This window comes from Lepeophtheirus salmonis, chromosome 3 (genome assembly GCF_016086655.4).
Source record: "Lepeophtheirus salmonis chromosome 3, UVic_Lsal_1.4, whole genome shotgun sequence".
Taxonomy (NCBI): domain Eukaryota; kingdom Metazoa; phylum Arthropoda; class Copepoda; order Siphonostomatoida; family Caligidae; genus Lepeophtheirus; species Lepeophtheirus salmonis.
In genome coordinates this window covers 409,157-553,335 of record NC_052133.2, presented here as the reverse complement: position 1 = coordinate 553,335, position 144,179 = coordinate 409,157, and the positions used below count along the sequence as shown (strand labels likewise).

At 32.9% G+C, this 144,179-nt stretch overlaps 8 protein-coding genes and 1 long non-coding RNA gene across 13 annotated transcripts; 3 read left to right on the top strand and 6 right to left on the bottom strand.

The window, feature by feature from the left end:
* Positions 1-25,512: 25,512 nt before the first annotated feature.
* Ilp5 (Insulin-like peptide 5) lies at positions 25,513-35,906 on the bottom strand. Of its 2 annotated transcripts, XM_071886854.1 has the most exons (6): positions 35,765-35,906; positions 35,128-35,697; positions 29,230-29,341; positions 28,480-28,597; positions 28,312-28,421; positions 25,513-26,458 (listed from the first exon to the last, which is right to left on the bottom strand). In XM_071886854.1, the coding sequence occupies exons 3-6, from the start codon at positions 29,338-29,340 to the stop codon at positions 26,378-26,380; spliced, it is 420 nt and encodes a 139-aa protein (XP_071742955.1). In that variant the 5' UTR covers position 29,341; positions 35,128-35,697; positions 35,765-35,906; the 3' UTR covers positions 25,513-26,377. The 2 variants fall into 2 exon arrangements, with proteins under 2 accessions (XP_071742955.1, XP_040564441.1); XM_040708507.2 differs by lacking the exons at positions 35,128-35,697; positions 35,765-35,906 and adding an exon at positions 30,175-30,312.
* Positions 35,907-59,462: 23,556 nt separating this feature from the next.
* LOC121115449 (uncharacterized) lies at positions 59,463-61,482 on the bottom strand. Of its 2 annotated transcripts, none has more exons than XR_005863511.2 (4): positions 61,263-61,482; positions 60,162-60,801; positions 59,704-60,050; positions 59,463-59,646 (listed from the first exon to the last, which is right to left on the bottom strand). It is a non-coding gene; the product is annotated as an uncharacterized lncRNA (long non-coding RNA). The 2 variants fall into 2 exon arrangements; XR_005863510.2 differs by having other exon boundaries at positions 60,264-60,801; positions 61,263-61,481.
* Positions 61,483-69,388: 7,906 nt separating this feature from the next.
* Nup160 (nuclear pore complex protein Nup160) lies at positions 69,389-74,140 on the bottom strand. Its single transcript, XM_040708508.2, has 7 exons — positions 72,738-74,140; positions 71,711-72,669; positions 71,027-71,642; positions 70,660-70,957; positions 70,488-70,600; positions 69,616-70,419; positions 69,389-69,555 (listed from the first exon to the last, which is right to left on the bottom strand). The coding sequence occupies exons 1-7, from the start codon at positions 73,989-73,991 to the stop codon at positions 69,463-69,465; spliced, it is 4,137 nt and encodes a 1,378-aa protein (XP_040564442.1). The 5' UTR covers positions 73,992-74,140; the 3' UTR covers positions 69,389-69,462.
* A 930-nt stretch (positions 74,141-75,070) lies between these two features.
* On the top strand, positions 75,071-75,715 carry LOC121114521 (uncharacterized). Its single transcript, XM_040708515.2, has 2 exons — positions 75,071-75,263; positions 75,346-75,715. The coding sequence occupies exons 1-2, from the start codon at positions 75,164-75,166 to the stop codon at positions 75,615-75,617; spliced, it is 372 nt and encodes a 123-aa protein (XP_040564449.1). The 5' UTR covers positions 75,071-75,163; the 3' UTR covers positions 75,618-75,715.
* Positions 75,716-76,640: 925 nt separating this feature from the next.
* Positions 76,641-80,018, top strand: LOC121114518 (calcium-independent phospholipase A2-gamma). 2 transcript variants are annotated; one of them, XM_071886852.1, is made up of 2 exons: positions 76,641-77,159; positions 77,369-80,018. In XM_071886852.1, exons 1-2 carry the CDS (start codon positions 76,763-76,765, stop codon positions 78,448-78,450), a joined length of 1,479 nt encoding a protein of 492 aa, XP_071742953.1. In that variant the 5' UTR covers positions 76,641-76,762; the 3' UTR covers positions 78,451-80,018. The 2 variants fall into 2 exon arrangements, with proteins under 2 accessions (XP_071742953.1, XP_040564446.1); XM_040708512.2 differs by having other exon boundaries at positions 76,643-77,192.
* Positions 78,447-80,012, bottom strand: Ddc (aromatic-L-amino-acid decarboxylase). The gene has a single exon (XM_040708513.2). It carries the CDS (start codon positions 80,010-80,012, stop codon positions 78,567-78,569), a length of 1,446 nt encoding a protein of 481 aa, XP_040564447.1. The 3' UTR covers positions 78,447-78,566.
* Positions 80,019-80,524: 506 nt separating the features above from the next.
* On the bottom strand, positions 80,525-81,907 carry Dhdds (Dehydrodolichyl diphosphate synthase subunit). Its single transcript, XM_071886853.1, has 2 exons — positions 81,046-81,907; positions 80,525-80,993 (listed from the first exon to the last, which is right to left on the bottom strand). Exon 1 carries the CDS (start codon positions 81,826-81,828, stop codon positions 81,385-81,387), a length of 444 nt encoding a protein of 147 aa, XP_071742954.1. The 5' UTR covers positions 81,829-81,907; the 3' UTR covers positions 80,525-80,993; positions 81,046-81,384.
* Positions 81,908-82,740: 833 nt separating this feature from the next.
* Positions 82,741-84,739, top strand: LOC121114296 (lysine--tRNA ligase). Its single transcript, XM_040708220.1, has 2 exons — positions 82,741-83,249; positions 83,341-84,739. The coding sequence occupies exons 1-2, from the start codon at positions 82,741-82,743 to the stop codon at positions 84,737-84,739; spliced, it is 1,908 nt and encodes a 635-aa protein (XP_040564154.1).
* A 26-nt stretch (positions 84,740-84,765) lies between these two features.
* Positions 84,766-135,614, bottom strand: nahoda (DOMON-like domain-containing protein nahoda). 2 transcript variants are annotated; one of them, XM_040708511.2, is made up of 13 exons: positions 135,377-135,614; positions 103,827-104,160; positions 89,137-89,314; positions 88,866-89,077; positions 88,190-88,804; positions 87,729-88,121; positions 87,521-87,674; positions 86,585-87,456; positions 86,301-86,520; positions 86,055-86,230; positions 85,816-85,988; positions 85,393-85,751; positions 84,766-85,067 (listed from the first exon to the last, which is right to left on the bottom strand). In XM_040708511.2, exons 2-13 carry the CDS (start codon positions 103,996-103,998, stop codon positions 85,055-85,057), a joined length of 3,537 nt encoding a protein of 1,178 aa, XP_040564445.1. In that variant the 5' UTR covers positions 103,999-104,160; positions 135,377-135,614; the 3' UTR covers positions 84,766-85,054. The 2 variants fall into 2 exon arrangements, with proteins under 2 accessions (XP_040564445.1, XP_040564443.1); XM_040708509.2 differs by lacking the exon at positions 84,766-85,067 and having other exon boundaries at positions 85,201-85,751.
* Positions 135,615-144,179: the final 8,565 nt, after the last annotated feature.

The following is a 144,179-nucleotide window of genomic DNA, read 5'->3' as shown; positions in this document are numbered from 1 at the left end:
CTCATATTCCAAAATACAGCCCGGCCCTCAGATTGTACAGATAAGGTGCTGGGCCTCAAAACAGTTTAAACACATTGGCTCACATCTTGTGCTGTGTTGAATAAGGGTTTTCATTGATATGAAACTTGGTTGCTTAGACCCGCAAAATGTAAAATATTATAATTGTGACGTCAAGTGAAAACGCGTTATACAAAGTTGCAATTTTGTACAAGTTAAAACCAAAAAATGAGATGAATAATTTTAAATGAGGGATTTAAAGTAATTGGAATGAGGATACTGCAATAACTGAATATTCCATGGATGATTGACATATATTTAATGGTGTAATTTTTGACTATTTTAATGCATGTTACTAAAATATCAGTCTTCTCTGGCACATTATGATATTTAAATGCCCATAGTTATATTACAAGGAAATATATAATAGCCATGTAGTTTTAATAGATCAAAATGAAATGACCCATATTGCAATTAAGATGAAAAAATTGAAACAGATGAAAATTGTTTATACAAGTTGCAACTTGTATAAACAATATATATTGGCCATTTTTTATTTCTATAAATAAATTTTAGCTATCACATAGAAGTAAAAAAGTGTAGTTACACTTTTAATTAAATACTACTTAGCAATATAACAATTCAGTATAGAATAAAATAATATATCGATACTTAATATGTAATTTATTTAAAAATTGTCGAGTAATTATAGGATATTGATAGTTTAGTATGATTTGACTTATTTGGCTAACTACACACTTATTTTGGCCCTTTTTTCTGATTATTTTTGGAGAAAGGCTGTGTGGTACAATAAAGGTAACTACTTGATAGCGGCAAAAAATTGGGAAATAAGTAGTGATGAAAATCAGGTGCCTTTTTTAGGTAGCCCTTTTTTGGGAGTTGGCAAACTGAAGAGTATTTTTTTTTCATAAGTTGTTATAACTATTACTTAATTTCGAAGAATGAACTTCCTATTCTACAACATCACATTGATATATACGTAACTAAATGAAACATTTGCATGAGTTCATAAAAGATGGATAGTTATCCTGAGGATTTGTCGCGGATTTAAAATTGTAAGTCCTGATTGGACTCAGTGTATAGTTGAGAATTGACGTCAGAGTCATTCTTGTCTTTGTTCTAGCTTATTTCCTTCTTCCCCTCCCCCCTTGTCACAACTGATTGTAGCTGACACTTAAGCTGCTCTTATCCAAAGCATGCTTCGAATTTTCTCAGGGTTACCAGTTCATTTTTTGTTTCTTTTATTAAAACTTGTCCTAAATGATTCCAATTAGGATAACAGGGAATAAGCTTAATCTACATTTCAGCTGTTAAGAAAGCGGAGGAATGTAGTGGAAAAGAAACGGGGATAGAAAGATAATATTTGGATGTTAATCATCTACAGTCACAGTACTAAGGAGATAATCATCCCTAAAGATTTAAACCAAGTAGCGATACGCGACTGTTAGCTTCATGAGATACAATACTACTTATTTTCAATATTTTTTCTACACATCTCGCTTTTTCTATGACATCACTCCGCTATTTATCTGAAGTTTTCAACATTTAGAAAAAGAAATATTTTTCCAACAGCATGACTGAAGACTAGACAGTATTTAAAGCCTGATGCTGTTCCAACCATAGCCTTGGAGTTTAACCCAAAACCTTATCATATATTTAGTAGGAAATCAGAGGCCAAGACATGCTTGATAGGAGCTCGGTATGTTGTTGAATCAAAGGGAAAATGAGATCCCTGGTTAGGAACAGGCAGCAGGAGAGGAGTCCTGACTCTAACAGCAAAGCTAGACAAGAAATGCAAGGCAGCTCTCACTTCCCTGCTTTGGATGCATGTGGGGAGTTACTTGAAGCCCCACAAGCATATAAGGGCTTAAGTCCCTTCCTTAAGAATAAGCATAACAAAAGAATCAGAGAGAAAAGATTGAAGCCCAATCCTCGAAGGGCCCAGAAAGCCATTAATCAGATTGGCATCTCAGAGTTTGATTGACTTAAAATGGTGCTCAAACTTAAGAAAATAAGGCTAATTTCGTCTTCCGGACATCGAATGAGCATCTTCTATAAAGTAAATATTTTGGATAACATCATAACTCCTAATAATGTCTCCCAATAATTACTAAACAGTACCTTTAGCGCACAAAAAAAAGTTTCAATGCACCAATACTAGCTAGAACTGTAGGACCGATGAATGGTAAAAAAGACCAGACCGATTAGAAAAAAAGACTTACTTGGAATGTAGTCCTAAGACGGGTCCAACACTAAAAGAACAATGAATAGGTTTAAGGTATGGAATTCCATGGTTAAGGTGAAATACTCCAAGCTTATTCTTCAAATTGAGAACATCCCTACAAAATCTCCTTTTTAAAGCAGCTAAATTTTTCTACCCTTGTTTAACCGACTCAAGAAAAATTAATGAGACCTATTCAAAATACAGTTTTGAATGGTGTTGTTGATTAAATCTTTAAGTTACGATTATTTTTGAATAACTTAGATTTTAAACTTTTGATTGATGTACATGTTGTAAACAAAAATTATGTATTTGTAGTCATGGAGGCAAGAAGAGCCATCATAGACAATTTAATCCGCCCACTGACGATCACCTTGGACATCATGAAGGTGGTATGCTTTGGCAAGGCTGAAAAACAGTATCAGTAATGTCACCAAGACCAAACATCCGGCCTCTGTGCGGATGTTGGGGGTTATGGCATCAACGGGAGAAAAAATGCTTCAAATATGGTTTCCTGTTGGAGACTGGTTACCCGCAGCCGACTACTTGATGGTGTTGAAGGAAAATGTGGTTCCATAGATCACAAAGACTATGAAGAAGTTCTACAAGGCCAACTATTTATTTCAGCATGTCAGGGCTCCGGCCCATACTACTAATATTGTTCAAAAGTGGATGGGTAACAACATGAACTTCTGGTCCAAGAATCTTTGGCCCCCTTAGAGCCCAAATCTGAACCTACTGGATTACTCAATTTTACTAGCAAATTGAAAATAAGTACTACAAAGTCCGCCACCCAAAAATTGATGCCCTTAAGACCTCCATTAACCAGCAGTGGAGGATCATGAAAAAGGACTACGTTGGCAATGTGTGCAAGGGGTTCCGGAGGCGGTTAGAGAATGTCATTGAGGCTGATGGTGACCAGATGAATAATTAATGTGCATTGTTATATTAAAAAAATATTATAAAATAAAATTTGATATGTATAACATCATCCTGATCAATTATGAGTATTTTAATGACTACTTAGAGGTAGGGGTCTCAGTACTTTTTCTACAGCCGGTATATATTCAAAAAAGATATCTGCCTCACCAAGCCAAACTGTAATCTATAATATCTAGTCGCCTTTCTAAATATTATTTTCTCTATGATATAATCATATAGTAACAATTATTAACACGTGTATGTAAAAAATATCCTCTCTCAAACACGCACTCCCTCGAAAGTTGACAATCAATGAAATTATAAGTAACAACAACACAAAGAAAACATTATATTTGACTCTCTAAGAACCCATATAAACTGAGGAACGTTCAGCTAGCTAAACAACAACAAATAAAGTAGGCCGGCAAGGAATACCAATTTTCCTTTAAGTCACAATTTTAAGAAGAGTTGTATCAGAAATCATCAGAACATCTAAGTATTAAGCAATAACTAGTGCGTATACACATAAAAGACGGAGAGTAACAATGAGGGGTTGTTCGGGAGTTGATTGTAAATGTCCTTTTTGGACTTGGAGTAGAATTAAGGATTGAGTTCGTTGTCATTCCTCCCTATATCATATCTTGATACAAGGATATTTAAAGGTTTAAACCAAGTAGCGAAGCGTGGAACCACGTGAGCAATAGCTAAGAAAAGGATAAGTACACAGAAACTGTTTTTCTTCGCTAGAGGTACTGTTTAGTTATCATTTGGAGATATAATTAGGAGTTAGGAGTCTATCTAATATACTTTGCTTTTTTGAAAATGTTCATTCGAAGTCTGGAAGAAGGATTTAGCTTAACCAGAGAAGATTTTTATTATATGGAGTTTTGTTAACCTCATAATTTGTTGATTCTAGTTCAAAGATGTTCAATGTTTAGTCTGCGTTATTTTTCCATATAACATTATTCTAAAAATAATTTTTTTTATTAAACTATGGAGTCCAAGTTCCCACATCTGACAACAATTGACCATGGGATCTTAAATTATACATTTATTATTATAGTAACAATCAATACTCCGACCTCTTCTCTTTGGTAGGAAGTTCAAAAAAGAAATAAAATAATTTATTCTTTCCCCACAGCAATTTTAAAGTGAGACAAAATTAAAGAATAATATAATTTCTTCTTTCCCCACAGCAATTTTAGAATGTGAGCTAGGCGTGCTTCATCGATCACTCTCTTTATTGCATCCTGGCCTATGTTAGCAGTAAGAAAAATGACCTCAAATGAAAAGCGACATCTTGCAAAAAAGTGTTAAAACGCTGCACCATTGTATCTCCGCAGGGCAACGGTCGCGTTTTGCTACTTGGTTTATTCTTTACTTCCAACTTATCTAATAAAACGTATTGATAGCTAAACTGCTCTCTTCCAATACACTATTCAAATTGTCAGGGTGACCGCTCATTTTCGATTTCTTTTTAATGTACATATTTTTTCCATTATGTAAATCTTTTTGTTACTTATTTTCTAAAACTATGTTCTTTCCTAATGTTTCAATCGCTGTGGTGAGAACATCTCCTTCGAAAAGAAAAGTTAAAAATAACTTCCGTTTACTTTTGTAGTAAAATTATAATACATATGCATATATTATCCATTCATGTTAGTTCTCCTAATAGAGAACGAGATATTTTGATAGCAGTTTGGCATTGATAGGTAAATATCTTTTTGAATATACAGATCAAGTTCTTTAGCTCAGGTAGACTAAAGCTTTAAATCAAGTAGCGAAACGCGATCGTTCGTTTGAAGTGAGACAAGGGTTATTCATTTTAATATTCTTTCTCCAGATGTTGCTTTTTTTATAATGTCACACAGTTGTTTATCTTACGTTTTCTACATTTTGAAGAAGAAATGTTTTTTTTCCAAGAACATGACCAGAGACCAAAAATTTATTCAAAGCCTGATGCTCTCCCAAATATAACTTTCTGATGGTAAACCGGGATCTGACCATAGCTGTCGTATGAAATAAGAGCCAATACATGTTTAAGAGGATCATGGGATTTTGTTGAAACAAAGAGAAGTGTGCGTTCCATGGTTAAGAACACTGACATTCTTGCATGACTACCCTCACGCTCAGAAGAGATTATTTGAATGCAAGTGGGAAGTTACGTGATACCCACAAACATATCTAAGGGCATAAATGACTTCCTAAAGAATAAGCCGAACCAAAGAAACAGAGAGGAAAGATTAAAGCCGAACCCTCCCCCCCCAGGGGACAGGAAGCCAATTTATGTCCCTGATTAGCCATCGTCATCTGAGAGTCTAAGTGACTTAAAATGGCGGTCAAATTTAAGAAAATGAAAGGGCAGGTATAAGAGATTTTTTCCTATTTCTGGTGACGTCATTGGCACGACTCTTGGTTATTGATACTACATAAATTTAAATAAATGATATCATTATCACAGATGTGCTTACTTTATATTTCTTAAGGGATATTTTACTAAATATAATGTCAAAACTAAGCTTTGAAATTGAATAAATTATCAAAGACTAAGGATTAAAATGATGAGCACTAATTCTGACTTCATCTGTATTGAATTCGTCTTTTCTTCAAGAAGCCAAAGTTCAAGCCTTGCCTCTCGCAAGATCTTTCGGGAATCGGTGGCATGTAAAACCTCTTAGGTTTTTACAAATACCCACTGCAGATACTCTTTAAGTTTTACCTAATTAAATTAAACATATGAAAAATCTAAAATATTATAACATATTGTTAACTTGATAATTTCTAAAATTTAAAAAATTACTTTTCCCATGGTATTTAGAAAAATATCGCTTAAGAAATATCAAGTAACCACAAACTTTTTCTCTTTAAATTTATGTAGTATCATTAGCCAAGACTCGTCCCAATGACGTCACCAGAAATAGAAACAAATCTCTGTGGTTGCCCAGCCATTTTCTTTTTTGTCTAACCTTGTTTTAGCAACATTCCCCTCGCCTGTCTTCTTTAATTTTTTTTTCTCTTCCAAATTCTTTATTTGGCGGTTTTTATTATTCTTGTTACTACAGATTTAATTGCAGTTCAAGCAGAATTAAGCAGAATTTTACTTAATCAGCATTTAATCATTGCGACCCCTGGGAAATGATCAAATATTTTATCTTTTAAAAGTGGTGTAACCTGAATGGGAATCATGATAACATTGTATTACACCATAAGTTGACATCAAATATATTTATTGTTATTTGGCAAAATGTCCTACAACCATCTTTACCGTAGAAGCATCATGGTAATTGTACGATATTGCAAATTTAAAGTGAGTTGCTATTTACATTAAAATCACATAAAAGTTTTCCTATTTTGTTTTCGAATTGTAACTTTTATAAACCTATTTATAGTTTATAAAATGAAAATATCTAATATTTACAATTTAATTGCTGCTATATGAATAAAAGTGTTAACATATTGATATACGTTGCATAAAATTAGATATTTTATTTTTGTAAATATTATTTCAATAATTTATTTGCATTTCTTTTTTTTCTTTTTTTTTTGTATTTTGAGTTAATGATATTTATGATATTTTTAACGAACTTAGGACTTAATCTACGCAAATGCATTTCATTATTTGTTACGACCTTTGTACAAATATGTGTATATATTTTTTTTTTTATCGATTAAGAAAAATTCTTCAAATTGACCTTTTCGAAAAAATTGCTTACTTTGACCTTTTTTGTATACAAATTGCTCATTTTTTAAACTGGTATGAAATCAATATATAAAATTTTGATTCTAGTTAGATTAAACAACAGCTTACGATGATAATTTTCTAGGGAAAATCCTCTTGAAAAAACATCCCTTTAGTAAGTTCTCTTTTTGTATGTATAACTATGTAACATATCGGCTGAGAAGCCCTGTACTTAACGTAGAAAAAACACAATTATTTTTTTCCCCTCAAAAATTGCTTTATTTTTTTATTCTTTTTATCTAGAAGATTCTTCATATCATTTTTCAAACCATTGCGTAGCTTTAACTTTTTTTTTTCTAATGAAGAAGCAGTCTAAAATTAAAACACAATTTGTTTGGTCCTTTGTTTTGTAAATAACAAAAGTAGCGGCACACTTGGCACAATAACTCACAAACTAAAGAACAGATTGTTATCAAATTTTCCCAGCTGACTTTTGAAAATGTGGTGAATTAAAAAATAGCACCAATACAATGGGTATTTTCGAGTTTGCAAGTTAATTGCGTGTATAATAAATAATATTTTATTTCATCCCTGTGATTAAATATTACGAAGATTACAGGCACGTCTGAAGCTCTTAAACATTAGGGGCAAACGATATATATTTTTATTTTTTGCGAACGTTTGACATTTATCCACTTCCAAAGGCCCTTTCTTAGAAGTTATTGGATAAATAACTGGATTTTCAGTACTTATGTATATGTGAGAAATCAATTTGACATCCTTTATATTTAATATAGATAAGTTTTTAATATTTCACCCAGTTGAAAATAAAATCAATACGTTGCTTCGTTTAATCACATCATTTGCTGGAAAATAAGTTATAACAAAATAGCCTTCTTTATCCCAAACAAGCTGAATGGATCAAATAAAAAGTATGATGGAATAAAAATATTTATTCATTATGTAGTTATAAAAATTTCTAATTAATTTGTTGATGCAAAGTACATAAATTTGAGCCAGACATTAGCACATTCAATCTATATAACTTTGCAATATGAAAGTACTTAGTCATTTTATTTTTTTTTTTTTCAATTGCATGTATTTAAAAGTAACATATTTTGCAGAATACTATAATCTGTGATTCCAGAAAATGTCATTCAATTCTTTTGATGTCTAAGAAGGTAATGTTGTTCTATTAGATCAGAGATTTTTGTGTATTTATTATATAAACAGTAGGAAAAAATTGGATGAAATTCCGATAATAAATAGATCATAACTTCTTTAATATTAAAGCTAGGGACATGATTTTGGTATCAAAATGATTTTTTACCATTATTTATAAGTTATAACAGGTTTAAAAGGTTGATATTGTTTTTTGTTTCTGTTTTTTGTAACATAACTATACGTTTATATTTTTTCAATTTAAAAAAAAATAAATCCTTTTTTTAAAAACATGTTCATAAGCAATAATTATAATTAATAATGAAAAGCGTTTTCATTGACGTCATACGTTGTATCCTAATGGAAGAAGACACTATCTTGGGCGCTCAAAGTAGATATTTTTAATACATAAAATGAACAAACTTCCTAAAATCTTGATTAAATTCCATCAAAATAAATTTATGAATAAAACAGATTTAACATCTGCGTTGAATATTAGTTGATGCAAATGATATACAGTGATATTTAAAATTAAATCAAAGTAGTATTTATTGAACATGCCTATAAATGTGTAAATTTGTACTTTTTTTTTTTTTCAACGATTATCCATTCACCGTAACTGTTACTCCAGCCTCATTTCGAAAAAGTAAGATCCAATGACCCCACTAGACCATAACCCACACAATACAGTTACACGTTGAGGATAAAGGGCTTTGTTCTTTTACAGGAAATCTTTACTGACCCTGTTATCTCTCGAAAAGGTGATCGAATTTGGCAACAAGATCTTGTAATTTCACACATTGCGACTACTTCCTTTGGGGTCAATTAAAGATAAGGTATACGCCAACAGCCCAGCGTCGAGTTAAGACCTCAAAGATGGAATTCGTGAAGCTATTGAGGAATAGCTGCATAGCAAAAAGCATAAGTCAGTTAGTTGACTCCTTTCGAATTTTAAGCAAGCTGCTTCATTCTGTTTGGGGTTGTCTGTCATTGAAGGCAAACCATTGCGTGAATTGTGGTGAAAATGTGCTCAGGAAACATTATTTAAAAAAAATTAAATCCTCACTGAAACTATGTTTGATAAATACTATTGTTACTCTTTATCAACAATTGCAATGGTAAAAAAGGGGTTTACTGAGTTTTGTTCTGGCTGTACAAATGTACATGCACGAGAGATGCAACGTTCGGGATGCCCATTTGAGATTTCTACAGCTGAGACCATTAAAAAAAATCATAATATGATGTTGGCTAATCGGAGATTTAAAGTGTGGGAAATCGTGGAAGCCATAGGCATATCACATGGCTCAGTTATTTCTATTTTGAAAGATCATCTGGGTATGAGAAGGTTATCCGTAAGATGGGTACTGTGGTTGCTCACAATCGACCACAAATACAACTTATTGCACTGATTCAATTAATTAAAGAAAAAACGAGCGCATTTGTACAAGATCAATGTTCTTTTCTACCAAGACAAAGAAAGGATCGACACATGTGTAGTATCCAGGACGAAATTTCATAAATTGGGCTACGAATAAATTCCTCATCTGACCTATTGCCTGGATTTAGCTCCAAGTGACTATTTATTTTTTTTAAATTTAAATAAATGGTTCGGCGAAAAGAGATTTGACTACAATGATGAGATCTTCTCACAAACAAATGTCTATTTGTTATGATTAAATTTTTTGGAAAAAAAAAAATCCCCCAGCCCTCAAAAAAATGACCTCGATAAACCTTATTTTTTGTATGGGATAAAAAATTGGAGAAACGTTGGACTAAGTGTTTAAAGTTCTAAGCAGACTATGTTGAGAAATATAATGATTTCTTGTCGAAAAATCTATGTTTTATTCAAAAAGTCATGGACTTGTTGACCCACCCTCGTACCAAGATATACTTTTTAAAAAAGAAAGAAGGATTTCATCCATTTTCATATTTCCATTTATGGACCTGATCTTATCTTGGCCCCTGAATATCAGATTATATATTATCGGGGCAGTGATGATAGGAGCAAGGAGGAGTTTATTAACTAGGTTTTGACATTTTTAAATCTATATTAATCTAGTAAAGTTTGGCTGTCTGTCTGTATGAAAAGCAGTCACATGGTCCACACAAATTTTGATCTAAAAAAAAACAACCAATGTAGGCGTTTAAATGAATGTAAATTGAATATGCACCTCTTATGTATATTAAAAACATATCTTAAGATTTGAATAACATATCAACTCTGGTATGTAAATATGAATTAACTCTCACAGGGGTTTTGTATTTAGAGTATGGGAAGCCTAGGTTTGTTTCATTTTGATAGCGAGCCCTCTAGAGATTAAAGTACTCAAAAGTGATCTAATCATATTGAATTTATTTTCTCAAACATGTATTGTTATAGTATTTTCATTCTTGACGAGAGAAAACAGCTTATATGTAAATAGATATAAGTATTGAGTAGTTACTTGTGATCGTGCTTTTGAAAAATAACGAGTAATATTAAGAATTGTGAGAGAATTAGCTTCTACTATATTATTAAGGGAAATTGTTTCTTTAAAACGAGGTTTAATTACTTCGGGGATTTCTTGGTACTACCTGTTAGTTGTGTAATAAAATAATTTGGTTTCTCCAAGTGCTTCTGAACTAAAATCTAATACTATTTATTGTTATGAGGAAATTTATACTCTAAACTTAAACAACCCCACAAAAAAAATTGACATTAACATTTTTAAATAAAGTAATAAAATGCAATGATTGACTTTCTTATATACATCAAAATTTGCAGGTAGATTTATTTTTTACTTACAGGGTCCACGGAGAGACCTGTTAAATTAACATTATATAATATAGTTATAATTAAGGTTGTGAAATATTGTGTTTAAACTCTAGTTGGGTCGAATCTAGATCAAAACATACAATTTTGCATAAAATAACAGTTTTGTGAACCACAATGGTTCATAATCAAGGTGTACCTGAACTACAAATCTCGACCAGCCATCTTGAGGAGCCTGAAGAGCCTGGAGGTCAACTCCATGCTCATCAAGAGAACCATTGAGAGGTATGAGGAGACTCAATCTATTACGGACACATCCGGATCAGGCAGACCAAGGTTAAAAAGGACGCCCGGAGTTGTCAACGTAAGGATTGCAAGAAATCCCAAGAGGAACCCCACCTAAATGGCCTAGGATTTCAACATAGGAGCAAAAAAAAATGAGAGACCTTATTGGAGATGACCTTGGGATACATCCCTACAAATTGAACCAGTCAAGCAAGGACAAGGCTAAAAGACGTGCAAGAAGCAATTTTATCCTACAGAAACTGACGACTGGTACGGTCAGTGGTGAGAAGATTTTCACATTGGAACAGGCTTTTAAACCCCAAAATGATCAGATTCTGATCGAAAAAGATGAGTTGGTTGACCATGGGGTCAACAGAGTGCAGAAGCTACAGTCTGTGACGATTGGAGCGGCCATGACAAGTAAGTCCCCTTCTGTATTTTACATCAGAGGATTACATCAGCACTCTCTTGAAGGAAGATTTTGTTCTCTGGGCCCAACAGCACTTCCAGAATGGGCTATAGACTTTCCAACAGAATAGTTCTCCCTCCTACACATCCAGAGAGACGCAGTGGTGGTGTGAGGGCAATTTGAGAGGTTTCAAAGATAGGGTAGTCTAGCCTGTTCCAGACTAGACCTAAACGTCATGGATGACTCTATGTGGTCCATTCTTGAGAATAGAGCCTCTTTGAGCCTCAGCAAGAATGTGGACCCACTGAAGGACAAACTGGTGGCTGCCTGGGACTCTATCAGGTGGAGATGGTACAGGTAGCATGCAAGTCCTTTCCAGGGAGACTTCAGGCTGTATCAAGGCTAAGGTTGATCATTCCGAATGAATGTCATATCAAATGTTTTTGAAACTTGTTTCTACCTATGCCTTTAATTATATGCAAATTATGTAAAAAGTTATATCATTAGTACTTTAATAAACATTCAACAGAACTTGCTGCGTCCTCAGTAGATAAACAAAAAAAAAGTGAAAGTCATTATGACCTTCACCATGATTATCTTTGTACAGATAAAAACCTATACATCCCAATCTTAATTAAAAAAAAACTTATAAGTAATATACCAATAAAATACATTGGTTTGGATTTAATGAATAAATCGGCAGTATTTTGGTTTTTGTTTGAAAAGAAATAACAGCTCAGTTGTTTTTTTTTTTAGATTTTGTTGTTTAACTCAACCCCTTATCTAGTCTCCTTGGCCTCCAAAAACAATTTTTGTGTTTTGAGTATAGAATAAGACCCCTTATAAATGATTTTTCAATAGGAACGCTCACATTTTACGTTGATAAGTTTCGAAAACGACGTCATATTTGTTATTGTTTCATTGAGAGCTGAGCTCAGAAATAATTGTTGTTTCATCATGGAGTAGTTAACACTCGAGCAACGCTTGTAAATTATTAAAATTTATTACAAAAGTGGTGAGTCTTTGATTCAAACTTTAAGAGCGTTAACGCCAATTTATGGTCAACGTAATCGACCTGCAAAATCAACAATTCAACGTTTGGTGGAAAAATTTGAGTCCACATACACGCTACACAATGTTCCTGTGCCAGTGAGACAAAGAAATGCACGAAGTGTAAAAAATATTGCTGCTGCAAGCGCATCAATTCAAGATGACCCCAATTTGTCTCTTACACGCCTTTCTCTATCGTTGGGCACCTCTGTGACATCGTTGTGGCAAATTTTGCGAAAAGATCTTGGCGTACACCCGTATAAGATCAAGTTGACTCAAGAACTGAAGCCGCTTGACCACTTCAAACTTTGGGAATTCGTAAAATGGGCTGAAGGAAAATTCGAAAATGATCCTGATTTTCAACTTAAAATCATCTTCAGTGATGAGGCACATTTTTGGCTCAATGGCTATGTTAACAAGCAAAATATGCACTATTTGGCCGGGAAAACCCCACACGTGATTCATGAGGCGCCATTACATTCCCAAAAAATTACTGTTGGTTATGGATTGCATGCTGGCGGTGTCATTAGGCCGTACTTTTTCGTCGACGATGACAATGGCCACGTCACTGTGAATGGAAATCGTTACCGCGCCATGATAACCGATTTTTTTGGCCTGAATTGGAAGATATGGACTTGGACGATATGTGATTTCAACAAGAAACACAGTAAATGTTACAATCGATTTATTGAAGAGTAAGTTTGGTGAGCGTCTTATCTCCAGAAATGGACCAGTCAATTGACCACCTTGCTTGTGCGATTTAAAGCCTCTAGACTATTTTCTTTGGGGTCACGTGAAAGCCCTGGTCTACACCAATAATGTGTCGACGTTAGAAGATCTCAGAACAAATATTCAACGCGAAATTGCTGCAGTTACAGCCAATTTATGCGGAAAAGTAGTCAAAAATTGGGTTCAACGATTGGACTTCGTAAAATGTGCACGTGGTGGTCATTCAAACGACATCGAATTTCATTCATAAATTAACTGAAATGTATTTTAACGGCAAAAAAAGAAATTGTCGATATCTCAAACCGTTTTTGTTTTATTTAAAAAAAAAGTTGTGAGCGCTGTTAATGAAAAACCCTTTATTACCCCTCCCCTAAATGAGCATCCTAAGCCTAATTAGGTTCAATAGAGGAACCCGTGCAAAATTTCAGCCTCCTCGGTGCAACAGTGTGGGCACCTATAAAGGACCCAAACACAGACTCTACTATATATACAACAGATATAATTTCTTTTACTTTTCCATAATTTGTTCTAAGCTTCAGCAGCACAAACTCGTTGTTATTACTTAGATCAAGGAGTCACCCATTTCTAAGATATTTAAGCAAAACTCAAAAATAAGATCTCCATAGACTGTCAAACCTTGATTTATTAAATAATATAATCTTAGGTTTTAATTTAAGCATGCATTCAAAAAATTATAAATATATAAAAGAAAATTTATAACATATTGAGAAAAAAAAATCAAAAAAATATTAAAATTGCAAACACAGACACTTAAGAACTTATTTTCAAACGATGTTTTGGATACTTCCGTCTAAAGGACTCTTGGCAAAGAATGGACACTCAAGGCAAGGAAGGGAGGATTAAGTAGTTCTCAATTCTGATTAGCTTAAAATTAAAAACTGCTACATGTTCCTCTAGACACGCAGCCAGTTTGAACAGGCCGTATTCCCCCTAGTGGAAAGAGAAGAATAAGGACGAATACGTCACAACAATAACGCCATATTATTGTTCGGTGTTAGGAACATAGTCCTCCTTGTCTTTCGATTGAATTGTTTATTTTTTTCTTAACGGCTCTCTCACAAAAGTGTTTACCAAATAAACTAAATAAATGAGACAAAAATAATTTAAATCATAAGAAATATGTTTCCCGTTTTTCCCGTTGTTTTCGATGTTAATAAAAAATTACTACAATTTCGATTTTTGAAGGTCAAAGTCGATGGTAAATACATACACTTTTTCTTCCATAATCCTATCTGTTTCTACTACTTGTAAAACATTCTGAAAATGTTCTTCTAATATAGCAACGCCAATAAAGTACGAGCTTAGTTTAATGCCTCTTTCTGCACAGTCATTAATGACGTTAATGGTATTGATCTTTTATTTGGAAGACATATAAGACGACAAATTTATCCACTCTTGGACTGTTTGGGTCAAGAAATTAGTCTCTAATTCCAGCAGTGTAAAAATGAGCCAGGAGTTGAAAGAAACTAAATCTGCGAGTGTTGTAGACTGTGTTATGTCAATTTGAAAGCGTGGTTTCCCAAAACCTGCACCAAAGTGATTTGTATGTCCTGCCTGTCACCGAGTTCATATTTCATTACAATGAACCTTTTAGCCATAATGTTGTTGGTGTTAAATCACTGAAGAGGGCAAATGGTACCATTTCTGCTATTCAATAACACGGATCACGAGATAGAACAGATATGGGACTCTTAGACCAGGTTAAATTGATTACTTGCGGGATTTCTGGTACAGACACAAATCATTCCAAAGAGTATCCACGACTGTGGTACATATATTCCACTATGAACTCTAGGTAAACAAACAAAATTGAAAAAGACGAGTAACCTCTCATTGTGATGATTGAAATAAATGGTTCCAGTTGACAAAGATAATATATTGTGTTGTAAAAGAACAATTTTGATTGAAAACAGTAATTTCAAACATCCAACGGTTCTTGAGGACGTTTGAGACAAAAATCTTTGTTGCTGAGGCCATTTAAATACAACACTCACAGTTTAGATAATTCCTTGTAAATTGTCATTTGAAAGCCCATGTATATATCATTTATAAAAATTATTGGCCATTTTGTTTATTATTGCTACATATTTTTGCAACATGCAGTCAAATTATATTTATTTAACTGCCCATTTTTCTCCAGATATGTTCCATTTTTACAAGGTATAACATGTAAGCTGAAAAATTCGTAGGATAACATAGAAAAATACATTTATTTGGAAAAATTCGATTTATTTATTTAATGTTGTTACCTTGAGGGTCATACGCCGATTATAGCAGTCATTCAATTTTCCGATGTCATTTTTCAAGTACAATTTCTCTTTAGTCTCAAAATAGGCCTCAGTTTCGGCGATTACCTGTTTATTAGCTCTGATTTTTCCCCCTGAGCAATCTTTTGTACTATGGAAACAAGGAAAATCAACTTGGGCTAGATTTGAACAATTTGCTGGCTAGATCTATGCAATTTTGCAATTGTCAGGGATTTGTAACAAAGTGTATTATATTGAAACCACACTTTCGATTGGACTCTGGAGTGTAGTAATAGAGCCATGTTTTATCCATAGATACATATCGTCAGAAGAGTGGAATGTATTATGGTCAAATTTCTCTAAAGATTCCTCTGAATCATGAACACTTTGTTGTTTTTGATCGATTGGGTGCTCGAGTAACACTCACTCTAATACAGCTTTTGCATATACAAATATTCATATATGATATGTTCAACACGTTCCTTTAATATCTGTAAATTCTCAGCTGTTTTGATCAACTCCACTTTACCACCAATAAAAATTATTATTTTGTCGACTTTTTTTATGTTTTCGTTCGTGACTGCATCTTTTGGACGTCCAAAGCGTTTTGACCCTCCTTTCACTTCCTTTAAATTTAGTAAACTATTTTTGAACAGTTAATTTAGCTGGTGCAGAGTCCAAATAATGCTTATCAAACCGAGCTTTGGCTTAAAACATATGTTTTCTCCAAAAGAAATGCTCATTAACACACGCAGTTATTTTTATCCATTCTTTTAACAATACCAAAATTTGCTTGACTCACAATTCTCTATTTCACGAACCAATTATCCGACAGTTAAAAATTTGTACCCATGTGCTTTAAGGTTGATACTAACTCAAATCTATATGATTTAATTCGAGTCTATATGTCAGCCTACGAACTTTACATCCGACCTAACACATAAAAAATATACATATTTAAAAAACAAGAATCAAAATACTAAAATCCATCTCTAATCTGCTAATACTATAACTGATCAGCCAATGTGTTCTTTTTTTTTAATATTCAAACATGGTCACTCTAAATTAAGGATAATGTGGTAAATCATTTGACAAATTTTGGAACATATCATTGTCATTCCATAATAAATTTTCAAGAGGGAAGGGATTTGATTCAAATTAAGTACGTAAAATAATTGACGACCTTAAACATGAAATTTGGGTCTGCAATTTAATTCAACACTAATTTATGAGGCCTTTAAGATGAAGAAATTAGCCTTTAGACGACTATTTGATTAACGATATATCATAGACAAAAAGTAATCATAGGCATATCATAATTTTGTTTGATTTTTGTTATGAAAAAAAAGTAAACCATGACCTGAGTAATGGTGTTATGTATAAAAAAATATAACTTCATATACAGTATGTCCAAAAATTGATGGTGCGATGACACATATCCATTTCATAGTAAAAAAAATTTTTTGGTCGGAATAAAATGAAATTTGGTGGACACAATCATTAGGCAATATTGAATTTTTCTGATCCAAAAATTTCGATGATTCCATCATACATCAGTATAAAAGGGCCCACAAAACACCACTGGATGTTAGTTGAAATTCAATATCCGAAATGGTGAGAGCACTCTTTGGAGACCAGGGCCAAGGCTGTTAGCATTATAGAGGGTGAATCAAGCCAGAGAGACGTTGCTCAAAGGTTGCAGATTCATGTAGTGTTCTGCTAATACCACCAACAGACGGAAGTAACGGACCGGAGTAAAGCCAATAAGAATACCTTTGGATTGGAGGTACAATCATACACTAAATATATATTCTATAAGTGATCACACTTAAAAAGGATATACATAGACATAACTATTAAAATATATCAACTCGTAAAACAAAAGGTACATTACTATCTATTTAAAACAAATCCCTACGTCATGAGCTAAAAGTATATAAAAGACAATACATATCAATTCATCTCAGGACCATTGAGAATTGGTCTAAGATGATGGTCAAACCCTTGCCAATCAGAAGGGTCAAGGAAGGAAGAAAAATATTACAAAGTTTAAAAACCTGTGATTTTTAAAATCTTTGGGCAAAAAGAGGCAATCCACAAGGAAACTTGCAGCAACATTGACTTCAAAGGGCTTTCCAATATCCAAGTCCTCTGTCCACAACTACCTGGGGCACTCTTTGAATGCTTTGCCGTACAAAACTCGTCTGCACCCCAAACTTTCAGAAAACCAAAGGAAGGCCCGCCTTCAATTCTGTCGTGAGCAGAAACACTGCACTGCAGATGACTGGATATGTATCTTCTTCAGTGATGATAGACCATTTGAACTATTTCATGACCCAAATCCCCAAACAGATCGGGTTTGGGCAAGAGATAGGGGAAATGTGGAACCTACTCCAATTGTGAAATTTCCTATGAAAATTCAGGTTTAAAAATCGTCATATTGGGAAGTAAATAAAGTTTTTCGCCCAAAAAAAATAACTTGTTTAGGTTATTTCATGATTTTTTTTTTATAAACCACCCTCAATTTTTGGACATACAGTAGTATATCGTATTTTTTGTACTTTTATGATATTTTCATATAAAAGGGAATGTTCAATTAAACCTATTTTTTAAATATATAAATCAAGTAATAATTATTATATATCCCACTGTCTGTTTCTATTTTTGAAAAATGTCAGTCTAAAAAATAAAGAAAATTAATAAAGTAAGACTAAGGTTTGGAAAATTGGGATCAAACTAGAATTCTACTAGACATTTAACAAAGTGTTACCTCACAAACACAAAAATATCCCATGTATTTTGTTGTCAGCTATCGACTCCCCCATCTCACTTGATACGTCATAATTTCATAATTTTCAAAAATAAACGAAATATTATACTAAACTTAAGCTTCATTTCCAAAAGGACAAGAATACAATTTCTTGTTGACCCCTCGGCGTATGTTTATATATATATATATATGGCGTTTCACCTTAAACTATTTTACTTTCGGACGTTTTGCCTTCAAACCATTTTACCTAAAGGTGATTTCCCTTTAATATATAAATAAATTAAGTTTATATGTAGTTATTAATTATTTTTGCTTAACAATTGATGTTCCCTTTGAATTTTTAATTTCAAATATGTCATTTTTATTACTACAAAAAACTTTATTTCATGGTTGTTTTCTGTTGAAGATGAAGAAAGTGTGCCTTTAATGCATACATATCATCCAGATCTCACTATGTTATGAGTTCGAACAAGAGACAAAATAAGTAATAAAGTTAATATATTAAAGAAAAGAAAAATAAACCAACACAAGAATGGAATGGAAGAAGGGATAATCACTATCCAATTATTATATGTCGAGATGTCCAAATCATGCATAAAAATTATATTTTTTTTTATTTCAGCAATCCCTTTTTCCACTGAATAATCACTTGATCACTCAGGTGGTCCTCCGTTAGCCTTTTTCTCTTATTGGTGGTATTATCTTTGAAAATACTAAATGCTCTTTCACAGTCCGCGGATGTCATGAGGCATCGTTTAAGATAGCATTTATATTAAGCTTCTCCTTCAGGCCAAACATATTCTCACCAGAAAGCACTAAACCAATATTACTCATATTCTCTAATGCTGGATTCTTCTAGAGAATCTTTTACCTGTTTGTGGCCAAACTTGGGGAAAGTCTGGCTCTCAAACACCTTCTTAATGATGGGCAAGTTCCTGGCAAGAATCAAAATTTGCTCAAGCTGATCCTCTTCTTTAGGACCTTGAAGTTTGACTTTATTGAAGCAAGGTTTTGGACAAGAGATGCATCCTCTATAAGCTTCTTGGACTCCTCGATGACCCTGCTCTCGTCTTTAGACATTTGCTGAATAAACTCCTTTACGGTAAAGAAGTTTTTTTTCCTACCTCAACCAACCCGGTGGTATACCTTATATCCCAGAAGTTGAGGTATGTTTAATATCTAAATGCAATCATCACATTGTTACAAATAAAATAAAACCCTAAAGGCAACGCTTACATAAAAACTTCAAACAAAAATCATTTCTTAACCAAAAAGTAAATTGAAAATAAGTTAAACATAAATATAAAAACACCATAATAGACTCTCTTTTGTTGTAAAAGTAAACACACATAATGTCATTTCACGACAGTTTGCAATCACCGTCAAAATCTCAAATTTCTATAAAAACATCCCCAAAGCGACGAGTGACAATAATTCTATCAATAGTATATACAATGTCTTTTTTTATTCCATAGCAAATCTCGCACTTATATGTAGGAAATACTTCTTCGGACGTTTTTAAGGGCATCTCATTTAGTTATTAGACGTAGAATAGATTCTGGTTCTTCTCCAGACAACCTGCATGAGTCATCCTCCACTAAAACATTAACATGTCACAAAACTTAAAACCTTTTTAATTAATATTTTCTCTCTTTATAACCTGGTGAATTTGTTGGATATTATCTTTTTTCATAGGAAGCTCCGTTATCAAAGCGATTTCAATGTTTTCTTCATTTAATAGATGGAATAGATCATATTCTACCAAACTTCTCATCCCTAGAAAGTGCCATTTTGTATGGAAATATATTAAGAAATTACTTGCTACCTTCAACACTTTTCTTGACTTTTGATGCCGAAATAACGTTAGTAGATATCGATTTTAAACTCACTAAATTTAAATATTACATGTGATGAGGTTCCTATATATATATATTTGCCCAAGGGCGGAAAACTACCTTGAAAAAAAATTACCTGTAGAAGATTGCCTTGAAGAAAACTTCCATGGAGGAAAATTGCCCGTATTTTTTTCAAACTTCAAAATATTTGGGTTGCATGGGGTACTTGTGGGTACCCCTGGATCCTTAAGAATCACCGCCAATTCATCCAAAGAATAATTGTTTTTTTGTTTAGAACTATTTTTTGGTATTAGAGAGACTCCCTGGATGTATTAGGATGTGGTTTTTTAGCAATTCCAGAATTCTTCCAGGGCAATCCTGGAACGGATGGGTATTCACCCTTATTTTAAGAGGTCCTGAGCGGTTTATCTCTACTTTCTTAAGTTTTCCTCTTTTTTAATCAATTATTTTTCGCCGTTAATGTCATTTTGAATAAGCAAAGCAGCCGCTACATCACAATCCAAATAATGTCTCAGCTTCAGTGAGAATTGTCTTAAAAACAAAAAATCCAGCTGCCAACCATTGTAGTGGGCGTTGAGGAGTCTGCCCTCCCATTTTTGTGGAGAAGAAGGAGAAGCACAATTCAGATGCTATCATCGAACCATTGGATAAGAAAGTGCTAAATTGTGCCAGAGAAAAATTTGGGGACAACATTGTTTTCACTCCGTGGTATTGCACCACTAAGACCCAAGCCTTCCTGAGAAACAACTTTCAAGACTTTTGGTACATCAACATGTGGCCTTCCTCCTCTCTTGAAGCGACCCCCTAGGACTACTCTATCTAGGCGTGTCTGGAGGATAGTTGTTTGCTACTCCTCACTAGAGTGTCCAGTCTCTAGAGGCTTTAATTAAGAAGAAACGGGCCCATCTCGAGTCTAACTACATAGTCAAGGTCTGAAAGGGATTTAGGCTTTGTATTGAGTAAGTTTTTACAACGGAGGGATCACATATTGAGTAAAAGCTGTGCCGAGCACTATTTTTAGATGATTTTGAAAAAAATAAATGTCCTCACAAAACCCCTCATTTAAATTTTACCCCTGAAAAATTGAAAATAATAAAATGTTGATTTAAAAAATTGTGTAGAAATTCTATGACAATGATAGTCTAGGAGTACTTAAGTTAATATGATTGACTTATACTAGATGATTTTGGGCCTCCTTTCTGTTTACTTTTGGAGGAAAGGGTGCGTGATACAATAAAGTTAACGTGTTTTGTATTTCGATTGGTCAAAGGGAAAAGAAGAAAAAAAAAATTGTGTAAAAGTAAATGTCATTAATATTATTTTATTGATATTCACATTCACACTTTTAGATACATGTGTTGACGATCTTTTTATATTAACTTGTAAAGATCCATAAAGTAGTATTAATCAAATCTCTCCACAGTTATGCTACAATTAAATACAGGCTGTGACAACACAATCTCCTTTTCCCAAAAGGCAATCAAACAAGTTCTATAAATTAGAAAAGTTTTATTTTCGTTTCATAATGGTAGTACACATTTAAAGTTTGTTTAACGCGGCCTACAAAATCATATCAGATGGTGATATGACCCATTGTCCGTACATGGAATAAACTGATTTTTGTTATGTTTTTGTTTAACAATTTGTTGAGGTTTTATATGGATAGTTAAAACATACAAAAGATGCAATATTTAATTAAGAACATGTCTTATTTCATAATTGTGGATAATTAAATAGTAAGTTTTTTGGCAATTACGAAAAATTCGTAAAAATGTTGAGTTTTCAAAAATAAATCCGTCCCAATTACCGGATTTGAACAAACTACGCCAATTTAGGATCCTTGCATAGCCCTGATCTGACTTAAGCTCTCTAGCGTTACTATCTGTAAAGTGGTGAGCGTTCAATGAATTTTGTAAATGTCAAATCATGGGAATGAATAGAAAAAATCTTTTTTTTTTCTTGTATATGCGAAATTGAAACTCCTTCGGTTTTGTTTGTTGCTCGCTCATGATGATGAAATGACTAAATGATTAGTATAGTTTGTTTATGTAAAAAGACGACAGAAATAGAACATCAAAAAATAATCACTAAATCTTTTCATAGTAATGAGAAAATAAACATAAATTAACAGTCCATGTATTGCTGTTCTACCCTGTATACCATATATATTTATTATCATGAATTTAGAACGTGAATATATATTGATAGAGAGTGGAAGTATGATAATTTGCTTTTATGTATTTTTTCTCTGTTCTGACGATTTTCATAGGCTACTTGGTTATAGAAATCGTACCTCAACGGAACCCCTAAATACAAGGCATTTGGAGTAGATCATTAGCTTCCCTCAAAACCCACCCAGGACTGGATCCGTGACCTTCCAAAAGTTTGAATATTTGAAGGATTCTGCTTAAAAAGTAGTTTTCCTTCCTGTTTTGCTAACACTCGCGATCATCACTCTTTGTTTTTCCTTTTTGAATGTGTACTCTTAAATTGGGATAAAGATACATAAAAGGAAAGAGGAAACAAGATGGTTGAAATAAAAAATAAACAAAAACTATGCCTATAAGTTATGTTCAGGATTCACGTAACCTCGATCCAAAAATATAGAATATAAAATACCTTTTGTAGTTTTGTTTTAAACTAAATCTTATAATTTTTTAGAACATACTTATTATTCAAATACTGTGAACTAGGGTTTTAATTTATAGTTTATGTTTCGAGTGAAATCTAAAGGAAAACCATGTCCATGTCCAATCAGGAAACAAAGAGGATCGAAATTGCAGCCCTCCTCCGAGCGGGAGTGCATTAAGGAACAGGTTAGGGCTTCGTTGAAGACAATTTATAACGTTTCCAAGCGCATGGAGGCTGGGGGTGATATCATGCATTCCCCTGGGGCTGGCAGGAAGCCCACTGTCTCAACAAGGCAAGTAAAGGAGAGTTCAAGAGGACTCCAAATAGGTCCATTGCCGACATGGCCAGAAAGATGGGAACGTCGAGATCAACTGTTTCAAGGGTATTGAAAAGGGCTGGAGAAAGTCCCTGAGGCGTACTAAACGCCCTCTGCTAACTGAACGTCAGCGAGAAGTCAGACTTGAGCGTGCCAAGAAAATCTTGACTGATATCAAGAGCTCATCTGGACGCATCATCATTTTTTCAGATGAGAAAACTTTTACGGTCGATCCTGTTTTCAACAGGCAAAATGACCGTGTTGTGAGCTTTGGAGATGTGCAAGATAAGCACCGCTATGTGGCATCAACAAAGCACCCTGCTTCGGTGATGATGTTGGGCTTCGTGATCTCCAACGGGAAGGCCGTGAAGCCGGTATGGTTCCCCACTGCCTACAGATTAACAGCGGAGAATTATGTGAAGATTTTGGCGTCCAAGGTCCTTCCGTGGATCAAATCCGTAGTCGGCAACTCTCCTTGGGGTTTTCAACAAGATGGAGCACCCGCCCACGCTTCCAAGAAAGCTCAGGAGTAGCTCAAGGACAACATGAAATTTTGGCCAAGGACTACTGGCCCCCTCAGAGCCCAGATCTGAACCCACTAGACTTCTCTATCTAGGCGCACGTGGAGACCAAGCCCTGCAAAAAACGACACAAGAACATAAATGCCTTAAAGGTTGCTGTCAACAAGGCCTATGCCTCCATGGACGCCGATTACATCCAGCAAGTCTGTGGAGCTTCAGACGTCACCTGACCAGTGTCATTGAGTCAAATGGTGGCTACATTGATTAAATTTGATCACAAACTATTTTATTATTCTAAAAATGTATGAATAAATTGTTTCTCAAGTCATTCGAAATGTCGTTATTGTCTGCGATATGTTCTGAACAAAAATCGGTAAATAGTTCTGCACGGCCTGGTAATAGAAAATAGTGAGCTTCATAGGATTCGTTGACTTTTAAAATTTCTACTCATCCTTATATCTTTAAATTCATGATTTAACTCCATCTTTTTGCAGACCATTTTGGAGATCTGTTATTTAATAATTCAATTAAGTCTTCAATGCAAAATATTCTTTCCTAATTTTTAAAAGATTTAGAAGTCATTCCAAAGTAGTGAATATGTGTTTTCATTTGATCTGCAATCATCCAATTCTGAGAAAATTGAATTTAAATGCTGAAAAACTACCGTATTTTAAGAGTTTTATTGGAAAATAAATAAGGTCTGGGGTTCCCATTCTTTTTGCATTTAGGATTCATTTGAATTATAAATAATAAGGGTTTTATTTACAATTTGTTCTAGAAAGTCTGCTGCAAAATTGATATGATTTTTTTTTAAATAAATTTATTATAGGTATAATTAAATAAATATAAATTATTATTGAATAAAGAAAACAAAAAAAATCGACTGAATTTGAAACAAGTTATGGATGCCTTGTATATTAAAAATTGCAATAAAAAAATAATTATTATTCTTTTTTGTAAAGTTATTGAATGTTTGTTTTTTAAAGACAGGGGAAAATATTATGAAGTTACTTTAGCATGCACATGAACTCCTTTCTTCGTCAACAGAGTTAGTTGGTCGAATTTGTTCCAGGAAATGATCGTACCAACTGCTCGGCAAGACACACAGATTTGGACTAATCACACAACCAATCATTGTCTGTGGCATCACTACTGTTATAATTTTCAATTTGATGTATCGTACCGACTGCTTGGTAAGAAAGACAGATTTGGACAAAATACACAACCACTCATACACTATGACGTCAATATTAAAGAGTGTGGTGGAAGTCAATCATCAGACGCACACGTGTTATGGTATAATCTTGTATTTTTATTAACTTTGATTAACACCAAGTCTTTACTGTGCAATTATTTTCCAGGAAAATCATGGGATGAAAAGTTATGCTTGTTTAAATGTGGAAAATAGGACATACAGAGACATATTTTTACGGATTGTGTGGAAAAAATAGATTTTAAAAGGCTTGGAACAATGATTTTATGGAGTTTAAATTTGCAGAACAAGTCGTGAACTTTTCTTTTCGTACCCACTGAAGGAGAGCGAAAGGCGGCTATCGGCAAAAATATTTTTAGTCAAATTATAAAAATTATTTTGCCCTGTAAAATGGATGGACGGATAAACCTCTTAGATATACTGGAGAGCTGTCGTATGTGTTACTTGTTGCAAATAAACTATTTTAACGAAAAACTTTGCATTTTAATGGACATGCTAATATTACAAAAAGATTTGAAAAAAGAAAAAGAAAATGGCATTCCTGTCCTTTTGGAAACGGAGTGTAAGAACTGCATAGCTAATTACTTTAGTTATTTATGAAAAATATGAAATAGCCATGAGGTATCAAGTCACCGGAGGGAATTGACAGCTGGCATCAAAATACATACGGTATTTTCTGTTAACAAGGTAACCCCGTGAATAAATACGAATAATTATTTTGTAAATATAAGAGATTTAATAAGCAAATTTGACTCATTCTCAACGATTCTTACACTGACAAATTAAATACACAATTAATACATTTAAAAGAAATATTTTGATAACAGAATGTATGTATAATAAACTAACAATATTATAGGCAATATGTGGCCTGTCAACACAAAAGCAAGCTTGAATGATTTTTCTCAAAAATGACTGTGGATTCCAAATTTGAATTGATTCACAACAAATTATCCTCAATTTCTATCAAATAATTATGCTTATTAATCCTTGTGTATGTCTTTAATTGCACTTAAAGTAACCAAAATTGATCAGTACAATAAAGAATGAAATATTGACATATTTTATAGTTGAAATGGGTCATATTGGGGCCGTTATACGTTTCATAAATCAAATAAAAGTTTCTGGGTATCTTAACTTATACCATAAATTTGAATACAAAGCCTATAATTGACTCAAATATGCAAATGAAAATTGGGCTGTATGTATATATGAAATTTTTAAAAAAAATTGGGATTTTCTGTTTTTTATTTATTTACGTTCAAACTTATTTTTATGATGATGCACCTCATATGTACGCTCAGAATAAATCATCTAACTAAATGCAAAACCAAAGAAGAGATGATTCTTCCAAAACTATTATTTTTATTTTTTTCGTAAAAGACAAATAAGAACATTTTGAATAAATAAAAGATTTCTAAAAGAAAGGTGGAGAGAATGAAGAATTGAACCGGTGATTGGTACTGATGGCCGATACAAGGCTGAAAGGATGATTAATCTGTAGTCCTTATAAATAAATAGTACATAACATATTTATGTACTATTTATTTCAACGAGTCTTGACTCTTCCTTCTTTCATCAACAAAAGTTTGAGAGTGTACTTTGAGAACAAGACTGACGACAGCAATGATCCGACACACCTGTGCTTCTCTTAACGATCTAAAATGACAAAAAAAGTACTAAATAGAGTCAAGTATTCAAAATAGAGCCACCTAGTATTTGACAGGTTCTTACATATACATATATTTTTAACATAAAGTTATTGAAAATGCTCTTTAATCCCTCAAACATTTTCGAATCTATTAAAACTTATTATATCATTGATCTGTAATCAATCTAGTGATGTGTGGGTTGGCGTATTTTGGAGCCTGCCTTCTTTTGAGTTATATAAACCGGCCTGATCCGACCATCAACATTTTATTAACAAATGACCTTAAAAGTCCAGGGCTTCACACAAAGATGGCCCTATTTTTGTTTTTGTTTTTTATTCAACTCAGTTAGTACAAACCTTGAAAAGACAGCTGTCATATTTTCCTGACAATTTCTTCTCTTTAGCTTATGAGTTATTCTACTGGGTGTGACACAACTTTTGCTATTTCCAAAAATAATTTTGGAAATTTGTTAATGTCCTATCACCTAGACGTAAACCCAGGACTTTTGAGTCCCCGTCTTAATATGACTACTATTAAAAATTTGACTAAAACACCCAATATACGCTACTTATTAAACTCCTTTTGGGAAAATTCGCCTTGGAAGATTGCCTTGGACGAAAATTGACAGTTAGGAAAATTAGCCAGGAGAAAATTGTCCGTTTTTTCTTCAAACTTCAGAATGAATAAAAAGACAGAGTTAAAAAATAGTTACAAGCCCTCGGATTGCACGTGGTGGTACCCCTGGCTTCTTAAAAACCTCTAAAAACTACTAATACATCCAAGGAACCCCTCTTCTTTGTTTGTATGTGATGCTTTCGATCCGGTTTTTAATTTTCCCACACTGCCCACGGAACCCTAGTCAACCTGGGGGTTTGAAATAGTTTATTTTGTTAGAGGGGTTACTTGGATGTATTGGCGGTGGTTTTTAACAATATCACACCGCCCTCGGGTAAATTTGAGGTCGGAGTGTATTCAGTCATATTTTAAGAGGCCCTAAATTATATTAGTCACACTTGAAGGTACTTGCTTGAGGGATGGAACAAACAACTATGTTTAGATATTTGTCATAAATAATACTAGTTAATTGTGTTATTGTTCATCATGAAGTTTGTACAAAATACTGGCAAAAAAAATTGAGTAAATATCTATAAATCTATTTTATGAAAGATATTAGAAGCTGATTTACGAAATTCCACATAAACCATAATACTCATGATTAAGGATGTCATTTTTGTAATAAAAAAAAACTGACTGCTAGGAAAAGGCGGGAGAGATAATTAGGGTTTACTCAATTAAGACCCTTTTTAATATCAGCTACCTTTTATATGATTTAAATTAAAAAAAGCACACACAACAACCGTTTTTCCTTTTCTAATTTCTAAGCTTAGTTTTTTCATTACAAAAATGACAACCTTACTCATAATTAAATTACCTCTTAATTTTTTGTGTAGGACGTAACTTTTTTTACATTGAGCTTTCTATCATCTCACAATTTATGCATCAAAAAAAGAAATGACCACCCATCTGAATCGTTACTTTCAATGTTAGTTCCCAAAAAAATAGATTCTCAAATCAAATTCAAGACTAACTTATCTATGTTTGAAAAAATGTGTGTGCTATATAAGCAGGAGAAAGGGTGGACCTACTTTTGTTTTTTACCTATTGTGTGAGACTATAGAGCCTTGGAGTGTAAACACTGTTTTTTTAGATTAAAAAAATATTATATTAAAATTTGGAAAAGGTCTAACTACTAATTGATGAAAGGGCTGATTTTTGTTAGAACTGTGGGTTGAAAATGCAAGGCCCGACCCGAACTGTCATCTAAAAAGGACTAAATTACACCCAACATGTGTCACTTACTCTCTGTAGTTGTAAGGAATGTAGAGCATTCATAACTGTGCCCTGATTGAGCTGTTGTCCTTGAGTTGAAACATAGGCATGATAATTGTTGACTGCCTCAATGAACTCTTCTATAAAAAAATTAAATAAAAATTAGCAACTATGTTGGTTTGTAATATAGGAACTTACCAGGAGATGATCTTTTATACCTATGCTTTTGGAGACAAGCAAGGCGAATCGCATAGACGAGCTGTCGTCCACAAAGTCGAATCTGATTATTTTTTTTATCATCAGATGAATTATTTCCCTATATATGAATATTATGTTAGTTATGGCGAATATTGGTGTTAAGACTCGGTCCAAGACAAAAAAGAATCATTTCGATCTTTGGTGATTTTATTAGATCAATTTCAGTCTAGACCGCAAGTTCATGCCATAGACTGCAATTAAATCATTTTCAAATAGTGGATCGATTTTTTCGATCTGAATATTTCGACAGATTTATTTCTGTCACAATCTATGGACAGATTTTCTGCTATTTTATGTTAATTAAAGAGAATATGAGTGTTAGGACTCGGTACATTACCAAATTTATTTTCGGGTACGGTCTTAGGCGATTTTTTAAATTGATTTGGACCAATATTTCGCTCCAAGCTACGATCTCAGACCGTAGACAGAAATTTAATTCTTTTCAAATCGTGGAGCAATTTCTTCGGTCTCAATATATAGACCGATTTTTTGCGGTCAGAATTTTGACAACATAAAAAGTTCACCTATCAAATCGGTTTAGACAGATTTTTAAATGAGATCAAACATCTTAAAGGACCGATTAAGTTCATTCCATTAGAAATTAGAAGGGCCTTAAAGCGGTCTAGGATCTTCAGACCGAAACTCAACACTAGTGACTATGTAAGGTATTGAAAAATAACTGCATTTTACCTCAATAGAGTTAGCTGGACTGCTTTTATTATCTGAAAGTGGAGATCCAAGGACCAAGATCAAGTTTAAGACCAATAGACTTATGATGAATAGAGCATCCGTATTGATCATGCTATAAAAAAAACAAAGACATATATATAGTGATATATTTATTGTAGATACATACAGATAATTGGGGAATGCATGGATGGATATAGAAAATAAATAACACATTTTCCAAAAACTGTAAAAACAAGTCTATATATATAAGTATTGAGAAACAACAAGCATATACTTGGGGGGGGCTATACAAATAATATGTGATGTTCGATATGACATATTTGTGGTGATGACATGGATGAAGAAAAAGTCCATAGTTAAAAATACACTGATATGATATACAAAATAATTCTTGTCATAAGCATCCAGCTTTGTTATAATTTATAAAATGTTTCGCTTGAGTTTTTGATTTTAGATCCACAAAGTTTCAATTTAATTGAAGCAAATGAATTGAAAATTTGGATGTCGAAGCAAAGGATCTGCTTTAATAAAAATGTTGAATATTCCTACAAGGACATCCTGAGGGCCTCAAAGCCAGCCAGATATTAATTTGGAAAATACATGCAAGGATTCATAGGCTGACCAAGGCTATCAGAGAGAACATCTTTGGGTCAAAGGACTTTTGGGCTCCTTCCTCGCCAGACTGCAATCCCTTTGATTTTTCTGTGTCGTCTTGTATCATTCATAAGACCAATCAGATTGGTCTCTGGCCGCGACAGAGGCATCTTGAAAGTATATCCTGGAAGAAACAGCGCGTCCTAGCAAAACTTCATGAGGTTCAGGGCTATTGTTTGGACAAAAGGCGGCCATATTGAATAAAACTTTAATATATTTTTGAATTAATATTCCTAATTAAATGTTAATACAAAAAAATATTCTCAAATGTCAGCTATATAGGATTTATACCATTGTTTCCATGTTTCACCAATTATGCGGAACACTGTAGGTAGGAAAGCCTCCGATATCAATCCTCCTTTCTACTCTGAGTCCCAAAAGGACTTACGCATAAAACTCTGCAACATATTTTCGTCTTTTGGCACTTTATACCTTCGTGTTTTCTCTTGAAGAATAAAAAAAATGATGACAGTTTTTAAAAATAAAAAACACCTTTTCATGTAGAACTAACAAAAGCAATTTTCATATATGTGTATGTATGGACAAAAGACATAAAGGACTTAGGAAATACACATGTATATAAGTGCCTCAACACTAACGCTTATTTCAATTAAATAGACTTCCTACTTGTGGAGAAACAAGGGATTTTGTTGTAACATATGCATAAAATACTAGCAGTTCCATCCGGCATTGCTATGAGTTATCTACACGCTAAATGTATAGACAACTTGAAAAATTTCACTCCTTGTATACTTAGGAATAATTATTCCCAAATATAAATTCTAAAAAGTTTCAAAATTACAAAGATCTATAGTAAAGTACATATTTTTAAACAATATTTCTAGTACATCCGTCTTGCATTTAAATATAACTAAGCATCCAACCTATAGCTGACCAGGGAAGTCTGAAGGATTGAATTTTTTTGAGGAGGGAGGGGCTTGGTTTTTGAAATATTTTGTTTGAAATTTTTTTTTTTTTAAATCCAAAAATTACAATTTATTGAAAAAAAATTGAAAAATTAAATATTTCCGGAATTTTTGTTTTTCCCAACATTTTTATTAACATAAAAAAGAATTTTTTTGGAAAAAAAATTCTAAAATTAAATTTCAAATGTAAATTTTTTTGGAAAAAATTTCAAATCTTCAATTTTTGGTAGAAAAAATTTCAAAAATCCATAGCTATTTATAGGCAAATAATTTTTTTTTTTTTTTTTTTTTTAAAGTGAAAAATTTAATTAAATTTGCAAGGAAGAATCAAAATTTTCTAAATTTATTTTGGGGGGGGCGACACCCCTCCAGCCATCCCGCTGCTGACCATGAATTTGAATTTCTTTCAACCTGACGTGCTGAGCTCTACACACACTCGTTACTACATTCTTATATTTTACATTAAATAGTTACACAATATAAAGATATTAGACACACACTCAAATATATAGACATTGATAGAGAAACAGACAAATTTCGAATTAGTTCGGTCCGACAAAAACTGTAAACCATCTCACACCGATCTAGGATTTCCAAACCGAAACCCAACACTAGTGTTTAGTTAAAGAACAGCCGGTGAGCGTTATAGAGACCTAAGTACTCTCTGGCTCATCAAATCATATTAAACAAAAAATATCAAGTTGCTAATAATATTCTTTCAGTCTTGAGAGGAGAACATGTAAGTAGTGCTCTCACAGTCCTTATTTAATTGTTCCAGTCCAGCTTTAGGACCTGTCCTATCAGTAGATTAGACCAGTCCTTTAGACCGTCGATCCTTCTGACTGTCAGAACTAAAACTGATAAAAAAGAAAAGAAATAAAGTATCAGTTTTAGGACGTATATGCAAGACTCAACTGGACCGGACATAGACTGAACTGGATAGGACTGCAGTCTTCAGTCCCAAATAAGGATCGACACAACACTAAATTTAAGTATTGAGTAGCTAGGTTTGACTGTGATCTTGACACAGAAAGTAACCCTGAAGATTTATTGAGGATTTACTTTCTATACTTTAAAGCAAAAAAATTTATTTTAGCTGACTCCTAATTACTCCGGGCCATTCCGGGTAATACAGCTAGTTGTTTATCAGTATAGAGTAATCATTTGAGCGTGAAAAACAAAGAGTCTAACTAAGGGTTAGGATTTAGGGAGAGTTGAATTATTACTGATCTACACACACCCCTTCACATCCTTCTACACTTCCTGTTCATGCAGGGGGAATAATAAATGAGAAGGATTGTGTCGTCATCATAAGTCTCCTCAAAGTCCATGACTACGAAGAAAAGTGAATGTTTCTTCAAGTAATGAAATTAGCATCTAATAAACATTGGGAGTTACAGGATCGATATCATAGAGAGAGGGCCTGAACTTGAAGCAAATACTGATAATATGTAGATATACAAAAAACATTTGGAAAAAGTCATTGCATATTTCTCAAGGACAGCACATTCCTCTGAAAAAACATATCTAGAAATTGATGCAAAAAATAGATATATATATATATTGAAAAAATTACTTTTCAACATCAATTAATTTGGCCTTGGCTAGAATGTGTTAATATTGATGTTATTTCGAATTGCAAAAATTGTATAATAGACACACATACAAAATATACAATTTTGTGTAAAGAAAGGAACTTGGTAAAAATATGAGATGAGTCACGTCGTTACCTTGATTTCTTTACTCAACCTCACAACCAAAAAGAAATGGAGAGAAAGTAGACTCAAAATCAGTGGGTAGTATTAAGCCAATTCTGCCCAACGATGAAATTATTATTCAATCATTGTTCTGAATTATTCATCAATTAACAAGAGCTAACTCTAATTCAGCCAATTAGTGTTCCGAACATTGTTCATGAGGAAAGAAACAGAAATATCGACAGCTGACAACAATACATGAAATGGGAGTAAGATCATAATTTAAGTTTCAATTTATCATAAGCCCTTATTTAATTATCTAATCGGGGATTTTAATTAACAACTACATTTCATTTTGATCTGTTAAAATCACTATGTAATTATGTATTTCCGAATGATATACAGGTTAGATCTTATCTAGTAGTAATCATTAAAAAAACTCAATTTTTCATGAGTAAAGTTTAAACGAGAGGTTTGGGGAGCACATTTTTTAACAAAATCATCTAAAAATAGTGGTCGACACAAATTTTATTCAATATGTGAGCCTCATAATTGCCTCAATACGACGCTTAAATCCCTTGCAGAGGCTATGTAGTCAGACTTGAACTTGGTATATTCCTTCTTGATTAAAGGCCCTAGAGACTGGACACTCTATTGAGGAGTAGCAGACACGCCTAGATAGAGTAGTTCAAGGGGTTCGCTTCAAGAGAGGAGGAAGGTCACATGTTGATGTACCAAAAGTCTCCGTCCTGATTGAAAACAATGTTGTACCCCAACTTTTCTCTGATACAATTTAGCACCATCATAACCAGAATTTCGATGTAAGCATCTGTATTGAACTGTTCCTTCCTCTCCACAAAAGTGGGAGGGTAGACTCCATAACACCCTAAACCATGGTTCCGGCTGGATGTTTTGTTCTAGAGACATCTCTCACAGAAGCTGAGACATTCTCTGGGTTTCGATTGTGATGTAGAGGTTGTTCTGCTTATTCACGATGGCATCAACAGTGAAAAAGTTTTCCTCGGAAAAGAGGAAAACTTTCCCCGAAATTTTTTGGCTTGAGAAAGTTTTGGAATCTTCTTTGTTCTTTCAAACCGTCTCAGTTCAGAGATAAGACGTCTTGTTGCCCTCCTCTGTGATTTTGGACCAATGTCATTCCGGATTGAAAATAATAAAATGTGTACCACTGGATAATCACAGCGGGCCTTTGAACTTTATAATCTGTCACCGAATATCAATTTGTAATTTTATTCTAAAAAGTCTAAAATTACATTGTAATTTTGTTGTTGAATATTAATTGTTTTTAACAATTCACAAATTTTATTTTAGATCCTTAATTATTTAAATGGTTAGTACTAGTTGCGACTTGAATAAGCAAATTGGTTCAAATTCCAATTACGCTCTTTTAAAATCCATTATTTAATTACAATTTTGGTAATTTTAATAACCAACTACTAATTGATAATTTCATTTCATCTATTAAAATTACTCGGTTAATATGAATTTATGAGTAATAGAACTTTGGGCATTTGAACTTTATAATGTGCCACCGAATACTTATATCCTTGTAATTTGTATTAAAATAGTCAAACATCACACTATAAATATATCGATCCTCCGTAAAATATTCAATTTTTGCATTATTCTCAACCCCAGTGATGTAAATCATTTATCTCATTTTTTGATTTCTACCTCTGCACAACGTTTAAATGGTGCCTGGTACTTTTGCCTTAAACACCTTTGGCCTTATAACTATTTTTCTTCAAGGATATTTCGCGTTAATATATAAATAAATTAAGTTTATAGGTCGTTATTCTTAATTTTTTTGTTGAAATTGATTTTCCCTTAGGATTTTTTAAATCAAATTTACAATATTTATTAGTGTCAAAGGCTTTAAATGTTTGTTTTCTGTTGTAATAATGATTGAATTATACTTTTTATTATTCTTGTTCGTCAGTCTATGAGTCTTTTCTAATATAAATAATCCATTAGATCACATGATCCGTAAAAGTGATTACCTATTCGAATTGTTGCCATGTTTATTTATTTTGTTTTTCTAATTAAACTGATTTTTGGTATTTCATTTAAGATTATACCATCTTTATTGCAATCTAATCAAGGATTATAGTTATAAAACCAAGTAAAAAAAGAAAATAATCGAAGATATAAGTAAATTATTGGCATACGTTAACTTTTTTCTGAATTTTTATTTACGTACGTCTCTGGTTCGAATGCATTACATAGTGAAGTTTTGTTGGTATATGGATTGGAATTTTGGGGCATGACTCCATCATTTTTCAACAGAAAACAATTTCAATTTTAACCAAAAATAACTAAAACGACGTATAAATCTCATTTATTAAGGCAGAATATGCTGAGGTAAATGGGCTTTACGGCTAGTCTTGTGGCAGTCCTTCTTTTAGGGCCAGTCCCATCTTCGGACTGATATGTAGAGCAGAACTGGACCAGAAAGAAACGGAACTGGATGGAACTCCAGTCTACAGTGTTAAATAAGGACAGATACAAAGATACCTAAGGCAAAATGTCCTCAGGGAAAATTATATATGTATATATGTTACTAGTCAAAGTACATTTCATTATTCATTCACGGATAAACTTACATTTCCCAATTTTTTTCTCGTTTTTTGACATTCGCTGGAACAATTCATATAAATGGATGTAGTATAGACGACTCTTTTCTTTCTCTCTTTCTTTGAAATCCTTTGATTTCCCAGTCGCACAACCACCACACCAATAACAATTTGCAGCAAATAAATCAGAGAGTAACACAGACGGCACTTTGATGATCACTACTTAATGACACTGCATACAATTGTAGGGCCTTTGAGCTCTGTATTTTTCCACCAAGGAAAGGATTTATTTGTTTGTCTTATTACTGGTAGAGAGTGTGTTTGGACTTCTTCAAAATGAGTGGTTGCAGGTTCAAATGGTTTTATTCATATGACTAAAAGGGTTGATTTGATGATGGAGGAGAGAGTTGTTGGTTCATCTTAGAGGGTCTACAGCGGCCATTCATATTATTATGTACATGGTACATAGTATCTATTGTATTGTCAGCTGCTGCTTCACCTCCCGCGAACTGCTACTCCTTCCTCGCCGAAGCAGAAAAATCGACTACTGAGTTGATGAAGAGTTTGCGCGATACATCAGTAGTCTAACGAATTACACTACTGTGAAGGATGGAATAAAAAGAGAAAAATAATTATTATGTACAACAGAATTTAATTTAATACACACACGATGTTAGTAAGAGGTTTGAACAGTATCGTGTTCCTTAGTTTGTATAACTCGGCATGAACTTTTGAAGAACGGGAGTTTGGAGTAGTCTTTTAGAATCAATAATATTCATAAATGTTTTTTGTTGCCTCACCCCCCCTCTCTCTCTCTCTCTAGACTTAGTATTTCCCTATTTATCGTACAAAAAGTGACATGACTTGTATTTACAAGACAACAACGGATCCACTCCTTCTTTCTCTCCCTCTATTAACACATAATCTCAATATTTTTCCTTGTTATATAAAATTGTCATTCACTTGAGTGTCTCTCAATCCACACATCTCACTCAAAAAAAACAAAAAAACAACACGAGGAACAACGTTGTCTGAGTCCCTGACATAGAGGATTGCATCAGAATTGAGCTTATGAATATCAGGTATTTGATGTATCGACATAAAAATAATCTTGAACCCCAATCAAGAAAAGGAAAAATCCCAATAATGACTTCACATTCCAGGTCCATTGAAGTCTAATCACTTACTAATTCCATGATTAATGAAGGCTGAGTGATTGAAATTAATTGATGTTTCGATATATTAAAGAATGAACAATTTTTTACACAACAAAAAAAAACACCTGAGCTCTCAGGGGCGAGGAACATAGGTATATATATATCCTTTTTTGGTGGGGTAGGCTTGGTTGTTTTTTTTTAAATCAAAAAATTAAGGAAAAAAGTTTGAAAAATTATATTTTTCTGTGACGAAAGATGAAAAATTAATTTTTTTCAAAAAAAATTTCAAATACTCAATGTTTTTTGATAAAAAATTTCAAATGTTGAATTTTTCGATAAAAATTTCAAAAATTCACAGCTACTTATAAAAGAATAATTTTTTTGAAAAATAAATTTCAATAATCTAGAGTTGTTCCCAAAAAATTTAATTTTTTGAAAAAAATTTCTAAAATTTAATTTTAAATATAATTTTTTGGAGAAAAATTTCAAAAATCCATCGTTATTCACAAAAAAAAATAAGTTTTTTAGAAAAAAAAATCAAAAATCTAGAATTTTGCAGGAAAAGCTAAAATATTTTGGAGAAAAATTTCAAATATTAAACTTTTCGGAGAAAAATTTCAAAAATTCTGAGCTATTGAAAGTTAATTAATTTTTTTGGAAAACAATTTAATTACTGGTCCCACAGTGGACCCGAAGGAGTTAAAAAAACAGCCCAAGCCAATCCCCTCAATTTCATGAGGGGCCATGCTTGGGGTTTTTACCAGAGCCTTGTGAGGGTGGAGAGCCAAATTTTGATACCAACAATGAAAAAAAAACCATCTCCTCCGTTGCAAAACTCTTTTGAATGAGTTTTTTGTGTTATTTTCAACTCATCTTTGACACTTTTGCTCCCCCCTCTAATGCCAACCCCTCGACCACACCTTCTGGCTGTATGTCCAGCAAATGCCTACAATGTCCGTCATCCATACACCAATGCCCTCAAAGCCATTGTCAGCCCGCACAATGACGCCAAGACAGAGACTATATCTGCAACGGGTGCCAGGCCTTCAGCCTGGAAGCCATCATTGTCGCTAAGGATGGCTACATTAATGAGTAATTGAGCTCAGACACACATCTATTTATGGTACTAATTTTGTTGAGATTCTATTTTTTATTAATAAATTATATCTTGTTGAAGTTTGTCATTCAAAATGATTAGATTTTAATGGATTACTCGGTATTCATAGAGCCCAATATATCATAGGCATATTTGAGTGACTTATGAAGTGGCTTATTATTCAAGTTTCTGGGATGACACCCAATTATTTTAGCTTTAGTTAAAAGATTTTATTTGATTTATGAGGGGTATATTTGCCCGGATATGGTCTTTCAAATCACGTTTTTGTGGCAATCAATTTTGGCTGCTTTAAGAGGGCAGTTTTTGGACCCTTCAAAGTGGAAATAAGAATAATTTAACTTTAGTTTAGAACCTTAATTTTATAAAAAAGACTTTGAGTCTTCGTAATCAAATCTATCAATTTCCCAATTTTTTATTGTGATGGTTAATTTTGGCTAATTTAAGTGCAATTTACAAAATATACAAAGGTTTATACAAATATTTGGTTGATATAAATTGAGGATAATTCGTGGGTCGATACAAATGTGACCTCTACACTCAACTTTGTGAATAATCAATTTGGTTGCTTTTGTGAATACAGGCGCCGCATATTTGAATTAATCATACTTTTTGTATCCAAACTACTAGGATGAATAAGGATACCCAAGAATTTTAGCTATAGTTTAAAACCTTTATTTGATTTTAGAAGCTTATATTGACTTCCATATGAGTATTAATCATACATACTCTAATAGGGTCTTTCGAATCAAAACTATCATTTTTTTTAATATTTTAAAAGGTTGGACTAAAGGAACCAACCTGTCCATTGGCGGCGAATTACTTAATTTTGTTTTCTTTCTTCATAATATTTACACAGACAGTTTAGGCGCCTTATTGTTCATTAATTATTATTTGTAAATGCCTCTACACACCTCTCATAATGGATACGTAGTTTTTGAATTGGTAAAAACAGGAATATTCATTTCCAAATAGTTAATTTATGGTATAAATATAAGACGCATATTATGTAATCTATGGAAATGAGTAGTTGATAGATATGTACATATATATATATTAGGCTATAATACTAAAAAAACTAATTAATCATTGTGATTACATAAGGTTCCACACATATTAGCCCTATAATATTCCCCAAGGATATTTCCATGTTCAATCATTACTCAAAGGAGGGCTTGTCCACGACCGACCTTCTTTAAAAAAAAAAAAGAATGCGTAAGCCTCTAGTTCAGGGGCCCGGAACTTATTTGACAGAGGGAACCATGAACGTCACATATGTTAAAATGTACTTTTGTGGGAGCCATAAGATGTCTTCAAAACTAAATGCAAGTAAATGTATGCATTTTATGTAAGACTTTTAAAGGAGAATCAGTCTCTGAATTTTTATTAAATAAAGTGCATAACAAGCACTTTAAAAATAAATATAATATAAGAAATTGGTGAAAATTGCAGTTGTTTTGTTTTTTTCTTTTTTTTTCAGGTGAAAAAAAATTAATTTTCAATAGAATATTGCATTCCTCTTTTTACAAAAAAAAAGTTGGAGAAAGGTGTCTGTAAATTTGTTTGCAAATAAATTTGACATGTCAGAATTGATGTTTGTCATTTTATGAATAATTTTTCATTTTTTGCTTATTTTTCTCTTTTTTTCCTCAAACGTCAATTTTTTAATTTTTATGAAGAAATGCCACAAAATGTTACATTTTGTAAAAAAATAAATTTAAACACTGTATACTATTTCCCATTTCCGGGGAACTTTTTCGACGACATAATTCTCCATAACATTTTTTTAATTTATTTTACAAAACAAATCAAAAAACCAAGGATAAAAATTCAAATATAATCCTGCGGACGCCATTAAAATAGAATATATAATTATTACAAAACTATATACCGAGTGGCCCATGGGTGAAGATAAAGAGAATAGATAAGAGTCTGGGCATTGTAAGTCCTTTGGTTGTCCGTATGCTACCAACCTTTGCTTGTGTAGCATAAATCATTAATATTCCAGGGTAAGTGAAATTCGAGAGGTATCTCCATGATTTGTGAAAGAATTGTCCATCCATTACTTACTTATTAACAGTATAACTCCATATTTGATAAACTTGTTTCGAATCCTCTATTTCAGTAGTTTGCCTCAAAAACCTTTTAATGTGTAATTGTAAATAAATAATCAATGGATCATTAAACAGAAAAAAAATACGAATTTCACACTTTTAACTAGATTGAAAATTTTTGAGCGATTTCTTTGGCCAAAATGAGTACTAATATTTTGAAAAATAAGCACACAAAAAATCAAAATTAGGTTTTTTTCTTTTATATATTAAGAAAAATACAGTTCTATAAGGATCATTTAAAAACAAGGTTTTAAAGTTATCATAATTTTTTCTATATTAGAACGACAAATCAAGATTTTAAAAATATTTTCTTCTGTTAAATTTTACATTGGATCAAGATTGGTAGTTTTAAACATACAATAACTTTCAACGTCGACATTAGTATTAGAGCAAATTATACGTTCAACCTTTTGCATAGATAAATGGAAGGTCAGAATTTCTGAATATGAAATGAGTTATTTTTCTCCGAAAATTTTAGCCTATTTCCCCACAAATTGTTTTAATCTTTTTGTTGGATTCAGAAATCACATATGGGGAGTTCATTTATAAGTATTCCTTCTGTTTTAAGATTTTTCATAGTATCCAGTAAAGTGACAAATTAGCTTTGACGAAAGATAAATGTCTTCCAGGGATGGATCTGCAAGAAATCACTGGCAATTTTCCATAGAGAGGGCAAATTTTTGATTCAATTCACATAAAATTGTCTTTATCTCTTAAATATAGGTTGTGCACCCTTGACCTATGACCTCTAAATTATTCAAGCTAAATCGTACAAGATCCAATGAGAGTTCTAAAAAATTTGGCACAAATTTTTTTTCCTCCTTTGCAAGATTCAACATTAATTTTGCAACAAATTTTCCATTCCTCTGATTAAATGTTGTCGGAATCTGGATCCCTCATATATCCAATCATGTAATTATAAACCTGATTGCATCATATTCTATTGTTTTTCCTTTCATTGAAAGAGGATTTCCTCTCCAAAAATATCATCGAAACTGTTGTGTAATCTAACTAGAATACAAATCTATTTATTTCATATCAGACAAGAAAAATGAGCAATTTTTTTAAAACTATTGAGCGATCGCTCACAAATCTTAATCTGCTTATAACCTTCCAGTGTTGCGAACGTTTGTCTCCTCTAAACAATGCTAGAACGACGTTTTTGTTTATTTGATATATTACAAATTTAATTTTAGAGGTTTATATGGAAAAATTCATGCATTTTTTTATAAATACCAGTCATTTACTTTAAATAAATAAATAAATCCTCTATTTCTAATTAATAATTCAAAAATTTCGATTTAAATCAAATCTAAAATCTTCATGTTTTAAAGAAATATTTTAATAAAATATTTCTTAGAAATAGACAAGGATTATATTTTACAACCATTAGAAAAATTTGATCACGAGACAACCTCGTGGGTTGTATATGGATAAAGGAAATAAACCTACCTTGTAGGTTTGGTTTGGTCCACGACTATTTTTTTTCAAATAAACAACAACGAAGTTTATTTTTCTTTTATCTGTTTTCATTCATTTTCATACATGAGTTTTGTATTATTTAAAGTAGTTGACTCTACGCATATATTATGTTTTGATCCAGACCTCATCCTGGACCAAAATTAATTGTATTCAAATCGTGTAATGATTTTTTCGATCTTAATAAATTAACCGATTTTCTCCACTCTTTGCATATAACGTTATTGTAGGTCAATGTTTGCACTTTTGAAACAAAACTGACGTCATGAACAATTCATCTATAGAATTGGTGTTTACCGAATTTTTAATCAAACAGATTTTTTTTTTTTTTTTTTTTTTTTTTTGAAGACTAAACTTCTTTAAAGAACCACTAATTCAATATTCCTATTACTACGAAAGGAAAATATTTAATTTTGAAATTTTATTTAAATGAACTACTAAGCTAAGTCTGACTGTGGGTAAGTAGGAAAGATTGTCAGGGAGTAAGAATGGTTAAACTCAAGAGACATTCACTTGTCGAAAGTAGCTAAAACTAGGCCTACTCTTAGGTAGTTAGGAACATTATAATGTTAAGTATGAACGAAAGCTTGCTACTTGTTTGGACAGATAGTAGAGATTAAGGTAATCTCTGCAACGACGATGTATAGCAGCTAACCGACTGGTAGTTATATTCATTAAACAGAACTGGGCAGCGTACCCTTATTTCAAATATTCTTTATCTTCGTACAAAGAGTTCTTCTGGTTCCATATCAGTACCTCCGTATCATTTAACCCTACACTACATGAGTGCATATTAATTGAAATTGAAAACTTTTGGATAGTTTTGAATAAATAAATTATTTTTTAAATCAGTTCATAAGTCGTGAATGTTTTGTACCAAAATTAACAACAACAGATAAATTAGCAGACTTGCCTGTGATAGCAACTCTTCTGTTAGAACTCTGCGACCAGCATGCTACAAATAATTGTTTTTTAGTGACGTCTTCTATATTTAACTTCCTATTTATGAGTGATGTGTTGCGAGTCAACTCGACGAGTTATACTGAGCCTCTAAAAATGTATGTCTCATCACCAATTTTTGTTATTGGAGGGTATCGAGAGATTAAACTAATTCAAGATGTAAAGAGGTACAATTTGATAGCTAAAATGCAATATTTGTAGATTGGATAAGTACTTTATTTCACTTTGGTTCGTATAGCATACCATTTTTTTTAGATGATTTCGTATCCGTATTGATACGGAAGTGCACTTTTGATACAAACCCGCCAGGATCTGCCATTAAATAACATAAGCGTTTATGACCGTTTTAGAATTTTCAGGCATAAGCCCAACAAATATATTAGGCTATTTTCGTTTACGGGGTCGTTCCTAGTGTTGAAACTCGGTCCACGGCAGAATTATTTTTTTGGTTCGTTCTTAAGTGATTTTTCAAGACCGATTTTGAAGGATTTTTTTCGGTCTCACTTTGTAGACCCATTTTGATTTGGTCTCACTCTATGGACCGATTTTTTTTTCGGTCTTATATATTATGAGAGATCAATATTTTTTTTTAGATCAACTGTCATTTATTTTTTCAAAAAAATCACAAAAGTATACGATAAGTTCTAGATCAAATACTGTGTACATATAAGGGATGGCGTGATTAAAATTAATCGTGCTATCTCTGTTTAAACTTCATATGACGTCATTGTACATAGAAACCCATATGATGTCATGTTATAAAAAAAATTATTTGTAAAATCGGTCTAGACCGATTTTTTTCGGACCGAACTTGACCAAATTTTTCCTTCGGACAGATCAAGACCGATTTTTTTATGAGACCAGTACAGACCGAGCGTTTTTGTTGGACAGATCTAATTTGGTTCAACAAAACTATAACAGTATCAGACTGGTCTATAATTTCCAGACCGAACCCCATCACTAGTCGTTACCTTTATTATATCACTCAACCTTTTACCCGTACAAGAACGGGGGGAAAAGGCCAAAATCAAGTGTTAGTTGGGCGCCAATTCTTCTCAAGTATGAAATTATGATTCAATAATTGTGTTTAATTATTTACAGCTTATTCAAACTCGACCAATGAAGGGTTGGAATACTGGTAAGGAGAAAAGAAGAATGTGCATCAACAGCTGACAACAAAATACACTGTTTATTTTTGCGTTAGCTAGATACTACCCAGTCATTAAAAAAATTGTTTTATTATCCATGTAAATATGACTTTTAGTTATACTTGTATAGATCAAACTCCTTTCCCTCAATATTCACCCCAATCTCATGGGGGTAGTCATTAATACCATCTGATCCCATACTATTTACAACATTCCAACAACAATAACAAGACATACATCCGTATAACGCAATATAACTCGTATTTGTTTTTTCAGTTTAATCCATTTAATGTTTTTAGTATGTAAATCTATTTTTTTGTATTGCATTATAATAAACAAAAATAATTATGGGCCGTCAATCCAAAAGCAAGCTGGAATTATTTTAACAATTAAGTATGTCGACAACAAATTATCATCAATTTCTATCAACAAACTGCATTTAAAGGATCCAATATTGACCGTCACAGTAAAAAAAAGAGAAATTGATAGGTTTTTTGTATGTTAAAGGGACCATATTGGGACTAATATAAATAGTTTAAATCAAATAAAGATTATGAAATATAGCTGAAGTTCTTGAGTAACTAAGTGCATACCAGAAATTTGTATAATAAGCCCATCATTGACTTAAATATGTCTATAAAAAATATATTGGGATTTTTTTTCTTTTTTGTAATCTTTGTTCAATATTGTTTTGATATTGACGCACTACATATTTTTATGATGTAATAGCCACAACACACTCATCATTTAAAAAAGATGATAATGAAATCATAAGCTCCGTTCAGGATGTGTTCTAATATTAAATCTACGCATATGTATGGTGGATATTGACTCTGTAGAGTGAGCATCACTTGTTAAAGCTCATGAATGCATCACATATACTGATATTCTCTATGTCAGAGTCGTTTTCCTTATGGGAGCTAGTCCAAAAAAATATTTTGGTAAAAATAATGGAGGAATTTATAGTGAGTCGACATAAAATTAACCTTCAACAAAAATCAAGAACAGGAGAAAAATCTCAATATATTAAACTGCTTCATTTAATCATATTAGTCCATTGAAATCTATACACTTACAAATTCAATAATTAATTAAGATTGAAATATTGAAATTAATTCATATTTTGATATATTAAAGCATGAGTAATTAATTACAAAAAAAAAAAAAAAAAATGAGCTCTATATCTTACATACAAGTCGACATTTGAAATTGATGGACGAATTTCCATTCGCGCAATCCAAGCAGTTAGGCGTCTCCAGTCTACGCTGTCTACAAGTACGAAAAGTTGAAGAGGAAGAAGGTCTCTGTTATAAAGGATAAGCCGCTGTAATTAAATAAAACAGACCAGGCCAATCCCCTGAAGCCCATGAGGATCCATCCAAGAGATCTTGGGATTTCAAACAATACTGTCGAGAGAGCTATCAAAAAAGTTGATGGAAAGGTCACTTTAGACAGCAGCAATGAAAAAAAAAACCATATCCTCCCTTTCAAGACTACATTAAATTGAACCATTTTTGATCAATTTGGACCCCAAAGAGTGGTTACATTAATAATCAAAAGAGCTCTAACACACATCTATTTATAGTATTAGTTTTGTTGAAATAATTTTGTTAATTCATAAATTATATCTTGTTAATACAAAGTGTTTATACCAATTGGTACAATCCTAAATTTATAAACTTATTTGAGTCAATTTAATCTTGTTATTATAATTTGTGATATGAGTTAATATTCTCTACATCAACATTAAAACAATACTTATCAAATGAGAAAATCCAATTTTTTTTACTTCAAATATGCACAATATATATTTCAGATATGTTTAGGTCAACTAAAGGCTTTGGACTCAAATTGTTCGAATGGCTTAAGATAAAGAGACTCCTACTGTCCCCAACAGGGTCTTTCAAATATAAAATCCATCAATTTATCATTATTTTATAGTGACAATTCGTTCTGGCTATTTAAAGAGTGCAAATTTTGTCACAAATAAGAAATAAGTTAAGGATAATAAAAGAAATTGACGATTATTAGTTGATCAATAGAAATATGGAATCTACAATCCTCTTCTCTCTTTTGTGTTGACAGGCCACATATTAGTTTTAAAAATGTGCAGCAGGGAATCTAGTGATTATGTTTCGAATTTGTGGGATGAGTTAAGATCTTTAAGAGTTGTAACCACAGTTTAGAGCCTAGAGTATCATCCAATAAAAATTAGAGATTCTACTAATTACCTTCATATTTTTATCACTTTAGGTCATGAGTAAATGGAATATATATTACGACTATAACGACAAGCATAAGTTCTATTATTCATTTTATTAAAAAAATAAAATTTGTGAAACATTTGTATTTTGATTTACATTAAAAAATGATTTTATTATAAATATAAAATTTTTTGGAAATATATGCATTTTACATTTTGAAAAAACCTTATAGATTTTTTGATTTTTTTTAATAAGAAGTAATCATTTTAGGACAGAACTAAAAAAAACACTTTTGAAAGATTGATTATTCATCTAAAATAGTCATTAACAATAAATTACTCAATTTTGACTAAGTTTGACAATTTTTGTTTAAGAAGCTATTTTTTTCTAAGAATTTTTGAACTTTAAAAGCTTCAAGAGAATCCTTTCAACGATAATCAATACATTTTTAGAGTATATCTCTATAAACATTTCTGAAAATAAAAACAATTTAAGAACTAGTTTAATATTTAAATTGTAATATACGGAGTTTTGATTAACTCTTGATTCAGCCATGACCAAAGTTTAAAATCAAAGTATTTTGTTAACTTAGACTTTGGAAAATGATAATTATATCAGTTTGCTTAAGTTTGACCTAAAAAGTCAAATTTGAACAGGTTTTATGTACAACTTAATAGGGGCATTGCATAACTTTTTATAAGAGTTGGCAGGGAGACCAATTGTACTTATATACATACGATCAAATAAGAAGAAATGTTGTTGTTTTTTCTCTCGTTTAACTACAGAAGATTTTTGGTGAAAGAAATCTCTTGAACTTGTTGAGCAGCTTATTCGCCTTCACGCAACGCCTCTCCTTCGTCTTCTGGCTCAATAAATGATCTCTACGAAGCGAGTAAGACTTTTATCGGATATACTTCTTTACAACCTTCCTCTAGAAAGAGTCTGAAATCCCAATCTCAGGATCTATGACCTTCGTGGAAAGTCCAGGTTTATCATAGCACAAGTTCTTCATTTGATTGACGATGTCGTTACGATAAATATCACTACGGCGTTTTCTCTTGCCCATTGCACATCAAGCTCATCAGGATCACCCCCATACTCAAGGTACTTCGTTGAAATTGGTTTGTAACTCTTGATGATGTTTTAGGGAAGTGGTTCCCAATGTGGGCGTCACGGGACTCAACAAAGGGGATGTGAGATGATTTCCAAAAAAGAAGAATATAATCTAAATTGACATTTCTTTGAGTGGCATCAAAACTTTAAAAACCTGAATGTACATATTTTAAATAAGTCTCTTCTAGATCATTTTAGAAAGTATTTCCCAGAAGATAGTTCTACATAATAACATATCTACTAATCATCTATCGTCTGATACGAAAGACCATCTACTCGAACATTCATGTGACCAATCAGAAAGAACAGATTTTGATTCTAAAACACTTGACGAATTCTGGATTTCTGTGATGAATGGTCAGATGGAATTCCACTGATTAAGTATAAGTAAAGATTATAATATTACATTTACTCCATCTAACCTAAGATTCTTCTGTGAAATCCATGTACATAAATTACCAGGGCGCAAACCTACGCACATTGAGCTCAATAGAAAAATTTCTTTAGAGTGTGTTATACATTGAGTAGTTACGTCAATTCCATGAGCAGCTTTAGATTTACTTATACCATTTAACTCAACCTATTTATGTGAGAAGACATTTTCCGTATTAACTTATATCAAGAAATAAATACAGATCGTGGCCTCACGTGGAAGATGATCTTGGAGTTGCTATGTCCAAAATTAAACCTAAGAAGTTCCTGCTTTGTACAGTGCACATCCGGGACATTAAGAACTTGATTGGTTTATAAATCTATTTGCTCATCCACAGCCTGTAATGTGATTTACTTATTTGTTAATCTTAATTTTGACTTTATTTATCGCAAAAGAGAGAATTGATCTTCTAGAAATAATTCCAAGTAGTACATCCATATATTTTTGATTTTATATTTACAATATATTTCATGATTTCATCATTGTATTTTTTTTTTTTTTTCAAATAGTTTTCAATATATATAAAATTAAAATCTTCATTTTTGATCAATATGGTCAAATAACTTAAACTACTTGGCTCTGTGTTGAACTTTATTGAACTAATAAGGTCCTTTTAGACATTTATTTGCATAAAATGTAATCTACATTATATATTCATTATCTCAATGAGAGGTGTAGGGTTCGCAAATTGTCTAATCAAATATTTTAAGGGTGGAACTCAAAAGAGCCACTGTTGTAGGAGATATTGTTGAACTCGACGTCAATAATGATTGCACCTTACATTATGTACATACGAAATAATATTTTCATTTGTTAGGGTCAAAGATTTAAAGGAGAATCTTACACGGATCTTTCAATACACACCTTAATCTCAAGTTATTATTAGTAAATAAGGTACATAAACTACTTTTACCTTCTTCATAATAGAAGGGGAGATAAAGGCACTCAAAAGGTGAACAAGTCTTTGATTGTACTTGAATTGTCTTCTCTAGATACATGTTTAGTTTGATGCATGTACTTTCAAGACAAAGTCCGTCTCAATCTAAGAACGGATTTTCTTCCTAATCCTAATTTATGGGTTGTACAAATATAATTTATGTAACACATACAGGGTTGATTTATCTAGTGGTGCATATTTTATTATTTTCAACCAGAAATGACATTGGAGGACAACAAGACAAGTTATCTCTGAACAGTGACGGTTAGAAATAGCAAAGAGAATTCTAAATGTTCTCAAGGCCAACTAAAATTAGTGAAAGATATGTTCTTTTCTAATAAATTTTCACCGTTGATGCTACTATGAATAAGCAGAACAGCCCCTACACCACAAAGGAGCATCTAGATAATGTATCAGCTCCAGTGAGACACGTTTTCAGAACAAAAAATCCAACCGGAACCATGGTTTTGGGCGTGGTGGAGTCTGCCTTCCCATTTGGGTGGAGAGGAAGGAACAGCTTAATCCAGATGCTTATATTGAACTTTTGAATAAAAAAATGCTACACAAAAGTTAGGATCCAATCAAAAAAATAATTTATCCAATGTTTGTTTTTTTTTACAAAATATTTTCAAAAGTTAGAACTCCCCAAGAATTTATCATTCATGCCAAAGAATGAATATTGAAAGCTTTGCAGATACATTCTTTGTCTCAACCACGGGTTTGACTCACGTTATCAACAATTAATCTTGGCTGAATTTTAAATGAGACCGATCAAGTCTAAATTTTTCGTTAGGATCGATCTTAAGAGTGGTGACTCAGAACATCAGTAGCGTTTAAATACAATAGTAGCCTCATTATTTCTAAATACAAGGTTTTATTACGCAACTAAACGACAGTTGAAACAAAAATAAACAGGTTTTTTTTATCCCATGTCTCTAAGTGTCAAAGCTACAAAAAAAATCAACATGTGTTCGATCTCTTTCGAGCCGCTGACAGTCCTGGGAAGGCTGCAAAGGCCGTTGGTATCTTCATCCGGACTACTTACAACATCAAGAAGTCCATTAAACCCCCATAAAGCCAAGAAATATTAACAATTTTGCAGAAACAATATGGCTGACTTCTGATCTTCCGCCATGTAACCCTCCTACAGTCTTGACCTCAACCTTATGGACATTACAGCTTGTGGTCCCTTGGAGAAGAATGTGTGTTGCACCTCTCATCCAAATTTGGATTTGCTCCGAGCCAGCATGGGTCGCCATGGACATGGCTTTAATCGTGAAGAGCTTTCAATCTGTTTTCTACGTGTGTGGGTTGTTATTGGTTGTGGAAGAGGACATATTGAATAAAAAATACAGCTAAATATAGTATTTAAGGATATCACAAATTGGGTTTGAGTTGCCTTTTCTTGACCCTATAAAAATCATGGACCAACGTTTTTCAAGACTGAACTTCTTTACACAACCGAATTAGTTTAGTCCACCAAAAACCATAACGGTCCGAGACCGGACTAGGATTTTCAGACCGAACTTGTACCTAGCTATGAAGTCACCTATGCAATCATACGTTCTAAAGGGAAAACCTGCTACTTTCTCCATATTTTAACAATGCATATTTTGATTCATAAATTTACACCTCTCCAATATCTATGGAGCAAATCTTCTTTTGAAAAGTGCATTAGATTATCCTAAGTAGTGAAACTCTGAGAGGGTTGTAAAGAAAAGGTTTTTTTATGAGATGGGAAGAGAAATTATCTTATTGTTAGTCTATTTCTTAATTTAAATACCCATTAATATATAAGCCTGGATACAAATACTGATTATGATTCTATTTTCGTGTCACGCCTTTATTAAATGTTTATTGATGCAATAGACATACATTGAAATCAATATAACGAGTGTAACAACAAAATCCAGTTCTTCAGATTTATGGACTTTTCTAGCATATAGGATGATGAAATTATGGAATGTTTTTATGGTGTAATATACATATAAAATTTTCATGGAATAGTCAAAACACCGCCATGGAGTCAACAATAGAAGATTGGTGATGGAGTCTGTGATGCTCCCATAATCAAGGAAGTCATTGGAGACCATCCATGTCTCTGGCAACCGGACTCTGCACACTACGACACCTCCAGAATGACTCAAGATTGTTCCAAGAGTACGGCTATGACTGCGTGTCCAAGGATATTTGGACTCCTAGCTCTCCCGACCTGAATCTGATAGATTATTTTGATGGAAGCTACCTAGAATCAAAGGTCAACAGAGGTGTTCACATCCCCAGAAAGACCCTGATCGACTTCATTGTCCTGAACTGCAAGTATTTAGATCGGTTTCTCGTTTGCAGGGCATGTATGCGGTTTTGACCCAAATCGATGTCAATATTGAAACTAAGAGAGGCTACATTGAGTGAAATATATTCACAATGATTGTATCTACTGCACACTTTTTGTTTTTTGAATAAATTTTAAGAAATGGGGATTTTATGTTAATTAAGTAGATAGATCAAAAGCTTAAATGAACAGCTTAGCTGTTCATTTAAGGGTATTTATGAGAATATTTTAACTGTGGAACAGGCTTTTAACCCCAGAAATGATCAGATTCTTGCCAAAAAAGGTCAGCTGGGTGATGGAGTCAACAGAGTGCAGAAGCCATAGTCTGTTTGACCAGCTGTGCCTGAGACAGGGAAGTCCCCCTTTGTGTTTGTGCCGGTCGGGGTGAAGATCGACACCAAGGGGTAAATAAGCACCATTTTGGAGGAAGGTCTTGTTTCCCGGGCCCAACAGCACTTCCAGAACGAGCCGTAGACCTTCCAACAGGGTGGTATGCCTCCAACAAATCCAGGGAGACGCAGAGGTGGTGAAGGGCAATTTGACTGGCTTCAAAGACAAGATAGTCTGGCCCACTTCAGCTCAGACCTAAACGTCATGGATTACTCCATGTGGTCCATTCTTGAGAGCAGAACCTGTGTGACCCCCAGTTAGAATTTGGACGATCTGGATGCCAAACTAGTGGCTGCCTGGGACTCCATCCCCGTGGAAATGGTTATTGCAGCATGCAAGTCCTTTCCAGAAAGATTTCGGGCTGTGGTCAAAGCTAAGGGTGACCATTTCGAATGAAAGTTATGTCACATGTTTTTAAAAATGTGTTGACCTATGTCAATAATTATATGCAAATTATGTAATTAGTTATATATAATTAGTACTTCAATAAACATTTAACAGAGCTTTCTGTAGTATGTATATTATTTTAGTGAACAAAATAGGGAGACTTCTTACATTGAGAGTATCCGGAATGATGGAACTTTCATAAAATGAAGGAATAAAGGTTACATTGTTTCTTTACATATGTAATGAGTCCACATAAAAACAATATTGAGCATAGTCATCACCGATTTTAATAACTTTTGGTCAGGGTATTTATCCCAAAGAAAGAACAATATTTATGAAAATACTTATGCAAGCACGGGGGTCCATTTCAGAGTCTTTCAAAGTTGGGCCTTTTTCGAAATATCCTCGAACTTCACTGGAACATAACTTCACTCGTATTCAACAGATTTTAAAAGTGTTTGCTTTAAAATAATTGCAAGTGCTTTAATTAAACATTTATTGAAAAAATATTTCTGCAAAAATACAAAGGAAACATTATTTCAAGAAAAATAAGAAATTTACTAGTATGACAGATATGATCTTTTCCAATCTTAGACCTAAATGAACAAGGTTTCATTCTTACTCTAATTTTTTTGTATACTCATAGCGTATGAGTAGGTGAAACTTTTAACAAAAAATTGAGAAAATCAAATGTTTTCATTGTCTTTTTGCCAATTAAATTAAAGCACTTACTCTATTGAGTATTTTAAAGCAAAAAAAAATGTTATACTTCAGTTTATTCTGATGGCCCACTGAGATTGGGGGATTCCTAAAAAAGATCCAAGCTTTGAGGGACTCCCAAACGGGGTCTCGTCCTCTTATAAGTCTAAAATTTCCAAAAATAGAGTTTTTTTGTTTAGATATACAACCTCAACAAAAATTTTCACAATCGATGATGACTATTAGTGTTGTATAAGTCCTTAATTATTCGGTCCAGCCCAGTATTAGGACCGGTCCTTAATTGTCGGTCCATGGAATTTTTCATAAAAATATGGATGATTTATTTAGATAAAATAAGGTATATGAAATATGTATTAAGATTATTGCACATATCTTTGCAAAAAGTATTATTTTTGTAATTATAATACAATATAATACGAACATTTTATATTGCTCTAATTTATTCTATTATTTAACGTAATAATTTAAAAATGGATAACACCCTCATTCACGTGACGAAGGATCGATTTTACCTTCTGTAAGGACCGAAAAATGGGACTGGACTGGATGGGTCCGGACTGGACTGAACTGCGGTTTTTGGTCCGAAATAAGGACCGAAACAACACTAATCATTGACCATGTCAAAAAAAATATCTAAAAAGTGTGTACATCTCACATGAATGGTGCCATTTGTGTCATTTATAGGCTTTGTATTCAAATTTCTGGGACGATTTAAGATACCCAGAAAGTTAAATATAGTATAAAACCTTTTTTTTCATTTCTAAGGCTTATATTAGTCCTGATATGGCTTTACAAATGCATAAAATCTATCATTCTATAATTATTTTATTGTGACGAATCATTTTTGCTACTTTAAGAGTGCAATTTGAGGCCCATCCAAAGGGTTACTCAGAATATTTTTGTTCATAGAAATTGAGGATAATTGGTCCTATAAAAAGCCCATTTAATCCACTGTGCATCAAGATAAAAACATGATGGAAAAAGAATCAAGCAAAGGAGAAAATCATTTCTTTTGTTTTTTTTCCTTCATATATTTCAGAGACATATTTAAGTCAACTAAAGGCTTTGGACTCCAATTTTCGGGATGACTCTTGATTTTAGTTATAGTTTTATACCTTTAGGGGCATCTGCAGGGGGTGGGCTGGAGTGGCTGTAGCTCTTTCAGCCTATTCCCCCCCCCAAAAAAAAAAAAAAAAAAAAAATTCCATTTACTAGAATCTTCGTTGTCATTCTTGTAAATTATGAAGAAGTGCAAAAATTGTTATATTTCAAATTTTTTTCCAAAAAAGTTAAATTTTTTTGTAAATAGCTTTAGATTTTTGAATTTTTTTTTTCCCAAAATTTAATATTTGAAATTTTATGTCTATAGCTCTGTATTTTGAAAACTTTTTTTAAAAAAAGTTTAATTTTTCAATTTTATTTTCTCAAATAATTAACTTTCTCTGAGTAGCATTGGATTTTTGAATTTTTTCTTTTTTAAAAGTTTAATTTTTTATAAATATCTATGAATTTTCAAACGTAAAATCCTTCAATTTATTTTTCATTTATTACCACAATCCGTTTTGGCTACTTTTAGAGTGTAATTTGGACCATAAATAAGAAATAAGATAAAGTTCTTAAAAATAACTTGTCGATAGAAATTGACGATAATTCGATGATCAATACAAATATGGACTCCCCAATCAATTTTGAGATACATCATTCGGGTTTGTTTTTATGTTTACGGAAATCAGAAGTACATGTTATTTATTCATATAATGGAAACTGCGTTACATCTGGTGTGCATTGGCAACATTGTTGTTATGTTGGCTATTAAATTACTTGTTAGAGGCGTCAAAATAAACTTTATGTACAGACGCAAGGATTTTCCACATAGTTGTTGAATGTACATGTATTTACTGCGTGGACAATTTACGTAATATTTAAATCAGCAGCAGCAACAACAACTAAGAAAACAACCAGCAAAAAATGGGGACTCCGACAAGGGTTTCTGCAGGGGAGGAGTGGAGAGGCTGTAGCCCCATCCCCAAATGGAGTTATTTCTGATTCTTACTAGAAAATTTAATATTTGAAATTTAATTAAATTTTAACCACAAAAATTAATTTTTTGAGAATAACAATGGATTTTTGAACTTTTCTCGGAAAAAAATAATAATTAAATTTTTATTTTCGAAAAATTTTATATATAATATTTACTTTTTTTTAAGAAAAATTTAATTTTTTGTGAAAAACTGAGGATTTTGGTAATTTTTCTCCAAAAAATTTAATACAGGAAAAATTTTTCCAAATTTTTTGGGAATAGCTATAGATTTTTGAAATATTCTCTGAACAAAATAATAATTGAATTTTTTTTTCAAACAATTATATATTTCATATTTAATTAATTTTGAAATTTTTTAATAAAAAATTACATTTTAAAAAACCATTTCTGGATTTTTTCAGTTTAATTTTCAGTGAAGAGCTGTGTATTTTTGTGATCTTTTTCCGTAAAATTTAATAGAAATAAATTTTTTCCAAAAATTTTTATTTTTGTCAGAATATCTTTGAATTTTTGAAATATTGTTCTAAAAAATGTAATTTTTTGAGAATAACTATGGATTTATGAAATTTTTTAACAAAAAATGAAATTTTATTTTTTGTTAACAGCTCTTGATTTTTTAAATTTTTTTACAAAAAATTTAACTTTCTGTGAAGAGCTTTTGATTTTTGTAATCTTTCTCTTAAAAAATTTAATTCATGAAATTTTCTATTTTATATTTAATTAGTTTTGAAATTTTTTTCCAAAAAAATTAATTTTTTGAGAATAGCTTTGGATTTTTGAATTATTTTGTAAACTATTTAATTTTTTGTAAATAAATAGGAATTTTTAACACTTATTTTCAAAAAATTTAGTTGTCTCTGAATAGCTATGGATTTTACGATTTTATTTCAAAAAATTGTCAATTTTGAATATTTTTTCCAAAAAAATTCCAAAAATCAACCCTTCCCCCAAAAAAATTCATATATATTTATTATCTTGCAGAGGCCCCTGTTCTATGTTATGTAATAATCATACTCGAATTTCTTGTTTGTTTCACTATTCAATGACTTGGAAGATGAAGAAAAATTATTTATATTTAAAGGTAATTACTCATTAAGAACGGTTCTTCATACAAATTGTTATGCCCTTGAGCTATTTATTTACATGTATGAAAACATCTTATACTAGTTATGAACAAACCAGATCTCATAACTCATACAACTGCTCAAAGTGCGTCGTATTCATTAGGCAATTTTGAAATTCCCAAATGCTCATGACAGGTTGGAATGAGATAAAAGAGGTTTTGAAAGGCTACTTCAATGGTGTCCGAATATTATAATGGTCGGAATGTTCACCGTAAGATTATGCGCCGTGCTGAAAATTTTCCTTTTTTATTTAAGATACCGATTGGTCCATTAGAGTTTGAAAACATTGAATTTAAACTTCAACAATATATAATTTATTAATTAAGAATAGAATTTCAACAAAATCAATACTATAAATAGATGTGTGTCTGAGCTCTCATATTCATTAATGTAGCTGTCGTTAGTGGCAATGATGACATCCAGGAGGCGGCAGAAGGCCTACCACCCACTGCAGATGTAGTCATCTGTCATGGAGTCTCAATGCTGGGTGACAGTGGATTTAAGTTCATTGATGTTCCCTCAAAATGCACCCAAAAGGTGAAGATGAGGGGCTATAAGGGGCCCAAAAGTGTCAAAAAAAAGAGCTCCAAAGAGTCTTGCAACAATGGAGATGGATTTATATCATTGCTGGCGTCAAAAGTGACCTCTACATACTCACAGAGGTATTTCCAACCACTTTTTTCATTGCTTTCTGGACAGTTCGGTGTGATATCCCAAGATCTCTTGGATGGGACCTTATGAACTTGAAGGGACTGGCCTGGGCTTTTTTCTACATATAGCTCCTCCGGATCTAGTTTGGCCTTTTTGACCGAGCCCTTCTATCTTTTCAACGTTCTTGGACTTGCTGGCGGCGTAGACGGCGGTCATGGAGAAGCCCAACTACTTGGAGTGTACGATTGATTATTCGTCGATAACGTTCAAGGGTCATTTTCTTGACTTGTGCCTAACCTAGGGAGGCCCAGTTTGTTTTATTTTGTAACTACTTGCTTATGCTTTCATCTATAGGAATATGGAATCACATCAATCACTTGACCTTCATTAATTACTGAGTTAGAAAGTGTTTCAGATGGTAAATAATAAGGTTTAAAATAACATATTAATGAGCATTTCTAAATCTTTTTAGTATACTTTGATTTGAATATTAATGTCCTGATGTTGATCTGTGGGGGTTATTTAGTGGGTATTAGGATAATATGTACCACAATTTTTTGGAATTTTGGAAAAAATTTATTTCTATTAAATTTTTCGGAGAAAGATCACAAAAATCCTCTTCAAAAAAAAGCTCTTCATTGAAAATTAAATTTTTTGTAAAAAATTTAAAAAATCCAGAAATGGATTTTTAAAATGTAATATTTTGTTAAAAAATTTCAAAATTAATTAAATATCAAATTTTTTGAAAAAAAAATTCAATTATTATTTTGTTCGGAGAAAATTCCAAAAATCTATAGTTATTCTCAAAAAATTAAATATTTTAGAAAAATATTTCAAAAATCCAAAGCTATTCTCACAAAATTAAATTTTTTCGAAAAAAAATATCAAAATTAATTCAATATCAAATTGACAAAAAATTAAATGATTATTTTTTTTCGGAAAATATTTAAAAAATCTATAGTTATTCTAAAAAATTTAAATTATGTAGATAAATATTTCAAAAATCCAATGATATTCTGACAAAATTTAACTTTTTGGAAAAAAAAATATTGAATTAAATTTATATTGTCTGTTAGGTTTTTAGTAAGCTACGCCCTTGAGGCTCATTTTTATGGATTGAGAAACAAAGAGAACTTTATATATTAGTGAGGATTCCGTAGATTAAACATTGTATACTATATAAATATTAAATGAACAAATAAATAATTCAAAAATAAACGATTGAACGGAAAAATGAACGAAGGGTGAACGGGTACAAGTTTGAATATGATACTATGTCAGATTAAAGATAGAACGTGTAGAGGAACTGTATACAAAGTATTCCAAAACAGTATAAGTCAACTTGTATTACACGAAAAAATCCTAGATCCGAACCGACTGTGGGAACTCGAACAAAATAAACGTATATGTATGTGTTAACGAGGTAACACGGTACCCGTGGATATTTCAAACGGCGTCACCTCCTGGGGAGGATTTTTTCTGTTCACTAGAAAGTTCAATATTCTTTGAAGTTTTTCCAAAAAATTTAATCTTTTAAGTTTTTTGTGGATAGCTATGGATTTTTGAAATTCTTTCAAAAAAATCTAATTTTTGAAATATTTTTTGAAATAATTTAAATTTTTGTGTACAGCTGTGAATATTTGACTTTTTTTTCCTAAAAATGGAATATTTAAAACTTTTTTCCGAAAAATTGAATGTTTAAAATTTTTTCCCAATTAATTATTTTTATAAATAACTAGTAAATTTTTGAAATTTTTTTCTTAAATATGTAATATTTGGAAATTAATTTTTGAAATTTTTTGTGAATAGCTGTGCCTTTTGAATTTTTTTCCAAAATATTTTATATTTGATTTTTTTTTGTATATAGGTATGAATTTTTGAAATTATTTTCCACACAATTTAATACTTGAAAATTAATTTTTAAATTATTTTGTAAATACCATTGGATTTTGAAATATTTTGTAAATAGCGTTGGAGTTTGAAATTTTTCCTAAAAAAATTTGTATTTGAATCCACCAGATTTTGAGTTCTGTTTCCTTTTTCTTTCGTATGAGAGATTGCGAGATACAGTATAGGTAGTTCCGTGTCTCATATTTTATAAAAATTTATAATTATCTAATCCTGATCTTATTTTATTACGGTCCGAACTTTGGATAAAATGTTTACAAAATTCGAGATAAGTATTCGTCTAGTTTTGATTTCGGATCTGAATCCAAAAATTTGGGTACCCGAAATTTATCCAAAATATTACATCTAAAGATCCAAACCGACCGGGATCCAAGAAAATGAAGTTATCTCCTATCTTTTTGTGGGATTGTAACATATTTATTTCATTCATTTTAAAAATTGGGGAGAAACAATATGAGACTGATAGTCTGGGATTACTTTAAAGATATATAATGGTTGCTATGATTGACTTATTTGGCTTACTATCAACTAATTTTGGGCCTTTTATTGGTTTCTTTTTGGAGGATAGGTTGCCCTTTTAGACATAAATAGAAATATTTGGTTTTTTTTTAAATTTAACTTTATTTTACAAAAGGCAAGAAGGCCTTCTAAAAAATATATAATTGATATAACAATCAAAAAAAGGTCAGGTTAAAAATAAAATAAACATTGTTACTAGTGTTGGGTTTCGGTAATAAAATCCTAAACCGGTCTGAGACCGAATTAGTTCAGTTCAACCAAAAAAACTCAGTCTGACCGGTCTCATATTAAAATTCGCTCTAGATCACCCAAAGGAAAATTACGGTCTAGAACGGTTTTATAGATAAATTGTTTATAACATCACCATATAGATTTTTTCAAGTACAGTGACGTTATAAGAAGATTAAGCAGAGATAGTTGGGATTAATTTTCATCCTGCCGTCTCTTTTAAGTATACCGTATTTGTTCTAGAACTTATCGTGTACATTTGAGATTTTTTCAAAAAAATGAATGACAGTTGATATAGAAAAAAAGGTAACTCATAATATATAAGACCGAAAAAAAATCGGTCCATAAATTGAGACCGAATCAAAATCGGTCTACAAAGTGAGACCATAAGAAATCGGTACACGGTAAGAGACCGCGGTCTGAACAGAAAAAATCGGTCCAAATCGGTCTAGAAAAAATCACTTAAGCCCGAACTGAAACAAAAATTATTGCTGGACCAAGTCTTAACCCTAATTGTTACCTAAAAACATCATTCCCTAAATACTGATAGCAAAAAATGTTTTTTAGTCTACAAAAAAAAAGGTTAAAAAAGAGCGCTGAATTTTAAAATAAAACTGTTTAGGGGAGTAGGTGGGGGATAAAAACCACGTGATAATACCATATGGTACAAAAAATAATCACGTAAGTCCACATGGGGAAGGAAAGGAAGTCAAATTGACTACTTGGTTTATGAATGACCCCTTATTAGCAAAATTAATTTATTTGTTTTGTCGTTTTGAAATGGTCGACACTGTAACGACATTTGACAATTTATATATATATAAAGTGATGCATTGCTCTTCAACCTTAAAAAAAAAAGTAAACAGTACCTTATTTTCGACTCAAAAATGATAAATAGTAAGACATGTCAAACATTATTTATCAAGACAGAGTACAAAATACAATAACAAGTTCTTTTTTTCATAATTATAAATAATGTCCTTACATTTTGAAATAAAAAACACATGTAACCTCATCAAGATTCATAGAATATGCTTTTAAATAAGCATCAGTAGAAAGTCATTTATAAGGCTGCGTAAGAGATTAGAAGCAGGGGGCCAATAGTGTTTGCAGAGGATTGCCTGCAAGGAAAATTGCCCGGGGAATATTGAAATCAGAAATGTTTGAATATTAAACATACTTTCAACTTATGATTATTTAAAATCATATTCTATGAATCTTGATGAGGTTACATATGTTTTTTTTTATTATTTATTGAAAATGTAAGGACATTATTTATAACAACATGTTATTGTGTTTTGTACTCTGTCCTCCAGAGAAGTTCGTAAGGGATGGGGTGAAAAAAATGAATTTGTTTTGGGCTAGGAAAAATGATCGCTATGAAAGAAAAACAGGGAAAACAGACATTTAAAATTTTTGATAAGGATTTATTTTATAAAAAAAATAGTAATTCGACCAAACTAAGCAGCAGTGCTTTTGAAATGCTTTCAAAAAATTGGAAACCCGAAAAATAGTCCTTGGGACATCCCAGTCTTCTGATCCTCTCTTAATGTTCTGGTCAAGAGATATTGCCACTTTGTTCCCCATTCACTAATATAATTTATAATTGTTAATATAAAATGACAGGTTTCTATTTAGGAAACAAACTTTTTAAATGGCAGAAGTGTATAAAGTATGTTGTAGAAAGCAGGAACATTTTTTCTAGTTGACAATCTTAACATAATTTTTATCTTCCTTAGCTGTAGTTATTATTATCCCAATCTTGAAGACAAAACATCTATGGATAAAGAGTATAAACTTGTACGTGTGATCATGAAAGTGAGAGTAACAATAAGGGTTGTCTCGTGGAGTTATCCTTGTAAGTGTAAGTTTTTGTAGGACTGAGAGTGAAATTGAGGATCGACATCATTGTAATTCAAGCCTATATGTCCTTGCTATATCCTAATACGAACGTACAAGCCGCGTATTAATAAGTACGCGCCCTGAAATAAGTCCTGTAAATAAATAAAGTATATTTTTCTTAATGTTCTATCAAAACATGAAATAAATTAGCATTATTTGTATTTAATTGAACATCTTAATTGGAACAATATTAATATTATTACGTATTAGAGCGAAAAAAGAATATATATATTTTTTCCAACTTCTTTGCAATAGTAACATGCAGACTTCGTCTTAGTTACATAGATGACATAATATTTCCATACATCATAGCAGAAATCCTCTTTAGTATACTGTAGATATGTGCTAAAGCATGGTATTGGGCCTTCATGATAATGAAGGGATGACGAGAAACAGCTCCTAATGAATTAAACTTATGTCATTGTGGCTTGGCGTTTATCGTTGTTCAAGAAGTAGTTATGCTCAGTACACTTTCTTTGTTCTGACCTATATTTACGTTGTACACCATAATATAATTAGAGCTTCGTGCGTTTTTCTCTTTTATAATGACCCACGTATCCAAAAGGCTCTGAATTCAAGTAGTTGGATCCAATGTAGACTAATTCAAAGTAATTTCAAGCAATTATACACAAATCATTGCCAATAAATACTGTTTGAATAGCTCCTTTGACTATCTTGTTCATATAAGATTACTTTGAAGATCCAGATTATTAAACTTCATTCTCCTAAATGTCCCGGTAAACTAAGGATCCAAAACAGTCTATGAGAGCTAACGAAGTAAAAAGATTATTCCATACTATCTTATGATCAGCTTTTAACTAATCTATGCTGATTCCGGATGCCCTAATCATATATAAAGAGCTTTATAAATATTATTAATTAAAAACAATTGAATAAAACCATTTGTGGACTGAGAATCAGTCCACAAATGAATACTTTGATGATAAGGAGAAAAAGTTTATAAAATGATCATATATAACTATAAAAAACTGCTTCTATTTTTCATCGTGTACTTTAAAGTACGTAACAAGTTCAAAGTTGAATTTAAACGTCTTTTTTTTATATAATTTATATTATACTTTATCATTGTAATACTGTACAAGGAATAATGGAGTAGAACTGTCTTAACATATTTAAATTTACAACAAACAAACAAATAAATGTATAAAATATTCTTAATATGTTTATTTATAATTTTTTTTAATAATATTAGCCTTTACCACTTCATATTGCATCAAAATAATGCTACAATTACCCATAAAAATGTAATTTTAAGGAAGTACAGGGTTATGTTCTTTACTTACAATTATTTAGTCGAAATTATTTTTATAGAGTTTCTGTTTCATTGTTTAACAAACTGAGAATGTTGAATAGGCTAGTGTTTTTTTTACTATGTTTTTTCGCGTAAATTTCAAAAATGTAATTTTCAAAAAATTAGGATGCCCTAAACTATTTCAATTTCACTTTAAAAATGAAGGAAAATGCTTTTTTTTCTCTATATTTCCCTGTACTAACTTCATTTATTTAATTTATAGATATTCATATATTATATGTATTGTCCTTGATGTGGAGAGTTCAATATGAAGAAATTTTAGTGATGGAATTATTCTAGGCTAGTTATTTGTTAACTTTAAAAAGAAAAATACACATTAATTTTGATACTGTTTTGTTTGGAGAATACTTAAAAACACATACTTTTAGTTATTATGCATATCTGTTGATGCAATCAGTTTGTTTATTTTGATTCTAAATATCTAATAAGAGAAAAGAAATATGGCTTAATTACGACCTTTATAATCAAATCGTAAGCTTACTTAACTTAATTTAAAGTGAGTTTACGATTTCTTCTTATTTGAACTCTTCACATCAAGGACAATGTATATTTTTGTAAATTACATTTTTGAAATCTACGTGAAAAAACACATTAAAAAATACAACTATTTCAAATTTTTGAACAAATGAAAAGTAAGAACCAGTTTAATGTTGAATATGCAATAAAAGCTGATGATGAATCGTACTTTTTTCATTGGAAAATGATAATGGTAATTATTTACAGATTATAATCAGTTATATTTTTTGTCACTCTTAATATTAGGTTAAAAATATTCCTATTAATTTCTAATCAAGTATCTGAAAAGCTGTTGGAATCCTCATTATCACTTTCATGATACACTTCATCTTCCTAAATTAGGAAATTGTACGCATACTATGGAAATTACAAATACCAACGAGATGTTTATCTCGAATCTCTGATATATGAATAATATTCTGACATATAATTGAATAAACTTAAGTCAACTTATTAGAAATTTGACACTACCCATGGATTCTAAAATAAATAAATATAATTCCACTCGTAACTTAATATAAAAAAAATAGGGTAAATAAATAAATTGAAGTGGATTTCAAGTTAAAAAATAAAACATTTAATGTGACTATCTTGATATCACCATATATGCATTAAATATTAAAAAGAATAGTCAAATTTATTAGTATGAGTCTAATGCAGCAATGCTTGTAGATGCACAACAAAATATTAAAACATCAATATTTCCCTACATTGTAAGATTAACCCTTCAATACATGAATCTTAATTTGTTAGTGGAAAAAAAAAAATTAACTTATAATCACTTCATAATTGATCTAATATGTTATGTAGATAAATTTAGTCCATAGGACTGAACATAAGTAGGCTCATTTATTATGATTTCACCATTTTTATTCTGATATGTTTGAAGAAAAAATCAAGTACTTAAGACATAATTTGTCAAAATTCGTTATGTGATATATACCTTTTGGACGCCATGCATTGAAGGGTTCGTAGTATTTAGATTTTTATAAATTGTATGAAAATAAATTTTTGATAGATGTCATCGTTACCTTTATTTTGGGAGCTAGAAAGTAATTGTAGTAGGTCAAAACGTCGACCGTACAGAATGTCGACCGCATAATATTACATTTCAAAATACGAAAAACAGTTTCTACAACATTTCACTCCAGACATTTCCTAACCAAGATATTTACACCCCCGAAATTCGGGATGTTTTTATGTATCACCGGGTCCCAAAAAGGGGCAAACCCCACCACCGTCAGATAAGTTACCTTCAAATGCCACTCCCAACACCTCAATTTATATTCAGGAAGTTGAGGCTACTATCAGGTAGCGACTGTTCCCAAACGAGATGAAACCCAAAACAGTCTCAAATTTTGGTTGGCCTTCAGGGGGTAAATATAAGTAGTAGCGGTGGATTAAACCTATTTTGGGGCCCGGTAGCACCCCCAAACATCCTCAACCTTTGATATTTAAATTAGGGACTGTGACGGGCTCTTATAGGTTGCTTAAATAGGAGTATTAGGTTTCATCTCATTTTGGGACCAAACTGTACCGAAAACTGCAACACATTTGGGGGTAATTAGGGCTTATGAGGGGATCTTAGTGGTTGCTTAAATAGTGGTGGTGGTTTTTATCCCATTTTGGGTTCTGGAGGTTCCCCACAACACCCCCAACATTGGGAGTGTAAATGAGGGGTTATGAGAGGCTCTTAGTGGTTGCTTAATCAGTGCCAGTGGGTTGTATACCACTTTGGAACACGGTGGTATCCAAAAACAACCTAACATTGGGGTTTTATAAAGAGATTGGGAGGGGCCCTTACTTGTAGTTTATATAGGAGTGGTCGTATTGGGGGTATATTTCGGGTGGGAAATATCTGAATTGGATATACTGCAATACCATTTGGAGAAACACCTTATTTTATATTCCACGGTCAACATTATGTCGGTCGACGTTTTGTCTGGTCGACGTTTTGTCTATTCTACGTTTTGTCCATTCAACGTTTTGTCAGTCGACGTTCTGTGTGTCAACGTTTTATCCACGCTCCGAAAGTAATTATTTCTCGAAGAAATTGTATTGACTTTAGTCCAATCTAATCCTCATCCAAAACGACATGAGCTCTTCCCTTTATTCGTGAGTAATTCATTGGTCACTAAGGAAACATATTCTGATGCTACAGATAAAGTTCTAAAAAGGCTATTTAATGTTTGTCATGGCCTTGAAGACCAAAAAAATTGTTACCAGAACCGTTTCTGGAGCCTTAAAAACCTACATGAAAAATTTCAGGAAATTCATACCTTGCATTGGCGGTGATTGAAGGACAAACATGCACACACAGAGACATTCCCATTTAATAGTATATAAATAAATTAATAAAACTTAACATCACACAAAATATGATTTATTATTTGCAATTTAAATACATACAATTTACATGATATATATATATATTTTAAATAAAACGAAAAACATATTTTGAATAAATATAACTCAACATCCTATCAAGTCTCCTCGAGCTCCAGAAAACAATTTTTTTGTTTTGTGTATAGAATAACCTTCCCCATTATATGAACCCCTCCCCCCGCAAAAAAAAAAAAAAAATGTGACCCCTGTCTTAGCTGTAACAGGCTTAAAAGAGGCACTCGTGCAAAGTTTCAGCCTCTTAGTCCCAACGGAGTCGGCACCCATAAAGGACACACACACACAAACTGTATTATATACAGGGTGAGGCAGCAAAACGTGGAGATTCGAGAGATGGATTTAGAAATACATGAATAATTTTATATTTTCAATAATAGCCAAAAAATTATGTTAAAAAAACATGTAGACAAGGTTATTGTAAAACTTTTTTCACTCTATAAAACCACCTTAAATTTCAATCTCAGCCTTTACACGTCACCTGTTAGCCATGCAGGAGTTGATGACGGACTCCTCTGACAAGTTATCCTATACAGCCACTATGGAGGACTTTAGTGAGTCCACATTTGGATGTGAGTTCCTGTTCGTTTCCCTCTCCAAAGTGCCCCATATAGATAAGTATCTCTTTGGACCAGAATCGAGCCATGTGATCTGTGCAGAACTTTTGGCACTTAGCGGACGTGTGAGAGGGGCGCCGCCCTGATTCCACGCGTAGTTACCCTTAAGTTACTTTGTCTTCAGCCATGGAAAGATGGTGTACCTAAGCGCCTTATAGTAGGCCTCCTGGCCTAATTTTTGTCCTGTCTTGAAAAAGAATGGAAGTATCTTCTTTCCATCAGAGGCCACAACGCCGAGTACCATTCCTTGGGCCGTATATTTGGTGTGGTAAATCCCTTGGCCCTCTTCTTTTGTTTCCGCAAGCCAGCAGTCGTTCCAATGGTTGTGGAATTGATCGACTGTGGAAATCTTCTTGTTCGAGAAAATTGACCCATTTGCCTTGATCTGCGTGAAGATTTTCTTGAACCTATCGAGGCTCCTAGCTTTCATGCCCTCTATCAGAAGGTGGCTTGTGTTCTTGTGAATGAAACTTATCCCAATAATGATCATAAAATCCCTGTAGTCAAGATGAATGGAACTAGATTAGTCAAGAGCTTTACTTTAATCAATAGTACTATATGTATAGAGTTGACATGTTTGTAAGCAAAAAAAGGGTGCAAGGAGAAGGCAGGATCGATACATATGGTACTACTGAATTAAGCCGCTTGTTCATATTGGCTATCTGTTACAAGATTTTCGGGAGAGAAAATGAATTACTTCTATAAAGAGAAGAACCTTCCACATTTAAAATAGAATTAAAGAAGGGAAAATATTATAATTATATTTAAATTTATATATCTTTACTCATTTTAAACAATTTACACCCAAGATAAGGGAGAATTCTTGCTTCAGAGGGGCATTTCAACGCCACAACGAAGTATGAAATAATGAAATAAAAACAAGACAAAGTACACGAAACATCCATTTTTCCTTTTCTAATTTTTAAAGATACTCTTTTCATTACAAACATATCAACTCTACATATGTCCCAATCCGCCCTCTTCTTGCGGTTACTATGAGGCAAGAACAGTGATTTTCACTTCATCATGATCCAGGATGTGTCAGAAGGAGAGGGTATGGTAAGGCAAACCACTAGTAGATTCGAGGAGGTACTCAAACGTCGGGTCATTGGAGAGCACAAGGAAATGAGAGTTGTAAGCGAGGAAAACTGTGATGCTCAGTACATTTATTGTATGGCAAAACCTTACCTCAAAAATAAACTGAAAAAAGTCCCCCAAACATCATTATTTAGTCAGTCATACCAACTGCTATTTATCTTTTAACCACTCCCACAGTATGCCATTTTTTTATATGTATTATATATATATGTATGGTGACCGAAGGTTACACCCTATGCCTTGGGAAATTTCACCCTCATACATATATTTTAGCATAAATGTATCTTCCACATATAATTTAAGGTCTTCCTTTACTTTAAGTCCTTTGTAATTAATTATGAAATTATGGCCCTTTGAAGTAATTAGTATGAAATACATTTTGTTTCTTATTATAATGAATTCGAACTATTTCTTTCCTCTGTACTTTAGCTGCAGGAAGATTCACTGATGGCGATCTGTTGGTTCACTAAGAATTTCATGATGCGATTCCTAACCTGCCAGATCTGTTGTGCTCATTATTGGTAGGGATCCTTCTCGAAGTACATCCCATCAGTGAGCTTCTTGACTTCATCTTATGACGTTATATTTATTTATAATGTTGTCTTCCCCTTTTTTTCAGGAGTACTATTGTTAATCAAGAAGTAAGTTCGAACTCATTATAAAATGGTGTAACATTCATGTTTGATATTTTTCATTTTAAAATGGAGTTAAATGTACTCATTTTACACTAATGAATGCCAAAATGCATTAGAAATGACTTTAAGTGGGGTGAGACGCATTTTAAACTTTAAATTATGGCTCAATTATGGCATGAGGGCGAAACTTCCGCAGGACGAAACTTCCCAGTGCGAAACTTTCCAGGACAGAACTTCCCAGGCCTTAGCTTCAGGGATAGAACCATTGCTTCACGATGATATTACCCCAACGTTTTTGTCCGCAACCTTTTTACAACAATCATTTTACAGGACACCATTGATACTACATAAATTTAAAAAGTTCTGACTATATCAATTTTAAAAGTTCTGACTATATCAATTTTAAAAGTTCTGACTATATCAAAAAGTTCTGACTATATCAATTTTAAAAGTTCTGACTATATCAATTTTAAAATTCATATAGGCTGAACTAAAGCATTAAACCAAGTTGCACATCAAAGGCTAATGTGAATCTTAGCGGGGAAAAAATATATTGGTCAAAATTTACTCTTTTTGTCCGCTAGAGGTATTATTATTTCAAGCATTTTGGAGAATCATTTCCTGTTCCCTCGTGAATAAGTCAAGTTCTGTACTGTAATTTTACTTAATTAATTATTCATATACTTTTGCTTGAATAATTATGGAAAGGGAATTATGATTCAAAAGGATTTTCACATACAGAATGGTCAGTAGGTTTCCAATTAGGAAGATATTTAAGATTTGATATCCATTTTTTTCTTCTTGCACCTTCTTTTGGATTATTTTTTTAATAGGAAATTTAAAAAAGCAAACGTTTCCTATAAGCTTTTGGAATTTGACTCAGTTCTATTTTTGCATCATCGCACACTACATTGACCCATTATTTTGGAGTAATTTGTTTCAAATTTGCTGTATAATAATATGTAAATATAAAATATTTAAGACAGTAATAAATTATATTCGTATTATTATTACTTATTCAAACTTATTAATCCTACGTAGTACGTAAAATAATAAATCAATCTATATCGGTTTCATATAGAGTCCGATCTAAACGGATTCTATAATAGATAAATTGTTAATGACATTATATGTGTTCAAAATTATGAGCATCAATCTACAATAACGTCACATGGAATTAAATCTGTTGTATAAATTATATTTGTACAACTCTTAAATCAGTATAGGGAAGGAAATTGATTCATAGATCGAGACTGAAAAAAATCAGGTTATTGCATCTACGGACTAAAATTGGGTCTGGATGGAAATATTAGTCCAGAATAAATCATTTAAGACCAAATGGGGGGAGGGTCAGTGATGCTAATCGGTAGTATTTTGACCATATTTAAAAAAGATCTACAAAAATCAACATGGTAACCCTGACAATTTGAAGAATCTTTTGGAGGAAAACAGCTTAAATAAACAAGGACAAAAGGCAAGAATTACTCCGATTTCGATTCTCAATTTTACTTTTAGTCCAATATGGATATACAATTATAACTCTTCAACAAATCCTTAGGGTTAATCTCCGTCTTGTATGAACACACGCAAATATTCAATCCGTTTTCGTATATATCACTGATAGGCAAGGTTGTGCCTTTATCGGTCTAGCGGTTCAATGGGAATCGACAAAGTTGAACCGAGACCGCAATATATTGCTTATCGGTCTCGGTTCTTGTGCTTTTGTTCCTATATAGAATCTTTGAATAAATTTATAATAAATATATTATAAATAAATTATCCTGTATCAGTGTTTTCAAATGTGTGTTGTTTTTTTTTTACTTTGCCAGGGTGATACAGTTGTATCTGAGTTCCAAATAGCTCTGGGCTTCAGACGGTTTGAATAAAAGAGGTATGGGGTTGGGTAGATTATGGATCAAGGTACACTACTAAGCTTGTCGGGCCCCTATAATATGATAACTATAATATTTCTTAAGCCAAGACACCCCCCTACACGAATATATTTTTAGGTGACCCCCTTTATACAAAACATGTGCACTATGTTTGTGTAGACTGAAAGCAATCCTATATTCTGCATCTCAACCGCCCCCCTAGTCTCCCCTCACGGCTCCTACTTTGAAAACCATTGTCTTAAGCAACCTTAATTTTCGGGGCACCTAATGGAACTTGGGCACAACGCACTCTGCGTATAAGGTAGCTGCGGCCCTGTTTCTATCTAATATTATTTCCAGGGGCCGAATTTTCTAGCGACGCCTCTTGTTTTAAGTGCCTGTTACCAAACTAAGCATGAATAAAAAAGAGACCGAATAACGGAACCGAGACTGAAACCGAAACCGTTGAAATGAAAAAACCAACATCGGGACCGATAGAACCGCTGAACCGAAATAGGGCATCACCTTAATGATAGGTTGTATGTAGTAGAACAGGAAGTGTACTCCTCATTAATTAAATAATAATGAAAGCAGCTTAGAAAAAGAAAATTTTTCTCATCAGGTTGCCAACCGCAAAAAAAAACAAAAAAGCCAGGATTTGTACTAGAATTGAAGATCGACATCGCTGGAATTCCTGTCTATATCATTGCTAGATAATGAATGGCGTTTTTGTTTATTTCCTTCATCGGGTAGCTGCTCACAGCTCATTTAATGAAACGTCACTAAAACCAGGGATGCGGAGTCGGACTCGTTGCCTCTTTTTTGTGGAGTCGGAGTTGAAATTTTTTTTAACAAATCGACGTTTTATATTTTTAGAATTTCTGATAACAAGTGTAAGTCCTTTTTGGACTTAAATGACAATTGATTAAATCAAATAAAAACATGAGAAATATCTAGTAATGGATGTATAGAAAAGTTTATTTTCACCTTTAAAAATTTACTCTAAAATTTTAGCTTTTTAATGTGTACAATTATCATTGTCGACTTTGTATTCTCTTTTTGTCTTGAGATATTCTCTGGGCAGTTGAAAGATAGATTTGAATCCGACCATGTACTTCTTCATATAACTGAAAATATAATGAAATAAATATTAAGTAGAAGTACATATATATATACTGTCAGCATACTTTTTTATAAACCTCATCACTAGAATGTTCTCTCAATTCGAGAAGTAAATGATCAAGGGCAGTGTAGGGTAACCATACGGGAGCTGAATTTGCTTCTAACATGGATTCAATCCCGAAATATTCTTTGCCTTTACCTAATACAGCATTAACATATTCAATAGCCAAATAAGCAGCATCCTCTAAGTATCCATGAATAAGATACAACCTAAGAAGTTCGGCGGTATTCCTTTTCTTGTACTCATTAACAATCCATGTAGGTATTAAGGCTCCGAGACTAAAAAGTCTCATAACAATTGCTTTATGAATGGAGGTCATACCCCGACTTTCAAGTCGTTCCACAATATTTTGAAGCAATTTCCATGCTGCATCTACACATGAACCACTGCGAACATCCGCTCCGGATGGATTATTTTCAGCAATCCAGTCCCATGCAGATTCATTTTTAATCTGTGAGAGTCTCACACACCTTGATGCAAGTCCTTCTACAATGGGTCTAAAGTCCAAATTGAATAAACTACTAATTTGGATAGCATCTTCAAACAAATTGGATGCAATAAGGACACTGACTGTTTCCCCTGGAGAAAGACCGGGTCTGGCATAAGATATATCCTTATTTAGGAGCTTCAATCTCGCACAAGACAGTTCAAATTCTTTTTTAATATCTTTCATTTCCAATACTTCTAATTTTGGTTTTAAATGATCACTCAAGATAATTTCTTGGCCATCAACATCATGTTTTGGACTTGCGGATTGATATGGTGATGCCAAAACGGGTTTAATAATCCAGGCATAGTCTTGATTCACCTGAAATATATATATTCAAAATGAGGGAGAAAATTCATAATCATTTTTTTAACAAAATAATTCCTTACCAACTTCAAACAATTAATGGAAGACAAATAGCATTGAATCTGTTTTTTTAGACCATTTTTCGTAAAAACCTCGGTACCCAATCTCATTCCACATTCATACATTACATATGCGGCTAAAATGATGAAACAAAGACATTATTTTATGAATAAAACAAGAAGCTTAAAGATGTACCTTTTCGATAATTATCCTTCATGACATGGAAAGAGTAGAGAAAATCGTAGTAATTATTAACCGTCAAATCCACAGACCTAGCTCTGGATTCAATGATCATCTCTAACTCTTCGAGCATATCAATAAATGGATAGCAGGCTAATTGCCGCAATTGCTTTCGATCAAACAAAGTTACAACAAACTGTCTAAGAGAGTCCTTACGTCTGGATTTGTCTGGATTAGCAACCATTGCATCATAAGCTTCATCATTGTGTCCCAATTTGAGATGATAGGAAAACAATATATAGCAAAGAGTAGCCTTAACATAAAAGAGACAGAGGGGCAATATATAAGTAAATGCTTATGGGTTGAATATAAAGGAACTTACTCTATCAGGATCATTTTGATCACAAATCGCCATGGCAGTTTCAGCAAGTTTAATGACAAAGTCCGAATATCCACATTGTTCAAATTGTTGGATGACCTTCAAGAAGTACAGGACGATCAAACGCTCTTGATCTACGTCGTTGTCATTCTTGAAAAGTTGGGAGTAAAGAAACGGATCAGATGTAATTCCACCAGCTGCTTGAATCATCCAATCACATGCCTTTTCTGGTTCTCCCATATATAAAAGAGCAGCTCCTAACAGATACAGACGCGAATGTGAATTCCAATCGCACCATGTGCTAAGTAACCGTGTATACTCTTGTATTTGCATATATTGGCATGCAGAGAGAAGGAACTCTGGAAGAGTAGCGACAGCACATTTTGGCCATAACAATTGAGCAGAAATGTTAACTAATGGCAGTAAGACAGAATGCCAAGGCTTCGAGGACACCGTATCTGATGTGAGCAATGACCTCGCTTTTCTACCCGGACCATTCAAAAAAAGCTCTGCTAAAGTCAATGAGCAAGTAAGACTCATTCTTGCTAACTGGGGTCCACATGGATCAAAGGAAGAACTCTCCGTGGATAATACATTCATTTGACGGAGGCCTTGTTCTCTAGGAAATGAAATGCAGAATATTAAATAGATAAAAAATAAAATATGATAAGTCGTTAGAGGTCTTACAGTGAATTTGGTGGTGGAGGAGTAACTGTGGTCTCATTAAGCCAAAGAAGAATAAAATAACAGTGCACCATGACCACAGATCTTGGCAAAAAAGTAGAGTGAATCATCACGAAAGCTTTTGGAGAAATCCCCATAGTAGAGCCACAAGTTAAAATAAGTTGTAGCAAAATAATGAGATCTCGAGCAAGATGGAAGCGTATTCTGGTTGTTTGGTGAAGGGATTCAGCAACAATACTTATACCCATAGGTGATGAAAATACGACAGAGGTTTTTTCAAAGATTCCATCAGAATGTGAAACTATTCCGTTGTCCAGTTCGGATATCCGAATAAGAATTTCAAGAGCTTTACCAATATCCTTCACTTGTTGAAGACGAGCAGATAGCTCTTGAGTAAAATTTAAGTTGGGGTGATCCTCATCGCCAACCAATATGGCAGTAGCACAGGCCTCAGCAACTTTTTCCGGACTAACAAGCAAGTGAAGAGAATTAAAAAATTCATCACTCATCATGTCTGTCACCACAGAACTCACTAAGCTTATGGCTCGCATCAAACTAATGACATCTTGGGCAAGTGCAACATCCTCACACAGGACTTGCGTGTCATAGAACAAGTCCTCAGCATCCACTGAAATAATTCCGTTTTTGAGTACTAAATGTTCGAGGGCATCTACACTTCGAACAAAACTGATACAACTCTTTTTCACGATACAAACCATTCCACTATGTGAATCACAGACTAGACCCATAGGTTTTAACCCTGCTTGATGATATTGTGTTGCACATGAATAAAACCTTGCCCATGCACTATGCGATAAAGCGATATATTCCTCGTCAGATATTTCATAATCCGTTACTTGATTTTGAATCTCTGCTTCTACAGCAGCACAAACTTCCTCACGTAATCGCGCGATAGATATATATTCGTTCATTAATGTATTATTCAAACATCGTCTATATATCTAAAAAAAAATAATAATAAAGCAAATAAGAAGTCAATGAATAAAAATATCACAATTGAAGAACCTACTCCAATAGTTTTGGTAAGAGTCTGTATAGAGAATCTTCCTGGGTGAAAAAGTTGCTTCAAATAAGCTTGTCGAGGATCAAATTCTTCACTTCCCACATTAAAATCTGGATTCAATGTATCTTCTAAAACGACATTATTCCATCCACCATGAGAGGATTCAGAATCAAAATGACTTTTGATACTCGCATATCGAAGCACATTTTCTCCACCAGGACTCGTCCAAAGGGCAGTAATATGAGACTTGGATACAGTGAAGTCGACAAGATCATACTCGGGTGCGTATATTGTGGCGACATGATCAAAAGAAAATTGGCCCGCATTACGAGTTGGTTTAAAGATACAAAATTGAGAATGTTCTGAAAAACAGAGAAAGACGGCCAGAGTCAAATGCTTTCCTCCTGAGTGAACCTTTTTGAGGATATGATTTTGTGTTCCTTGTTCTAGAGATTGTTCTACGGTATATTGGAGAATGTCTGTGACTGTAATACACTCATAGGTGGAAGCTGACCACATACGGAGTTTATGATCATTACAAAGTCCAAAAATGTAGTAGTCTGTGAGAAGAGGATGAATAATGAGGGAAACGACGGAAGCTTCCGTTGATTTGAAGGAGAGAGTTCCTAAGAGACGTCCAAGATAGGAGGTGCTCTTGATGGAGTTGACAGAGACAATCCCTGGCATATTCCCTAAGCGAACCAGTGTCATTTGCCCACTGGGATTAGCGAGGACAAAGATGGATTCATCTTGGAGTGTATGAAAGGATGCTGAAGAGGATGGGAGTGGCCCTGTCCCCATTTGGGTCAGGAGATGAAAATGATCCTTGGCTGTTCTGGCAGAGGCGGATACAAAGATGGATGTCTCCGGATCCACAAGTTGATCTGGATGAGAAAACACCATTTTATGAACGGAGCTCACAGTGCTCACCAGGATGATGAGGGAGTCGTACGTTTCGTGAATGGAGAGCCCTTCCAGGAGCGGCGTATCCTGGAACTTGAACTTAACTTTATTAGAGTGGAGCAAGGTGTCGAGGGAGTATTCCGTGAGTTCCAGTTCATCATGGACTGTTCTCCAAATTATGAATCGGTTATTAGCGGCATTGGCATAAGCAAAGCCTCCAGCAGTATCCGGGAGTTTCACGTCCTGGAGCGTACTTTGACTCCCTCCTGTGTCGATGAAAAACTCACGGCATTCCTCAGGGATGGTCTGATTCGGAGTCACTTCCCTCATTCCCATCAAAACCGGCGAATTCTCCATCCTTTTAATATTAATTAAACGTTCTAATAATTCCTCTTTTTTATTTACATCAAATCCCGCTTCTTTCGATACTCTTCGGCCTGCGTGCAGCTGTTGATGAGCACGCCTCGCTTTTTCAAATCAACAAAAAGACGGTGTATTTTCATTTCAGCTGTTTTCTTTTATTGTCATAATAAGTTGACTCCCGAGTGATTTGAAGTAGCTGACTTTACATATTATGAACTCAAAAAGGCATTGCATTGCTAGAATTGGATTTTTATATTAATTTATATCAATCAAAGACCTTCTTTTAGAATGAGTGTCATAGATAAAATGATCAAATTCGATGTATATGCTTTGTACAAGTTGCAACTTGTACAAGTCATTAATTCATAACATTGGTCATTCTTATAACCAACTATTTCATTGTTACATTTTGATCCATTAAATGGTTATTATGTATTTATGAGTAATATAACTGTGGGCAGTTGAACTCATCTGTATTAATATAGCCAAGAATTATACAATTAACATATATAGCCCCCCATGGAATATACAATTATTGTATTAACTTTATCTAAAGTACTGAAATCCCACAGTCAAAATTATTCTTCTCATTTTTTGGTTGCAAACTTGTAAAAAATCGCAACTTGTACACAACGAAGACAATAATTAACAATTGGCAACAAGAAAAATACATCAGGCAATCTACCATATGTTTTTTTCAAATGTTTTCTTTACCTTTCGACAGTCGAGGTTAGGAGTGAATAAAAAAGCTAGTCGTGTAAACCACAAAGCGTGAAGAATTATTATAGCTAGAAGCAGAAAAATATTCATTTGTTTATTTATGATCGCCCTCTAACGGCTTCTAAACGTATTTATCAAAGCCCGATCATTAATATGATAAGAAAGAGAGTACATAACTACTTTTCTAGAGATAACTAGAGATTTGATGGAATTAATTATATATCATTATAATATGAAATGCATTTTTAAGGAAATTAATTATGACCGTAAAATCCAATTTTGAATTATGATAAATTATTTATAATTATTCCTTCATCTCCCATTAATGAACAATGAATACTAATTTACAACTGGTTGATACATTCAAATTTCCCTCCATATGAATTGATCGCCATTACTATCAATTATTATGTATAAAGGTTCAAGGATACGATCAAGTGAATAAGATGAGTCAAGGATCTGTATCATCACCAAATTCACCCCAAATCACCACATCCAAGCCTTATTCTCCTAAGTTAAAGACTCCCAAGTCTAATGGAAACATTGGTATTCGTTTTTTTTTTTTTTTTGTCTTCTGTAATGAATTGAGAACTTCATAATGATTATATAATTATCCCTTTGTTTATAGCAATAAAAAAGGAGTCCAATGATAAAAAGATGAATCGAATGGTGAGAACACCCCTTCAGCAACAATTGACGATGGGAAAGCATTTTATATGGTATGGGACATCCCCTCGTCCCGACTTGATTTTCTACGATACAGATACTGATACCGACTCTGAAGCAACACCCACTCAAGTCGGAAGGAAATTGAGCCTCAAAAGAGGAGGAGAAATGTTGGATAGAATACAAGAGGAAGAGCTTGTTCCCTATCTTCTTGATCAGCTATTAGAGGAATAAAAAATATACTTAAACTTTTATATAATATTAAAAATTCCATAAATTTGTACATTTTCATAATGCTATATAATATATAAATAAATTCCATTATAATTGAATGAGACGCCATTTTGGTTTACTAAATAAAATGTACAAATTTCCGACCTCATCCATTCCCTCATTTGGAAATGAAAAATAGTGATATTTGAATATAATGAAAGTTATATGTACTGAAAATCCCTAAGAAATAACTTGATTTGTTCAATTTTTTTGTTTTAATTGATTTATTAGAGACGAAAAAAAGAAGGATAAATCTGGGATATTTTTGATAAATATATATAATAGGGTCTGACATATTATAAAAGAAATAATCAGAGGGGTAGATTTTTGATGGATAGTAATTTTTTGATCCCATATTGACATCCAATAATATACGATTTTTCTTAATATTAATGAATTTTTTTTTTATTGTTATAGAACTTGGTTGTTTAGGCTCCAGAATTGGTCGATATAACATGAAAATACTATTTATATTACATTTCAAATAAATCTTGATGAAACTTCATCAAAATGGCTTTAAGAATAACAAAGAATTGGCACTTGCATTGAATATTACTTGATTCCAATTATAAGCAATGATATTTTAATTAAATTAAAGTAATATTTAGTAAAAATCCATTAAAATCCCTAGATTTGTACAATTTTTTTGATCGATTAGTTACGATAAAAGTAGGATAATTGGAGAAAAATATACAATTTTTTCAATTATAATAGTTAATTTATTGTTTACTCGATTGAAATGAGATTGTAATAACATATTTTAATACATAATACTCATAATAGTGTCTAATATAACTAGGCATTTTTGATAGTCCATATATTTGTTGGTCCCATTTTGAAATCAAATAGTTTCCCATTTTTCTTAATATTAGTGAAAAAAAAAGGTTTAGTTACAACTATAAAACTTGGTTATTTAAGATCCCAAAATAACCAACATCTAAAATTCTTACGTTACAAATTGCGTATGTTTGGCATTGACCTTAGAAATGGAAGGACAAAAAACGTACAACTATGAGTGACTTATGAAGTTATGAGTACGTATTATAATTGTTCAAAAGACAGAAAACTTTTGTCAGCTGAATTGTGTCAAAATAACAAAGACGGGAATGACAAGGTTGACTCGACTCCGGCTTCCTTCTTTGGAAAGTATTAAGAAGCATATCCAAGAGTCTCCTACAAATTTCCGACTCCTATACAAAATTTTCATAGATGAGTCTCCCATAAAAAGCAAGGAAGGAGATCCAAAAAGGCGATCCATCTCCTTTAATAATAACTCAAAAAAGACTCCAGATTCAGACGTGGATCGACATATCAAGAGCCTCCTAAAAACTGCGGCTAAGCAACATCACGAAAATAATGTCAAGGACCTACATTGCACCATACAATTGATGAATAAAACTATTAAAACATATGGGAGTGCGGGGCGGAAGTTGGCCATGCGGGGGGACGCTCCAGGACTATTACTTTACTTCCAGTCAAGCTATGAGCAAGAGCAACACCTTAGTGGGGATATTAGAGAAACACTGAATCTCTTAGGCAAAAAATTCTAGGAAATGAATGTCTTTTCTTTTATGGCAGTTCAATAAAATTGAAATAATACTTAAATATTTTAACATTTTTTAATACGAAAATGCTTTTAGAGACTAAAAGAATTGAATCGTGTACTGTATGCAATTTTCCAATCCACATTCGAATTTTTTGCCTGGTGTTAGGTTATCACCATCCCCCTTCGGGATCGAGAGGTCTACGCATACTAAGTATTGATGGAGGAGGCATGCGAGGAATTGTTGGGATTGAAGTACTTCGTTCCCTAGAGGAATTTACTGGAAAGCCAATATATGAGCTCTTTGACTTTATTTGTGGTGTGAGTACTGGTGCTATCCTGGCTTCCTTTATAGGTTTTGAAAAGAAGCCTCTTACAGAAGTGGAACATACATATCAGTCCATTGGCTTTAAAGTGTTTAACCAAAACGTTTTAGAAGGAGCGAAAGGATATTTGTTTAACCATGCTTACTATGATACAAAGTTATATGAAAAAATTCTGAAGGAATTTGTTGGAGAAACACTTACTTGGGATACTTGTAGGGATCCACGCACTCCCAAGGTTGCACTTGTATCTACGATTGTGAATGAAATGCGAATGGCTCCTTTTGTATTTCGAAACTATACATTCCCTCCCGGTATCACATCAAACTACAAAGGATCTACAGAGTATCCTATTTGGGCTGCTGTGAGAGCTAGCTCTGCTGCACCGGGTTACTTTGATGAGATCATGCTTCATGACACTATACATCTTGATGGGGGTATCTTAACGAACAATGCTTCTCAGATTGCAATCCATGAAGCTCGAAAAGTGTGGCCCAACAGATCAATTCAGTGTGTTGTGTCACTTGGCTTGGGCCGCTACGACCCTCTTAACTTCTCATCTAAGAAACTTAAATCATTGTCACTTGCTCAGAAATTTTCTCGTATAGTCGATAGTGCCACAGATACGGAACTAGTTCATGAAACTTTGAATGATTTATTACCGGGACATATTTATTATCGTTTCAATCCTTACTTGTCAGAATATATACAAATTGACGAAACAAGGCCAGAGAAAATGGCTTTACTCAAAGAGGATAGTCATATGTATACCAGAAGGAATTTTAATAAGATCATGGATGTTTGCATTGAATTAAATAAGGCCGGGCTTTGGTTTACTTTTTTTAAAGACACTGTTCTTCGTCAGTGGACCATCAGCAGAGCCTTATATCGCTACGTTTTGCTCCGGTTCAAAAATCAAATTAATTAACATGAAACTTAATTGATATATTTAATATTACGTAAGTATATATACAAAATTTATAAAAAAAAAATATATTTTAAATATTGAAAATATAAGGCCAATAGTTTTCTCTTATGAACTAATTAAACTGATGTGCTCAGTTCGTCAATGACTTCGTCTGCAAACCGTTGTATTTCCTTCCATGCAAATTGAATGTCCTCCAGGGTTGCCATTCGAGAGCACACCACAAATCTCAATATATATACTCCATCCACAGTTGAAGGGGTAATGTGAATCTTATGAGTATCATTGACTTTCTTATTCAAAAGGCTATTCCAGTGATTGGGCCCTTTTACCCGAAAGCAAACTAGACCCATGTGCTGCTTTAATGGTATTTCAAAACGTTCATCCGCTCTCACCATTTTTTCAAACTCTCTTGCTAGAAAAATGTGATGACGAATATGGTTCTGTATACCTTCCACACCATATAACCTGATCACAAACCAAAGTTTCAGAGAACGAAACCTTCTCCCTAAAGGGATTTGCCAGTGTCTATAGTCAGGAATTAGATCTTGATATTCATGTTTTAGATATAGAGGGTCTACTACAAATGAATTTGTTAGACTTTTGGAGTCCTTGACCCACATTGCAGAGCAGTCAAAGTTGACTAACATCCATTTGTGCGGATTGAAATTAAAGGAATCCGCATACTCAACACCATTCAGTATGGGGCGAAACTCCTTACAAACAAAGGCACTGCCAGCATAGGCGGCATCAATATGCATGTAAATACCCTCCCTATTGCATATGGGGCCTAATTCCATAATTGAATCATAGCTGCAACAACTGGTAGTCCCTAGAGTTGCAATAAAGCAAAAGGGGATAAGTCCCTTTTCACGGTCTTCCTTGATAGCATTTTCCAATATATATCCTCTTACTGATATATTTTTATCATAGTCCAAGAGACGAATCTTAATCCCAGCCAATAAACCAGCCCTTTCCACCGATGAATGCGATTGTTTAGAAGCATAGGCCACTAATTGTGATGTAATTTCTGATTGAACCATATCAGGCCTGGATGTTCTGTACTTGTCTAATACAACAGTACGTGCAGCCAGAATGGCTAAGACTGTGCTCTCTGAAGCACTGCCCTGTATAACCCCTCCACCCCCACTTTGACTTTCATGCAAGAAATAAGAGGGAAGATCAAGCATTTTTCCAAGCCAATCCATCATGACCATTTCTAATTCAGTACAAGCAGGTGAGGCAATCCATGAAAATCCAATACAATTAATTGCGTTGGACAATATATCTCCAACAATTCCTGGATAGCTGTTGGCACAGGGAAAATAGGCGTGAAAGTTTGGATGATGCCAATGAGTCACACCAGGCATGATAACTCTTTCAATATCATTCATTACATCCTTCCAATGCTCAGGGGTTTTAGGGGCTTCAGTAGGGAGAAGATCTCGTATATATCCAGGCTCTACACTTGGCACCACATCCCTATCCCGTACATTTTCTATGTAGTCTGAGACGTAGTCAATCATTTCCTTTGCAAATTTACGAAATTCTTCCACATCCGTCATTTTTCTTCAATTCTTAAGGACGAACTAATGGGTTAACACAAACGAGGAAATGTATGTATACGATAGAAAAGTGTTAGTTATTTATCATAGATTCTAAAGTTCAATCACGTGAAATGAGTAGGAAGAATATAAGATATATATATGTTGAATATAATATATTTTTTCTTTTCTTGGTTTATTCTCACATACCAATCACATTTTTATGGGAAAGCAACAGGTTTCTTTATATATATATACATTTGTAAGGAAAGTGTAACAATTTTCCCCTCCCCCAAATCCCAATTATATATATCAGTAAGCTTTCCCTTTGATTCCTCATTAGTTTCTTAAAGAGTAAATATATATACTATAAGTACAATTCAAATTTTGATTTGTACTCAATATTGCCATATACCTCATAATTGATAAGGAAATTCGTAAAAAATTATCATCAATACTTTTAATTAAAAAAAAAATAAATTGCAGATTATATACATATTTAAAACAATATTTAAACATTAAAAGCAAGGATATCAATCATAAACTATTTTATTTTGTATATCACAATAACATAACATATTACTATAAGGAGAGAGATAAAAGTAGAGAGGAAATGAGCAATAGATCGACTTATCCCTATTTCAACTCTTCTTTGGGAGCTAATGCTTGAATATAGGGGTAATTATGTTGATAATGAAAGATCCCCGCCATTAAATTCAATAATCTAAACTCTGGCCAAAGGACTTTCGTAAAATAAGTAACAGCATAAGAGCCTTGCCAAAGCATAAAGTCTGAGAGGCGTACCTCTCCTGAAGTACGAATGATTAGATCTACTTGAGATCTTCCCTTTCCGTAAAAGTGATTCTCCAAGGTTTTTGGCTCTATATGAGCGGATGAGTCTTTCTCAGACTCTACGGCCGAGCGTATGGCCGTAGTGAGTTCATCGCGTGATGTGTATGCAAAGGCCACATTAAGCGTGCATTTGGAGTGATCCTTGGTGGACTGTAATAAAAGAAAATTAATATAAAATGATTATAGGAACTTGAGAAGATACTTTTTCAAATTCTGGGCTCGGATTCAGGGTTCCCCAGATAATGGGTATTTATTTGCATCATCTTGGGGTTTTTGTGTAAAATAAGCTAATAAAGAATAATTACTATGTTATTTTATTACAAAATATATCATATTAAATTATTTGATTCAAGCGTATATAGTGGATTCAGTCTTAAGCTTTATATTACATACACGTTCGAAGCCTTTTCAAACGTGTATCGTTTAAAACGTTTTGAACATGTGCTAATATCGAATGAAATATATCAGACTATAGTATATATTATTTGCTTAGGCTATTGAGAGAGATCAGGGATTTGAAAAAGTATGGAATAAAACTAGTTTAGAGCCTTTCCTCAACACATTTGCGGATAACTTCTTGTAGATCCTCTGGTAAGAGAGCCAAATTCCCAATGACTTGTACACGAACTCCCTTTTCCGCGAGTCGATGGATCTCGGAAAAGAGTTTTTGGAATTTGGAGCGAGCCAAATCCAATAAGTCATTCACTTCGTGTTGAGGGCGCTTAAAGTTCTCAATGCTAAATGCATAGACGCTCACTTCCTCAATGCCCAAATCCCTGCACCAGAACAGAGTCTCACTCAATTTGTCAAATCCGGAGGAGTGACCCTTGATGAGTTCCACTTTGGATTTGCGAGCAAAACGACGATTTCCGTCCATGATGAAGGCCACATGACGAGGTAGAGATCCTGTACGAAGAATACTTAGGAGCAATCGCTCCCACCATGAATAGACAGGAGTCTTTCCCTCCTCAGGGATCCAAGACATGGCTCCACGTATTATTCTGTAATAGAATGAATAATGATGAAACTTAAATTTCACTCGTATAATATTATTTATTATTATGCAGAATAACCTTTTTATAATACCACAGCAGGGCCACCCCTTTTTTACGGACTTATTAACGTTGATTCACTCATCAACATTATAGTATGGAAAAAGAAATAAATGTATTTCTTTCAAGTTTTATAACAATGAAACTCCTTTTTCCCTTCATATTAACGAAAAAAGATAACTATTGGATGTCAAAATGAGACCCACAAATAAAAGGACTTAAACCTTATTATCTTATCAAAATTTGATCCTCCATTGCCTTGATTTATTTTATATATGACCTTAAAAAATATGTTAATATGTCGTTATACAATATTATTTCCATAGTGTAGATAAAAATTCCCCATTACAATAGAAATAATGATATTCCACTTTTCTCGTTCCTAATAGATTTTAAAAAAATGGCTAGAATTAGCCATTTTTAATGCACATTCATTTAATTATATTCAAATTATGAATGGAGTTTCATCAAGGTTTATTTGAAATTTTTATGTAGTCATCAACAAGCAAACTTCATTAAAGAGAGGTTGTCGTGCTTTTAAAATAAATCCATCTAGGTATTTGTCATATCTCACGTGATTACATATGAGCTGTACTATGACGTCAAATATACATTTATTTATTTACTCAAGGTCCTTGATTTACAAAATAAACGTCATATATCTCTGAGTCTAGTTATTTGATTGGCTATGATCTGCAAAGCTTTTTAGTATCAGCTGTGTTACTTCAACACATTTATTCGTGACTCGTTAGGTTATTGATATTATTCCTGTATATACATTTATTGATCAAGTTCTTTTAATTAATAAGTCCAATGGCCATTCTTTTACACCTATAAATCAATCAATGGCGACCCATAAATTCACTCATTTCTTGCAATCGACCTCCCAGTGGCTTATTCCAGTTCGCTTTCGTTCAAGCCGGAAAAAGCTTCGACGTCCAAAGGATCCATACGTCACAACGACCGCTGATACTTACATAGGAAAACCTCTGCAAGACTGGGAAGCCTGGGACGGATACGGTCCTTACAAATACCGTCATCACGATTACCCAAACTCTGGGGTTCTTCGTGACGTCAATTGTCGACGGATTTTTGCTCAAAGGAATCAAGAAAACTTTCGTTTATCCGCTATTGCGGCTGCAACGGATATTTTCCCACAGGAGTTAATTAAAAAAGCCTCTCAGGACCGAGCAGCACTCCCTCCCTCTTCCAATATTATAAAGCTGAAACGACGTTGCACCGTTACTGGGCGTGAAAGAGGGATATTTCATCAGTATCGTTTGTCTAGATTCATTTTTAGACACCAAGCGGATTATAATCTCCTCTCAGGGATCCAAAGAGCCATTTGGAACAAGTCCGTCTTTATAAGTCCTTGAAATGCTACTTCGCCTCTTTTCAAAAAGACTAATTCATTCCTATCCCCACTCTTATCCTCTCACCCACAGTCTTAAAGATTTTAGATCTCAATTTGACTCTCAAGTTCAAAACAATGATGTACTATCTGAAAAACCTCTATCCTTGGCTGGACGCATTGATGAGATTCGACGTATGAGCAAAAATCTTATATTTGTATCGTTGCAAGGCGGAAGTAAAGAACTCTCATTCCTTCAATTGAAATTACATTCTAATAGCTACATTTCAAAGGAGGCCTTTCAATCTGATGTCCTTTCTCTTAAAAAAGGGGATATCATTGGGGCTGAAGGCTCTATTGTCACTCGAACTAAATCGGGGGAATTATCTTTAATTCCTCAAGAAATCAAATTGCTGTCTCCCTGCCTACGTAAAATTCCAAGCTATAAGACAGGTATAGACAATACTGAAACGCGATTCCGTAATCGTCATTTGGACTTACTTACCAATGGTGTTGAAAAGAGAAGAATTTTTGAGACTAGAGCTAAGGTTCTTTCATGTATTCGAAGTTTTCTTGACAGCAAGGACTTTATAGAAGTGGAAACTCCAGTACTTAGTACTGAATATGGAGGCGCCTCTGCTGAGCCATTTGTTACACATCATGAAGAACTAGAAACTAAGATGTATATGAGAATATCCCCAGAATTATATTTGAAACGCCTTATTGTTGGAGGTTTCGATAGAGTCTTTGAAATAGGAAAACAGTTTCGGAACGAAGGCATTGATTCAAACCATAATCCAGAATTCACATCGATTGAATTTTACGCTGCCTATAAGGATTATTTTGACATAATGGATTGGACTCAAGAATTATTTCGTTTACTCTCAAATAAGCTTTTCCAATCCCAGAAGTTAATGTATCAGGACACGGAGTTAGATCTAAATGCAAACTTTAACAGACTGGATTTCATTCAAAGCCTAGAATCTGCTACTGGGAAAACCTTTCCAAATACATTTATCGATGAGGAATCTAATGTATTCCTGAAGGATATTCTTCTCCAACATGGCCTCAAATCCATTTATCGAGACCATAATGGTAAAATCCTGGATAAGCTGTTCTCTCACTTTATTGAACCTGAATTAACGCAACCAACTTTTGTACTTGATCACCCCCGTATCATGTGTCCTTTAGCTAAGCCACATCGTTCAAATCCAGAGTTGAGTGAGCGTTTTGAACTCTATATGGGAAGACAAGAAATTATCAATGCCTACACTGAAATGAATGATCCTGGGCTACAAAGAAAAGCCTTTGAAAGTCAAAAGTCTTTACAAAATGCATCATTGATCAATGAGGAATATTGTTCTGTCTTGGACTGTGGGTTACCTCCAACCGGGGGTTGGGGATTAGGACTCGATCGACTGATAATGATACTAACGAATCAGTCCTCCATCAAAGAAGTGATTCTCTTTCCAACACTCAAAGACAAAAAATAATTAATTAATAAGATAGTCAATAATAATAAGTTTGTAGAATGTATTTCATATCTTTTATTGCATCCATTTTTTCCTATATGTAGAAAAAAATGTGATAATAGTAAGTTTTTGAGATTGTCTAGGTTTATATTTGCTGTCTTTGAGCAAAAAAAATTATTAAAAAAAGGTTCGTTCTTCTTGATTAAGTTTCTCCTCGCCTTTACTTCCTTTCGTTCTGATTTGCTTTAACAATAAAGCAGTAGTAGTCAATTTTTATATATTTTTTTTACAACAGTCTTAATTATAAATTCCACTATATTGGTCATCAGTAGTAATTTATTGCTTGTGCCTGGAATAAAAGGGATTTTAGAATTAGCAAACATGGAGTCAAAAATGGAGGGAGGAGAAATGGTAGGTCGGTTTATTTTAATTAATTAAAAATGACTTAAGTTAATTCAATTCATGCAAAACCAACCTACCAAAGACGTTAAAAAAACCAAGTATATTCATTTGAATTAATACATATTTCATGCAGAAGGACAAGGCGTTTTACAAAAAGGGTTAAAACATTTGTTAGGGAATATTATGAAGGTAATTAGTGGGAGAGAATAGAGATAGATTTTTTTTGTTATTTATTATAATCCACATAAACACGAATAACATCTCCACTGTACTTTCTCTGTGAAGGCATGAAATAGTGATCAGGAGCGTAGTCTGAATGAGGTCCTCTTCTTCCATAATGTCCTCTCCTGTCATAAGAGTTTGTAAAACCCATCGTTGAGCTATATCCTGGGAGTCCTGAACTATAGGCACTGCCTGTTCGGGGAAGACTATACATCCTTGGATCTACTGTTGATCCATTTCTTGAGGAGTAGTGATAGCCGGATAACTGTCCATTTCGGCTACTACCACTCGTGCTATGATGACCTCCTCCTTTGGTATCTTGGTGATGGAAGGTCTCGTATGCGTAGTTAGTATGTTGATTCCCTCCAGTGGAGTAGTCTCTCCATGAGGATTGCCCACTTAATTTTTCCTGATGTTAAAAAGCAGTCGGGATAAATAATGTCGATTGATGTTATTATTAACCATTTACTTACTTTGGCCGGTACGCTGGGCTTACGGCTTGTTTTATAAATCGTACAAATGGCTTGTAATAATGCAATAATGACTAGAGCTACAACACAAGCAATGATTATCCATATTTTATTTTTTTCCAAGAATCCCATGATTCCTTTATTCTTAACAGACTCCACATTGGGATCAAGTGTCACTACATAAATGATACATTAGTGTTACAAAAAAAATATATACATATATTAACAATTAATTTTATTACCTGGAGTTTTGAGTTTAAGGGATTGAGGATCAACACTGAGACTTCCAACTTTCTTACCCTCAACAATTTTGTTTAGAGCCATCTCCACAGTGTTTTCCTCATCATTGATTTCCACTTCATAGTCATCTTTATTGACGACAACCACCATATTGGCGATGAATTCGCCAAAATTTTCACTAAGAGTAATGAATATAGATATATAGCAAATATTTAAGCAAAAGAGATTGTGTAATTGAGAGTATGTACCTTTTGAATTTTGTAACTATGACATCTCGAAATCCTGGAACACTTTCCAAGGCCCGACTCTGTCTCATACTATCGGAAATTTTGTTTTTTAAATTTGTATACTCCTTTGTACCAGCCACAGGGAGCTTATATAAAGGCCCCAAATCAATAAACTTCAAGCTAGCCTCATATCTGAGCTGAGGTGGTCGAGGAGTTGTTGTAAACGTACTTGATCCGTCACCTATTAAAAAAAAATGGAAGATTATAGAGACATAACTTTTATTTTTTGGTTTCAAAATATTTACTATTTCGACATGGTTTGATGATAACTTTTTGAGAGGATGCAACGGGTGTAAATTCGTGCTTTTTGAAACGCTTGCTTTTAGGATTAACTTTTCCTCCCTTTGTCGGAAAAATGAGATAAATTCCTTTATCGTCTTCAAATGCAATATCTTGCTTATCTCCTGTTTGTCGAGCACGTGAAAATTTGATTGTCATTACTCCATCCTCGATTGAGCCTTCTTTATTTTTCAAGTCTTGCGAAGAGTCTTTTGCGGGCTGGAAGTAACCATTAGCCCAATAATCTTGAAGGGATGTTCTTCCATTTGCTTGTACCCAACCTATGACCATGTCGGTTCTACTCATTTGAGGTGTTTCTGAAAACCCAATACCGGTCCATTTATCAATGAACTTTGATTGAATCTCAAAATCCACTTCATCATTTCCTTCCTTATAGACCCAACGAGCAGAATAGTCACAATTTTTTTCCTTCGGATTACAATCTCGAGGAAGCTTCCATTCTCCACCACAATATCCAAGAGACTGTCCTGCATTGGCACCAATATTCTGCTTCACTTCATCATAGAAATTAATTTGTGTAGCACCCCTATTACGTTTCCCATGATATTTGATATTATCTGGCTTATAAAAGTTTGGCATGGAAGGCGTAACAGAATCATCCTCTAGACCAGAGCTTGGACGATGAAAATAATCTCCTGTTTCCTGTCCCATAGCCCATATTACATGCATGTCCTCATTTGTAATCGAATGATCTGAAAAGTGATTGCTCTTTAACTTTTTGCGGAAGAATATGACAGTCTCTCCATCCTTTTCGTATCCCATAGCAGCATTCAAATCCTCAGTTCCACCCCAAAAGCCATCTTTTTGAGGAGTTGACCTGAAAGATTGAGATAAATAATTTTGATGTCATCATTGATTCTAGTGATCAATCAACGCTTTACCTATCGCGAGTGTAGTAATCCCCTATTCTAAAAGTACTGTCTCTGGCTACTCCAATCACCATATCAGTACAATCCATTGCGTGGAAGTCTCCTTTAGGAGTATACTTGGTAACTCCCTCACCCTCTGCACTTGGCTCGGCGAACCCATCCTCCGCTAAAATATTTAACTGCATTATTAATTCATTATGGATTATATTAACTAGTTTACCTTTAGCTTCACTTTCAGACTCAACCTCTCCTTCGGGCTCAGATTTGGACTCAGCCTCTCCTTCTGCTTCAGATTCACTTTCAGGTTCAGACTCGGATTCTGGCTCTGATTTACTTTTAGCCTCTGATTCACTCTCAGCTTCGGATTCTGGCTCTGACTTACTTTGAGCCTCAGATTCATTCTCAGCTTCAGATTCTAGCTCAGACGTATTCTCAGCCTCTGATTCACTCTCAGCTTCAGATTCTGGCTCTGACTTACTTTCAGCCTCTGATTCACTCTCAGATTCTGGCTCAGATTTACTTTCAGCCTCTGATTCACTTTCAGCTTCGGATTCTGTCTCTGACTTACTCTCAGTTTCAGATTTGGTTTCTGATTTAGAGTCTTTTTCAATTTCTTAGAGGGGGAAAATAACTTAATTTATACAAATCAAATCAAGAGGTGTGATGATTTTAATAACTTACCTCTTTTCTTCCTTTTCAATCTGGATGATACACTCGAAGTAACAAAGCCAATACTAACATCTATGCTTTTCTGAACTCTCTTGTGCTCCTTTTTCAGCGAATCCTCTTCAACATTGATGGCATTAACGGGTTCAGTAGTAGATTCAGATTCGGACTCAGCTTCTGACTCAACATCACCTTCCGGTTCAGACTCTGATTCAGCTTCACTTTCAGCCTCTGATTCAGCAATAGCTTCACCCTTCTTGAACTTATATTCCGGGTCATTACCATCAATCTCAGGATATCTTTGACAGTTCTTTGTGGCACTTTTAGGTCTCCATCCGATTGCTATGTAATTAGTATTATTTGCTTTCAAAACCATTTCAATTTCATCAGAGGCTTTTAAAATCCTCCAATAGACTTTCAGATTTGGTGCTAGAACTCTTGATGTATATAGACCCTCCTGGATTTCTACATTTCTGATGCTGGATACTTTATTGCAGTCATCTCCGAAGAAGCCTAGCTTACAGAAACACTTTTGTCGTGGAGCTGTTGTTGATTTAGTATCAACACAGGTTCCATGAGACCCACAATCCTTATTTTTCTCACATTCATCCTTAAACTGACATCGATGACCTAAAAGTTTAAATAATATTAGTATGAACCAACCCATTACCGAATAAGTTAGAAACAATACCATAATAAAGTCTATCACATCTACATCTTCCAGCCAAGGCTTTACCGTGACCAAAACAATCCTCCTTGTAGTCACCCGGCATTTGAATATCCACATCAGCACAAGACCAAAAATTATACTTAGAGCTGAATTCCTTTGCTTGACGAATAAGGCGAATTGTACAGTTCTCACATTTAAGGTCATCTGGTATGCTGACGCTAAAACTTTGAGCTCTAGAGAATCAATATATTATGAATTATAAGAAGTTTGAAGAGAGCTACTTAGTACTTACGTTGGATCATCATTTATAAAATTATTCTTATCCTCATCAGAGACTTTGGGAGTAAAATCCCTTATATGATTGTAATTTGAGTCTAATAATTCTAACCTAAATCCTCCTTTATGAGGATAACCCAAACCCCAACTAATGTTGAAGGTGGTTCCCGCTTTGATACTTGTTTTCACGTCACCTATAAAATAAATAAAGTACATGTAGCAGATATAGGTAGGTAATGTCAAATAACATAAATGCCTCAAAATACCAGGCAGAAAATGAGCGCCTGAATGGGAAAAAATGGAAGGATAAATAGAAGAAAATATTTGAACGCCTTTTAATGTTTTTGTTCATTTTTTATTGCTCTCCAAAGACTACCAAGAGCTAAATCCAAAACCAAATGGCAAAACGATGACCGGCATGATCATTTTTGTCCAAAAGAATACAAGAATATTTTTTTGCCAGTTAAGGTCACTGAATTTATTGTGAATTACATGCATCTTAACTTAAGTAAAAAGTTATGTACGTTTTTGAAATGTTTTAGTGATCTATATCTCACGATTAATACATTGCATCAATAAAAACTTACGTATGCTTAACGGTTAAGCGTACGCTTAAAGAAGGGTGCTGTTTAAGGACCCTATACAGTATCGAATGCAAAAGCAAAGCGGTGGTTCCAACGATTCCGTTCTGGTAATATGAACTTCGAAAAGGACTATAAAATAATGTAAATTTTCGAGTTGGATGTGAGCACTTATTCACTTATTCCAGGAACTGAAGATGAACCAGAAAACCGTTTAAAACCGTTTAAATTGAATAACTCTTAACTATATTAATTTTATTGTCGAAATAAAGCGAAAAAAGGCTCAGAACTTTTTACTTCACCTATTATAGTCAGGCTTTTAAGCGATCAGGAAAAAAAAAATGCGATCAGAAATTCACTGGCATATAACAATCAGGGCCATTTTGGAACATAATTTTGAGTCGTTTATTTTTGTACAATATGGAAAATGGAATCATGATCCATCCAAGGATGGATCATGAAATTCTTACAAAGGATTATTTATTGTTGATGTTACTATACATAATACATATTAAATGTTTAATTAATGTAATTATGTTGAATCATTCCCAAAGAATTTCATTATTTCACTCCCTCAAAGTGAAAGTCATGTTTTTTTAAATAATATTAAATATGAAAAAACACAATAAAAGTGTAAGCATTCCCTTTAGAAGGGCCTTAAAAGACTTACATGTATATAATAATGCGTGTACAAAGGGATTTAATGACTAAGATTTACGATACATGTCTTTTGTTATAACATATTAAATAAGGATTCATTTCATTATTAATCCTCTTTTAAAAAGAAATAAATCTTTGAACGCGTGTCTTCATTTCAAACATGTTTTGTTTGTCAAAGTCCTCGTGCTAAATTAATGGCTCATTATAACAATTGTATATTACTATGTAGAAACATTGTATGTTTAAAGAGTTTTATGTGTAGAGGAACAACAACTACAGTCCAAAGGTGTAAAAACTAGGCTTGTGAGCAATCCGGAAAAAACTTGCAATCAGAAATTCAGAGCAATATAGTAAAGTAACGATCAGGGCAATTTTAGTGCGATCATATTCAAATATACTATTTCTTTAAAACTATATATGTATATATACCTTTTTAGCTTAAATAAACGATTTATAACCTTTTTCAAATGTATTTATTTACAATATTTTACAATAATAAAGAAGTAAAATATTTGTAAAAAACAACTAAAATATAGTTTGCCCGTTGAATAATAAAATATCTGCATAAATCATTTCTCTTCTAGATCTTTATTTGGCAACAGGAACTGCTTCTCAAAGTTGTCGTCTCTCAAACTCTGTGATTTCCTCATCAGGATCTATGTGGCCTTGGAAAACAAATACTCGCTGCTGACACTACTGGGAAGCACGACCTTGTATCTTTGAAATTTTTTGGCTAAGCTCATTTTTAGACGACCTTCAGAGTCAACACATAGCGAAATTAATTTCATTCTACACAACCAAAGAGAGCTGTCTGGATGGCTGATCTTCAAATAAGGTGGCCCCATAAACATTGAATTGAGGGAGACCCAAGACTTTGATGTATCAAGACCAAGAAGGGTTCTGAGCCATACCAAAGCAGTCTCAAGAACCATAGCAGTGTTACGTGATACGTAATTTTTTACTAATGGATCGTATGACCATTTTTTTGCTATTTCTGTTGCGAAATAAGGATCGGGAGCGATTGCGATACTGCGATCAGCGATATAATATTGCCATATTGTAATTGATGGCTGATCAGAAAAAACACCGATCAACAAGCCTGGTAAAAACCGCCCTTCTATGTATATTGTCAAAGTAATTTTAGTGTATTTAGAAACTACAAAGGTTCCTTCTTTCTTCCCCTCTTCTTCTTCTTATTTAATATATGTATATGTAAAGTACTGTAAAGTATAAATAGCTGTAACTCTCATGTGTTTATCAGAGTATTGTGGAGTAACAATGATGTGTATTATATACTTTTTGATATATAACTCCTTTTAGTCTCATTCCTCCACGCATTCTCCTTGTTTCTCTCGGTCGTCCTGGATTCCCGGTATTGAATAGTTTGTGTCTTTCAACCTCGTCAAGGCACAACAGTGATATACAAGATTGATTTTATTTTTTGGTACACAATTTATTATTTTCAATCCGGAATGGCATTGGTACAAAACCATGGAGGAGGGCAACAAGACATCTTACCTTAAGCATAGCAAGATAAGACGGTTGGAAAGAGCAAAGAAAGTTCTGATGAAAAGGTTTTCATCTTTGATGCCACTTTGAATAAGCAGAATAGCTGTTACGTCACAACCGAATATCCAGACTATGTCTCCGCTTCAGTGAGACATGTCTTCAGAACAAAAATCGAGCTGGAATCATGGTCTTGGGCGTTTTGGAGTCTGCCCTCCCATTTTTGAGGAGAGGAAGGAACGGCTTAATGCAGATGTTTACATCGAACTTCTGCATAAGAAAGTAGTGCCTTGGGCGAGAAAACAGTTTGGAGGACGCTTTCACTCGAGACAGAGCTCCGTGTCGTTGCGCTGCTAAGACCCAGGCCTTCCTGAGAGGCAACTTTAAGGGCACCTCAACATGTGGCTGTCCTTCTCTCCAGACACAACCACCTTGGACTACTCTATCTAGGTGTATCTGTAGGAGAGGGTGTTAGATACTTATTACAGGAGTGTCCAGTCTCTAGAGGCTTTCATCAAGAAGGAGTTGACCAAGTTTGAGTCTGACTACATAGTCAAGGTCTGCATGGGGTTTAGGCCTCGTATTAAGGCAAGATTAGAGCTGAGGGCTCATATTTTGAATAAAAGTTGTGCTGAACACTCTTTTAAGATGATTTCGTTACATAAAAGTCCTCACAAAACCTCTTGTTTAAATGTTACTCTTGAAAAATTGAAAAAAATAAAATGTGTTCCAATAGATAAGATCAACCCAGTAATATCTGCAGAGATTCAAATAAATAGAACGCCGGGATAAAAAATACACCAATAATAAATGTTATAATCCTGGCAATTTGAAAAATGTTTGGGAAGAGAGCAGCTTAGCAGTCATGACGTGTCATATAATTAGCTGTGAACTGCTATGAGACTAAGGACACCCCACTCCATATCTAGCGAAGATATATGCAGGAAATACAGCAATGTCGATCTCAATTCTACTCCAAGTCCAACAAGGACTTACACTTATAATTTCCCAACAAATCCTCTAAGTTACTCTTCGTCTTTTACGCTCTAGGGATTACTTTATACAAAATGGCAGCTTCGGTAAAAAAAAATTATTTTCATGTAGCAACTACAAAAAGAGCTCTATCTTTAAATTTGTATTTCTTATACTTAAAATCCGTGTACATAAAACCAGTAGTTACCTTTGTTGTATCACTCAACCTCTGAAAAGAAACTAGGGGAAAATGCCCAAAATCAGTTGGTAGCTAATAGTGTTGGGGTTCGGTCTGGAAATCCTAGACCGGTCTTAAACTGTTATATCTTTTGTCGGACGGAATTAGTTCAGTCCAACAAAAAAGACCAATTTTACAGATAAGTTGTTAACAAAATAACATCATTTATGTTTTCAAGTACAATTACGTCATTTGAAGTTTACACAGAGATAACTCCGATGAATTTTAATCCTGTCGTCTCTCGTGGAATACAGAAATCTGAATTCGATCATCTCTTGAAATGGATGCTCAAGTTTGAAGTATCTTCCTTCTGTCTTCATTGGGCCCTAACTCTAAATTGGTATTTTGTTGCTGTTGAATCTTTAATGGTCTTTCTACGTACCTCTTGGGAGTAGCCTCCTGTGGCCTTGATCGCCCTGGACACGTTGGAGGGGAGTCACTGACTTCTTTTTGGCAAATTTGGCCATGGAAAGGGTTGGCTTGACCTCAAGCACCTTCTTGGCCACTTCTGGGGTCAGTTTAGCCAGCCTTCCACTACTAGGCTCGATTTTAGGTTTTCCCTTCTTCCATGAGCTTTCTGACCCTGTAGACGGTGTGCCTCTCGATCCCAACAATCTTGACAATTTTAGGGGGGGCTGTGGCCGTCGCAAATCAAAGCAGCAATTTGATTTATTTTTGCTTCCACTTTTGTTTACAGATATGATAGAGGCGATTGTAATAGCTCATTCGAAAGCTTAATAAGTCAGTTGACGCGTAGAACATCGGAAATTTACGAATAAAAACCGCTATACCTCGAAAAATTAATCTATAGTAGTGTTAAATCCATTTCGCACAACCCGGTATATGTGTAAAATTGATCATCTTATTTTTTTTTAATGAAGAAATTATAAAAATACAAATACGCTTTTCTTAAAATATTACCAAGTTAACTCAGTAATACAGTATCGAATAAAATACTACGTAGGATTTTAAGATTTTGAAATATATATGTATGTAATTTATTTAAAAATGGTTAATAAATAATGACAGGGATAGTCTAAGAGTACTCAAGAGATAAATATCAGTTGGTATGAATGATTTATTTGGCTAACTACCAGATGATTCTGGGCCTTTTTCTGTTTTTTTTTAAGGTTCCGTGATACAATAAAAGTAACGACGTGATAGAGGAGTTTATTTTGAAGGGGGCAAATTTAAAAGGTTGCGTGCTACAATAAAAGTAGCGACGTGATAGGCGATTCTAATTTGAAATAGGCAAATTAAACTTCTTTGATGTATTTGTTCCACATATTTAAACAATTGTTTAAATTCAAATCCCTCCCAATAAATTACCTAGTATTATTTTGAAACTGTTTCCTGGTTTGTAGTACAAGTAACTCCACTTAAACATTAGTGGTAATACCTACAAGTACGTTCCCACCCATGTAATTACTCTTAATCGTATTTTAAAGGTGTTTTATTTTTAGTTAATAAACATCAAATGGTTTTAATGGTTTATATAAGGGCACTCTAGAAGTGGAAATGCTATATAACTTTGGGAGTTTGTTTGATCTAGGAGTTGATTATGCACGTCATTTCCACCATGAATATTTTTGTGACTTTTCATGGATCGGTCAACTATATATTTTCAACGTAGGATGTAAAATGTATCAATTAAACGAGGTTTTCTCCCCTCCACTCTGTGTGGTCCGAAACAAATTCTTTAGATTATGATTGATTCGTTCATAAAATTGACATCCAATTTTTCCAATGTAATGATGATTTAAAAACATATATATTTCAAAAGTAATTTTCATGTAATATGTTTTATATACATACATATGTATACATAATGATCTAACCAATTTTACAAAAAGGATTTGTATTAGTGAGAGTTATTTACACAGAAATAGTGATACTTTATTAATTATGGCATATGAATATGTCCATCGTTTGTTTTCTTTAACAAATGTATAGGTCTTGGACTAGGACTCAGACTCGACTTGATTTAGTGCGTGTTCAAAGTCTTTCTTTCCATTTTGTATTATTCATAAAAACTAGAGAAGGTTTTCGTGGCGTTTGCCCGGTACATAAGGAATTAAAATTCTGAACTCTTTTGCTTCATATAAGACAAAAAATAAAGAACGTATAATTTTAAGAATTATTCACCTTAAAACACATTTTTATAGGACCTTCGCATTTAATGTATAGTTATAGATTTATAAATGCCCCTGTCAGTCTTGTGTTGAATAGTGCATTTTTATTTATGCAGCTGCGTTTTTTGGAAAGTGAAGTTGTATGGGTAGTGTATTGTTTCTTAAAAGCAAACTGGAGGCTATATGATAACTATTTTGTTGTTTCTTCTTATTCTTGTATTTGTAAATATATGAACATAATCGAAACGAAAATGTTTTGTTTTGAAGATAAAGCTTACCTTCCGTTTGTATGCAAATCATAACTATATTACTTAATTTTCTATTACTCATAAGCTGAACTATGTCTATCAATTTTGACGATCACTTTGACAAAAATATGAAAAACGCTACGTATTTTAATCAAAAAATCATAGCTTTGTATTTTTCATAAATACTTGAAATTTCCTGTTAGAATCGGGACTTGATCTTGAATTTAAAGTCGGGCTCGGAACTGGGTCTTAAAATGCAAGTCGGACTCGCTCTGAAATATCAAGTAATCAACAGACGTCAGAGACAGAAAGAGAAGCCTTATTGAATAATATTATATTAGGTATTATCATGTCGAAATAGTTCTGATCAAATCTGGGACCTTTACCGGAGTAGCATTTCAGTTGAATTAAAAATGACTTCTTACTTGACTCGAACTAGAAGTGATCATATTTAAACTTGCATAAGCAGATATGATCAGCTGTGAATAGGACTTTACGTATATTCCATCATTTTATCAAGATAATTACATAGAAGGGAACTCGTTTTCAGAACTTTGGACTTTGTTTCAGAGCTTTTGCTTTTCTCACGTCTTTACCCTGATTGTATCTTGCAACATTTCCCCCCAAAATCACTTGTAGTATACAGATTCATATCAAATATGGAACTATAATTTAATAATAGTTTGGAATTGGTCATAGAACATATCGTTGCCTTTATTGTATCACACAACATTTCCTACGAATATAAACAAACAAAAGGAACAAAATCAGGTGGTAATTAGCCGATTATTCCCTACTAGAGGTGGATTCGGCTAGGCCTAAGCCTGAAAGTTTGCTGCCCGAACTTCATTTCGCCAATCTCGAAAATCCCGTTCGATTTTAATCATCCACCCTCCCAACCCAATGATGAAATTTTTGATTTGTGCTAGAGTATTTTTTCGTTTTGGAAGACGAAATTTAATGAAAAATTATGACTAATTTTTTTTTTAAATTATTTATTTTCTAAAAGAAATGTCAAACCGACCATATTATCAATTAAAAAAAGCCCTTAACCCCGCAAAAAACAACAACAACATAATCCTACATATGCTAGTCATTACATAAACTGGTCCGAAACCCAACACCTCGTAACCCAACTTAACCCGATATTTTCTTTCCTGATCTATTCCCAACTATAGAATTATTAGTCAATAACTAGTGATAAAAATCCTGTGTACAATGGACATGTTAAAAAAAAAAAAAGGAAAATCAACATGGTAATCCTGACAATTTGAAAAATGTTTCATTAGATAAGTACAATAAGCTGTGACAAGAGAAGAAGAAAAAAAGGATATAAACAAGGACATTTTCTAAAATTACTACGATGACAGTCCTCAATTTTAGTCTGAGTTTAATTTTTTTTTCCAAAAAGTTAAAAATCCACAGGTATTCTCAAAAAATTACAAAAATTCAGAGCTGTTCAGAAGAAATTGTATATTCTATTTGAAATTTTTTCCAAAAATATTCTATTTTTAATTTAATTTTAGAATTCTTTTTCCAAAAATTTCAGTTTTTTCTTAATAGCTCTGATTTATATGAAGTTTTCCCCAAAAATTTTATTTTTTAAAAATAGCTTTGGATTTTCTGAAAAATTCATTATTTGAAATTTTTTCACAAAAATTTTATATTTGAAATTTTTTCACAAAAATTTTATATTTGAAATTTTTTCACAAAAATTTTATATTTGAAATTTAATTTTAGAAATATTTTCTAAAAAAATGTAGTTTTTCTGAACAACTCTGAATTTTTGAAAAAAAATTTCCAACAAATTTAATTTTTTGTGAATAGCTATGGATTTTTGAAATTTTTCCCAAAAATATTCTATTTTAATTTAATTTTAAAAATTTTAGTTTTTTTTAACAGCTCTGATTTTTGAAATTTTTTCCCAAAAAATTGAATTTTTTGAAAATAACTTTGGATTTTCTCAAAAATTCAATATTTGACATTTTTTCCCAAAAGTACAATATTCAAAATTTAATTTTTTTTGCAGTTTTTTCTGAACAACTCTGGTTTTTTGAAGACAAAAATCCGAAAATTTAATTTTTTTTGGAATACCTATGGATTTTTGAAATTTTTCTCCGGAAAATTTTCGATTTTTGGGAGAGGTGCTACAACCCCACCAGCCTTTCCCCTGCAAACACCCCTGATATCACACTGATTAAATGTACAATTTCAATGACTCTCAACGAGGAAGTATTATGATGTAGAAGAAGTCTTTCAAATAATAATAAGTGTGGGATAATTTGAAGACATACATAATGTCATTTAATTTTCCTTTTTACTTCTAGATAAACTCTGGATAAGAATTTGGAAGCCTTCAAATGTCAAATGTTTCAAGAATTGATATATGATGTGATTTATCAGAAGGCATTCCTTCCAGTCATCCTCTGATATAATCATATGATGAATATAATAGGAAATCCGTCAATGTATTTTGGAAAAATATCATAAAATACATAAATACCTGCTACCTGTCTAGTAAACCAGTTTGATTTTCAACTTTTTCCCCAATTTCGATTACGGGAAAAGTTGGCATATGGTATCAGAATTACCTATGCAAAATTTCCTTTTTTTTACGAAGTCCATCTTAAGGTGGTTTATTGTTTGGAAGGAGACAAAAGATCTTTATTTCGCGAATAAGGAATAAAATACAGGATTGAGCCTTATTTTCTAATAATTAGTTATGATTAACATTATTTTAACCTATAAAAAACATTAAAAAAGTTTCCTTCTAATGTGATCATATACAACAAAAAGAGAGAATAAAAAGGAACAAAATGCGCGCTATACGCAAATCATCAAATTTTCCAAACTTTTTTCTTTTTTTTTGTCCCATAGTGCAATTTTAGAAAAAAAAACCCACTTTTTAAACCCTTTTTATAGCTTAAAAATATGTATAAAAATTATTTAATGCAAATTAACTAAAAAAATCCACTTAGTATCTATATTGACTAAGTAAAGATTGTTTGCCTTTTTCATAATTTAATCGAGATGTGCCGCCTAAAGATGACAACGCAGGACAATGGAATTTCGCATAGGTCATTTTCATATCATATGCCAACTTTTTCGCACTATCCCTAATCGAAATTTGAAAAAAGTTGAAAATCAAACGGGTCTATTGTTTAGGCATATTTTATTTTTTTTGATAACAAAAGAATTAGAATCAATCCAATGCTATGTATTGTAGAAGATTGATAATCATCTCCTCTCATCCCCTCAAAGATAAATGTGGCCATGTCCACTGATGCTGATCAGGAGGATTTAGGGCATTTAAAAAACGAAAGAAACGAAAAATCAATATGGTAATCCTGACAATTTGAATAACATTTGAGAGTAGCGCAGCTTCGCTATAATGACGTTTTATTAGATCAACAACAGCTGCGACGATGAGATAGGTGGGATATGATAATAAACAAGGACGTAGGAAATAAATACTCGGACGTTAACTATCACTAATGTCAATTTTGCAGAGTAGTTTTTTGAGACCTTGCCAGTGACGTCACTTTAGACTGCTAGAATCAGCCTAAAAATAAACAGTCATACAATTGTAACGTTCATAATATGTTCTGTATTATTTATAAAGTCAGATAAAACTATAAAATATGAAAATATCGTTTTGCCAGTTACGTCACTTTACCACTAAGCCCACGATATGCTGTTGTATATAGTAAGTTCGGTCCTCGGGAGTCAAATAATAAAGAGAACAGCTTAGTAAAAGAAAATGTACTCTTCAGTTTGCCATTTTCAAACAAATGGCGGAGGTAAAAATTGCATACACTTTCCATCAGTCGTCATGACTCATTTTGTTAATGAGGCTTCATTTGAATTAATTATATCAATATTTGTCGTAGATATACGTTGAATGATGTTAAAATAAAAGACATCTATATCTGTAATGTATATCGTAACCTTTGCTTCAATAAAGGTAAAAAAAAAAGCCCAGAAATTTGATGTTTAGACAAGGAGTACGTTAAGGATAACGTACTCCTTGGTTTAGCCAATATCTTCATTCTTCCCTGTTGTTAGACTATTATTTTATTTTGTAAGAGGGAATATTCAGCCTATTATACAAAAAAAGTTGTCTAATTTTTTTTTTCAATAAAACAAAACTCTATTCCAAACTATTTGGGCAAAGTTGCATGTTGTAATTTTGAAGAATTTTCAAAAAAGGCTCGGATTTTAAATATTTTTGTGTGTTAGAGATATGTATGTCCTAAGAATGTTTAATGCACAACTTCACATCAACTGTGGAAGTTCAGGCTACATGATATATATATATATATTTTTTTGGGGGTAGGGGCTTGTTTTTTGGATTTTTTCAAAAAAATTCAAAATATTCTTTATTATTCACAAAAAAATTCCAAAATTAAATTTCGAATATTAAATTCTTTGAAAAAAAAATTCCAAAGTCTTAAGCTGGTCACAGAAAATTAAATTCAAAAAAAAAAAATTCAAAAAAAATTTTAAATATAAAACTTTTTAGAAAAAATAATTCCGAAATCAAAAACTATTCACAAAAAATTTCAAAAATCTAACGCTTTTTTGAAAAAAATATTTCATAAAAAAATTTGAAATATTAAATTTTTTGGAAAAAAATTTCCAAAATAAAAATTTAAATATTAAATTTTTTTGGGAAAAATTTCAAAAAGCCATAGCTAATCACAGAAATTTGTTGAATAAAAAATCAAATACTAAATTTTTTGCTCTACGGCATAATTTGCCAGATTGCCCAAAATCTAGTAAAAGCAAAAATTTGATTTTTAGTAGCCCTCCCTCAGCCCATAACCTCCAGACGACACTGTTTATCCAGCAAGGATATTGGCAGAAATTCCTACAATATCGAACTTCAATTCTACACATTAGTCCAACATGGGCTTACACGTATAACGGCCCCACAAATCAACAGTTAAACTCTCCATTGTTCATAAGCTCACGAACTTTATACTTAGATATTTCATCCTCAATAACAAAAAAAAACTATGATAACAGCTTTGAAAACAAACAAAATAAGCTTCGCACTCGTCTTAGGTAATATTATTTACAACTATAGGTATTGGCTAGCTATCCATTGTTTTTTGAACTATTATCTTTCCGCTTTTTGTATGAAAGGTTGAGAGAATACATAAGGATTTTCTTTTTACATAGTCCATTATAAAATATTGCATAATTAATCGAATATAGTATTTTTGAGAGATCAGGGATTAATGTATAAAATAACTTAATCATGAGAAATACAAAGTTACAAACGTTACAAGAAAAACTCTTCCTCACATGAACCACCATTCATTGTGCTCTTTCTTGAAGGTCAATGTGGCTTTAAGCACCATATTCCTTCTATTATTAAAATGATACAAAAGATTTTTTCTAAATAAATATATAAATTATGCATTTTGCAAAAAATAACATTGATTTTTGGGTTTGGCAAATGCTCCATCCTTAATCACTGCATGCCTGCATAACAACAGGAGCAGAAACGCAGGGGGCACCTATGCAGGTATTATTTCCTCATACTTAATTTTGAATCATTACAAGGTGTACACAAATTGCCTCTATGAACCATACTTTTTTTTTAAAGATTGGAACTAAATGAAACCTGTTTGCAAAATAAACAAGTATAGAAAATGGTCAATAAATTATGTAAAATTTGCTGATTTTTAGTGAGGATGGAGAAATGTAATATTCGACAATTTCATTTTTTTTTTTTTTTTTTTTTACAAAAAAGTAAAGTTTGTATGAATAACTGTAGATTTTTGAAATTTTAACACAAAATTTTTTATTTTTTTTGTCATTAGCTGTGGATTTTTGAAATTTGTTTCTAAAAAGTTTAATCTTTGAAATTTTGTTCGAAAAAAAATCGAGTTTTTTTTAATAACTCTGGATTTTGAAAAAAAAAATCCACAAAATTGAATATTTTAAATTTTTTTCCAAAAAATTTAACTTTAGAAATTTATTTTCAGAAAATTAAATTGTTTTGAATAGCTATGCATTTTGAATATTTTTTTTAAAACATTTCAATTCTTGGATTTTTTTTTTCATAGGACTTGGGTGGAAGAACTCTTTTTTTAGAGAAAGGAAGCCGGTCACATTTAAGAACATTTATAGGTATTCTCCAAGTAACAAAAGGTTGGGAGATAGAATAAAAGAGTCCAGGATTCAAACAGAGGGATGCTCTTTCATACGATGTGATTCATCGCAAAAGTAAAGTTTTAGAGTATTATTAATTATATATATTCATTTCTATTAAAAAAAGAAGGTGCCTTATTTAACATCTCTAACTAAGGCGAACATTAATGGTCACTTATAGAGAGATGAGGAAGAACGCGAGTGTGGAAATGGCGGTGGGTGGGTGGGGTTCAGATTGAAGTAACATCCTTGATAACGACATGTTGTTATTCTATATAGGCATGTGTAGTATTCATTCTAGTGTATTGGTATATAAAACATAAATATTCAAGGTTTCCTTCAATAGATGATTAAGGTAAAAAAAGGAAAAAAAAATAAGAAGAAGTCAAAAAAAGGAAAAAAAAAGGAAAAAAAAAAATGGCGTCAGTTCGCGCAGATTGGAACCACTTTATGATTAGGATGACGTTTGACAGAGTGTTACATCACTCACCCATAAATATACACCATTTTTCGTTGTTCGCTGTCAATTTTTCTGCTCCCCCATGAGTGTTCGAACGGTTGATTGGTGGAATTCGATTGAGCCCTTATTAAGCAGTAAACGTCAATTCCTCACAATTATTCAATACAAACTCCATCCCTGGAGATAAGAGTATGATCATTGCATATTTTACATAGCCAGGGCTAGTGGCCCCAACTTGTAAATTGTTATGCGCCATCTCGTGTAAATAGATAATTTATTCAGTTTTATACTGTACTATTGAGTAACTGTTAACTGATTTCGAGATTATTTATTTTGGTTCTTTGGAAGACACATTATAAAGGCAACTTTTATTGCTAGTTAAAAATGATAATTTTTTAAATCGATTGTATGGAAGATAGTCACTTTTGTTTGGGTAATAACATATGAATAGTACTCTTAAATAGAGTTGAGTCAATTGTTTTTTATTATGTCCAGTCCTATGCGTACTTTGGGACCGGGGCTTAAGATTGTCAATCCTTCGGACTGTCAGTACAAGAACTGATTGTAAAAAAAAATCATAAAGTTACTACTAACTATGTCATTTGAGCCGCTGAAATTTGATGTTAATTCATAACCTCTTTCAAAGAGACAAGATACTTGAGGTTAAAAGTAGGAGGTGAGTGACCAGAACGTATAATTATACGTTCTATCTATCATTCATTATATCTTCAATCCTAGGTAGATGTGAAGAAAAACCCAGTCCTAAAACATCATAAAGTTCGGTCCTTGATGATGTTACTCACTTCATGGTTTAAAAAAATCAGTTCTAGAAAGGACCGACGGTATTAAGGACAGGTCCCATTGACAGATAGGACCAATCCTATGTCTGGACTTGATCGAATAAATAAGTACTAGTGTTGAGACTCGGTCAAGCACCGAATTTTTTTTACAGTTCGGTCTTAAGTGATTTTTTCTAGACCGATTGGGACCGATTTTTCGGTCTCACTCTATGGACCGATTTTTTTATCTCTCAATTTATGGACCGATTTTTTTTTGGTCTCATATATTATGAGAGACCATTTTTTTTTCAAAAAAATCTCAAAATACACAATAAGTTCTAGAACAAATACTGTTTATATATAAAAGACGCAGGATCAAAATTAATCGGTGCTATCATTCTTTAAAGTACGTATAACGTCATTGTACCTGCAAAACATATGACGGCATGTAAAATCGGTCTAGGCCGAAACCCAACACTAATAAGTACTATTTTTTCAACACTACTTTGGACTGTCAGTACTAGAACTGATTAAAAAAAGAAGAAATAAAGTTGAGTGACGTCATCAATGAGTAAACTTGATAAATTTTTAGGACTGATATGCAGCACTGAACACGACCGGACAGAGACTGAAGTGGACTGCAGTCTTCAGTCTTAAATAAGGACAGCACAACACATCTTTTAAATACTATGTTCTCATCAAGTTTTGATCTTGTAGATCACTGATTCCCAACCTGATCCTCACCGCAGAGGCCTACAACATTTTGTAATATCTTGCCCCATATAAAATATGTTCAGTAAAATGTTTTATACATTATTTATTTAAGTAATCTCCCACAGAGGACAAGAGTTGCAAGGGGTTCTGGTTGTGAACCAATGTTTTAGAACTTATAATTAGAAACTTTCGGGATCTAATTATTCCCCCCTGTTATTTAAAAATATTCGGTATTAATAGGCTAAAAGACTTACCTTTGGGCATTCCGCATGGAGCATGCGTTCGTATATTGTCTAAAAAGTCCAATGCATATGTCCTTGCTGGAGGAAAGGTAAGGCTTACATGTGCATCTGTTGTTCTCAGAAGGAAAGACAATAGACAAATGATGAATAACTGAGGAACTTTGTACTTTTGAATAATATTCATCCTCTATAAGTATGTATATTATTGGAGTTGTGATGAAGAGAGGTAGTAGCTGTTCTTGCTATAAAAATATATAGTATATTCTTATATAAATATATATCTTTCAAATTAGTCTAGGTTTTCATTTTTACGTAGTTTGAATAAAAACATTTTTTTTGCTCATATCTGTAAAAAAAAAAAGAAGTAAATTGTTAATAATTGTAGAAGAACTCTTAATTAGTACTTTTACTTTTCTATATATATATATATATATACAAAAAGTGTATGCGTCTTAAAAACATTACAAAAGAGGGGGGAAAGACCTTGAGAATCACATTGTGTACTTTATTTATGGTTAAACATACAAATGAATATTCACAATGGAGTTGTTTTAAAACCTTAGAAATAATTAAAAAATCTAAAGATTTGATTCCTTGTTGCATTAAATAAGTAAGTATTAATCTTTATTCATAGGTTAAAGAAAACAAAGGCTTGTGCAGTACTAAACCATTGACTTTACCTAGGGCTAGAAAATGGCATCTAAAAATCTAGCAAGCTAATGCAGTGTAGCCTGTATCTAGCCCGTTTGTCTACCTAATGACGTATATTCCTTTCTGTGTACTCTCAAAATCTCACTTTACAAAAGTACCTCTTCGCTAATCTAAAAATGATCCCATATTAGTCATATTCTAGGCAAGTATTTTTTTAGTACCCTTTTGGCTAGTGGCTAATTTTAACGACCGTCGAACCCTGGGTATAATTAACTATAAGTCAGTGAAGAGTTGCTCAATGGACGATGAACCGTCCGGGTAATTGATGACGTGGATATATCGGACACTTTTAATTTGAACTATCCAAGATTGTCAGTTCTGCAGACCAACATGTAAATAGTGGATTTTTAGGATTGTATTCATGCTTAATAAAGTACTATAAAATCGGTCTCATCGTCCTTGAAAAAGTCCCAAATTGAAAAACGCCCTCTACATATGACCATTAATATTATACTATATTATGATAAAATACTTCAGTTTACCAATATTCTTTGCACCATCTTGGAGCTATAAATGTCTTCTTATTTTGTTAATTTCCTATTAAATTCGTTCAATAAAACTTTAATTATATTTTATGCACAAAAATAGTTTGCCGATATTTTTAATTAATGTTAAACTTCTAATATAAAAGCCGAGATAGATAGATAATGACGCCAATCATTTAGTAAAGATTGTTACATTGATGGAACGTTCCATTCGGAGACGTCTTTAAGATTTAGGACGGGACTGTTGCATATATCTCCAGTCAATTTTATTATTAAAAAGGCTCTTATAAGTTGAGAAATTGTACATCAGCAAAACTCAAACAGATATGACCTGCTGGTATATAAAAATGAATGACATCTCGCAAGTGTTTAGGTCAACACAAAGTTAATAGAAATACAACATTAGACCATCATGTAATCGGGCTTACTAGAATTTTCAATTTGATGCATCGTAACGACTGTTGGTCAAGGCAGGCAGATTTTGACGAAAAAAAGAAGCAGTTAATCATCATTTATGACGTCATTATTGCTAGAATTCTCAATTTGATGTATCGTACCGACTGCTAGGCAAGAAAGACGGTTTTGGACAAAACACGCAACTACTCACACAATATGGCGCCAATATTAAAAAGTGTGTTGGGAGTCAAACATAAGTCGTACACGCGTTATGGCATAACCTTGTATTTCTATACGCCTTGGGTTAACTCATATTTTATACAACTCTCTTATGTTAAGAGATGTATAAAATTGTACTTTTTTTTCTCAAGCTGTTTTCATTATTACTCCATTATTGGGAAGAGGACATCAAATTATTGAGTAATTATGTGTGTTCATGGGAAACATAGCGAGACTAATTATTTCTATGGGTGTTATCTTCTAAAATAATAAGGCAAAGTTTGTCTGTTCGTCAATACTACCATCATATTTTTTCCTATGCCAATGCTAATTTTATGACGTCATCATGCCTCATAAATGGAAGATCGAGGCAATCGAAGGAAGTAACTTCTAACTAAATCATCCATCTCAGGAGATGTTGAATTCGGATTCCAAATTCCACGAGGGACGACATGAGGAGAATTTATCAGAGGAAAACTATCATGGCATACCAGGATCAAAACAATAAAGGGATCCATTCGCTGAGTTGGGAATTTTAATATTTCAAAATGGGATCACTTTAAAAATACAAAATGGAACGAAAATCCTTGGATAAGTAAATTTTTTAGATGGATATTTAAAAAAAAAATTATACATTGAATATTTTTCTATAATATAAGCATTGCTTTTCCTTATCACTACCAAATGTATTATGAATCAGATATAAGGATCTAAAGAAGAGTGTTGTTTTTCATTATTTTCTGCCTAAAAAATGGATGTATATCGAGTTCAGAACAAGATACAGAATCAATAAAAACCCTTTTTAATGAATTAAAATACTTGTTATTGATAAAAAACACTTTTACATAATTTTTTTTTATCCTACTTTTAATTTGGGGATTGTTTTAAGGGTAAAAACTCTGAACAATATTAGTCCCAAATTACTATAATCCAAGATATTTCAGAATTCAAATTGTTGAGAGAAAAACTGAGATCTGTTTTGGATTCTTCGTTCACAGATAAATTCATTTTTTTGGCTTGTACAAAATGAAATAGATTAAAAGCTCGATGACTTATATCAATTGATAGTTCATTCATAAGCTTTTGAACATAATTCGTGCACTCGTAACCAAGGACCAATAATACTAACTACCTGTCCCTGCAACGTTACCCTAGTCACTGATGACAGTGATTATTCACAAGACTAAGCTGTAATGAGCTAGCATGGCTAGTGGCTACGCTATATAATAATTCAAACTTTAGAGATGATTGGGAACTGTGACTGTATATGTAGACTGTATATGTAGACTCTAGAATATGTTTGAAATTTTTGAAGTAAACTGACAAATTAGTTTCAAGTTTCATAAATTAATAGTAGTTAATAAATAGTACCTATAATTTATACCCATTTAGAAAAAAAAACAAAAAAACTTTACGAACACTCAGTGTAAGCCTTCCATTATAGATTAGTTTTATTTACATACATTATAATAATCTTTGCAGCCGGAGTCGGTACAAATTTTCTGAATTCTAACACCGACTTCGCAGCACTGCTTTGAAGTCCATGTACATAAAGTATAATTCATTCTCAAGGAACGAACGAGACGCAAACATACAAGCATTGAGTACTAGAGATTAATTTCTCCCGAGGAATTTGTCCATTGAGCTACGCCGTTTCATATGAATATGTTGTTTTTTTGCGGTTGTATCAATTGTTAGTTTATGCCATTATTATTAATGCTGTCAATAATGCCAAACCGCTCATAAGAAACCCTTTTAAAGTGACTTTTCCATGTTTTTCCTTCTCAATGGCCTTATATGTACATAAGTACACATTGGCTCAAAACACCCCGTACTTTATTTTATTATTTTTTTCCTTCTTATTCTTTCTAGTTCCTTAACCTTTTCAAGGTTATTTATCAAATAATTCTTACCTATATGGTTTACATAGAGGAAGAAAAAGAGAGAGAGATCATTTGGATGGATGTAGAGCTATGAAAGAGGTAAAGGGACTCTTTAATACTATAATCAAAGGGTTGTCTAATGGTCCCTAAATTTAAAATTACCCCCTTACGTAATGTTATTCTATGGGTAGATAGCTCTAAACCTCTTCTACTTAATATTATAAACGTAATTATTATAGACATCCTCCAAAAGGAATTATCTCTACAAATTCGTTTTGTTTTAACTTGATTCATAATGAGATGGAGGGACGTGACTTGAACAATATGTTAATACTACTAGATAACTACATACATAAGTGAGTCCCATAATTTACATATATGAGTGTGTTCTTTATGATAACGAGTTGAAAAAGTGGATGATGATTGAAGGAAGTAAATCTAAAAATAGATATTTTGCAATTAAAGTGGGATCCTTGGGAATTATACATATGTAAATATTATATAATTATATACACTCTGGGGGTGTAGGACTCCTTATTCTGCCAAGTAATCTATATTAATAAAGCAAAGTTTGTCTGAATAAAGAAGGCATATGATGTGATCATTGCACCATCACAGTGTTTTTTTATTATAGGGCATGAGTGTGGTTTACTTATATTCGTTTGTAAACACGGCGACAGTGCGTGGTGCCGTATTGTATAAAAATAATACAACCCCCAAAATAATAATGACGATCCTCCAGCCAAAAAATATTAACTAGAGAAGACCGTCAAAAAAAGTTCAGTCCTCTTTTGACAAAAGTCCTTTAATTTTATTATTCCTTTTTATTTGACACCAAAGAAAAAGGGATGGGACTTCATCTCAGTTCAAAGGTCTATACTGTTTTTCTCCCATGGAAGCTAGAGTTTGTCGTAAATCTTCTGCCTTGAAGTGTTGTTCACATAATACAAAGTATGGTGACTACCTCCGGAGTGAACCATTAACTACTTCTCGTCTTTGATCAATTCGCCATTTAAGATATGTACTTTCATTTGAAGGGAATAGCTTCTCTCGAGCACCCCGGGACAACCTCAGACAATGGCAATTGTATAAATATAAAAATTACGAACTTACAAATATCGCAATTTTACTCTTTGTAAATATGAAATTTTATTAATAAGTAATATAGATATTATAGCTAAAAAATAAACCGGCTGCACACAACAGTTGACGTAATCTTAAGCGACACTAGCCCCCTCAAGTAATCTATACTTGTATTAATCCAAGCACCAGTGAGTCACACCAAAATGCAGATAATAATATGTTTTTTTTTATAGTTTGCAGAGTCGGTTTCCCTTTGTTTGTGCATTTTCTGAGTTGACTATTACTTGATAATTGAAATGGAGTATGAATATACAGGGACTGGTGTCCGCAGGATTATTATTTTCATTTTTTTAAATATTTTTTTCAAAAAAAATCAAAAAATCTAGTCATTCGAAGAAAAGAATTTTTTTTTTGGAAAAAAATTTAAAAATCTACAGCAATTCACAGAAAATTAATTTTTTTTGGAAATAAATTTGAATAATTATTTTTTTTTGGAAAAAAATTTGAAAAATTAAATTTCAAATATTAAACTTTTTGTAAAAAAAAATGTAAAAAATCCATAGCTATTCACAAGAGATCATCTTTAGGTGGTACATTTCTATCAAATTATGAAAAAAGACAAAAAACTCTTTGCTAAGTAAATATAGATACTAAAAAGGTATTTTCGGTTATTTAGAATTAAATAATGCTGATAGACACTTTTCCAACTTTTAAAAAGTGTATTTAAAAAAAAAAAATGGTCCAATAGAACAAAAGAGATCATAAATTAGGGGAAATTTGATGTACTGAATATAGTGCGCATCATTTCTTTACGTTTTCAGAAAGGAAAGATCAAAGTTTTATTATGTCATTCTCTATTTTTGCTACATCGGGTAGCTTTAGAAAAAAACTTTAAAGATATTTTATATAGGTTAGGATAATGTCTATCATAATTAAAAATGCAAAATAATGATTAATGATGTGTTTTAATCTTTAATGACGATATAAAGAACTTTTGTCTCATTTCGAACTTTGAACGAGATGTGCTACCAAAAAATATCATCGAAGGGTAATTACATTTTTCATAGACTATTTTCTTACAATTTCACAACTTTCCCAAACTAGCCGTGATCGAAATTTGAAAAAAGTTGACAGTCAAAACGCCCTAATATTAATATTTAGGAAAATGTTATTTAAGATTAGGTCTGCCTTTCTGGAAGTTAGTCGTTTTTTGTACTTACATACTCAAGTTGTGAGACTTTTCAAGGAATGAAAAATGATTGTACTTGACTCATGTTTATTTTTCGTGTCTCTCAAGTAGCACGTTTGTACATTTCTTATACGTACGTGTATAAATGCCACAGTTGATTCTTACTCTTTTCAAGCCGTGGATTCTTTCATGGTGGCTCATTAAAAAAAAGTATATTATAATTGACTTGCATACCAAGCCACTGTTGACATTTTCTTGAGGCAATACTGGGTCAAAATTAATATATATATATAAATATGTTTCAAAGGAAATTTTAAATATCATTTTCCAAAAGAAGACTGAGAAGGCCATTGTTGTTTACTTCTATAGAACACGAAAGCTATTGCTATATTTGGCTAGATACATATGTTTAATATATATAATATTATGGATATAGAAAGAAACAGAGTCAATGAAAGAGATTAGAATATGTAGTGAGTGAGTATAAAAACAATATTGAAAAATAATCAAGAAATGTAGAAAATATACAATATATCTTTTTTTTCATATATACAAACAGCACAATATTTTATATACATATTTAGCTCAATTAGAGGCTCTGTATTCAAATTTCCGGGATACATTGACATTCCTACGAATGTTGACATTAGTTAAAAATCTTTATTTAACTTATGAGGCATATTTTAGGCCCCATATGATCCTTTTAAGGTAGAATAATCGACCAATAGAGTGTGGGGAAGCAAAGCGTATACATACATCACTTTAATTTCTTGTATTTATCTGTATAATTTTTATTTTAATGCATCGGGTTTAGGGTATCATTGTCTTAAGTAGTTCAAATTTGATAATTTTGATTCACTCAACAATTTTTCTATCTACACCTCAGTTCAAGATGGAGTCCAAGATGTAGCGTGCCAGATCTTCTCGGCGTACTACTCTCAACTTGAGATATTTGTGGCTATTGCCAAGAAACTTAAGGAGAGTGTAAAAGATTCCGCTCCATCACTCAGAAGCTCATTGGTCCAAAATTGGGTCAAATGTGGGCTCCTTCAAATCACCTGGAGGCTTAAAATGAAGCATAATCCAATGATTATACGATAGCAAAACTCTGTTACATGTCAAAACGAACTTAGTTAGCATGAATTGGGACCACTTGTATAATATTAACTTGTCCGACAGAAAAAATTGCCTGTCCCGGACGGTCAGACAAGTATTTTGACTCCATATAATTTTTTCATTGTGAAGATTTTTTGCTACTTTCATTTACAATTTCTCCAAAGTATGAATCAGAATAATCGTTCTTGATAGAAATTGACGAAAATTATTCGAGTAAGAGTACACAATGATATATGCAATTTTGTGAAAAATCATTCTAGCATGCTTTTATGTTGACGGACGACATATGTTTTTATTTTCAATTACGTCTATAAAAGGTGAAGGATAAACATCATTCTTTTAAATGTGCCTACCAATGTTTACATAAAGTACTATGTAGGTAACACCCCCCCGAAAAAAATTGTAGCGTTTTTATTTTTGCAAATAATGCCTGGAATCAAGGACACGCTTCATCTTATAGTACACGATGTTCTTCATTTCCAATAAAGAAAGACAGCAGGCGAAGAACAAGGAACGGAAAATACATGATGAAGGTAGTATTTCTATTTATGTCATAGGATCATCGCCAAAATTCTAATCAAATTAATCATTTTTATATTATTATTGAACAACACACAGTCTATAGAAAATTTCGTCCATATAAATGTTCCTTAATATTTACCATGTATCTATAAATTTACTCACAATTCACAAACCACACACTTCCGTTAAGAGTATGTAGTAGTAATCTGTGGGAAGTAAGTTCAAAACACCTTAATATAATGTTATATATACGAACGTGGATTTTAAAAAGTTTATACATAAATATGTGAAAATGGTCGAAATCCTCGCGAGTGTGAATTTATAAAAAAAAGTAGACACTGGTAAACCACCAGATCTAACTATAATATATACGTAGTTATATGATATATATTAGTGCTTTTATTAATGATTAAATCCTCCCTATTTTGAAAAATTAAACGTATGAGTGAACACTATAATTTATATAATTAGTTTTAGAAAAATTATAATGTTCTCAGGTCCATCTATGATTTCTGGACCGAAATCTAACAATAATACCTAGAGTGTGTCCCTATTAATTGCGAAGGAATTTTCCCAAACTCAACTTTATCAAGATTCTCAAAAAGTACAAGGAGTGAGACAATGAGAATACAGGATGATGAAGCATTTTTCAAAAATCTTTAAATTGTCTCTGAGGTAACATTTTTCGGGGGCTTTATTTGAAAACTGACTTGAATTGTACATATGAATATTGAGAGAGAGAGCTTATTTGGTTTATTTCCCCTCCACCATAAATCACGTCCTGGATCCGGGCCCGGAAGACGTTATCAATGTAGTTCCTTGGCATGTTGGTCATTATCTCTTTAATAGAGGCAATAAGAGAGTCCTGGATGGTATGAGATGTTCAATTTGTTTTAGATTCAACGTAACCCTAGAAAAATAATCAATTGGACTAAGATCCGGGCTCCTGGGGAGCCATATTTCCTTCCCAATGGAGTCATAGCAGTCAGCTACTTGATCGCCCTGTCTGAGAGTCTAGTCTGCAGAAGCGCATTAAGAATCTTTTAAATACAAACTTCTTTATATCTAGAGCAGCTCTCGCCAGGATACCCAAAACTTCCCTAAAGTTTGTTGATAAAGCAACGTTTATGCCAGCAAAAAATGAAACGTCATCACAAAGCTGCATCATACCAAAATTGGTGACGTTTTATATAAACAAATAAATCTCAAAAAGACCACCATGCCCTAGATTCTAGGCCTGAAGGTGCAGGTCTCCTTCACGTATTCCTTCGACATGTTGACCCACTCCTTCTCCCACCAGCCTTTGGGGAATCCATATTCACATGGGAAGTGACTCATGCCTTCGTCTCGTTGGTACCGTAGATCCCATAGTCAAGTGAGCTGCAGTTTGGTGAGGATGGAAGCCACATTGACCAGGCCAGAAATGCACAAAAATGTCTTCAAACTACTTTTTTTTTTTTTGGCCTGATGATTTTCAGGCCTCCTCTCAAGTCTGTTGTTCTCGTTTTTAATTTTGGTAATGAGACTCTTTAACTAGGGGACGATGAGGGAGATTTTGTCGTAGCTAATTCTGTGTCAAAAAATGTTGACATAAGATTTATTTTGGCATCCATATAATTTTTCTTTGGTCTGATGATTACGTTTTTTCACAAGAATTGTTTGTTTTTATTGCTCTTCCAGTTGACATAAGGGGGATATAAGATTGGCATTCTGAAACTGCGGTATCAACCAAAATATTGGTCCGAATATGTCTTGGAAAAATCACTAAAAAATTGGTCTCGAACCGAGTCTTCACTCTAATAAATACACACATTACCTGAATAGCTATTTTCTGACATTGAGTATCTATATATAGAGGAATAGGCAAAGGATTGCTCATATTTGAGTCGTATTGTAAGTTCAATGAACGTATTTCATTCTTTAAACATAGGTATGTTTGTATCATGTCCATCAAACGCCTTTTGATTTGTTCTTATAGTGATAGTATATGAAACATGTCAACACATAAACAAGATAGAATGAATATGAATTACATTATTTGTATTCTTCAACTATATAAATGAATAGTATTCTTTTAATAGACCTAGTAAATTGCAAAATTTACAAAGGTTATAAAAGATCCAGGTCGTAATTAAATATTATGATAGGTTCTATGGTTAAAGGGCTTTAAATGTGATAATTGGAGCCTCATAAATCAAATGAATACTCTAAACTATAGCTAATAGCCCAGGGTATTTCAAATGAGCAGATATATTTGCATACAATGCCCATAATTGACCAAAATACATCAATGGGGTGTTTTCAAAGCTAAAATATGCATTTGAGAATATCGTATTTTCTTCATTTTTGTTGGAGATTGATTTTGTATTGCTGCAAAACATATCTATAGTATTTTTTTCGGTCTCACTTTATGGACCAATTTTATGATCTAATGAAACGCCATGACAGCTAAGCTGCTCTCCTCTAAAACTCTTCAAACTGTCAGATTTACTACGCTCATATTCTGTTCTTTTGTCTTTCCATTACGGCGGCACATGTTTTATGCATCACTGGTAATCCCCTAAAGAACAAACATGTAGGTAAGTAGCCCTGAGGATACTTTAATAAATAATAATAAAGTTTTATTATGCGTTATTTTTAAAATTCCGCATATTTGTTTATTCCATCGCTGATGTAGGTTCAAATATCATATGTAATTTGTTCGTAAATATCAAAGATATTCTCTTGATATTTAATCAAAAACCATTGGAGGGGAACATCTAACAGAATGACATGAATATCTTTTTTTTTATTTTTATGCTTTTGCATGCAAACAATTATCTATTTGTAGACCCTATAATAGAGTATACAGGGTGATTAAGATCTAATGCGGATTCATTTGCCATTATACGGATAATGGACTTCTTTAGGGGCTCGACAGATGAATGATACTTGTCAATTGCCTTATGTTCGAACTTCCCCTAGAGATATAAATCGTTGGGTTCAGTTTTGGGCTCCAAAAGTGAGGACATTTTGTGGCCAAGACATCCTGCACAATGTTGGAAGGGTTAATTTATTCTTTGGCCCTACTCCAGCCATCCAGATAATGTAAATTAAAAGTGCCAAACCAAAACCAGTACAATGCCATTGTTGGATCTGCACGAGGTTGCTCGGCCTACTAAATCTTCCGGCGTCGTGTGGCTGGAGCTATCAAGAAAGATAGATTTCAAATAATACAATATTTATGATTCTATCCAATATAGTTCGTTTGTTATAAGCCCTGCAGATGTTTCGCCCTCATAAATGTATAAGAGCATAAATGTTACTACTACATATAGTTTCAAAATTAGTATCCCCTCTCCCCCAATTGAAGTCATTTGTCATGCATTTTTGCATTCAGTATTGTATAATGAGTGCATTTAATTCAATTTTAATATATTTTAAAATAGATCATATCAAACGGTTACAATTCATTATAATAAGAAAGAACAATTATTTCATATTAATTACTCAAATGCCATAAATAAGGACAAAGAACTACAAGTTGAAGTAAGGGAAGACCTGAAATTATATGTGGAAGATACATTAATTCTATAATATGTAGATGAGGGCGAAACTTCCCACGGCGAAACTTCCGACCACGTACTTCTACAGTCTCACTACAAAAAAAGACCCGGGTGTTATCGCACCCTCTATAACACCTATAGTTGTCACATATTTTTTTGAATCAATGGTAGTATTATTTAAAGGCTTATTATTAGAGAAAATATAAGAGTTCATGATTTCAATTTCGATTCAAGTTAGGGTGGATCTTCGTTTTTGAGTAAATTTCGGGTATCTGAACTTTGTATCCAGATTGTGCGCAATGCAACTGTTTATGTAGATGTCGCTCCAAGCAATAATTGATCCTAGGACTAATTGCATAATCAGTCTTTATTTTATCCGTCTGATCTTTTTTACTATTCAACCGATACCTTGGTACGTTAGTTCTACGGTCCCAGCTATCTCTATAGCTATTCTTCACTAATAGCTAGGATTCGATAATATACCATAAACACGAAGAAAATAATAAAGGATAGCTGGAACGTAAATTAATAAGTTCTAGCTTCACACTTCCTACTTTAAACTCAGCTATCTTGCCACTTGAAAGAGATTACGTTGAAAAACTGAAAGGACATAGTTAGTAACTACGTAATTTCAGCTGTTGCCATAAAAGATAAGGACCTTTCCTAAGGCTAACCAATTTCATTGAGACTGGATTGATAGACCTGCAGTCTTTTTAGGTTTTTTTTTTGTTTATTCCCAAAAAAAAAAAAAAAAAAAAAAAATATATACATTTCGAGACCCTCTACTCTACTGATTATTTAATATACCGAAGATGTTGGCATATATGATATAACAGTAGTCTGCATATAGAAATAACTAAGTATGCAGTTTAAACTAAACAGAAAATGTACCGTAAAGAGAAATACAATTTTAATTAAGAGCGGATGTTCAAATATTATTCTGTTACACGTTTTTACAGAAGATGAAACCATCCCAAATTTCTCTTAAAAGATCAAAATATAAAATAGTAACAACTATGGCAAAGTATTAAAAGAGGAATTAAATTATTAAGAGGAAGTAAAGATGGAATCAAAGGATTTGCAAGATTCTCATTTCCGATGATGACGCAGGTAACTTCAACCCCGCTATTTGCAAAGACAGTAGATGTTTGCAATCATACTTTCTATTTGAACTTCCTTAGTTTGTGGAATGATTTTGAAATTATTCTATAGACGACAATTGAAGGAGTTTTTGTATCACTATAGGTACAAAGTGGTTCTAAGGAGATACTTGAGTATTTAAATACGAATAGATAGATATGTAAATTATATATTTCTTCTTCTAGTGTGCAAGTTCTATTGTAGTTGATAATATGAACAGGATTTTGCATTTTCCTATGCTGTTGTACATATTCCTGAATGATTGAGGAGGTGACATCTACGGATAAAGTAAGTACGTTTACATCTAATCATGTAAGACGGAGAGTAACACTGAGGATTTGTTGGGCATTACTAAGTGAGAGTCCATATTAAAATCCCACTGTAAAATAGAGGATGGACAACGAAGTAATTCCTGCAAGTCTGGAGATGGGATTTGTATTTATTTCCTTACTCCCAGAGATACTTGTAACTTATCTAATGAAACGTCAATCACAGCTAAGCTGCTTTACTATAAAACATTCTTCAAATTATCAGGGAATTTTTGAGAAACCTGAACGTAGAAAATCTTTCAATGTCCTTCATTTCAGTGCTCATTTTTATTGTGCTCCAAATACTTCTTTTACCTTATGATCCAAGATAAAAACAAGTGGTGAAACGGGGACCAACACCTCGTTATCTGTTATTGTATCACGCAACCTTCTTTATGAAAAGAAAATGACAAAAAGGCCCAAAATCAGTTGGTAGTTCACCAATTATTCCTAAAATGCACTGTATTTTGGTGAGTTTGAGAGGTAGTGTAGATTTTTGTACTCCAAGAGTCCTGCGGGTATCATGAATTACTCTATAACTAACCATACAACGATGATAAAGTGACGTCCCATGTGGGCGTTGAGAGTGATACACTCAAAAGTGGCAGGTTTTTTTTGTAGCCACATAAATTTGGCTCCGTTTAATGAGCACCTGAAACGAACCTTTCCCGAAAAGAACAAATGAACAGGAAAAGTGGGAATAAATCCATTTTTAGATACACCCCTCGAATATATAATTTGTATCCTACAAATACATATATTGATACAAACAAACTCTACTAGAAAGAAGGACTGTAGACAAAAATGAGATATCTGTTGACTACAATCCTCAAATTCAATTCATTGAACATTTCTCCTTGATTGATTTTGTTTGCCTTTTATAAGGTAACAAGCATTACAGATCAATTAAGTTAAAGAACTACAGTCAACAGCTGACTCAACTTCAGGCCTTCTTAAAAGGATAATTAGCAATAAAAATATATTGGTCAAAATTTACTCTTTTTGTCCGCTAGAGGTATTATTATTTCAAGCATTTTGGAGAATCATTTCCTGTTCTCTCGTGAATGAGTAAAGTACTGTACTGTTTCTACTTTTATTTACTTCATTATTCATATACTTTTTGCTTGAATAATTATGGAAAGGGAATTATGATTCAAAAGGATTTTCACATACAGAATGGTTCGTAGGTTTCCAATTAGGAGGATATTTAAGATTTGATATCCATTTTTTTTCTTCTTGCAACTTCTTTTGGATTATTTTTTTAATAGGAAATTTAAAAAAGCAAACGTTTCCTTGAAGCTTTTGAAAATTTGACTCAGTTCTATTTTTGCATCCTCGCACACTACATTGACCCATTATTTTGGAGTAATTTGTTTCAAATTTGCTGTATAATAATATGTAAATATAAAATATTTAAGACAGTAATAAATTATATACGTATTATTACTTATTCAAACTTATTAATACCACGTAGTCAATAATAAATGAATGACGTCATAGAAAAGCGATATCTTGCGAAAATGTAATGACAAATATAGACCATATCATTTCCTCAGACTAACGGTGCTCGATGACCTACTTGGTTGAATGTTTTAGTCCTTCTCTCTAGTAGTCTTTGATATAACACACGTAATTCCTACACAACATGACGGATATTACCTCAAGATACCCCCTACATAACAGAGGATGATAAAACATTAATGAATATCTTAGATTGTTTTTTAATCACTGTGCTTACCGATAAACATACTCTAATTTTAACGCACAACAGATGTACATTCACAAGGTATTATGACTTAAGTTTGAGAGACATTCGAAACCTTCTTTTAAAAGTAGATACATATATAAATATGATCCAACTCCTACTTATGGACCAGAAAATTAGACTCTCACGTCAGTCATATCCTCAAGATACAGGAAACTTCACTTTATACATTTTAAAGGTATGAATACTAATGATGTGCATCAAGAGATTTTTTGAAGGTCTTGATCTAGTTTCGGTCTGGACCATAGAAAGAAAAACAAACTTAAAAGAGTCGATGTTGTTTCCATTGGGAGTTGTTCTAACATTATTTCTTTTACGTTTTACGTTGAGTAAATTTTTTTAAAGCCGAAAGTTAGTTGAACAAAGCTATAAAAAGTATTGCTATTTTTAGTATCAATTACTTCTGATCTTGTACAGAATCAAGGGCTTCCAGCCCACAACCTGCTGATACCCTTGTGAACTATTCTATAAAAACTGAAGTGTTCAATTAAAGAAAATATAATCAAATGTAAAATACAGTGAGGATTGAACGTAAAAATATTTGAAGCGTTCTCTATGTTGTTGAAATACACCTATTAATTATTTAATAATACAATTTGAATGTGTTGGTCAATTACAGCAGCTTCAACTTTTTCTTCATATGATCACTTTATTTCTATGGTATGGTTTCTGCTTCTTTTGTCAGATGAAGTCAATGACTAGGTATTGCTTTTTTGTCTAATCCATTGCTGTCCTTTCTATATGGACTCGACCTCTAAAGTTCTTCGTCTTGACTCATGAATAATGTTGGGTTTTTCTTGTCGTGACCAAATCCAATCGCAATTATATTGAAATATTCATTTTCTAAGAGGAAACACGATCAATTTGTTCACCTTTGACCTCCAATAAGGTGGTCTTGCATACAAAACTACTTGCTAGTCACGAAAAGCTGATAGTTGTACGTTTCGACTTCCCTTATGGATTACCCCATATTCTTATGGTGTTGAAAGGGTATTCCACTCCATGTATTTTAATCGTGGATATCTCCTACTATATTCGACTTTTAATCGTTCTTTCTGGACGTGGAGTAGTGCCAAGTCTGAGGAACAGATTATGATTACATGGTGGATTTAACAATTGTATTGATACTATGTGGATTCTTACATATGATTATGCATTATTTTATGCAAAAATACTTTAGCTCATAGTATATAAAATCATTCATTCAACACGAGTAGACTAAGCTTCCCAAAAACGATTATACTTTACATGAAGGAGTACATATAGAAGAAATAATAGAACCCAGGAACTTGACTCAAAATTGCGAAGAAATAACAAAAAACGGATTCATACATTCTCAACAATCAAGTTTTTAGCCTTAAATGTTGCCTTTTTATTCAAATATTTCAAAGAAATATACTCTGTTACTTCAAATAGTTTGAATTAAAGAGACTATAGGAGAAAGAGGAGTCATGTATATCAATGAAGAATGTTTTTTCTTATCTCTAATTCTGATTCGTCTAAAATTTGTATATGCGCTTTGAACTTATTTGACATAGTTTATTGTTATCACATCTTTCTACTATGATTCCTCTAATGTAATTTAATAGAAGTCAACGTTTCGGACAAGGTTATGTACTTGTCTATAGATTTAACTAGAAACCTAAACTATTAGTTAAAACTATAGTTTATAGTATCTGAATCATAATTATACTCTAAAAAGTTTTAAAAGTTATTTTAAAGCCAAAATACATAACCCTAATCAAATACAAAGGGTATATATATATTCTATATTTTTTGATCGAGATTACATTAATTCTGAATATAATTCATATGTACATGGTTTATGTTTACTTTATAGTTTAACCATTTTGTTTCCTCTTTCCTTAATAGTTTCTTTAGTTTGGATAAGTAACACATAATTGAAAGAGACCATAAAACCACAACAAATACAGAAAATCCTTATATGTATCGGTTCCAAAAGTGTTGACTTTCTGTCAGGTCACGTCCTAATTCTTCAGCAAACATCCGAATTGGACGTAAAATCCGCCTGATATAGTATTATTTTCGGTATTACGTCATATATATCAGCCGTGACGTCATCATCATTCAATCTCGACCATCAAGGATCTAATGTTTATAGACAAATACGTAATCACATTACTATTAACAATAAAGCACGCAAGATGACGCTATTATCCCCGGTTATATAAGCAAACTACTGATAAGTAAACAACACTCATACCCCATTGGTTCACTAAAGTAGATACGTCACTATAGTATTAGTGAAAATGGTAACTTCAAAAGGTTATTTTAAAATTTGATACTCTTTAATGGAATGAAAAAAAGGGATGAACCCGATTTTAAGTTCAATAATAAGGACTCTATAATACAACCCTATTTAAAACTGAATAAACCACAACGACAACTGTCGATATGTGATCGAAGCACGAACTGTACTCTGTCTAAAAAAGTCACGTGCCTACTCAGGTAGGACTGCGAAGTTTGTTTCGAGCTGATCAGAGGCAAAGCTTTTTCGCTTTTTTACGTCGACCAATTCGAATATGGACATGACTAAGTTACAAAAAACGTGATTTTTAAGGAATCAAGTAAATATAAGTCAAAACCAATATGTTTAAATACTCTATTTTGTATTGTTCAATCGTTCATCCTTCAAAAGCAATAACATATTAGACACGCCGGCGAACGGATTGACAGCTCATGACGATGAAGGCCGTGTCCATGGAGTACCACGCTATCAGAGCGAATCCAAATTTGGAAGATAGGTGTAGCAAGCATTTTTCTCCAAGACAGCCTAAACTGCAAAGTTCATGTAATTGAAGTCAGGGCTGGAAGAGTGCCGAGTGGAGGCACGTCAGAAGTCATCCATATGATTGCTGAATAAGTTTTAGCTTTTCTTGGCTATGTGGAGCTTTTATTGACTTATTGATGTTATAAGCAGTCCAAATGGAGATGCTAATGCCCTTTGGAGCCTTCTGGCACAGACACCAGCGCGGAGTAGATCACCCACGAGTTGTCTTTGTTGTTGTAGCTCAGACATTTTTAGACTTAGTTACATGGGTTTAAAACAAAACTAGTGTATTTTTGTTTCAGCTGTCGTTTGATTGCGTTATGAAACATGTCAATTAAAAATAAGGGAAATATAATCGTAAGTAATCGCTACTGTAAGTTTTAGGTACCCACTCTGTCCGTCGAGTATTGCCGCGGCAGTCAAGTTCCGAGGTTTTACCGTACATATGCATAGAGGTAAACTATTTGAAGGATTGAACAAAAAATTAATCGTTTCCCCCAAGAAAAGAGGAAATCTATCTACAATATTATAAGTGCTATCTGCCTCACGAGTTACGACGACAAATAAGAACATACCATAATATACATACTCTATTACATAGATACATCCTCTCTTGGTTCTTAACAAACTATAATAATTATTATTTTATGGAAGATAATAATAATATTTTAAGAGAGTTTCAATTTATATCCTACCTAGGAGTACGTATCATGTACATTAATGAAGGTTGTGACATCCACAAGGAAAGGTTAAGTGTGTAATAATTGGAATTAAATGTTGCGTTACGCAACAACAATATAGTAAATGTATTTCTGTATTAGGTATTTGGAGTCTAGAACAGAGAATACTAACTACTTCCGTAATCTATTTTAAATATTATCTATGATAGTTAAATGTAGAGTATAGGAACAGCTCTTGATATCCTCCGGAGTAGTGGGATGCTTCATAAATATATTATTATACACTTAATACTTATGTTAATTAATATATATGTATATATACAAATGAATTTAATTAACAGAGGGATAATTGCTTTTTGCCGTAGTTGTTCTAAATGGGAATAAATTTTTAAGCCTCTTCCTATCACGGCAAAAATTCCAATAAGTATGGATATTTACACTTTTTTTCCCCTTTTCTTTTATTGGTCAGATGGAGTTATATTGATTAAGTATGAGTCAACAGTGACCAGAAGACTCGCCCTGTGATTTTTTTCCATGGAAACTTACCTATATTATAGCATAAATATATTTTCACACTTAAAATTAGTCTTCCTTCACTTGAAATCCTTTGTAATTAATTTTTTTTTACATGGACAACTTTGCCAAATAAATTGAACGAGGCCTTCTTAAAATCAATCATTAAGGATTCAAGTTCCAGTACTTTATTTAGTTCTTCCAACGCTAGGACAAGGCAGTCGTATGTCTCCTGCGACTTAGATGGATGTAACACAAAAAGACGGGGTATACATGTTTTTCTTATAACAGGACTAGTTGTAAAAAGCTTGAGAAGCATTTGAAAGTTCCGTCAGAAGCCAATGCTTGTAATTAACGAGATCGATGATCTTCTAATTTTCTCCTCCAAAAATTAATATACGATCTTAATCAAATTCTGTCGAATAGCAAGAAGTTATCTCCATTGGGAAGCATCGTATATTCGAAAATGAATGCAAAAATACGTTACAAATGACTTGAAACGGAGTAAGCCCCATTTTAAACCTTAAATTGCATGTGAGATGATATATTTTTTCCATAAAGTATAAATGAGGGAGGGCGTCCTAGAGCAAAAATTCCTTTGGCGAAACATCCTAGAACAGGGTAAACACTATAGAATTAAAATTACTCCATTTGAACCAGGAATCGTCTTTGAAGTCTATATACATTAAATATATTTCCTTCTCTAGAAACGACCGAGTATCGAACCTAAGCACATTTAGTCCTAAAGAATAAGTTCCCCAAGCGTATTGTCCATTGAGCTACGTTGTTGTAGTCACTTTATTTTCATTTTAGTCTTTGATTTGTCTTCACACCTTCAGTCAAGAACAAAATGGGACTACGGGAAGATTACGGGAACAATATTCCTAAAAACATAGTTAGCTACATAACTAACTGCGTAACTTCCATGAACCTACCTTTTTAGTTGAATTATGCGAAAGGAGGGGGAAAAATTCTATACTTCACGAAGAATAATTATACAGAAACACTATTTTTGGTATATAAAAAGCGACATTTAGCAGGGGGTGGACGTTTTCATGTAGCCAACGAACAAAATAACAAGTGCATTAACAGAATGGCATATTTGTGTTTTCAACGTTATTGATTGGTTAAACACAAATTAGCTCTTGGCTAGTTCTTATTGGACTCAGAGCAGAATTGAGGACCGGCATCAGAATACGAAGTTCCTGCCGCTGTCCTTGCAAAATACGGAGGAGTTGGAGTTATGTTTATTTATTTCCTTTGATAGCTGCTAGTAGATAATCTAATATAGCTTCATGACTCTTATCCCAAATATTTTTCAAAATTGTCATCGTTATGCCTTTTGTTTTTAACAGGTTCTATAAATACATATTTAACCATGTGAGGAACAACGGATTCTCATTCTTAGATGTACCGAGATGACACAACTGAAATCCAAAAGACATTTTGTTGCAAGGATTCCAATATACATTTTGCTGATATGAATCCCATCCATCTCTCACTTAGCTTGTTCAGTATGTAATATCAAATTTTTATGAGAAGCAAATAATCTTAATGTATGTTATGGTTAAAAGATGTGTTCCCACATTAAAACGACGATGATTCATAGAAATATTTAAGGTTAAATAACGTATTATAATAATGGATGTACATCGTATGGTAGTTGCTTCTTTTGAATATTATCAGTTTAAAACGATGTAGTTATTATTTTGTATATATGTAGTATGTAGAAGCAATATCCGTGGGAGTCAAGTAAGTTTTTGAGTGCATACAAGTACGTACGTAACAATAGATTCTAATAGAATCATCCAACATCTACAGTGCGGGTAAGCAAATCGTACTGTTGTTGATAGTATGTTTTAAATCAACTTCACCACGAACAACAACTTTTTTCGAATTTTGATTACAGCTAGTTAGACAAGTTGTGATATGTTAAGGAAGTAGCCTATGCAAAAGTTCAATGTTTCATGTGGCGAGAAGACTGTTGACTTGCACAATGCTTGAGTTATTATGGCCAGTTTCTGAGTCTTGTTAACAAATGTAATCCCCTTCGGGGAGGTTATCAACCAACCAGGGCATCCCAACCTCCTTCATTACCTCCTGGTACTCCATGGCTTCCATTTCAAATCCCACACCGGTCAAGAAGTCTTAAGTGGCAATCTTGTTGTGTCCGCTACGTCCCAGAGAGTCACTCTCCGCTGTAAATGAATCTTCTGAGCTTATGGACAAGCTCAACTGAGAAATATAGAATGTCTGCGATCTCCTTTACAGAGTGAGGGGTGCGGGGAAGATCGATAATAACTTGTCTTGTCTTTTTTCCTCTGTTACCGTTGTTTCTGACGTATTGCAACCAATAATACAGTATATATAAGCCAATACATTTTGAAAAAATTTCTTATTAATAACCTAACATCGATTGCATGTAATAATTGCTTTTTGGAGCTGCAAATAGCACGGTAAAATGACTCTAGAAGTTAATTGTTGTTGATGAACAAACGTACAAACTAACGATGATGGTTACTAAATGCACATAATACATATTACTTTAATGTTAAAGTACAAAATATCTATCGTTATTAACATGTGTACTTGTTCATCTGAGCGGGATGATGATCAAAGAGTCTTATTTTGGTAATTAAAGTTGTTTACTCGCTGACATTTTGAACGTTTGCTTGTATATTAGGATGAGGCTGGTTGCCAACAAATTTTTGGTACTGTGTATGAACGTAATCAGAGGTTTGTTTTTTATAGCGTTTATACTTCGATTTTTTGTTCACCAAATGAAAAATAACTCAAACAGCTTTGGAAAATAAACAACCCTTTTCAGGCTGTCAACTAGAAAAATCCGCTCCAGCTTTCTAAGAAACATGTCTATACATGATATCTTCCTTTAAAAAAAAAATCTTAAACACTATTTTATAACTGATTTTTAACTTTAAATTCATTTCTTTTAAATTTGTTGATGTTTATTCAAAAATTGGAAGTCTTAAGGTGAATATAAATTCAATGAAATTGCGGAGCTATTTACCTAGGTTAAGGTTGTTTGGACAAAGTATCAGCCCTAATGTATACATTTAATATAATTATTTGTAAATAAAATATCTAATAAAATAATTAACAAGAGATCCAATTGGTCCTTGAAGAACTAAGGAATAGTTCATGGAAAGGGGACCACATAATTACGATATCAATAAACTTTTAACATTACACATGAATAAGTATCTTGTAATGATTTGATAATGAGATATTCATATTATTTATCTAATTATAACTCCTATCATTATGATTACATAATTAATTTTTACACCATTGTGGTCTTGTCTTATAAGCAGACCAAATGATCTCTCCACCTTTTTCTCATCACCTTCATGACACAATACATAAGGTAATTATCTCTACTAATTATATGTATTTGTTTGTAGGACTTTCAAGGTGGAACATACTATTGTAAAAGGAATAGATTTACATAATATTATGTATGCATATCAACCATTGGTACATGGCAGAACTAGGGGGACTCGAGGCATATTTGAGTCTCATTTAAAAAGACTTCAGTTGTAACGCCTTTTCAAACTAAGAGCATCTTTGATTAGGAGTTAAAAAATTATGTGTTGTATAAGAAAACTTGAGACCCCTATGTACAAAAAATATAATCCTTTTTGGAAAATTTAATTCATAAATACAATCAAAGGATACCTTACTAAATTTCAAAATCAATATAGCCTCATTCTGACTTAATGACCAGTTCCAGCCTGGTGTGGAACTTTGCACAGTAGTTCTTAATAAGCTCGGCTTGAGGTTGGTTCAAGCAATGATGAAGGCGGCATTCAGTTAGTCCTTTGTTGTGTATCAGACTCTCGAAAGCTTTCCCTTGAGGTTCCCAAAAATCCTTAAGTCAAGTAGAAACAGTTGGGACTGTGGAGAGGCCAAGAGTATTGGATTTCAAGCTTGTTGAGGAAGAATTTGCTCCAAGTCACACTCTACTCTATAATGGCTTAAAATCCTGACGAGGAGTTGTTTTGTAGGCATTAAGGTTTAAGTCTTGCTTCACCAGGAAGGTAGTCTGGATGTTGTTAAATTCGCGAGCAAGGCAATTGACGGTGACCTTAACTTTTATACATTCAATGGTATCCTAAACCATGTTTTTGGTTATGACACTTTTATTTCTAGTTTGACTTTGATTAGTTTTTGTTTATAGGTTTTATAGACAATAACTTACAATAAGTTATCTGGGTTAAATAGCGAAATATAACAAATAGGAAAAAGGCGCGCTATCTAAAAAAGTGTTGCATTTTAGACGGAAGGGTCTGTACATATACCGGCAGTTGCATAAATTCCAGTACAAGTAACTCGGTAAATCTTTTGGTTTTGTTTTTGTTTTTCTTACTCGCATCAAACAAAGTTGTTTACGATGAATGACGAGGCCAAACGCCATATGGTTGCCACTCTCCTCCGCGCTGGTAGGTCTGTAAAGGTGATAATCAAGGACACTGAACTATCTAGGATTACTGTGTTTAAGGTCAAGAAGCTTGTCAAGGAGGGAAAAGATATGAAGGAGGGTGTTCGGACCGGCAGACCACGGAAAATCAATGTGGATGAGGTGAAGGAGGCCTTCACAAGACCATTTGGCCACCTCAACCACCTGATTTGAATCTCCTTGACTACAGTGTGTGGTGGCAAATTGAGAAAAAGGCCTGTGCTACCCGCCACCCGAATTTGGACTTATTGAAGGCCAGCATCAATGAGCAATGGGCAGCCATAGAAGATCATTATATCATCAATGTGTGCAAGGCCTTCCGCGGGCGCTTGGAGGGTGTCATAGCAGCTGATGGCGGTTACATTCAGTAGTTATATTAAATTTTTTATACCAGAATAAATTCTCTATTATATAATTCTCAAAAAAATACTTCATACGAATGTTATTACACATTTAATTATTTGCCACAAATAGTCCGCGTATTTATGAAACTACCGGTAAACTTCCTTAGTTTGAAGCTGTTATTATAAGCGCTATTTATCTTTAAGAATGATTGAATTGGTATATTGATGATGACTCATCATTAGAGCTTGGGACTCATACATAGTATCGGTGTGTTCTTTTAAGTTTATATCAGAGGTACGCACTTGGACTCGAGGCCTGTAAGTCGATTTGAATACATATCTGGAAGACTGGCGACTCGACTTGATCTCACAATCAGAGACTCGGCACTTAACTTTGACTACATAGCTAAGATTTGTGACTCGAATTGATCTCGAAACCTATTTTTTTACTCAACTCAAGAAAAGGTTTAATCCTATTTCTTTACTGGAAATGAGTTTTTAAGAAATATAAGGACTCGAATTGGAATCGAGGAAAATATTCAACAGCGTGTGATTCGACTTTGACTTGCAGTCTAACTAGTAGAAGGACTTTTCCACCACCTCTATTTGGAGAGAGGCTATTCTTGACTCAAAAGCATTAACAGTTCCGTAAGAAGCGTTACAAGAGTCTTCTTAATAAACTTACGGTCGCCCCAGCTTTAACCCCGATGGACTATACCATCTAGTGACAAGTGACGTATAAAGCCTGTTGAGTCCACTACAGCAATGTTACTGACTTCAAGTGCTCCGTTAATAAGGGTAGAAGAAGAATAGCCGCAGGTACATCCATCATATGTGCGCACCCTTACGGTCCTGTTCGGAAGCAGTCATTGTCGCAACGACTGCCAAGTTCACAAATAATGTTCGTGTATATATATTAAATAAATATCTCTTGATGTCTACCATGTCCGAGTGTATTTGACTTCATTCATGGTAGAATGAAGTACAACGTTCAAGGTGATGCAAGACTACCCCCTATAATAAAACGTGGGAGTGCCGATGTAACCGAAATAGTATGATCAAAGGCGTTAAGGTCACAAGAGGTACAGATTATACACACGTACGCCAGTGATGCCATCTTTCTGTGAACCAGAGGAACATATGATACGTTGATATTTTTCAGAAAGAAAATATCATAATGTGTGTTGCCTAGACCAATCATTATAAATTCATCATTGCAGAGTCCAATAGAGTTTTTTAATATATTGCAGTATGTAAGATATGTTAACCAAATGTTGTATTGATTGTTTATGTAATCTTTCGTGGAATCCTTGACAAGGCACTGTGAAGCACAAGGGCTCTGAGAAGCCCCGATTGGTAACCACTAAATACTCGATACTTATTAATGACCTATGAACAGCTTTGGATATTATTGTATATAAAATAGTTTGTTTGCCCCTCGAAATATTTTTGTACAATATGAGGAATATACTTTTTCCATTAGAGAAAAGGATTTTAAAAGTAATCATAATATAAAATGTACACTATACATTTCGTAACAATTTATGTTGTATGTATAAACAATCTACTAATGGAATCCCATAGGTAGTACTCGTAGACAGGTAAAATATAATTTTAAAAAATGGTGGAAGAACAAAAAAAAAAAAGTAAGAGAGAAAATCATTGACCAATTTTCTCAATCTAATCCAATGAATAGAACATACATGAATAGAGAATATAATTTATAGTGGCTTGGAGGTCAGATCCAATCGGTCCCTTCTATATGAATGTACAGAGAGTGTTAAAGCTTTTAAAAAGTTGAAGTAGATGAACAAAATAAGTAAGGGATCATTGGAGACGGGAATGAAATACATATTTATCGTCTATATGGCACATCAGTAGAAAAAAAAGCATTGAGGAACATAGTTAAATAAAATTAGATATTATATTTCCACTGCATAAATAAATCTATATTAATAAAGAAAAGTTTTTCTGCATGTATGTAATCCGTAAAGTTATTTTTGAGCGTATCTTAGGATTGCCTAACAAATAGCAATGCAATCGAGCTTGCACGTCATATTTAAAAAGACAAGGGATTATATATGTAAGGAGTCGTATAAAAATGTTTGAAAGCTAGCAGGCGTTTCGGTCAACTCCATTCTTATATAAACCTATACTGCATATAGCTGTATAAAATATGAGTTGAGGACTCATTTTTAATAATAAGCCTGTGTAACTAAAGCTCATACTAAAAATGAAAAGAAAAGGGAAGTAGTGGCCCATTAACATTTGAATACTTTGAATTTTAAACTTCAAAAAGATATAATTTATTAATGAACAATATCATTTCAAACTTCAACAAGACATAACTTATAAATGAACAATATCATTTCAAACTTCAACAAGATATAATTTATTAATGAGCAATGTAATTTCAATAAAATTAATTCCAAAACTTGATATGTGTCTGAGCTTTCTTCATCATTAATGTAGCCACCCTTAGTGGAAATGATTGCTTCCTGACGGAGGCGGAAGGTATGTTACCCGCTGCCACTGTCATAGCGTACAAGTGCTGGCTGACATTGGTGTTCAGGGTCTCGATGTTTGGATGACGGACACGGCAGGCCTTCTCGGCACCATACACCAAAAAAGGTGTAGTCAAGGGGCTTGGCATCAGGGCTGTATGGGGTCCAAAAGTGTCAAAAAAGAGTTCAAAATAACTCAAAAGGTTCATTCAAAAGAGTCTTGTAATGGAGAAGATGGGGTTCTTTCATTGCTGGTATCAAAAGTGGCCTCTCCATCCTCACAAGGCTCTTTCTGCCCTCTTTTTTGATAGCTAATACTGGACAGTATTAGGTGAAACCCAGAGATATCTTGCATGGGCCCTCATGAACTTGAGGGAAAGGTTTAGGGGATTTTCTTTAACTCAACTGGTTCCAGTTTGCCATTTTTGACAGAGCCCTTCTTCCTCTTCAACGTTACGGACTTGCTAACGACGTAGAAGGTGGACTTGGAGACGTGCAACTCCTTGGAGTCCGCGAATGAAAATTGGTCGATCACGTTCAAGTGTCATTTCCTCGACTTGTACGTAAGCTAAAGAGCTCAGGTTTGTTGTTGTTGTGGGCAATCTAAACAATGTTTATTTTTATTTTTAGAAGCTGTTAACAATATTATCTCATTCTTGTAGGAGAGGACCTCTAAGTATGAATAAACAACGTGTGAGTGTCTTGATGAAAAACGGAAAGTAAAACTGAGGATTACTTGGGGAATTATCTTCTATATCAATAAAGCAATGTTTGTCTGTCCGTCGGCACCTAAAGTCTCCAAAAAATGCTGTGTTCGGCCACTAGTATCCAATATTTCATAGACAGATTTGGGTCTATTCTGGGATTTATATTCAAATTTAAGTAATTAGCTGATATACCTTTCTAGTATTAGATATCACTTAGAGCAGGAGTTATCAATTGAGATATAAATATCCACCTTGGGTATTAATCTTTGACCCATTTATCTACCAATGTAGCCTTTACAATAGTACGTAGTGTTGTGTTGCTCCTTATTTAGGAATAAAGACTGCAATCTCAGTCTCGTCCAAATCAGTCCTAAAACTTATAAAGTTTGGTCTTTGTCCCTCAACCGTATTTTTTTTTTTTTAATCCGTTTATCCAAAATCTAATAGCAAGCAGCGGATATTAACAAGGGTCTTGATTGAGGAGTACCATATGTCTTTCTTCCGCCTTATTTTTTCATTCCTTTTTCCTTACATAAATTTTAATTCTAATAATAACTCAAAGACACTCATTTAAAAAGTTTCATAGATTGAATTCAAAAGGTCAGTGAGTGAACAAAACATGATTTGTAAAGCCTCCATTTAGAAGATCCATTAATACTGCATATCATTTGTGTTTTTTTTTTGCAATGGTGTCATGATATAAGCGCAATAATAAAGTATTCATTAGATAAAACCTCTGTAAAGGCACATGTGTCCCATTGAAACTAATTCAACAGGCATTAGATGGCCTAATTACTCTTTTTAAAAATAGATTCACCGTCTGTATAAATGCAAATTAATTACACATATGGCAGAGGTTTTTATATGTTTTTTTCACTTATTACTTAAATTATTTTTTAAGGAGAAATGTATTCAATACATATACTAAAGAAGTCCTTCTCAGCTCCTTTTTGGCATTGAATCAACTCTTGTATCTTGGCAAAAAGTGATTGAATATTCAATATGTATACATTTGAATGATGAAATTCATAAAAAATCTTCCATATGGTAATATTTAATTCATGTATTTTTAGTGTTGTTATATTCTGCCAAGTAGTATAATCTATTTGGGCAATATTAGATAAAGATTTTCATCAAAAAAAAGGTAATACATGAATGTATTTTTCTAAAAAAAAAAAGTTTAAAGAAAAAAGCTAGTCACAAATATTCAGGCAGAATTTATATGCCCCCTCCTCTGCCCGACTTTTTTACTCACCCACGCCTATGAGATGAGCTGGTAATAAATATCGTTAGCATTTTGGACATGCTAAGAAAAATAATGTATTGGAAGAGAGTAGCTTAGCTGTCATGACGTCCATTACATCAGCTACAAGCAGCTGTGACGTGGGGAAAAGGATATAAATGGAGAGATAGTCAAGAATGAATCCGATCTCTATCCTTAATTCTACTCTGTGTCTATCAAGGACTCACAATTATAAGACTGCAACAAATCCTCAGGGTTATTATCTGTCTTTTATAAGCACACCCAAATATCTAATCCAGTATCGTATATATCAATGATAGCTTGTATGTACTAGAAAAGGAAGTTTGCTCCTTAGAAATTAAGTAATAATGACGACAGCTTACGAAAAGAAAGTTCACTCTTAAGTTTGCCAACTCAAAAAAAAAAAAAAAAAAAAAAAAAAAAAAAAAACGGATGTGAAAGCACAGCTATTTTTGTATACTTGTCACAATCATACATTAAATAGGTATTTTCATACCATTTCAATCACTACATATTACATAAATTTGTATGATAACGTTCATAAAAGCACTTACATGAGATAATATTACCTAAAACCTTTTGTACACTCATCAGTTTGAAGACTCTAATATAAAGAATAGATGTAAAATAGAAAATATTTTTATGTGTAGGTATATATCCATAATTGAAGAAGAGATTCGTTGCAGATTTACTGCTCTACAATGGATCTACTAATAAGAATAATTAAGCAATGTTTTATTGATTTAATTATCCATTCATTTGATCATGATAGTTATGTAATAATTACTATTTTGATTTCAGAAGGATAATGGACTTCAAATGAATGGAGCGTGAGAAAACTAATAAGAAAAATATACAGTAAGATGTCGCAACCAACTTGGGTCCAGTTTATATAATTGAAATAAAGAAAAAATACAGTGAAATTCATTTATATAGTATGTAACTACAAACACTATTCAACAGCCGAAAAGTCTCAAGATTGAAATAGTTGATTTTGATCCCCAAATACCGAACATGGCCTTCAGAAAAATGCTATAAAATTTTGGTAGTTTTAAGATTCAATGCGTTTGTAAGGGCTTGGCATTAAAGATATGGATAAATGATACGAATGTATTTCAAAGTCTTATAATACTAAAAGATTATAAAAGAGTTTTAAAAATGCATTTATCATGTATAGAACTCGAGGTATCTGTAATTAAAGTTGATAAGGGCCGGTTTTTTTTCAGAGAGTCAAAGCTTGTAGAAGTTGTAACAGTTATGAACATAGTTTCCAAATTTCTGTTATAATTTAAAATAGCCGCAGGAGTGTTAGCAATAGTCAGAAACAGGGATTTTCTGAATAACTTTAATGAGAAAGTAGTTGACAATGAATCTACTACGATAAAGTATCCGTTATATATCCTCTCTAATTGCCTTAAAATTAGAAATTATTAGCTGAGGATTGCTATTAATTTGAAGCGTGTTCAATATAAACATTTCAATTCCTTCCTTGAGACCTTTAAATGCAATATGAACCACATCCGAAGGATCAATCAGAACAATTCATGAATCCAGAGTTTTTCAAACTTTATTCGACAAGAAACCTACCTCTTGACAAAAAAATTTCCAAGGGAACCTAAGTTTATAGTAATTTAATATCTATGTAAAATAAACATCGCGCAAGAAATGCGTTAAGAAACCCACATTGGAAACCACTGCACTAATATAATTGGGAGCCATTTAATCCGTATTTCAGACTTACTTCTGCAAAAAATCCTTCCCTACAGCTTGTTTTTGTCTTGACGTCCCGCATAATACTAAATATATTATGTGTAAGACCATTCTCTTCGAGAACTAGGCTTTGAGACATCGATATCACGACTCAATAAATATAACTATTAGTGACCGTTTTTAATCTTTTTAAGGCTAAACTAGTACGATCAAAGTTTGGTATGGACCGGACTTGAAGTAAAATTTCCTCGACATAAAAAATCGGTCTTCATCGATGGCGCAAAAAAACAAAACCTTTTTGATTTAGAAGAGAAATGGTGTTGGTCCTTTTTTTAAAAGAAAGAGGACGGGCCTGATGGGTAATAGATCCCTTAAGACCGAACCAAACAAAAAGTTCGGTCTCGGACCGCATATCAACACTACATAATTACAAAAATATTTTCTTCTTATCCGTGTTCTGAACGTTGATTGTCTAATTTTGAATGTGTTCTTGTGAAGCTGTGGCCAATTATTAACAACTATTGAATAATCATTATATAGTTGGGAGGTTTTGGGTAATATCAACTGATTTTGGGCCTTTTTGGGGGAAGGGAGGGAGATTGCGAGATACAAGATAAGTAACATCATCTAGTTTGAACCTATGCCCTATTGGCTTGATTTATTTTTATTATAAATTAAAGTTCATTATTATGTAATTCATTATTTAGTCTCTCTGTCATTTCACTCTTTAAGAAAAAACTCCCTGTTGGTTAGTTATTTGGTTAATCATCTTTATTTTTAAAATTAAATGAGTACATTGAAAGGATTAGCGTACTTTTTTTTAGGAAAATTTCTAATTTCTTTCTTGAAGGAGAGAAGAAGATCTCATGCCACAACCAAAGTTTGTTATGGTACACGAAATGAGAAGCTTTTCAACAATGGAATAATAATTTTATTTTAAAACAAATTAATTTTTTTATATATGTGCTTAGTTAGCACAATCTTGAACAAAAATCAAGAATAAATGTCAAATTTATTCTTTTTTTATACAGCCCAATATTTCATGAGCCTATTTTGGTAAATTACACGCGTTGTATTCAAATTTCTGGAAGAACTGGATATACACAAGAATAGATACTATAGGTTAAAATCTTTGTTTTATTTATGGAACTTAATTTGGACCCGATATGATCTTTTTAATTATTTAATACATATTAACCACATTTTAGTCCATTATAGGCTTATTATACAAATTTTCGGGATGAATAGAGATGCTCAATAATATAAACTATAATTTGAAACCATCGTTTGATTTATAAAGTTTAATTTGGACCCGATATGGTATTTCTAACAGTTGACGTTGAATTTATTTTATCCATCATATATGTCTACAGATAGGCCAATACTTCAAAACATATTTCGGTACATTATAGGCCTTGTAGTCAAAATTCTGGGGTAAGTTAAGATACCCAAGAGTGTAAACTATAGGTTAAAGTATTCATTTAATCACTGAGGCTTAATATGGCCCCGGTGTGGTGTTTTCAAATCGAATTTACTAATTTGCATTTTAGTTACGCTTACAAAGGATAATATAAATTAACTATCATTTGCAAAGGAATAAAAATGTAATCCGGACTCAAAAGATCATTTTACTATCATTTGCGAAGGAATATATATGTAATCTGGACTCAAAAAATCATTCTAGTTGTTTTTTATATTGATGGGTTACATATTTATTAGCTATACGCAGAGGAGACTGATCAACAACTTGAAAATCAAGTTTGTTTACAACAACAACCCTGTAGTAGGAGGAATTGTTTCAATTCAATTCAAAAAAATAAGACCCTGTGTTGTTTGACAGGTACATTTGGTTATTATTACAAGAAGAGAAAGATATATTATATATGTATTATACAAAAATTCCCTCCTACCCATAAAAATGAACATGATAATAGCTAACGGCTAGTTTTTAACATTGGATTCACAGTGAGTCGTCACCGCTCTCTTGAAACTTCATTACATTTATAACAATATATAACCTTGTCCAAGAAAACACAAACATACACTTTATTCTGCTACCCCCTTCTTACAGATTCATCATAAAGTTTCTCTTTTGGCTACGTTTGGCTTTAAATTCAACGCTATGATGTAATAGGCATGTCTTTTTGGGCACACACACAATATAGGTAGGATAATAGAAATAAATATATATATAGGGAAAACGTACTCACCACCTAAACTACAATATGAATTGGGGAGTTGCGTTGACGAATATCAACAAATCAGTTGCGATCCTTCCTTATATTTTGTGTTCAATCAAATTAATTATCACTACTTAGGATTATTCTATAGAATGATATATCCTCCTCACTTCGTTAGACTAGAGCACAGAATTACAACTAAATAAAAATTAAATATTTTACTATTTCGACCTGAGAACACACATACCATGACTATTATTTTACTTTTAGAGCCAAGGCCTGCGTTTTTTTTTTTGTATGTATAGATGTATATTTTTTGAAAGACAGGTACAAAACACCTTCACTTATAAAATGGTACGAGAGATTGTACCTAACGACGAATGAAACCATCACCAATCCCTTTTTCCTTCTCTCTATCTCAATGGTATTTGGTAGTCCTTCCTTAAGGTCTTTCCCATCACATAGTTCGAGGGAGGGCTCCTTTCATGTTAATGTATGTATATAATTGACCTCATACTAATTCATATTTATATGGACAATTTGACAAAAGCTAATTGATTTCTGCATATAAATATGTATATCTAAAGAAACATGCAATTAATTTGGTCTTTTATGCAAAAATATATGCAACCAAAATCAGGCCATTAGGTCAAATGACATTGATAACATGTAAATTGCAATGTATATTACTTAGGGGTAGTGTTATGTCAGACTGTATTTATTCGGTTTAGTCCAGTCTTAGAACTGGTCCAAAAGTGTAGTCTTGTGTCGATCCTTATTTAGGAATGAAGATTGTCCAGATATGTATTGGTTCGGCCCAGTCCTGCATAGTAGTTCTAAATAGTGTTGGATCGGTCTAACAGAACTAAATAGACTAAAGTCTATTTAGTGGGGTTCTAATACAATTTTTCAGTCCTAGGATGAGTCCCTATCGGACTTTTAAGGTTACTACAACAGCTGAAATGACGTAGTTACTTCTAACTACGTTATTTGAGTCGCTGAAGTTTCATCATAATTCATAACCTCTTTCAAAGAGACGAGATACTTGAGATTATAAGTAGGAGGTAAGTGATTAGAACGTATAATTATACGTTCTAGCTATCATTTGTTATATTCTTAGCTCTTATATTCTTCAATCCTAGCTTGGTGTCAAGAAAATAAAAATTTAAGTAGGGCCATATGATTGGAAGACCGATGTATCGATTCCTTAGGACCCTTGAATGGTAAAAAATAGGAACAATAATAAAAAGACCGAAAAGGTGGGGGGCTGATTAGGAAATCAGTCCTAACCGATCCAACGCCAGTCCTAAAACCTTATAAAGTTCGGTCCTTGAGGACGTCACTCTACTTTATGCTTTAAAAAAAATCAGTTCTAGTACTGACAGTCCGAAGGACCGACGGTATTAAGGACAGGTCCCATTGACTGATAAGACCGGTCCTAAGACTGGACTTGATCGAAGAAATAAGGACTGTTACAACACTACTTTGGACTGTCAGTAGTAGAACTGATTAAAAAAAAAGAAGAAATAAAGTTGAGTAACATCGTCAAGGAGCAAACTTTATAAGTTTTTAGGACTGATATGTAGCACTCAACACGACCGGATCGGATCAGGACAGAACTGGACAGGATAGAAGTCTTCAACACTACTTATAGACGTGGAAGAAAAACCCCGAAAGCTCTGATATTTCGTTGACAATGTTTTAAATTTATAAAGGTTTTTTTTTTTTGACTTATAAATTTGCTATTTCTATTTATTTTTAAATAATATTTACCAAAGTCAAGTTCAACAAACGACCATGAAATTAAAAAAAAACCCCACTATATATACAAATCAAACATCAGTAATTTTTGTTAAATATTAAGGCCCAATACCTCATGTTTTAAATGTCTTTGTCCATCTAAATTTTTAAAGGATATTATAGATAAAGATCCTTATAGGTAATAGTTAGGTAAATATTTTATGGGCAAGTTTATCTCAATTAAAATATAAATATTCTGATTTCCTTTCATGGTTTAGAGGAGAGATTGACTTCCGAATCTATTCTTCTGTTACAATCTGGAAGATTAATGGACGTTGTGCATTATAGATTTTTTTCAAGAAAACATGTTTATTATTCTTTTTTGCTGACTAATGAATGAGTAGCCATTGCCAGTTATTTCATTTGTTTGTTAGTAAGTTGCAAATATATACATTAGATTTTTCTACTGCCAAGAAAGAAGGCTCAAAATTAACTGGTAATATAAGGACTCAGGGGAACTTCATTACCTTTATTGTATCACGCAACTTTTTATTCAAAAAGAAACCGAAAAAGGACCCTAATTCATCTGGTAGTTAGTCAAATAAGTAAGGCAAACCAACTGCAATTCATCTCACAAGTACTCCCAAACTATCATTGTCTTATTATTTCACACCAATTATTAAAATGAATTACGTATACACTATATACCTATATAAATATAATAATATGAAAATTACAAGAGATGGGATTTTTTTATGAGCACGAGGAGAAGGTAGGAGCAAAATATCGTATTACTGAATTACGAACATTTTTAATATCAGCTATCAGTTATAAGAGAGGACCCTTCTACATTTAAAAAAGTATTACTGGATGGAAAATATTATAATTATTTTTAAATTCATACGTATTAATATTATTGGTAAAACAATTTACAAAAAGAGCACACGCATCAACCATTTTTCCTTTTCTAATCGCAAAACTTAGTTATTTCTTGACACAGATCCCTTCTCCAATAATAATATTGCTTACTAATATTTTATTAAAAGCGTAGCTATACATTTGTATTTTTATATGATCGGCAAAATTTCTTCATAAAAATAATAAGATGGCCAATATATGTTAAATATATTTAAGACGAAAGATCAACAAGGAATTGTATTCCTGTCCTTATGAAAAAAGGGAATAAATATTGATGTATAAACTTCGTTTGATTTTCGCCACAAAGAATACATTATGAGATTACCATGCCGTATCTCGTCAGACGTGGGAATCGATAGCAGACAACAAAATACATATGGTATTTTTGTGTTTGCGAGGTAAGGCCTTGCTTTCAATCTTTCCACCTAAAGGAAAAAAGGCTAGAATTTAAATGGATGTTTGGATTAAAAGACTCTAAGAAAGATTTGACAATCAGCAGAAGGAGGGCATGCTGTTTCCTTCTTGTTCCTGATTGGCTTAAAATGGTCATCTGCCAGATATTCCTATTTGAAAAATCTAAACACGACTAAATTTTTTCAACCCTTTGACTGTCAAAAGGGAAAGGAAATTGTTGCTTTCACTAGAAAATTGAATAGGGGATTTTTTTTTCCAAAAATTTTTATTTTAGTGAAAATGCTGTAGATTTTCGAAACTTTTTTCTAAAAATATACTATTTAAATACATTTTTCTTCAAAAAATGTAATTTTTTGGAAAAAGCTTAGAATTTTTTATATTTTTTTCAAGAATTTAATTTTCAAAAAATAAAAATATATTTATATATATATATAACTCTGCGGACTTCAAGATAATCCGTTTTCTTTATTTCTTGAGATTCTCTTGAAGATTAATTATTATGGACCGATTTTTTTTACTTTTAAAAGTGTACTACCTTAAGCAAAAAAGACTAATAAAGTCAAAAGTTCTGAAATGACCTCTAAAATCTATGAATAACCAAATATGGAAAAATATAGATATTTAAGGAGTATTTTTATAATATTTTTTTAATTAAGACCTTTTATTTCTACGTTAGGGGATGATTCTGCATAATAAAAAAATGAATAAGAAATGATAATCTTAATGAAAATATGGAATATATTTTAGGACTAAAAAGGGATTATCAAGAATGTTAAGAAAAAAAAAAGTTTATTCTAAAGACTTGTAGCATAACTTTTCAGCTTTTATCCTGCTGACAATAAGATTTTGTTTATTTTTTCTGCTTGAAACTGAAAAAAAAAATTCATCTTTTTTCGACTTTACAAAGTTCCTTTTGTGCATATTGAAAACTTTACATGAAATCTTCGTGAATAAATCATGTTACTTGTGACCCGATTCACAAATTTTGACCCTGAATAGATGAGTTGTGTGAAAGATTTGAAAAAAATTCCGTAATATACTGATTGAAGGGAAGAAAACTCACTTGCCAGAATATTCTTTAAGACATAACTGGGATTCATGACATGATTACATAATCCAGACGCCACGACATTATTTTCCAATTGCTTCAAGTTAATGGGTCAGTGTATCAACTATTCTTTTGATTTTTTTACTGTTCAAGGGGTGACTCTTGAATATAATTAAGGAAATATAGAGAGAACTTATCATAACACAGAAAACTGTTCTTGTCCCTGTATTTAAAAAAAAAAAAAACGCTAACTTTTTAGCCCAAAAACTCGACTCTTTGAGTGCAATAAGTTCCATCGAGAAGGTGTATAACTACACACTCTCGAGGATTAGGGTATTGACCTTCGCTTCAAGTAAGCCTTTACATGTGAATGAAATCTAGTTCCAACGCTTAAAGGCTTCACCTATCGTCAAGTGTTCTCAAAGATGGAAACTACAAAAAATTGCTTATACACTAAGAGTTCTGTAGCACACATAAACATTTGTCTGTAGAACTGCAGGTAAACCCTAATAAACCCGGCGAATATTTTCTTACTAAAAGAATCAAATTGCCTTCTTTAATCGCAATTTTATCTTTTCCTAATCAGTAAGAACGCCCACTTTGACTGTTTAGTCTGATTTATTCAACATTCTTCTTTTAAAATGTTTCATCTGAATTTTGGATTGCAACTTGTACAAAAGCCCAAGTTGTACAAAGTAGTTAAATTTTCCCTTTATAATCATAAGATGCAAATAATATTTGTTCATATCTTAAATGATGCAATATGCCTTGAATTCTCCATCTGTTTATTTTTTTTTAAATATGAGTCATCCAAGGTGTTTTCCAAAATTGCAGGTTTTGCTATTGTCATTTAGAATGATGTAAATTGTTTGTAGTTTTTGGCTGGCCCGTTTTTTTTGTTTTTGCTTTTTGGAATTGACAATCTGAAGAATGAATTTTCTTTTACCCAAGTGAAGTCATTATTATTTAGCTCCTGAGTAGTGAACATCCTTTCCTCAACAGATTCAATTATATTCCAAACCTGTTTGAAGGTTCGTTTATACTCATAAAAGAGGAAAAGCAACCTTGAGGATTTTTTATCAAGTTAAAATTGTAAGTCATCGTTGGACTCAGAGTAGAATTGGGGATCCACATCGGAGTAATTCTTGACAATGCCGTAGTTAATTTCCTTTTACACCTCCTCCCTTGTCACAGCTTATTGTAGCTGATCTAATGAAACATCAAGACAGCTAAGCTGTTTTCCTCAAAAAAAAAAAAATTCAAATTGTCAGGGTTACCGTGTTGATTTTCGTTTTTTTAATATACGCAGAATACATACAATTTTCAACAGTCATTTATATCAAAGTTCATACATGTAAATCTGGTGTTTTTTTTAGCTGACCCGTTAATTTGTAATTGGTAATATAAAGAAGGAATTTTCTTTTCCTTATCAGTTGTCATTATTATTTAATTCCTGAGTAGTTAACATCCTTTCCTAAATAGATTCAATTATATTCAAAACCTGTTTGAACGTTTGTGTGTGCTCAAAAAAGACGGAGCAAAACCCTGAGGATTTGATTCTGAGACATGATTTGATTTCCTTGCTGGACTCAGAGTAGAATTGGGGATCACCATCGGAGTAATACTAACAAATGTCCTTGCTTATATTCTTTTTCCCTTCCTCTCTTGTCACAGCTGATTGTAGCTGATCTAATGAAACGTCATGAGCATTATTCTTTATCTCTTCCAAAATATTCTTCAAATTGTTAGGACTACCATTTTGATTTTGATTTTTTTTTTTAACGTGCTTTTTAAATTTATGTAGTATCCATAACCAAGACTCGTGCCAATGACGTCACCAGAAATAGAAAGAGAGATATTTATTTTATAAATATGCTGTGTTTCCCCAGCCATTTTCGTGTTATCTAACCTTGTTCTAGTAACATTGTATTTATATAGTATACTGTAATTTTATAATTTAAATACGCTCGGTCAATGTGCCAGGTTTGGAAATTGAGGGCCGTTAATGCTTTCCGTTCATTTTTGAACACCTGAACGAGCAAACTAAAAGATATATTTTAATCCTACACAAGGAAGTGTAACAGTCTAAACCTTTAAGCTAGTTCTTTATAAAAATGGCACATATTGAGAGAGAAAATTTATCACATAACCCTCTATGTGAGTAACATAAAACTATATTTTATGGTAAATAATATTATAATTCAGGAAGTTGTATTATTTTTCCAGAAGACGGCGGCACTCTCTGTCGCTTTATTTACAAACAAATACAAATAAACAATTCCCAAAAACTTTGACAATTTAGAAAGGCAAAACGGAAATTTGTAAAAATTTGTAAGAACCTGAGTGAACTAGACGAAACGTATAAATGAAAAGCGTTAATAAAACAGTAGTTAATCCTTTTTGTTTATTTTTGAAAGCCTAAGCGGGAAAAATATTTTTTATTGTTCTACATAGACGTCATTAGCGTATGAGGACCACGTGATCATTTATTCTCCCAAGTATAATTAATTTTGTCCACATGGGACACATGGGACAAAATTGATTTATGATTCTTTGGGACAGTCTTAAGTACCTGTCCCAAGGACTTATAGGAGCAGTCCAAAGACTGGACTGGACCAAAAAAATAAGGAAAGACACAGCACTAGTTCTCAGGGGTTTGTTGTAGACGGGGAAGGGCTGGTTCAGAAGTTTGATGAAGTTGATTTGTAAAAAAAAGCAATTTCAACCCTTTTTTGTTTAAACAAACAAAAAAAAAACACAATTTAGCTTAATGTGGGAGGAAGGGGATATAACTCCATTGAAATGTCTTGTAAGGATTGTAGAAAGTTATTTTAACATTGGCTAGCATGCTTTTCTCGTGTGCCCTTTGGTGTCCTCTTTACTTGAATTTGTTCCTTTTAATGTGGAGAAGGAAAAGTTTTATATCTTAAAGGCAACCCTTTTGTACGGCTTGCCAATAATGCAAAGACGAAAAACCTATGAAAATCGGCCATTACATTTCTCTTTCTTCAGTAGCAAAGGTCTTATTGCCAATAAGTTGAAATGTGAAGAGGCAATTATTGAGGAAACTTGGGAGCAATAATTTTATCCTCTGCAACTAGATATACTGTTTTTTTTTTGTTTTTTTTTAAAGATACCAAGAATGGGTTATGATTCCTGGGATAATGATATTCACATTGTCAAATACAGAATGTCAGATATAGCGAAAATAGTTTAGACAGAATTGTTCGGAGGAATTAGTTCTTTCATCGAAGGAGCTCAATGGATTGATTACTACATTTTGGGATATTTAGTATGTGATTGTATTATAAGATTTAGGGTTCATCTTATTGGAATGTTTGAGTGTCAAGACCTACGTCTTGGATAGGAGGTTTAATTTTAAGATAAAATGCGGGAAGAGACAATTGCATTCGTGATGAGAAAAGTGATAGAAATAACGTAATAGGTTGTATCTGAAAAGCGACGTCTCGTGAGGGATTTTTTTTCTTCGTAGCCAACTTAATTTGTACGATTAATGTACCTTGATTCGTCTTTTCGTACAGTTGGTTTTTGATTTGTCCTGGAGTAAAAAATGAGTTGAAAACAAATTAGTGAATAGAAATTATTCTTTTAAACTTAATGTGCGTACGTTCGCGCCTCGGTTGTTCCTACAGAAGGAAATATATTTCGTGTATTTGGACTTCAAAGCCATTACCGAGGTCAAATGGTTCAAATGTAATACTATAATGTTCATTGATCCTTAATCAGAGCAACTTCATCTGACCAATTAAAAAGAACAGTTAAAAAAAATCGTACAAAATAATGAACTCTTGTGAGCTTTACTTTTTATGTACACCTGTTGTCTTAAGGATCAAAATGATCCGTTTTCAAAAATATGCCATAAAACAACTTGTATATTTGAAGTTAGAGATGCATTATGTGATATATATTTACTGGGTACGACGTTGAATTATGAACAATGAATCACTTTAAATATAACGATTTATATTTCCGTAGCCACTAGATATGTACAAAAATCTTAAGAGATCAGCTGTAACGCTACAATGTTTCCTCTAATATTCGATGTAGTCCCCTTTAGTCTCCACGATAGCCTCAAGACGTCTTCTGAAGGCTTGGCACGTCTTTGTTATGTATATATCGGCCTAGTGTTTGTTTATGGTGGCCTTCATGACCAGAGCTAGAAATCGAAGTCTAAACGGTAGGCGTCGGGTGAATACGAGGAGTATATTTGTTTTGGCCAGAAACTGATTTTATTACTCAATCATCTTTGAACAGCTTTGGCAGCGTGGACAGGAGTGCTGTATTGTAGCAGGACCACATTATCATCCGGGAAGTAAGCTCGAACCCACAGGAAGCACAGAAGTTTCTGAAGTCCCAAACTATTTAGCTTATGAGCTTATTGACTTAAGGGGATCTGCTTTTAGGGTAGTTTTGACATCGTAAAGGGCGACCTTCGTCTTGCCACAACTACCAGCCTTCCTTTCGATGGAAATCCTTAGATTGGATTTAGTACACAGTCATCCTGAATTCACCAAACATCCTTTAAATATCGGTTATTTTATTTTTTGCATCAATAAGCTCGAAGATCTTCACGTCAGTGTAACATTCAGACGCTATTTTCTTGATAACTTAAAAAAAGATAAAGAAATGAAATTTCTACACAATATTAGGAAATGTTCCACCTGCCTTACTAAATTGATGTGTGCCTCTGAA

Coding starts and splice junctions, on each gene's coding strand:
- nahoda (XM_040708509.2), bottom strand. CDS start 103,998: ATGAATATTATTCAAAAGTACAAAGTTCCTCAGTTATTCATCATTTGT. Junction 87,675..87,728: donor GTCTGAAAGTGAAGCTAAAG/GTAAACTAGTTA, acceptor TAAATATTTTAG/CGGAGGATGGGTTCGCCGAG. Junction 85,752..85,815: donor AGCCCAGCGTACCGGCCAAA/GTAAGTAAATGG, acceptor TTTTAACATCAG/GAAAAATTAAGTGGGCAATC.
- Nup160 (XM_040708508.2), bottom strand. CDS start 73,991: ATGGAGAATTCGCCGGTTTTGATGGGAATGAGGGAAGTGACTCCGAAT. Junction 71,643..71,710: donor CCTCCACCACCAAATTCACT/GTAAGACCTCTA, acceptor TTCATTTCCTAG/AGAACAAGGCCTCCGTCAAA. Junction 70,958..71,026: donor ATCAAAATGATCCTGATAGA/GTAAGTTCCTTT, acceptor TTTTATGTTAAG/GCTACTCTTTGCTATATATT.
- Ilp5 (XM_071886854.1), bottom strand. CDS start 29,340: ATGATCAATACGGATGCTCTATTCATCATAAGTCTATTGGTCTTAAAC. Junction 28,598..29,229: donor GTCCAGCTAACTCTATTGAG/GTAAAATGCAGT, acceptor ATTCATATATAG/GGAAATAATTCATCTGATGA. Junction 28,422..28,479: donor GTATAAAAGATCATCTCCTG/GTAAGTTCCTAT, acceptor ATTTTTTTATAG/AAGAGTTCATTGAGGCAGTC.
- LOC121114296 (XM_040708220.1), top strand. CDS start 82,741: ATGGCGACCCATAAATTCACTCATTTCTTGCAATCGACCTCCCAGTGG. Junction 83,250..83,340: donor CAAAGAGCCATTTGGAACAA/GTCCGTCTTTAT, acceptor TCTCACCCACAG/TCTTAAAGATTTTAGATCTC.
- LOC121114521 (XM_040708515.2), top strand. CDS start 75,164: ATGAGTCAAGGATCTGTATCATCACCAAATTCACCCCAAATCACCACA. Junction 75,264..75,345: donor CAAGTCTAATGGAAACATTG/GTATTCGTTTTT, acceptor CTTTGTTTATAG/CAATAAAAAAGGAGTCCAAT.
- Ddc (XM_040708513.2), bottom strand. CDS start 80,012: ATGACGGATGTGGAAGAATTTCGTAAATTTGCAAAGGAAATGATTGAC.
- Dhdds (XM_071886853.1), bottom strand. CDS start 81,828: ATGTCTTGGATCCCTGAGGAGGGAAAGACTCCTGTCTATTCATGGTGG.
- LOC121114518 (XM_040708512.2), top strand. CDS start 76,763: ATGACAAGGTTGACTCGACTCCGGCTTCCTTCTTTGGAAAGTATTAAG. Junction 77,193..77,368: donor AGAAACACTGAATCTCTTAG/GCAAAAAATTCT, acceptor GCCTGGTGTTAG/GTTATCACCATCCCCCTTCG.